The sequence below is a fragment of the Alligator mississippiensis genome, chromosome 1 (genome assembly GCF_030867095.1).
Source record: "Alligator mississippiensis isolate rAllMis1 chromosome 1, rAllMis1, whole genome shotgun sequence".
In the NCBI taxonomy this organism is placed as follows: Eukaryota; Metazoa; Chordata; order Crocodylia; family Alligatoridae; genus Alligator; species Alligator mississippiensis.
In genome coordinates this window covers 209029389-209173567 of record NC_081824.1, presented here as the reverse complement: position 1 = coordinate 209173567, position 144179 = coordinate 209029389, and the positions used below count along the sequence as shown (strand labels likewise).

The 144179-nt window shown below is 43.6% G+C and overlaps 1 long non-coding RNA gene across 1 annotated transcript; it reads left to right on the top strand.

The window, feature by feature from the left end:
* Positions 1 to 29940: 29940 nt before the first annotated feature.
* On the top strand, positions 29941 to 137031 carry LOC132246420 (uncharacterized). The gene is made up of 4 exons (XR_009457670.1): positions 29941 to 30002; positions 120817 to 120849; positions 129662 to 129758; positions 132884 to 137031. It is a non-coding gene; the product is annotated as an uncharacterized LOC132246420 (long non-coding RNA).
* Positions 137032 to 144179: the final 7148 nt, after the last annotated feature.

The following is a 144179-nucleotide window of genomic DNA, read 5'->3' as shown; positions in this document are numbered from 1 at the left end:
GAGGGGAAGGGTGCTTTGCCTAGTGTCCACCCAATTGGCCAGTGGAAGAGATGGAATAGAACACCACTCTCCTGTGTCCCAGCGCAGTGCTCTATCAAGCTACTGGTATGGGTGGGACATTAAAGTGAACATAATTTCTTGAACAAAGGTTTTAAAATCTGGAAAAACAATTATACCATTCAACATTTTCACCACTTATTTTTGGAGGAAACAAAAAGTAGGATTTTTTTCAATATTGATTCAATATTCACATTTTTGTAGTTGATGTTCCTATTGATGCTGACCACAAAAGGGACTTGAGAACAAAGTCTCAGATATAAAAATGGACCCAATGCAAAATCCATCCACTGCTCCATTTATGGCCAAGATAAAGAGTTTTTATTTCTGGCCAATATAAAGAGGGTAGTATGATACAGGCATGGCTGCTGAACAGAGCACAGCCATGTTTCTTGGCTTTGCCTGCACACACATTCCACAACGAAGTCCCATTCTGACTCTGTGAATCTCATTGCATTGTACTTTATAGACATGCAACTGACATAATTGAATAATTCTGTTTATACAGAAATTATTCCTGCAGCTAGTATGCTCAGCTGGAATTTCATGCTATCTTTGGTAACCATGGCACCGTGCTCTGGGAGTTTATCAACCTGTTTGCACTTTGTTCCATGCCTGCCCTATGAAAGCAAATAAGTAATGTCAAGCACTTAGCTCTCTGTCTACTTCAATGTGGAGTCTGTAGCTGTGTGACCTTTCATGGTTTTATTTTCTCTCTGTGGCAGCCACACCTTTCAAGGAGTCTTTCTGTCAAAGGCTGAGACCATGCCATGTTCAGTAAAGATGCCAGTCATCAGAAGACCTGCACGCCATCTTAAAGTCAATGCTGGGCCAGGTTCATGCTGCACTATCCCACACACCTCCATGGTAGGAAGCCTGGGCACCAATCCCTGTTTCAGAGGCTATTTATTTTACAGCATGGCTATTTAACATAAAATACAAGAGGCAACAGTGTACTCATTGCAAAAAAGGCCAGTGGTATACTAGAAGCTGCATTAATACTGGAAGTCAAGGGAAGTGAGTTTTCTACTCTGTTCAGCACTGATCAGTGTACCCTTGTTACGAAGAAGCCTAATGGCATACTGAGGTGCATTAACAGAAGCATTGTCAGCAAATCAAGGGAAGTGATTATGCCCCTTTGTAAGGTGATTGGGCATGATGCATGGAAACTGGTGTGTCTGAGCCAGGCTTGCCCAATGGGAAAGAAGAAAGAGTTTAACTCACATAAAAGAAGCAGTTTAAGGAGCAGTTATGAGACAAACACATTTTATGAATATTAACTGTCATTATGTCTCTTTGTTTATCAAGTCTAATTTCTGTTCCCTTCCAGAAGTACACAGCATGAGCAATCTGGTATTTTATGAAAGCTGTTACTATGTTAAATTAAAATAGCAAAAATACTGAAAATACCATCTCCCCTATGATGCTGTAGTCTCAAAGACGTCATCATGTTACTGAGGTAGTTCTTGACTGTGAAGAAACTGCTTCTGGATTCTATGTTGTAGATTCTTAGGTACCTTGTCAGTGTGTTTAGCTTGTTTAGAGACAAATGACAAAGAGGCCCAGGTGATTCAAACATGAGTGCAAGAATCTCAGTTCAGTGATTAATACACTTGTCACTCCATAGGTTCACTGAAGAGAGATCAACTCGTGTCCCCTTACATTGGAAAAAGTGTACATTTGGAACAGGTTACCCAGAGAGGTTGTGGACTCTCCGTCCTTGGAGGTTTTTAAGACCTGGCTAGACAAAACATTGGCTGAGATAATCTAGTTGGGGACGGTCCTGCTTTGAGCAGGGGGTTGGACTAGATGACCTCCTGATATTCCTTCCAGCCCTTATTTTCTATGATTCTATGATACAATGGCTCAAATCCTTTGTGGTAAGGAGTGGTGGCAACATCAGTTCCACAATATGTAATCTGCTCCTGCTCCTTCAGCTTTTTGGTTGTGATTATGGTTATTTTAGTTTTGCAGTGGATATAAAAGTATAGAATGTGAAAGCAAAACAGATGTTATAAAGCAGCACCCTAAGGTGTATATGAATCCACAGGAAAGTAAATAAAAATTATTTGCTTGCCATCATCTTTGGAGTGGCTGACAGGTAACAGTGATTTCCCAAGAATCTCCTTATTTGGCTTGAACGTAGCATTTAACAGCAATTAAAAACATAAGCATGTGACCTGTTGTATTTACAAAGCATCATGTTTATGAAAATAACAAAATCTTTCTTAAATATCTCTTAAAATCCAATAAAAAGTGCAGACAACTTTGTAATCACTTCAAAGTACGAGGCTAAGCTATATTAAGTGTACTAATTATTTTTGTTTCAGTATGGAGGTTTCTCTCCCCCCACAGCTAGATTCATAGTTGAAGTCCATGTAGCTGTACCATTTACACAAGCTCAGGATATGGTACTTCACAGTTTAGCAAATTAACTTTGCTCAAAAACTGAAGTAGAAGGTAATGCCATAAACTGCATGCTCATATGTATGTCCAATAAACAACTAGTTCTCTTTCAGAATCCCAATGTCTTTTTAGTTTATATCCTGGGAAGAATCAATGAATCACTGAACTATAAATTATTTTGTTTTTGCAAATTCTTAATAATTAAAAATACTGTTAGCAAATTGCTAAACCCAATGTAATTCATATCAGGTTTTGAGGAATGATGTAGAAACGTGTAGATATATTGTTTGCCTCATATAAATGAAAATAGTTTTCTGAAACACATATTTGGATGGTCAAGGTTAAGCACCCTACAGAATTTTAAAAGTATGAATTTGGGATCATTTTAAAATTTCTTTAGGCTTTCCATAATGCCCAGGGCAAATTTGTATGGGGAAGTTAGAAACCTAAAGTAAGTGTGTATGTATATATCATGAATACTAAAACTGCATTTCTGATGGACTTTCTCACTTTGCATCCATTTAAATATCTAATCTCTTTATTATGACTAATGCTTTTTCAGTGAATTAATACTGATTAAACTGAATTACAGAAATAGAAAGTCTTTGCAGAATTACTTGCTGCTTTGCCAGCATAACTGTTCTGGGGGAGCTGGGAACTGTTTCAAGCTATTTAGTAGTAATGAATGAGGAAGAGTAAGTATAAGCAACATTTTTCTTTAGAGGATGGTTTTACCAGCTTTACTGATACTGAGCTATAATGAAAGACATTAAAAGTGTTGACACTACTTAAATAACATGACATTTTTCACTCTTTTTACTGTGTCCATTTTTATAGTCTTTGAACTTTAAGAGGTAACGAGTATGAGAAATTCTGCTGTCCCATGATAATTGAGATGTAGATATACATCTGTTTAGACTCATAATTCAGAGTGTCTAAGTAATGAGACAAAGAATAATAGTCCTTGTTTATAGGTGGTAGAAAGAATACATAGTGGCTTATGTAACACATTTTCCAGTGACAGAAAAAAAAACCTCATATCTCCATTACATATGATCTTCTTGGCCTGAGCTGTAAAACCTTGTTATCAAGCACATTTGTTCAGTGACATTATAATAACAATCTCTATGATAAAGATTCCTAAATGTGTTGCTTTTTTATAATTAAGATCTACAGTAGAGATTGCATTAAAAATATTTCTTGCTATTATACTATACTAGTATTTTTTTTATCCACTACATTTTATCACCAGAAAATAGCAGTTCAGACTATATCCAACAGAAAAGCAAGCAAACACAGCAAGCAACATTTTTAAGCACAGAAACAAAAGTGCAGCCAAGTGCTTCTAAAACTGATGGTAAGTAATGGCATCTGCCATAACAGCAGTGTGACAAAGTAACAAGGACTGATGTTCCACTAACCCCTGGGACTTCCAAGACTGGTTCAGTTCCTGACATAAATTAGAGCTGCCCCAGCACTGCTGTAAGATTATGATGATGGTGGATAATGGTTCCCAAACTGACTGTAACACCAGTAGTGAATTGCTGGAAGCTGCAATGCTCCTGCCATGGCGGATTCACTAGAGAAGTCTCTGATAAGCATTTTAACCCAATGATGAGTTTCAGTGCAGTGCAGAGCTAGGTATGGCAGCTCTACACCATTTGGGGGGTTTGTAATGGGACCACGGTACAACAAAAAATGATATTGTACTCACAGGACATCAAGTGCAGTGTCACATGGCAAGATTACTTATTTCCTTAGCTCAAAATGAACACTCTCTTCTATTTCCTCAATACCTGAGTGTCTTCTTCCTCAGGATGTGGTGCTAGGTTTTGAAAAAGCTCATACATTAGGTGATTATAATTTAACTCTCCTGTTTTGCATGAAGTCCCACTGAAATGCTTTCTCTAGTGCTCTGTCTGTAACAAGAATGTCAACTATCCTCACTGCAATGCACAGGGATACCTTTTAACTTTTCCATGGCTCTTTGAATAGTTCCAGGTTCTGACAGTATTCTACATAGCAATCCATTATAGGCCCTGTGATTGTTTATAGTGGTAAATTGATTGCAGTCTCCTAGGCCCATCTCATCTACACGTTACATGCATTATGCAATTACCTGGTTAATTGAGCAATTAATATTATAGACAAGCTACACATGCAAATTAAGTATCAGGCCATAAAAAGGTTCATCCAGCTATAAAGTTAGAGCTGGAAAATAGGTACTAATGTTATAGCTGGTTTCTATCCACCTTTAATTCACATTTGTAGCATAGCTATGACCCCACGGCTGGAAGCCCTGTCAACTGATGGGGCTCCCAGCTGCAGGGGTGCACCATGCACTACAGCAGTGGTCACCACAGAGCCTCTTGGAGTCTATCTGAAACTGGGGGTGGGCTGAGCATGGGCGTGCATGCACATGCACTCTCCCTCCCAGCCCACCAGGTCAGTCTGTGGGGGAGGGAAGAGGTAGGGGCCAGATCGAGGCCCCTGCAGACAGAGTGCACAGAGGCAAGAGCAGGGGTAAGGTGAGTGGAGCCCTGGGCAGGTCATGGGAGGATCGAGCCTGGGCAGCTTGTCCAGGGATGGGGGGGAAGGGCGCCCACGACTGTGCACACCCTGGCGGAGGCCCAGGGGGCATTTGCCCCCTCATCAGTGTGGGGCATAGGTAGCTGCCATTGCAGGCTTTGCACCCTGAGCCTTGCTGCATCTGGCCTGGGAGCGGCCCGATGCCATGTGCATCTAGCCGCCAGGCAAGCAGGGGACAAGACTCAGCCCAGCGGCTGGTCACACATGGCACCGAGCTGCTCCTAGGCCAGCTGCAGTGGGGCTAAGGGTGGAAAGCCCAGCTCACAATGGCAGCTGCCTCTGAAAGGCAGACCCCCCAAAATTTGCTGTAGCCCCCCTCCAACTCTCCCTTCCAGCACCACTGCCACCCAGCCCCCCACCAGGAAGAGCCTGACACAGCCTCCCATCCCTAGCCTGCCCTTCCCTCCGTGCAGATTCCAGGCACACAGCCCCCATGACCTTGCAGGGAAGGGGAAGGCAGCTCCAGGCTCTTCCTGGTGGGGGCCTGGGCCACACTATGCTTGGGCTGGCCAGCAGCGCCATGAGGGGATACAGATCTGGCCAGCATGCAGATCTGGGGGCACACACCCCCTGTGCCCTCCTGGGCTGCATGCCCTCCCCAGCATTCTGTGCCCCCCCCATACCCCCAGGATGAGCTGCTCGTGGGTCTATCCATGCCTGCCCCAGCTATGCAGGGCCTGCTCCTGCTCCTGTCCCAGCCCCACTTCCTCTCTCACTGCCATGGTGCAAAAGCAGGTATTAAATTTAGGCACAAAGAGCTAAAGCACATTAACACACATGTGGACATATTAAGGCGCATTAATGCTGTGTATGGGCTGACTTGGGACTAACTTTAGTCCCACATCAGTCTGTGCATAGGACGTTAATGTGCTTTAATGCATACACATGTAGATGCAAGCCTAAATTGCACATTAAGTTAACATGAGTTAAATTTAGGCGCACTGAAATGCATATGTAGACACACCCATAGTTAGTGAAATCATGGCTCCCATGGAATCCATTCAAGACTTTCACTGGCCTTCCATTTTTTGTGCCTGTGCAATGGAAAATTGCATGATAGATAATATTACATCAAATGGAACATGTCATCTGTTTCAATGGGATAAAGGTGGAGTGGAAGACCTGTCTGTGATTGGGCATGGGATTCTAGTTTTCACACTGTGATTGTGACAAAGGGGAGAAGCAACAATGTAAGAATTCAAGAAATAAAAAGCATGCTTTGACACTGTTTCAAACAAACAAACAAACTACTTTTGAAAGATTTGTCCTTTGTCTGATGGGGAAGTGAACAAATGATTTTGCAGTCTAGGTTTTCTTAATTCATCAGTTTCATAGTTGGTAGGGTCAGAAGGGACATAAGCAGATCATAAAGTCCGACCCCCTGCCCTGGGCAGGAAAGAATGCTGGGGTCAAATGACCCCGGCTAGGTGATTGTCTAGCTTCCTTTTGAAGACCCCCAGGGTAGGGGGGTCCCCTGGAAGTTGGTTTCAGCTCCTGGCTGCCCTGATGGTGAAGTAGTGCCTCCTGATATCTAACCTGAATCTATTCTCAGTCAACTTATTCCTTGTTACTCCTGGTAGTGCTTGGGGGAACAGGGACTCTCCCATTCCCCGCTGGTCCCCCTTGACAAGTTTATAGGCAGCCACCAGATCCCCTCTCAGCCTTCTCTAGTGGAGGCTGAACAGGTTCAGGTCCCTTAGCTTCTCCTTGTAGGGCCTACCCTGATGCCTCCTGATCATGCAAGTGGCACTCCTCTGTACCCTCTCAATGCTGTCCACATCCCTCCTGAAGTATGGCACCCAGAACTGGACACAGTACTCCAACTGTGGGCTGACCAATGTCACCTTCTTAGATCTGCTCATGATGCATCTGTGGATGCATGACAAGGTGCAGTTAGCCTTCCTGACCACGAACCCACGTTGGCGGCCCATGTTCATCTTGGAGTCAATAGTGACTCCAAGATCCTTTTCTGCCTCTGTGCTGACAAGAAGGGAGTTCCCCAGCCTGTAGGTATGCTGTCACATGCAGTCTCTCAATTCTTTTGCTGACTATGTGGGTAGGATTTTAGTCATGGAAGACATATTTATCTTATCACATCTTATCTTGTACCATATCGTATATCATGTATTATACATCATATCTAGTATTGTTATACAATGGTCCTGTGAAGGAATGTATGGAAAAGAATTTGCTTTATGACTTTAGCCTCTATAGATAGAGGCATTCTAGGGACAGAAATGTTGTATTTATTTATTTATTTATTTATGTATGCCCCCAGGAAATATGTATTGTGTGAGCTGAGTTTTGTTTTTGTTTGTTTTTTCCTTTTTTGTTTCCTTTTCTAGGAAACAAGTTGCAGTCAGGGTGGCTAGGATCTAGAACCAACTTCCAAAGGAAGTGGTGCTGGTTCCTACCTTGGAGGTTTTTAAGAGGAGGCTTGATAATTACCTAGATGGGGTATTATGAGCCCAGTGTTCTCTCCTGCCCAGGGCAGGGGGTCGGACTTGAAGATCTACTTAGGTCCCTTCTGACCCTACATCTATGAATCTATGAAAGTGTTGTCTCACCTGAGCTTTCTGGCAGACAGGAATGATTGCATGGTGTTTGTGATCACCTCTGTTCCATGTCACTAAGGGCTTTGTTACATATTAACATTACATTTAGGACATACTGATTTTAATTGGTGTTAAAATTAGCACATGCTTTGAACAGTCGCACATTAGGGATTAATGCCCACTGTAACACGCACTATTCTGACCTGCCCTTAGAGGGCTGGTGAGCAGGGACATGTTAGAAGCCAAGCTGGCTCTGTGCCTACTCAGCTTGCCTTCTCTCAGGGACAGGGGAAGTAGCTCAGATTGTGGGCAGGCGGGAGTTTGCAGGGTCCAGTTGGACCACCCAGACTCTCCCTGCCTTGCCTGGGTCCCCACTTCCCCTTGCCACCCAGATCCAGCCCATCACTTCCCCCTCCCTCCCCACTGACTCAAATGGTGCCTGCCACTGACACCTGACCCCCTTCCCCTAAGGCTCCCTCTCTGCTCCTTGTGGCTCCCCTGTCCCCTTGCCCACCACATTGCCCAGGTAATTTGCACTGTCATCACTGTCCTCATGTAACCCCCCTGCCTGGCCACCATCACTGCCACCACTGTTGCTGCTGAGTAATTATTGCTCTCCAGACTGGGCTCAGCCCAAAGACTGGTGACAGGTGGGTTCCCCTTCCCTGATCACTCTGCTAGAGTAGTGCTGAGAGCTGCAGGCAAGCTGGGAGATGCTGGAATAGGGTGTTGAGTGTGGATCTGGGCTGTGGGGGGAGGAGGTGGGGAAAGGCAGCCTGATTCACCCTGTTCCATGTACTGGGCCCACCATGCCACCTGCTTCCCTCCTCTTCCCCACAAGATTGGACTGGACCTACAGTGCCGTGCCGCTGACACCCCTTCGCACCAGCCCAGATTGGGCCAGCCCTCCACCTCCTCCAGTCTGGATTGGTTCTGCACCCCCCCCTGCACCCCAAATTCCCACTCACTACCCCCCCATCAGCTCCAAGCTTACCTGAAGCTCCCACTGGAGCAAGCAAAGAAGGGGGAACCTACCCAACACTGCCATCTGGGCTGGTGGGCCTGCTCCTCCAGGACAGCACTGGCAGTGCAGGCTAGTTGGGGGACATGGAGGGCAGGGATGAGCCATGAGGGCTGGAGGGTGGAGGAACTCTAGGTGGGGAAGGGGCAAAGAGAGAGTCCCAAGGGGTTGAGGGAGAGAAGGAGATCCCTAGGGGCAGAAAGAGCCCACAATGGGAGGGAAGGGGGGGAATTCTTACCTTTAGATTGTGTCAATGTAAGGAAAGATTGAGTGGCTGGACACGGTGCTTCCTGGGATTCTGGAAGACCACTCCCAACTGCTTTTGTACCTGTGGAGCAGTCAGATGTGACTGCAACACAAACTTCCCAAGCCAGTTAGAGAAGGGAATTAACCATTCAGAGGGCCCTTAGAACATGTTTCCATGACCTAATGTGTGGAAACTTTTGTTTTAAGGGCCCTTAACATGTATTCAAGTTAATGTGTAATAGGATCCTAGAGCAAGTTACATTCACAGAATGACCAGCACGCTTAGCTTCTAGGACTGAGCACTTTGGTTTCTAAAAACATAATGGAAGTTTTCAGAGAAAGTGTAAATTCTCTCAGACACATCTTTTGTTATATAAACAGCTTTTGGTTAAAATGTATTTTTCTATTCTTCCTGTTCTATGCTTGCTTGGCAGCAAAAATATCAAAGTGGGATGAGAAACATTCTTCAATCAGAAAACATAGCAGTGGTGGAAATCCTATAGGAGATATCCCTTTCCAATCTAAAGATCAAGAAGTTTGTGGTATTTTTTTAATAGATTTGAACTAGTCTGAAGGGTCAAAGTGGCCTAAGGATATACGAGCAACTCTAAATCTAGGAACCTTTTAGGGTCACATCCTCACTAGTATTCTTCCACCCCCCTCCATATACTTTAACACTATTTTTCTTTCCTCTACAAATATATACTTACCAATTCACTAGTACTTAATGGTACCTTCCTTTTAGATCTGTGGATAGTGCTCCATTTTCTCACATGCAGTATAATAAGAAATAAAATTTGCACTGTGTTTTTGAAAGGTCTTCCTTGAAAAAAGAACTTTTCTTGAAAATACTGGTCATCCAAAAAACAAGATTATAAAATTCTCCCTCCGCTGATACACTCTTTCCTTGAAAGAACAAGAAGAGATGAAAAAAGAATCAGTTATATTTTACCTTTGCCAAAATCATTACATCTTCAGTCATCCTGCTGGTCTTGTCTCTGATTTACCTCATATCACCCTTAACTACCATCTCGCACAATGTGGAGCAAATTCAGCTCCTTTGATTAAATGCCAACAAATCAGTAGGATGGCAAACCGTGAAAGTGGTAGTTAACGAACTTTTAATCTCTTAAATAGCCACATGACTCTTCAGAAAAGGCAGCAGATTTTAGTAGATCATAGTGTGTTTGAGAGAAAAATAAAATTTATAGAACAAGCCCTAAAAGGTTTCTAATTATGACATTATCTAATTAATAAATAACTGAACCTGGGCCAAAAATAAACCCCCGAAGTTTAAAAAAATGTTTTTTCAAAGGACTTCCATGGTTTTCTACCTTCATTAGATCCTATTAGCTAATGGCAAATGTGGTCCTTGTGATTAGCAGGGATCAGGGTTTTCCATTTGCTGTGGAAAAACACAGATTTTCTCCTTTAAAGGGGAAACATCCAACAGGATTCCCCTTGCAGGCTGGCAGAGTTTCAGCTTGCAGGGGGCTGCTTAGGGCTGGGAGGAGTAGTGCGCAGGGGGCGCCATGTGCATGTGCGTGCGCACGCATTCATGTGGCAGCCAGGCAGCGTGGTGGAGTGCTGTTCTTTCAGCTCCCTCCAGGTAAGTCTGTGGGGTCACAAGTGGGGCATGGGCCACATGTTGGGGGGGGCAGGGAGGGAACAGGTGGTAAATTGCAGTGGCTGGGGGGAGATGTGCCCCCCAGATTTCAGTGTCCACAGTGGGAAGGAGAAGTGAAGCTGGGCTGGACCAGCTCCAAGCAGGTGCTGCCTCCACAGCCCAGCAGGCAGGACCCAGCATGGAAGGAAGCACTGCACTGCCATGGCCAATGCACTGCCTCTGCTCACACCCCCCCTTCCCACCCACCCATCCTCTTCCTTATACACTAGGGGCCTGGGGTTGTGCGGGCACCAGCAGACCTGGGGGGCTATGGATGAGGAGTGAGGGTCACTGGTAGGTCCAGAGGGTGTTGGGTCAGGAGTGAGGAGCACCAGCAGGGCTTGGGGAGCTGTGGCTTGGGAGTGAGGGGCAACAGCATAAGCAGGGATAGGGCACCAGCATATCAGGACTGCTCAGTGCCACAAAGCAGTGAGTTTGGGGGGACAACCGTAGCTGGACCTGCATCTTGGTGAGCATAGGGGGCAGGAGGAGCTCTTATTTTTCATTATATAAGAAACCAAAATAAAATGCCAAAATATATATGTAGTTAGAATGTATTTTATCATTTTATAATGATTGAGGCACTGGTAGGCTTCCAATTATATATCAATAAAACATGTTCAACTGATATATATATATATATATATATAGCTAGCTATATAGATATAGATTAGATATAGATATAGTGGCATTTCATTTTAATTGAGGAAAAAAATTGAGATTTTTTTTTATCAGATAATTTGTGTTTTTTACACAAAGAAAACCAGGATCCCTGGTGATTAGTATCCAGTCACCTGGGAGGGGGAGAGTGTGGGGGGCAGTGGGGAAAGCTGTACATACGGCATTCTGACACAAAACATCACTGAGTGCCAAGCAGCTCTTAGCTTGAGATCCTGAATGATGGATTCCTGACGTTATTGCTTTTCTTCCAAATGGCTGGACTTTGAACAAGCTATTGGATATTCAGGTCCAGTTTCTAAATACTGTAGCTTTTGGGCTTCTTCCGTTTTTAAGCTAGCCAGAGCAATGCCTGTATAATGTTGGGTTTGTATTGCTTTCTCCAGGGGATCCTGCCTGTAGATAGAGAAGTAATTTGCTTGACATACCTAGTTTATTCAGGTGGCTGACGTTAGTTTTAATTAATTAAATCTTCACTACATTTTGCAGCATTAAAGGGAGCAATCAAGGTAGAACTATATTAGCACTGTTCAGCTGTGAGCCCAAAGATTTTTGGAAAGTGAATATTTTCCAAATAGTACTCTTAATTACCAGTAAGAGTTAAACCCACTCTTCCAAAAAGGAAAAAGTTACAGCTTGTACCTCCATACTTCCAAGTGTTTGTGGGAATGTGGAAAAGAAGAAGACAACCTAGGAGTAAGAAAGGCAAACAGGAAAGAGGACAACAAAGAAATGCAGGTCATCAAGTACAGGGGAAGGAGATAGTACTTAAGATGAGAAGGAGTTGAGGAATAGGCATGTAGAATTCAGGAGGCAGCCATGCTATGCTTCATTTATGTTCCACACAACATGATATTGCATTGTCACCACAGGCAGATGGCCATGTATTAAACATATAGAGCATTTTTAATGTCATATTACCATCGTAGTAAGCAAAAAAGAAACAAGATACTGTTTTTAAAATCATCTAAGTCCCCTTTTCAAAAGTAATGCACACTCAGAATTTTAAAGTTAATGAAACACCTTAAAATGAAGTTGGGTGACAGATAGGATTTTCAATAGACCCTAAATTCCAAGTACCATTGAAATCATAGATTCATAGATGTTAGGGTCGGAAGGGACCTCAATAGATCATCGAGTCCGACCCCCTGCATAGGCAGGAAAGAGTGTTGGGTTCAGATGACCTCAGCCAGATGCCTATCTAACCTCCTCTTGAAGACCCCCAGGGTAGGGGAGAGCACCACCTCCCTTGGGAGTCCATTCCAGATTTTGGCCACTCTAGCTGTGAAGAAGTTCCTCCTAATGTCCAGTCTAAATCTGCTCTCTGCTAGCTTATGGCCATTATTTCTTGTGACCCCCGTGGGCGCCTTGGTGAGTAAAGCCTCACCAATTCCCTTCTGTGCCCCCATGATGAATTTAGAGGCAGCCACAAGGTTGCCTCTCAACCTTCCCTTGTGGAGGCTGAAGAGGTCCAGGTGCCCTAGTCTCTCCTCATAAGGCTTGGCCTGCAAGCCCTTAACCATACGAGTGGCCCTTCTCTGGACCCTCTCCAGGTTATCCACATCCCTCTTGAAGTGTGGCGCCCAAAACTGCACGCAATATTCCAAATGTGGTCTGACTAGCGCCCGATAGAGGGGCAGTATCACCTCCTTGGTTCTGTTTGTCATGCGTCTGTTGATGCACGATAAAGTGCAGTTAGCTTTGCTGATGATTTCGTCAGACTGACAACTCATGTTCATCTTGGAGACCACTAGGACTCCGAGATCCCTTTCCACTTCCATGCTGCTGAGCAGGTCATTTCTTAGGCAGTAGGTGTGCTGGAGATTTTTTTCCTCCCTAGGTGCAGCACTTTGCATTTCTCCTTGTTAAATCGCATTCTATTATTTTCTGCCCATTTGTCCAACCTGTCCAGGTCTGCCTGTATTTGTTCCCTGCCCTCTGGTGTGTCCACTTCTCCCCCCAGTTTTGTATCATCCACAAACTTGGACAGAGTACACTTCACTCCTTCATCCAAGCCACTGATGAAGACATTGAAGAGTATCGGTCCAAGGACCGAGCCCTACAGGACCTCACTGCCCACGTCCTTCCAGGTTGCTACCGACCCATCCACTACGACTCTCTGGGTGCGACCCTCTAACCAATTTGCCACCCACTGGACTGTGTAATCATCCAAGTCACAGCCTCTTAATTTGTTCACCAGTATGGTGTGGGATACTGTATTGAAGGCCTTCCTGAAGTCTAAGTAAATGATGTCTATCCCTACTCCTGCATCCAGGTGTTTTGTAACCTGGTCATAAAAAGAGACTAGATTAGTCAGGCATGATCTACCTGCTATGAACCCGTGCTGGTTTCCCCTCAGCATAATTTTTCCTGCTGGGCTCTCACCTATATGAGCCTTAATAATCTTTTCAAAGACTTTGTCAAGGATGGAGGTGAGACTGACTGGCCTATAGTTGCCTGGATCCTCCTTCCTCCCCTTCTTGAAAATAGGGCCACATTGGCCCTTTTCCAGTCCTTCAGAACCTGGCCAGTATGCCACGAGCACTCAAATATTCTTGCCAGTGGCTGTGCAATGACATCAGCCAGTGCCGTCAGTACCCTAAGATGGAGCTCATCTGGGCCTGCTGACTTAAACGCATCCAGTCCTTCCACATGACTCTACACCATCTCAGGGTCAACGCTTGGTAGTCTGGCATCCTGCTGTTGCCGCTCTACAATCCCATTGTAAGACTTGTCTTGCCCCTCATTTAGGAACACTGAGGCAAAGTACTCGTTGAGGAGGTCAGCCTTGTCCCCCCTGTCCGTCACCAATTGCTTATGCCCATTTAGTAGAGGTCCTATTCCTCCCTGGGCCTTCCTTTTACTCCCTATATATCTAAAAAACCATTTTTTTGTTATCCTTAACTTGGGATGCCATGCTCCAAGGTAGCTTTGGCCTGTCTAACTGCCTCCCTGCAAGCACGAGCTGAGTAGGTATACTCCTCTTTAGTAATCTCTCCCTGTTTCCACTGCTTATATGAAATGAGGGCTAGGTACCCAAGCACTTTTGAAAAACAAATTAGGCCTTTGGCTCTTAATTCACATAGATACTTTTTAAAACTTTTGAAAATAAGCAATTAGGTGAATGGTGATTGTTCTGAAAAGGTTTCTTGGGGGGTTTTTTAAGTTTTATTTTCAGGATTCACAAAATAAGGATATTTGGGGATCCTTTTGTCCCTGACTTGCATTTTATGAATAAACTTGATAAGAGCTTGTATATGAGGGATAAATATGTATGTATTTATTCATTTAGTTTTATATATTTTTATATTTATTTTAGTGTGCTTGGCATTGGCTACTGCTGAAGTCACTGAAAGCTTTTGGAAATCCCACGCTTGAGGCTGAGGCAGGGGGTTAGATTCCAGATCAGCACCAGCATTATGTAAAACAAAGCAAGCTGAATGTTAATGTACAATTACAGGGTTTATATTATTATAGCCTATAATTTGTAGGAAGGAAATAAAAAGGTTAATAGAGTGCAACAAGCAGCAGCCAGTGCAACTCAATCAGATCTTTTGTGTGAAAAAAAGATTAGTCAAACAGCTGAATTAAAACAAAAAACCCACTGCATTATAGAAAATGGGAATAGAAGAAGGGGAAAAAAGTAGAGAGGCTGAAATGACATCAGAAAGCTTCCTAGTGGAGGAAATAGCTAATCTCAGAGTGAAAAGACTATGACCTATAATCAGTGGGGTTAGCCTCTGAGTAATTCAAGAAGAAATTAGTGAGTTGAAATACAAAAGAAATTGCCAAAGAAAGAAATGGAAAGAATAATTTGAATCCATTAAAGATATAACTAGATACTGTCTTACAGATGGAGGGAAGCACAAACTGTAACTAGGGGTATGTTTTTCTGGATTAAGATTCTTTTTTGTGCAACATACAAACATTTTTTTAAAAGAAATTAAAAAAAAAAGGCTAGGGCAAATTAGGTGTATATATCATGGATGATATGGCTTTCTGTATCTACTTGTATCCTCTTGTTTTTGAACATTATAGGTGAAGTCCCAGTGCCAGTGCAGTCCATGATAAAACTCCCATTAACTTTACAGGGGCCAAGCTTTTGGCTTCCCATTCTGAAAAAATGGAAACATGCATCGATTCTAGATGAACTAAGTGCATGGGTATCACCTGCAAATTGCTACAGCCATGTTTAATGTCAAGGTTTTTGATTTTAAGCTTGCTCCTTGCTTCCATGTGATATGGGAGAGCAGGGTCTGACAGTAAAGAGGGGTAAGGGGCTTCCAAGGGAAAAAGTTGTTGGGGAAGCAGAGACCCAAAGGGCTACCTGACTTTCCCCCCACCCCCCTCAAAAAAAAATCCTTGCTGTAGTAGTGGGAGGGGGACAAATTCAAGGCAAACCTCCAATAATTAGAATCTATACCTGGAAAATAGTAAAAATATATACATGTTCCATATATATGGAATCCAATTATTGTGGGGTCATTTTATAATCAGGGTTGTCATCTATTCAAGTACATACAATAATAAACTTCATAGAGATAAAGCTATATTAGTTCACCTAGTTTGACTTCATGTATATCACAGGTCATTAAATTTTACCCATTTTTTCCCAAATTGTATTCAGTACTTTGCGCTTGTGTATAGACCTATGGCATGAACCGCAGCCCTCAGAGCTGGGTCATCTGGATTACAGCCTCAATTTAGGGTGGGGTGGGATGTGGATCTTGTTCCATGGTAGCAGCCATGTGCCTTGGTGAGTGCCATGATGCTGGATCACAGTAGCACTGGAGGAAGTAGACTGGCACTGTGGCTTGTTTTCATGCTGGCAGCCAAGTGACGGTGATGCCAAGATTCTTCCAGGTCCCAGATCAGCTGCCATGGGCCAAAGCATATCTTCTATGGTTGCATCAAATCTTGAACTGAAGACCTCAAGAGGTAGTTTCTCTTGGTAGGTTGTTCCAATGATTAATTGCTTTCACTACTAAAATGACTAATTTCTAATTTGAATTTGTCTGGCTTCTACTGCCAGTCATTACTTTGTGTTACACCTTTACCTGCTCCACTCAAGTCCTCTGCCTGGGCCTTTGTCAGTGCGTGACATTGATTCATATACATTCAAGATCATGCAGCTTGTGAGTTGTATCAGTAACTCTAAAATAAGCAATGATCCTTCTGGTGTAGAGCAACACCCATTCCTCTTTAACTGCTTTATCCTTCCAGAACAGGTTGCGATCCATGATTATCAACATTCTTTTTCTGGGAGTTGTCCCACCAGGTTTCAGCAATGCCGGTTTATATAAAATTTCTTCTCCTCAGTGAGAATTTCCCATTCCTTTTGCTTTTTACCAAGACTCCTACCTTTGATACATAAAAAAGTGAAAATATGTCTTCTTCGTCACTATTTAATTTTCTTCTTAACCCAGTGAGTCTGAGTTTGTACCACATCTGTTTTCTTAATATCCACTTGCCTTGTTAGTATAACACAGTCCTGACTACTGCAGCTAGCTTCCAGCTGTGAAGATTAACTCCCTTACCTATCACATGCAGGCCACCTGCTTATACAGTCCCCATTCCCTGTGAATCATAGAAAGTTAGGGTTGGAAGGGGCCTCAGGAGGTCATCTAGTCCAACCCCCTGCTCAAAGCAGGACCATCCCCAACTAGACCATCCCAGCCAAGACTTTGTCTAGCCTGGTCTTAAAAACCTCCCAGGAAGGTGTGGCCCAGTGCTGCCCAGTAGCTGCTCAGCCAAATTCCACTGGCTTCTTCATTCGGCCTTCTCTCTCATGGGTTTTGGACTTTCTTTAAAAACATTACTCAGATTCTTTTCTTCACTTATGCCCTAAAGTTCCTGATATTTTCTTATACTTTGTATAGTTCTGCATAATACCAAGTAATTCATTTAATGATGTGCTATCACCAATGGCAATTTGCGAGAAGACTTCATAGTCATCAGATCTTGGGGCTACTTCCTACATATTAACTTTAAATAGACAGCACACCACCCTGTTGCCTTTGTGTCCCTTACTGAATTATCTGTCTCTTCTTGGTAGGACCTCCCTAGAGATGATTATTTGCCTTCTGAAGACAATTAAAGAGCTCTGACTTGGTACCTGCTTGCATCATATCATGGGGATAGCTATCAGGTGTGTCTCTCATAGCTTTCTGCTCAATTCCTTTTGAGACAGGTTTCTCAGTGGTTGCCTTGCCAAGTATCTTAGAACGATGAAACACTTCTTGCCACATTGAGTGTCTCCTGGCTTTCTCTCCCCTCTTGTCTCTTCTTCCAAGTTATCATATTCTCAGGTGTTTGAGGACTGGATCTTGATTTTTCTTAAGGTAAAAATTTGTGAAACATATACGCAGACTCAGTGTCTGTCACTACAGAAACACATGAATAATTCTAAGTGAAAAGCAGACCTGAGGATTTTTCAGTCTGCTCACAAGCTGAAAAAGAAGTTTGTTTTAAATAAATAATTGGTTCAGAGTCAATCAGCCCAGCACTACTTTTTAACCAAATGTATGTCTCCAAAGTAAAGTTGGGCTCTGTGGGAAACAAAGGAACAATAAATCAATCCTCCATATGAGTTTTCAAATCAAAGGAGAAGAAAGTTTAAAAATAAGTCAGTAAAACAAAATATTATTGTGTGTATAGCAGTGAGTGAAAGAATGAGTACAAAACATAAGAGAAGTTCAGTGGCATGACATTAAAATTTACTGTGCATGTTATCAAAGTAGTGTGATCAGTAGAAGCCTGGAATACAATCATTTAAACTGGCACTATTATTTCATTAATACAGGGCATGTCTACACATGCGCTTTAATGCACAATAAACTATTTTGCTGTACATTAAAGTGCCACGTAAAAACCATGACATTATGCTATTGCACAGTCGAATAGTTTATTGTGCATTAAACATCACTAAAAAGCATGCAAATGTGCTACTGCGCATTAGCACAGCCTAATGCACATTAATTTAGTATGTCACATTGGAGGTACTAAATTTAATGCACATTAGAAAAGGCTCATTTATGAACATATAAATGCACCTTTCAGGAGTAGCTGAAATAGACAGTGGAAGAGTCTCCTAACATAGAGGAATCGTTTGTGGGAGAAGAGGCATACAGTCTCTGTGCTGGCTGATACTGTCCCACTTTATGGCCCACAGCATACAGAAGGCATGTCTAGGGGGAAAAGAGATATACTTGAAATATCCCTGTACCATGGCAATCCCTGATAGCTGAGATAGTTCTAAGGCTGTTTTAACGTACACAGAGGCCCTACAGCCAGGCTCCCATAGTGATGGCCAGGATCTCTGCTAGTGCTTGTTATTTTCAGAATAGGAGTGGGGGAAGGCAGAGGAGGGATCTTGTTCTTTGGGCTCTTCAGCTGCTGCTGAAGGGTGAGCTGAGTAAATTAGAGCACCTGCCTCCACCTCAGAGGGGTTCCAATACACCCACTCTACCCTCCAGGGTGGGCTGAAACCGCCCCAGACTGAACTTCCTCTGCTGCCTTTCCCCTTTCCATTCTGAAAACAGTGACAAGCTGGGAGCTCTGCAGACACAAGTTACAGAAGATGTTACATTTTGAAACATCTTCATCTGATACCACATACAATGACGGTCAGATTTTCACTGGATCAGACATTTTTTAATCTGTTTGCAGCCGTGTAGTTGTTTGGTCACAGATATAAACTGCATTCTGTGGCCAGATCAGGTGAAAATTGTCACTTCTACCTGTACCGTAAATGTCATAGAACCATAGAACAGTAGTGCTGCAAGGGAGCCGAGAAGGACATCTAATCCAAACCCCTGCTTGTGACATCCTGGACAAGTGTTTGTCTGGTTTATTCTTAAAAATTCAGGAACAACCTTCACATACACTTCTTCTTCCTCCTTCCTCTTTAGCACTATAGGCCTTATGGACCCTTGACTGCCTCCACTATCTTCAACCACTCCCATCTGTTGTGTACCTTTGTCTTCCAGTCATCTGTAATTTAATTTCTCTAAGTCTGACATCACCTAGTTATCTTTGTCTTGGTTGTCCAGGGAGCCTTCTCTTTTCTGGTACCCCAAGGAGCATTTTCTTTGGTGTTCTGATCACTTCCATTCTTTTGATTTGGTTCATCATTATAGTCATTGTGCTCAGATTTCCTGTGTTAGGTTTAGGTCTCTACAGTTGATAAAACTCATTATTGGTTCTTATAAGCCATTCTTGTGTTATGGGATCGTACTGTGCACCAAAGATTTTCTGTAAAATTTTCCTTTCAAAACAATCTAGTAGTTTGTGAGAAAAGGCAGGATTGTGAGAGAATGCAGGAATTGCTTGAGAGAATGCAGGATTAACTGCCACAGGTTATGCATGGCCTGATTATGGTTTTCAAGACTTGAAGTGTAGTCTTCCTTTGGATGAGCTGAGATGACAAAAGCTCATACAATGCAAAGTAGCCTTTATTTTCTGCTTTCACTCCTCTTCCTTTAATTTCTTCCTTTATATTACTGATATTCTTTATCGCATACTATTATCAGGTGCAAAGCCCAAAATATCAAAAACACCCTTTAACTTGCCACAGATGAAGAAGGGAAATGAGGGCACTGTCAATGTCCTGCCTTTGTAAGGACACCACACAGTTTGTTAAAACAGGCAAGACTCCTTCCCCTCCCCACCAAAAACAAACAAACAAACAAAAACAAACCCCACACTCCCAGCCTATGTGATTGGGAAGTAAAAATCCTTCCTGATCCTAAATGTGGCAAAGCACACCAACTTAAAATCCACAGCCTTGTAAGCATTTTAGCCAACAATCAGTGCTTACAAGGAAGGTGGGGAAAAATGAGGAAGTTGAAAAACTTCCATAGCAACAGGAGGGGAAAAATTCATTCCTGGTTCCATGTGGTGAACAACAAAGCACAGAAGCATGCATGGGTGACTGGTGCCTCCCGAGTCTGGGACGGCACCAGTGGGACATGACCGGGCAGGCATCCCCCAGCAGCCAGCCAGCAACCAGGGGGGTGGTCCTACAGTAGCAGACTTCTGCCACCAGCACTTCCGCAGCCAACATCCTTTCAGTGTAGCCAATTTCAGGAGGGGCATGAGCGCTCTCTGTACCCCCCTATCAGCCAGAGTACTTGTTTTTAGAGGGGGCACCAGTGCTGTCAGGGGGTGACATGCCCCCCACATGTTGCCCATGGAAGCATGGGATAACCAGATGCCCTCCACTTTGAAGTGTAATCTGGGAACCATAAACACAATTCCACACATCATTCATCCCAAACGGAGATGCAAAACTCCTTTTCCTATCATCCTACCCCCTCCATAAATGTATCCTGGGTACTTCATTCTTTTTTCATAACTAAGGTGATTGTGAAATTCTGCTTTGTTTTCCTGTTGATGAGCATGGCCTACCTGCTCTGGGCTTCAGAGCTCTTCTCATGGTCTCTGGGTGATGTGTATGTGTGAATCTCCTGGGCTCCCAACTGTTGCTTTTCATAGCATATTCCAGGTGTTGCTACCTCTAAATCATCCCTTATCAGGACTTATCCAACTGCTTCTTGAAAACTCTCAACCAAGGAGATTCCACAACTTCCCTAGACAGTTTATTCCACTGCCTCTTTGTTCTCAGTGAAGATTTTTTCTTGATAGCCAATCTAAACCTATTTTTCTGCAACTTCAGGCCATCACCATGTGTCCTACCCTCCACAGTGAGGCCCTGGTACATTTGCACCCTGCTTTGATTCCTGGTCAACCCAAAGTTTAAAATCAACTACCTGGAAGTGGCAGCAGCATTTTTAGTCAGGCAGTACTGAGGGAATCCATAGACTTTGTGGCTCATTATAATCTGCCTGATCCCTTCTAAACTATTCATTCCACAGGTGCTTCATAATTTCATACTTGTTAGGGGCTGGAAGGGACCTTACAGATCATTGGGTTTAGCCCCCCACAGTTGGGCAGGAAAAATTGCTGGGATCAGATGACCCCAACAAGATGGTTGTCAAGACACTTTTTGAATATCACCAGGGTGGGTGACAGTACCACCTCTGGGGGGAGCCTGTTCCAAAACCTCGGTAATCAACTTGTAAAGTTTTTCCTTATGTCTAGCCTGAAGAGATCCTCAGTCAGCTTGTGCCCATTATTTCTTGTCTTCCTGTGTGGGGTCTTGGTGAACAGATGCTCCCTGAGGCCCTGATGTATGGCCTTGATATACGTATAGGCTGCCACCAAGTCCCCTCTGAGTCTTCTATTCTCCAGGCTGAACAGTCTCAAGTCTTTCAGCGTCTCCTCATATGACCTGGTCTCTAGGCCTCTAATCATGTGCACGGCCCTCCTGTGGACTCTCTTGAGCTTTTCCACATCCTTCCTGAAGTGCAGTGCCCAAAAATGGATGCAATACTCCAGCTGTGGTCTCACCAAGGTTGAATAGAGCAGGAGGCTGACATCCTTAGCTTTGCTCAAGATGCCTTGGTAGATGCATGCCAGTGTTTAATTAGCTCTGCCAGCTACAGCATCAGTTGGGTAGCTCATGTTCATTTTGTTGTCTATCATGACACCCAGGTCTTGTTCAGATGTGGTGCTAGTAAGCATAGCACTGCTGAGCCTGTAAGTGTGTTGTGGATTATTTCTCCCCAGATGGAGCACTTTACATTTCTCCATGTTAAATGAGATCAGGATGAGGTCTGCCCACCTCATAAGCATGTCCAGGTTGGCCTGTATTGCCAGCCTGTCTTCAAGCATGACCACCCCCCCCCCCCCCCATAGTTTGATGTTGTTAGCAAACTTTGCTAGTTTGCTTTTAATACTTGAATCCAAATCATTGATAAATGTGTTGAAAAGCACCTATCTGAGTACTGAACCCTGAGGCACACCTTCCACCATGTTGACTCAGTTCTGTCAATCAATACCCTTGGGATCCTACCACAGAGACAGTTACCTAACCACTAGACTGTAAATTTATCATGGCTGCATTTTCCCAATTTTTTCATGAAGACTTCATGGGAGACCATGTCAAGGGCCTTTTTGAAGTCCAGGTATATGACATCAACCTCATTTCCCCCATCCAGGTAGTGAGTAACTTGATCATAGAAGGAAATGTGGTTGGTCTGGCATGACCTGCCTGTAACAAAATCATGTCGGCTATCCTTCAGAATACTGCCTTCTGCGAGCCTGTCTGTAATAGCTCCTTTGATAATTTTCTCCAGGATTTTACCAGGGATTGAGGTCAAACTGATTGGCCTGTAATTTCCTGGGTTCTCCTTTCTCCTTTTCTTAAAGTTAATGACACTGTCTTCTTTTTAATGATGTTCCATCAATCAATCTATCTTTTGTTTTGAAAATCTGCAGTGTGTTACCTGCTCCTGGTAATGAAGGTTCTATTTCACAGCTTTGCAGATTGTTTAAACACATTCCAATGACGTTATTAGTTTTTTACTTCAATCTTCAACTGAATAATATATCCCTAGGCCCCTAGAATATTAGTAAAGCTTCTAGTTTATTTTTAACCAGAGAAAAATATGTTTTGTTTTATATGTGATGATGCACCTCACCATCTGCACCCCTTTTGTCAAAATTCTAGATCCACCCATACCAGGACACATTATGAAACTTACAGGAGACATATGGCTGCTACAAAGAGGGAGAAAAGTACTTTTTCCTTCTTTTTGACATCCATATGTTTCATGTAAATGTATCCATAAAGTGGACTACTGTACCTGCAGTGAGAAGCCATCATAGGACTGCACATTGTAAAATGACATTAACTGGGTTAAATGTGAAAATTGTGAAGTACAGTATCTTGCATGAAAAGGATGACTCATCAAAGAAGGAGCATTTCTACAACAACTGAAACTGAATAAGGATTCTCTACAATATGGTGTTACCCAGAGGAGCAAGTATGTAAAATAGAAAGTTCTTAGTGTGTTTTGAATATTGTCACTGGCAGATCATGGCCCAAACTTACCATTCTAAGACCCAGCTTTCAGTGGTACTAGCTTTACCTAGTATTAACTATTTTGAATGAATTTTGAATGCCTACTATCTACCAAAGGCTGCTTTTCAGAAAAATTTAATTCAAAACCATTCTGTCAGCTTCCAGAATGAAGTTAGGCAATATATGCTGTTTGCCTTGGTAAAACAAATCAGGTAATTATTTTTCTGAGAAGCTTAACGCACACACTTCTCCCTCCATGCTTTGGAAAAAGAAACACGAAATCTGGAAGAGAGTGGCTTCTATGTCTTTCTTGCTTCAGTGAAAATGTACCCAAACTCCGCAGAACTATGAGGCTTTGGGGAAATCTATCTAACTCAACTAGATCGAGTTTCCAGATGGAAATACATCTGTAGAAATAGACTGGCTAAAGCTAGAAGAACCAGCTTGCTCCAACATCAGTGCACTCTAATGGGGAATCCTTCACTATAAATCTGTCAGTTGTTTTGCATGTTGATACTAGCCTTTAAATACCTCAAAGACTGGATAGATTTAACAGACTTTGTCTCTGTCATGCACACATGCATGCATGTATGCACGTGTGTGCATGCACATGCACACACACACGCACACGTACAAAGCTTTGAGCAAAAGCTAGGAAGAAATGGGTACATCTTTATAGCAAAAGGGTCCTGTAGAACAAAGCAAGAAAGAAGGAAACTAGGTTCCGGGGGAGAGGAGTCTAAGGAGGAAATTATGTATTTCATTGTAAAGAGGAGAAACGATATATAGGAGAGCAAGATTCTGGATACGTCAGAGGACTCTAACTGAAACAGAGAATGCTCCAGAGTAATAAGAAGCTCAGAAATGGAAATGTATACAGGTGTGCTTATTATTTGGTCTAGATCTGCCTGCTCCTCATGCTATATAATGACTAATTTTGTTTTCAAATCCTAGGTGCAATCTCTGTGTATTATATACTGCAAGCCCCTGAAGTGTTCAACTGGTAAACACAAAGCACCCAAAACATTAGAGCTGTGGGAGAGGTTGGCCTTAGGTTACTGTGCAGCCTGGGTCAATAGAAATACAGCTTTTACAGGCCAGCAGGAGGAGCAGAGAGGATCCTCACATAACCTATTCTATATCTTGGTGATTAGGAAACTTTCTTGGAAAGTGAGAGATGTAAGGTTGAAACTTTTCAGGGTGAGCAGTCATGACAACTCCACTCTGCTACTTCCTGAATAAGTGCTCTAAGCCCAAGGCCTGGGGTGCTAAACATCCAGCCCTGGATCTGACTCATGGAGCCATGTCATCCAGCCTTTGGGGCTGGGAATTGAGGGGACAGGGCAAGCAGCAGTGACATTAACCTATCAGGGCTCCCTGAGCTGAAATAGCACCTACTGGGGTTAATACTGCCTTTGCTTTCCCTGCCATTGGTCCTGGGTTTGGACCAACATAGCCCCTTGTTCTGGATCTGACTTGAAGAAAGCCCTACCACCTAGTTCCAGCCCAGAGGGGCCACTAGAATTTAACATTCCTGCAATAACCTAGTGTTGTGAAATGTGATCAGCAGCAGATGTTGTGAATGACTTATTTTTTGAAATCCATTGTATGGCTATCTTTGAAGTGGAACTAATGAGTAGCTTGAATCAGATGTCTAAGCTTCTCAGAGTAATGGGGTTCCTGCACATACCTGGATCTGGTATTGCCTATTGGGTGGTCTCATGGTTAAAACATTTGAATGGATTCTGTTCTGGTCTCCCACTTCCTAGTTTGTGACATTAGTCAACTCGCATTAAACTAAACTTTCCACAGATGGCCACTCAGTGTGTTTTTTGGGTGTTTGACTTGAGATCCTGGGCTCTGATTTTTAGCAAAGGTGAAAACATATCTGCTGCTGAAGTCAGTAGGTGCTGTGCTTTGAACTTATAAAATGCTAGATAATGCTATGTACTTTGGAAGTCAGGCCCTAAATATCTTGTCTTAGGCACATTAAATCAATTAATAATTTTGATCTGCAAATCTCTGTGCCTCAATTTCCCTCTCTAAATAGGAATAATAATACACATTCACCTTACAGGAGTATTGTAAGAATACAATTGCCAGTTTTTATGAACTGCGCTGATGGAAGATGCCCCTTAGTTCACGAGGAAATGAATACTGCTCTCTTTAAAACAGTGTTTGAACAGAGTACAATGAGGAAGCGCTGGGACACAGTCAATAATGAGGGTAAAACAAATATTAAACAGCTAAATCAGGCAGGGGCCTAGTAGTGAAAAAATAGTCTAATTAACGACTGGATTATAAGGGGTCCGCCCAAAAAGGGGCCAAAGTCAGGTTTTTCATAGATTCATAGATGCTAGGTTCAGGAGGGGCCTCAACAGATCAAATCTGACCTCCTGCCTAGGCAGGAAAGAGTGCTGGGGTCAGATGACCCCAGTCAGATGCCTATCCAGCCTTCTCTTAAAGACCCCCAAGGTAGGGGACAGCGCCACCTCCCTTGGAAGCCCATTCCAAATTTGGCTACCCTTACTATGAAGAAGTTTTTCCTGATATCTAACCTAAATCTGCTCTTTCAGTTTTTGACCGTTGTTCCTTGTTACCACGAGAAGCACCCTGGTGAACAGAGCATCTCTAATCTCTTGCTGTTCCCCGCTAATGAATTTATAGGCAGCCACAAGATCACCTCTCAGCCTTCCCTTGCAGAGGCTGAAGAAGTCCAGGTCCCTCAGTCTCCCCCATAGGGCTTGTCCTATAAGCCCCTACCCATACAAGTGGCTCTCCTCTGGACCCTCTCAAGTCTATCAACAACCTTCTTGAAGTATGGTGCCCAAAACTAGACACAGTACTCTAACTGCAGCCTGAGCAATGTCATGTAGAAGGGAAGTATCACCTCCTTGGATCTATTTGTCATGCATCTGCTGATGCATGATAAGGTACGGTTAGCTTGTTTGATGATTTCATCACACTGACGACTCATGTTCTTCTTGCAGTTCACCTCGACTCCCAGATCCCTTTCTGCTTCTGTGCTATTGAGAGGGTTACTTCCTAGCCAGTAGGTGTGCTGGACATTTTTGTGCCCTAGATGCAGCACTCTGCACTTGTCCTTGTTGTACTGCATCCTATTGTGTTCTGCCCACTTTTCCAACCTGTCCAGGTCTGCCTGCAATCGTTCCCTACCCTCCGGAGTGTGCACTTCACCCCACAATTTAGTATCATCCACAAACTTGGACAGAGTACACTTCACACCCACATCCAAGTTACTGATGAAGACATTGAAGAGTACACGTCCAAGGAGCAAACCTTGCAGGACCCCATTACCCACATCCTTCCAGGTCAATACCGACCCATCTACTACCACTCTCTGGGTGCGACCACTAAGCCAATTTGCCACCCACCGGACTGTGTAGTCATCCAAGTCACAGCCTCTTAATTTATTTATGAGAATAGGATGAGATACCGTATCAAGGGACTTGCTAAAGTTCAAGAAAATTACATCCACCTCTACTCCTGCATCTAAGCATTTTGTGACCCTGTCATAAAACGAAGCTAGATTGATCAAGTATGATCTACCTGCTACAAATCCATGCTGGTTTCCCTGATGCATTATTTTTCCTGCTGGATTCCCACAAATATGATCCTTCATAATCTTTTCAAAGACCTTTCCAAGATGACTGGCCTATAATTACTCGGATCCTCCTTCCTCCCCTTCTTGAAAATAGGGACCACATTGGCCCTTTTCCTGTCCTCTGGGACCTGACCCGAGTGCCACAAGTGCTCAAACAGCCATGTCAGTGGTTCTGCTATGTCACCGGCCAATTTCTTTAGTACCCTCAGCTGCAGCTCATACTGACCTACAGACTTGAACACATCCAGTCCATCCAAGTGACTCTGCACCAAGTCAGTGTTGACATTTGGTAGGTTGGTGTCCCTCTGATGCCCAGCTACGAACCCATTAGGAGACTTATCTTAAGCCCTGTTCAGGAACACTGGGGCAGAAAACTCATTGAATAGCTCAGCCTTGTCCCCCGCCCTCTCTGTCACTAATTGCTCCTCCTTGTTCATTAGGGGTCCTATGCTGCTCTACACCCTCCTTTTACTCCCTACATACCTAAAAAAAGACTTTTTGTTGTTTTTAATTTGAATTGCCAGCCTCAGCTCTGTAGTTGCTATGGCCTTTCTAACTGCCTCCCTGCAAGTGTGGCCCAAGTAGGTATACTCCTCCTTGCTTGCTTCCCCCTGTTTCCACTGCCTATATGCCTTCTTTTTTGCCCTTAGGTTCCCCTGGGTTTCCCTGTTTAGCCAAGGAAGTTTTTTGCCTCCTTTCCGCCTTTTCTCTAGTACTGGAATTGTTTCCCTCTATGCCCAAAGGATCACTTCCTTAGGAACAACCACCCTTCCTGGACTCCCATCTCACCAATACTGTTCTCCTGCAGTGCATTGTTGACTAGACTCCTGAGCACACTGACATTAGCCTTCCTAAAGTCAAGCACTTCAACCCTACTAGTTATCTTACCCACCCTAGGTTATACAAGCATATTTAGTTTGGGAAATTTTTACCTTTTAAATGTTAAGTTCAGTGCTGTGCAGGGTTATCCCAGCTAGCTTCATACAAGCTAGCTCAGGTGCCAGAAGCAGTACAGCCACAGCAGTTCAGAGCAATGCTTAGGTTAATATACCCTAATCTCAGCATGGCTAATTAAGCTAACAGCTATACTGTAGGGCTGTGTGAAGCTTCAGTCACTGATTTGGTTCAACAGAGATTTGGCCCAATTTGGTGGCTGAATCTCCAAATCTGAATTGAATCAGGAGACCCTTTGATCTCTATGAATCAAATCTGAACTCTCCAAATCAATTCAGAGAGATTCAGAGAGATTCAGTGATTCAGTGATAGGCACAGCTTTAAATGTTTTTCCTAAATACCTCAAGGTACCAGGTAGCTCATGAGTGCTAAGATGCTAGGGCAGATGGAGGGTTGGGAGCACACAGAGATCCCCAGTGCACTCAACAGTAGACCAGAAGCACTGGTCCACTTCCGGGTCCACTGCTGAGTATGCAGGATACCCCCTCCCATGCTCCTGTGAGACCCTCCATCCACCCCACCATCTCAGCATTCACGAGCCACATGTGGTACCTCGAAGTTTGTAGAAAAAACATTTAAAGTTGTGTCTATGGCCAAATCAGTATTGAATCTTTCATTTTGGATTTGGCCAAATCGAATTGGGACAGTGATCCAAATCAACTAATCGAATCACTGTCCCCCGATTTGGGCCGAATCTGAATCCAAATTAAATATGGCCCATTTCGCACATCCCTACTGTACTGCTTCTGATTCCTGAGTTGGCTTGGGTATCTATATGGCATTGCATTGTGCCATCTTGACATAACCCAAGTGCCACCTGGAAACAGTAATGTAACAAAAGTTACCAGCCCTGCAGGATGGGGGGAGTACAACAATAAGCAGCAGCTGCTGTGCTGTATTGGCTGCCCTGCTGCTGCCAGTGTAGACACTGATACTGTCTTGTGCCCTGATGCTGCCGGGGCACTCAAGTGTCCACGTACACCATTGCATGGAGAGTCATTATTGTCAACGGTAGATAAGTACAAATACCACTGCTTTGCTTTCAGATATCATGTTGAGTTTTCAGAGCTGGCAGATAAAAGGTAATTATTGTTCTTTACCTACTGAACAACTTATCAACTAAATTAATGACAATATTTTGACATGGTTATCATATAATTTATTTGGGAGTATTAGCTTTCCCATTGATTTGCTAGGCACACCTGCTTTGAAACAAGGCAACAGTTTTAGTATCATGTACAACAGACTTGTACATGAAATTCATCTGACTCATTTTGCAAACCTTCACTTCCCAGGACTTTGGTTCAACTGAAGAAGTTGCACAGGGTACTGCAAAATAACTCCATATGTTTCAAATGGAGCAGCTGAAAGAGGGCAAAGTCTTTCATTCTTTTCATTTTAAATTTTCATTCTTGTGTAGGTCTGACTGGAGATTAGTGGCTCTCAATCTATCTACCGCATTTAATACCATCTTTTTTCTAAAGGTAAAAGTGTAATATCCATGCCCTGAAAGACAAGGCATCTTTCACAAATACTGTAAAATTTGTGTTCATTTGCAGGGACAAACTTTATTACAGTGTCTTCATGTGTAAGAAGATTAATTAAAAAATTACATTTGCAATTAGCTACTTGCAAGTGTTACCATTTATATAGGTTTTGCTATTTTATTTTTACAGGGAACTCATAGTTTAGGGTATTGAGAAGACAGCATCAAAATGGGGAAAAAAACCCCCAAAAACATGTCTTCGTATTTGTCTGTCCACTTTTCAGTAGTTGCTTCCAGATGCTAAGCACCTAGCCAGGTTTCACTTTTTGCTTTCTTTCAATCCTGTTTTTTGCCTTTGTTCTTCAAATTCAACCACACCTGGGGTTAAAACAGAAGGTGAATTTGACTGGTCCTCACTGATCTGAGTCAAGACCAGAGAGCAGCACAGCCCTTTACACACACAGTTTGAATGGCCATTAATGTGAATTAGCTGTGATTGTTCCAGGAAAAAAAACTGCTATATACTTCTGTCGCAGAGCACTGAGGTGCCCTGCTCCTAAAGAGGGGAAACTGCTAGGGAAAGAGCCCTAGCAGTGAAGAAGGAGCCCAGCTGTTGGTTGCCGGGGCAACTGGAGTCAGCAAGCGACCCACACCTGCCAGCAGTCAGCTGGCTGTAAGGGGCAGGGCCTGGCCCTTATAAACTCTAGGAGCTGAAGCCAGAAGCAGTTTCCTGCCAGCAGTCAGAGAGGAAGGAGCTCCCTGAGCAAAGATGTGAGGAGAAGCCTGATTGCAGGTATAGCCCAAGCTGGGTAAAGGATGGCAGCCGTGGGATGTTGGAGCAACGTGGTTTTAGCTGGGCAGCTTTAAGTTATGTTATAGCCTAGGGGCTTGTGTCTTGTTTTGCTGTTTATCACCAGTGGTTTGGGTGAGGCTATTAGGGGTTGGAGGAGGCCTCATAGGGGACCCACAGTAGTGTGGGGACCTGAGTGCCAGTGAGGGTGCAGCATTTGGGGTGTGCAGACCCCAGCCCCAGGGAGGGGACGTTGCTGAGACGCCCCAGTGTGGGTGTGGTGAGCCCCGGAGAAGGGGGTGGCAGTGTAGTGAGCCCCGGAGAAGGGGGCAACGTTACTGAGGGGCAGCGTTGTGGAGAAGGTGCGGAGAGAGACAGGGCCACAGAGGGCCCGAGTACCAGAGAGAGTGTAGACCTGGACAGAACAACCTCTATTCCAGCTGTGAGGCCTGGGGCATGGTATTGGGGTGGTAGGAGCCACGCATAGCCCCTAAGGCTACGGTGCCCCTGAAGCACCCATTGTAGAGTGGGACCCACGAAGAGTCCGGGAGTTTACAGGGCCAGAAGTAACCGTGTCCAAGGAGACGTGAGGCAGCTTCCCTAATATATATTGGAACATCAAAGATGTGGCGGGCAAGAATCTGAGGGTGCCCTTGGACCAACTTGGCACGGGAAGGGGGCCTTGAGGAGATCATGGCCCTTTTGTAGGACCCCGCCATGACAACTTCACAGCATATATTCACCCAAGGAACCTTGTCTGCCTATATACTTCACAGGTACTTCAAGTGAGACAAGGGGCTTGTATATATGTAAGATCCCAAGATAAAAGTCTCTGTCTCAGGAGAAATCCAATGTCTGTTTATCTATATAGATATCTATATCAGCATAGATCCTGTAAAGATGCAAGTACAATTCTCTAAGCCAAAAAAAAGTGATAACCAGGTAAAAGCAGACTCCATCCTATTGTCTAATTTTGTGTGACAAGAAATTGCCAGAAAATACAAGCTGAAATAATAAGCAGCAACTGTATATATTCTGTCAGAAAGATGAATACAGAATGGCAACAAATTCTAAAACATAAATAATTCAGCTTGATCTTTGCCTTTCCTTTCTAGTTCATGGAGGACTGAATTGCTGGAGTACTAGTTTTTGAAGTAAGACCTTTTTTAGGACCTTAGCACAGCTGCACTTAGTCTTTCACTGTAAAATTATAGCAGAAGTTGCATCTCAGATAGCTTTACATTTGCATTTTTATTAAATATTTACAGTTCCTCCTCTTGGAAGATAGCATTATTTAGTAGATATACTATATATTTTTATAGTCCCATAGTCTCCGAGGTGCTAATCCCTGAAATAAATGTATTAAATCACAACGAATCTTTAATAGCAAAGGTTGCTCAAGCATTTTATTTCAAGTGTTAAAAGTGCAATTTTTTTTTCCCCCTGAAATGAGAAAACAATAGAGGAGAGAATCGGGGGGAGCCTTAAGTATTTAAAAAAAAAAAAAAAAAAAAAAGCACTAGTAATAATTATGCTATACACTTGTGCTATCTTTGATCTAAATTGCTGAAAGTACTGCATGCATACATGCACAGAGTTTATCTACATCTATGGTATGGACTTTATAAACAGAGAAATGGAAATGATGATTTGATTTTTTTTTTTAGAGTTAACTCAGTTACATAGTATGAAAAGAATAATTAGCTAGGTTGCAGTATTATAGACACGGCCCCAAATATGAATCGGCAGTATAATATCATTGAAGATAAAACCTAATAGCTTATTGTGATGTATTAGAAGGAGTGCTGTATTCAAGTAACTGGAGGTTATTCTTCCACTCCATCTAATACTGGTCAGGCTTCTTCTGGAGTACTATGTTCAGTTTGGGGAACTATACTGCAAGAAAGATGTGGACTGATCTAAAAGAAAGCATAGGGAATTAGTAGACACCTAGGGTGCATCTACACAAAATACTGACTAAGCAATAGCTGAAAAGTACTGTACTGTACAGTAGTGTGTCACAGTATGAACTGTGCTAATATGCTACTGCACAGTATTAGGCTACTGCACAGTAGCATCACCTAAAAGATGTTCACACCAGCACTACTGCACTAACTCCATTTACTGGTCATTTATTTAGTACTTCCTAATACAAGTACTAAATAAATGCACAGTAACAACTGTGTAATAGTGTTTTGTGTAGATGCACCCCAAGAGAACGTAACATGAGGAATAGTGGGGAAACCTGATAATTTAACTTGGGGAAGAAAACTGAGCAGAAATGCAAAACTAGTCTTCAAATACAAGAGTCTTACAAAGAGGATGGAGATTCACTTGTCTTGTTCACAAGGGACACAGAAGCAGGGGAAATGTATGTTACATGCTAGGAAGAACTTTCTTACTCTAAGGGTGGTTAAGCACTAGAACACATTACCTCAAAAGATTGTGGACTCTGTCACTGGAAGTTTATAACTGCAGTTATGCAAATATTTCTCTAAGAAGGTTTAGATAAGGATGGTCAGCATCAAGCAGGTGGCTGGACTAGATGACTTCCTGAAGTCTTTTCCACCTTTATTTTTTGTGATTTGATGATTCTAAGAAAGCACAATGTAAAACAAGTATTTTAAAATGGAAGCAGATCTTAAGGAAGGCCCACTGGCACCTAACTTAATGGCTTTTGAAATAAGACAAGGCATTTGCAGGTGTTTCACAATAAAACCTAAAAATGGTGTTCAAGGCAAACTACAAAGCCTATCATCCATGAGCTCCAGTTCCTCCTTGTATGTTCCTGAAACAGAAACACACTGCTGATGACTGTAGGGTCTGGTCTCTTAGTCCAGGCTTTGGACTAAGTCTCTGTAGAACATACCAACTCAAACCAATGTTGTTAATATCAAATAAAAACCAAAGCTCTAAAATCCAGCTCGCACTATTGCAAACTCCCACCTAAATAATTCAAGTTTGCTTTTCAGGGGAAAAAATGTAATTGGAATCACAGTCCATAGTTTCCTGTATAGTTGGCAGACGGCTAAAATTGACACGGACTATCCCAAAGCCCTGCATAGTTCTATGTGCCAAGGCAGTGGAATAGAAGTGGAGTGCTTTTATCCTGCTACTCTTCAGAATAATCACAATTGCTTCTTGGGAATTCTACCAACAGTACCAGCAAAGGGACTGATCACGTAGTTAAAACCATGCTCTGCCTCCTTAACTCATGTTGAGTAATCATCAGTGGGACTGCTTGAAATTAGAGCAGTTCTTCATATGGGCAAAGTGACAAAATTTGGCTTTTATTTGAGGATATCAGGACAAACTGCCAGGTACTACTATGCTGCAAGTTAACTGCCGGTAGATTTAAACACTATTTTCACCACAACTTCTAATTTTTCCACCTGTTCTCTTTTTCATGAGCATTTATATATATAGCTTGGATAGAGAATTCTTTAGTTGTTTGGAACAGCTGAGGAAAAGCTTTAGCATATCCACAGCTTATCCAACCAAACTGCTAATAACAGAGCAGATTCTGCAGTCAGTTTATGTGCAGAGCAGTATTCTCAACCACGGTGCCATGGCACTCTGGAGTGCCTTGAGGTCCTTTCAAGAGTGCCTCAGGTTGCCACACGATGTTAGCACTGTTAGGTGTGCAAACAGGACTTACAGTGTAAACCCAGAGATTTTTTTTTTAAATAGGAAAACATAGTGTTACATGCATGTTAAAGTGTTAATAAATACTGTTACAAATGTTCTGACTTGTGATCTGAGTTCACTGCAACAGAATAATTACTCTAGTATGTTTCTGTAAGCAAAAATTGAGTGAAAAATTTAAGAGATGACACTTTCTGAGGGATGTCTTCAGTTTGTCGAGGGGGTGCTCTGTGTTTAAAAAGCTTGAGGCCCATTGGTGTAGAGCAGTGGAATTGGCCCCAGAAGTAATGACGACAACCAAAGAGCGGAGGTTGAAGAGAGCTAAAGAACATGGGAGAAAGCCAGGAATAGATGGACAATGTGGAGTATTACAGCAGAAAGAACAAGGGAGAGGAATTTTAGAGAACTGGGGAAAGTGAGAGGCTGGCAAGTCATACAGGGCTGGATTGGAAATTTAAAGTGCATTCTCTGTGGGCTAACTACCGTAAATGAACCTGGCACGCAAGATGCAATATCCTGGTGATTACAAGTGCATGAGTTCCTAGGGGCTAATTTGCCTTAGTCACTACAATGAGTACAAGTCACTGAAGCACTGGTGTTTTTCTACGTTGTGGTTAGTGGTTGCTAATCCATATTAAAAACAGGTTTTTGAGGTTCAGCTGGAACATGAGCTATATTGCAAATTTTAATCACAAATGTAAACTAAGCAAGTACATTTCTTTATATAATGAACTGTGGAAAGGGGGCTGGGTTGCGTTGCTGGCATATTTCCACCCTAGATTTATCCCACTTACTCATTAAACTGCAGTAAGTGTTCTTTTAGAGCCAACTGATATTTTAACTGCCGTATTAAATCTAAATTGAACGCCTTTTCTGAGACACTTTAATGCTGCTACCATTTGCTCCATCAGGGATTGTATAAAAGAATAGATTTAAAGGAAACCTGGAGTTACTCCATGGTATGTCTTATAAAGATGCTGAAAAGCCAACCCCCTTGTTGGACATAACCACAGGTGTTCCTGGGCACTGCTGTTCAAATAGGTTTTCACTGATTAAAAGACTCAGTAAACTTGAATGGAAACTACAAATGACCATGTCCTTCGAGTGACTGTGACTCGGTACTCCTGGATGTGAATGCTTGATCGAAGAGCGTGGGCATCTGGGTTCCAATCTTGGTGCAGCCACTGACATACTGGGCACATCTACCCGTACTCCCCACAGTGCAGTCATTATTGCACATCTATATCCTAAAGCAAGTACTAAATGACTGCACAGTAGCAGCTGTTACTGCTCCATCCTGGCAGAGCATGGTTATTTTTAGCAGCTATGTCACCATAGTGACGCACTATAGAGAGGTAGCTTGTTGCTATGGTGAATTAGCATTGGCATCATGGTTTGTGCCTGCCAATGCTATGTTGCTGTAGTGATGAGCTATGTCATCAGCAATGTAGTTTCTCCTGCAGATGCTCCTACAGTGTCATTGTAAGCCAGTTGCTTTGGGTGGAATTTTACTTCCCTTTGTGTACCTAAATCATGGCTTTCTAGACTCCTACTTGGGTGTGTTTTAATGATTTTTCCTGTACTGTGGGCATGTAAGCAAAAAAGTGTAGACTGAGCATGCATAGTAGCTTGCACACTGGCTAGGCAAGAATGTGCCTAGGCAAGAGTGTATGTCTGAGAAGAGCAGGGTCCTTCCACATTTAAACCCTACAAACTAAGCAGTTAGAGCACTTGTCTCCGGGAAGTCTGAAACCTGGGATCTAGAACTGCCACCCCCAAGGGTGATCACAACTTATATTTCTTTAACGTTTAAGCAGAGTGCTCTGATCAGCACCCCAGGTCTCTCCTGTGCTCCTTTTGAAGCTGAGCTGCTGCACCTTTCATTTCATAGTTAATAGATGAAATAAATGGAAAGCAGTGCAGTAGGGGAGTTTGATCATTTGGGAGCAAGGCTCCAGGCTAGCAACCAGGACCCACTCCTATCCGGAGCACCTATCTCACTGAGCCACATACCCTCTAGCTCAGGAATGGCCAACCTGCAGCTCCAGAGCCACATGAAGCTCTTCAGAAGTGAATAGTGACCAGCTTCCAAATAGTCATCAGCGTCATGGAAGCTGGTCACCATGTGTTTGTGCAAAGATTCAAGGAGACACATATTAACTTCTGAAGAGCTGCATGTGGTTCCACAATCACAGGTTGGCCACCCCTGCTCTAGCTTATGCTTTCCCTTCTGCTCCCACACAAATATCTCCCTTGTCTAACTGCCTAAGGAGGACAGTTTCAAAAGCAACTCTGGAGAAACTGCTAGATAATGCATAACCTGCAGCATAATAGAGCATGCTGTTGAGAAATCAGAGAGATGCAGCTTCTAACCCTCTCTCTGTATATATGGGCAGAGGTAGTCTATAGTCTTCACTTAAGTACTCAAATCACTGTCTGCTCTCTCTTTCTTCTCACCAAGTAAATAAGTAAGCATATTGATATATAAATTATCATTATTAGGAATCTGAATTAATGACTCACCAGAGTCAATAGGACATTTGTCACTGATTTGATATTTTGAGGTTTTCCTCAGAAGCACAACAAGTAGATACTTCCTTTTCTTTAATGAAAGCTGAGAGAGTTAAAGGCATATGGTGGCAACTTAGAAGGTACAACAGTGCTGGCGGGAGCGGGGCCCGGCCCGCACACTGCGTGTGGGTTGGCCGGCAGCCCGGGCACGCGGGGTTGGAGAGAGCCGGCGGCGATCTAGAGTTAGTCACAAACACGTAGTGGTTGATTGAAAAGATTGTTTACTTACACCAAAAGATGGTATTGGTGTAGGCTGGACAGGTTTCCAGGCACAGCTCCTGCTTAGATCCTCGCTAGAGGACCACAACAAATTTGATTGCTCCCACGGAGTTGTTTAGGCTTCACGGGTCCGGTTCGGTTGAGCTCCAAAAGGTCCCCGGAGCTGAGACTCCGCGGGTTCGAAGTTACAGGAAAGGGATACGTCTGGGATTGCAATCGGCGACGGGGAGAGGCTAGAAGCGAAAGCTCCAAGCAGCGCTTGGAGATCTTCACACAGAGTCTCTCTCTTCCTCCCTCCTCCTCCGACTTGGGCGGAAGCTACCCAAGCCTTTTGTACGACTAGCAAGCCAATAGCTAGCCGCCACGTGTGCCTACATTTGGAATTGGCCAATAATGTGGCGCAAATCCGAATACAAATGGCGGGAACTCCTTTGCAGCATGTATCACTAGTATGCAAAAGAAATGCACCCTGCAAAGAAGCTGTAATTTGGCAGGAAATCCCCCGCTGCACCAGAGTTCTCTCTCGCAGCAGAGAACTCTACCGTGCAAAGAAAGCTACAATCGGCAGGAAAATAATTTAGCGGTGCCGAAGCGCGCACACAAACAAAAACCACAACTTTGGGTTGTGACAAGTACTACCATATTTACTCAACTAGAAGATGTCCTTGGTTATAAGATAACCTCCACCTCCCCCTCCCCCCACATTAGATTCTATATATATGGAAAATTTATAAACTTGTTATAAACAGGGATCCTGTTTTTCTGTTAAAAATAAAACAATCTCTCATAACAACCCCCCAAATCCATCTTTTTCCATGATTTAAAATATACACACGTACGCACGCATCAATTGAATACAATGTTTAATATATTTAAAATTTTAAAACAATTTGGAAGCATACCAGTGGCTCAATCATTATGATGAAATAAATTCTGGCCTGGGTCATGGAGTACATAGTGCTTTGGCCCCCACATAGCCACAAAGTGGCAGAGGCAGTATGGGGACAGGCATTGGGGGCAAGTGGTGAGGAGTAGAAGCATGGGGGGTACAGGCAAGGGGGGAAAGTGCTGCAGACCACATGTCAAGGGATGCAGGCATAAAAGGGCAGGCATTGAGGGAAACAAGTGGCAGGACAGCAGGTGCTGGGGGGTACCAAGAAGGTGTGGATCCAGGGCATGCAGACACTAGGGCAGAGAGAGGCAAACTTTTTTGGCCAGAGTGCTGAAAAAATAACAATGTCTACCTTGGAAGGTGCCAGAGTGCTGACATGCCAGAGCCTGGACAAGCTGTTTGCAGCCTCCCAGCTGCAGCTAGCCCACAGAGCCTGGTCTGCTTGTAGCAAGACTTGCAGCCTCCCAGCTGCCTGCTGGGAGCAGCCTGGGCTCTGTGGCTGACAGCTGTTTATAGCCTGGGCTGGTAGTGGTGTGCCGAGCAAAAAGGCCTTGCGTGCCATGCTCAGTATGTGTGGTGGGGGTTGCTGACCCTTGCACTAGGGGAAGAAGGCAGCAGGGGATGCAAGGGCTGGGAGGACAGGCAGCAGGCACTTGACTCTCCTGCTGCCTGCCTGTAACAGGGAACACTCACTCTGTTATTGAGAGAGGTTTATGAAGTGAGTAGAACTGGAAAAAGGGCCCCTTAAGGGAAGGGTTTTTGTGGGCTGGGCAAAGGTAACTGGCAGCGCTGGGACTAAGGAGCAGCCCCTGTTCTCAGGCCAGCTAATAGGCCAGGCTGGAAAGGGCAGGGCTTGCTCAGGGTATAAATAGCCTTCCCCTCAGTCTGGAAGGGCAGTGGAGCCCCAATCATGGAGAGAGCAGGATGGTCCCTGCTGGAGGGAGAGAAGGCTTGAGTGGGCACTGCAAGTAGGAACCCTTGCCCCATCTTTAAGGTTCTTTAAGATTCCTGCTTAATTGATTGCGCCAAGGCATAGCAGGCAAGACAGGGTGGCTGATCAGTGGAGCTAGGAAGGGTGAAGGGTCAAGCTTGCTAGCCACTGGGAGCACATAACCATCCCCCCCTGCTTGGGCTAGGCCTGTCATACTGCTTCTCTGCCACTTGACCCCCTGCCACTACTTGCCCCACTGCAGTGATGGAGAGTTAAATTCATCCCCTCCAACAGTTATATTCTATACATGGACAGTTTTCCACATGTAGAATGTAATTACTGGTGGGGGGTTGTCTTAAATTTGAAGTGATCTTGGATTCACATAAATATGGTAGTCCTTCAAACAGAGTCAGACTTAAATGGTATGTAGGCCTTGACCTGCTCTCTGTGCAGGGATGAATTGTACTCTTAAAACTGAACTTCAGGTGGCTTTTCCAAAGGGATAGTCATTATTGTGCCTAATACATTTAAATTCTCAAGAAGAAAATGATTCCTTCATTGTTCTGAGGAAATGGTTCTGAAATATTTGATATTTATTTTTTATTCATTTTAAGTTGAGGGTGTCATGACCCAATGATTGTGTGTGCGCTTCAGCACTGCAGAATTATTTCCCGCCACGTGGAGCTTTCTTTGCACGGTGCAGTTCTCAGCTGCAGAGAGAAAACCCCGGTGCAAAGGAGTTCCCGCCACCCGTATGTAAATTCGTACCCCATTATTGGCTGTTTCTAAATTATTCCCACGTGGCAGCTAGCAATTGGTTCGCTAGCCATATAAAAGGCTAGAGCAGTTTCCGCCCAAGTTGTAGAGGACTCCACAACCATCTCATGGGGACTCTGAGCACACGGCAGAGTAATAGAAACTTTGTGTGCATCTCAGAGGAGTTAGGCAGCCTGATCATCCACCAACCTCTTCCAGTCTTGTTCGTTAAATTCTTAAGACGTATCTACGGTTTTGCGCGCTCATCAAGAGTATCCAGAGCTCTGTCGTGTTTGTTTTTGCAGAGCCTAGCAAACTTCGTGTGCGTGCGTGCGTGCATCTTCGGTGGAGCCTAGCAAACTCCACTTGTGTTTGTCTGTAACTGCAACTCAAGAATGTTTTACTTACAGTGTAGGTGGTCGTGGTGCAGGCAGGAAAAACTATCTTTAATTAACCGCTAGGAGTCCATGCCTAATTCTAGTCCGTCATGCAAAAGTACCTGCCCTACCATTGCGGGCTCCCGGCCACAGCCCGCCGCGCGCTCCTGAAAGCCTCGGACCACTCCCGGCCCGCACAGAGGGTAAGAAAGAACAAAACTTTTACAAAAATGCCTGCTTTTTTTTTTTTTTTTTTTTAAGAACTTGTATGATAGTCTTGACAATAGAAAACCAAGAGTCTGAATTCCCCAAAGAACTTTCATTGTGAAGTTGGCAAAAAATGCTGCTTCAGAAGACAATATGTGACCATGGCTATAACTTGGGAGTGGAAGTGTTATTTATTATGACCACAAAAAAGCAATTCCATGGATGACCTTTCATACTTTCATTAAGAATATCACCTTTTGAAGAATTATCACGAGACAATTTTGTATTTAGCATAAGCTGAAGTAAATCAGGGCATTACAATACAAATTGTGCAAAAGCTCATGTATCCCCTTTAAAGCTTACAGCTCTCAAAAGGCTATATACCCTATTTCACATAAATATTGCTTGTCAAAATACAAAGCTTTTCTGGACACACCACTGCACTGCAGAATCTCCCTAGAAGGGCAGAGCAATGGTGGCACAAAACAGGTTGGGAACATTGCCAGCAAAAGCACAGGCATGCTGACAGGACACTGAAGGGACACCGAAAATGACATCACACACCCTGAAGACTTTCTTTCATGTACTGTATAAAGATCAGTCTCTGGAGAGAAAAAGACTATGCACCACTAGCTCCCTTGTAGGTCTGCTTTTTTTCTCCAGTATCTGAGATTACTAACAAGACACATTGGCCATATTTGGTAAGTGAATGTTGTTTAAAGATGAATAAATTTACATGGCTTTTTAAAAGCATGTCTTATAATGTGAAGAAATTGTTCGAGAGTAGTTGTTCCAACTTTGCCACCATGCCCTGTCAGCTTTCTGTGTTCACGAAGAATTGGCAAGAACCGCTATATATATTATACAATGTAGTTTTAGATGAAGAAAGAATTCTGACTCAGCATTTATTTTCAAGAATGAGTGCAGAGCCCACGGATTTCCAATTTGTCTTATACCAGAATAGAGAAACTAAGAGTTTATTACTTTGTATTTTCTGCTTTGATTGGATCCATCAAACTGTTTGTCCAAAGGCAATTGCAAGAACTTCAGAGATTTCTTCCAGGAATTACTATGTGAGAGTGATCTTCCCAGAGAAGTGAAAAAATAAATAATCTGAAGGTCCAGAATGTAATCTGGAATTAGAGATTTTAATCTATACATTAATAATTTGTTGATCTTTTGGAAGCAGGCAACATACGTAGGTTTTTTATTATGATTACTTACTCAGGTCCATAAATTGTCACTTTTCTGGTTCTTCCTCCATTAGACATCTTAAGATCCAGCCTGAGGTAGATTGGGAGAACACCAGCTATTTAGTTTCATGTACTTGCTTATTTACAATTTAAAACACATGCCAAATGTTTTAAAGCTGCCCAGTTGCTCATATTGATCAGCTGTATAGCAGTATGTTCCTAACACTGCTACTCTCCGGATTTTACAAGCACTTATTGCATTTTGTCTGTTAGATTATAACAAGCTCTTGCAGGTGGCAACCATTTTTACCTTTCTGCTTGGACCACACTCAGCAGAATGTGATCCTGAAACTGTAACACTGGTGACGATGGCAGTAGACATTGCTCATCACTTTTCAGAAATGAAGAGCTGTCACTTCCTAAATACCATAGCACTGTGGCACAGGGCAGTATAGGGGGTAAGGACCAATTGTCACAATGTTGGAAAATCAGCTGACATAAACTGCAATCGATGACAAAAGTTATCAGGAATTTATATGGCACTACTACCTAGTAAAGCATCTGTGTCAAAGAAGCACATTCTCATCCAGCAGATCTGCTTTCTTTTGTAGCCAGGAAAAATTCTGTCCGCTTACATCTTTTTTTTTTTTTTTTTATACTCCTTCACAGTGCAAATCCCACACAGTGGGTCTATGCTACTTATCTCCAGCTGATGATCTGAGGCATTATAACAAAATTGATTATTCTCATCCAATTGTCTTCACCTATGCAATCCCACATAAAAAGAAAGGGCTGCAGAATGTATAATCTGGAGGGCTAAGGAGAGGCCTAATCTGGCCACATTAAATTACTGGTGGTTTTGCATGAAGAAGTGTGGTGGGGAAATGCAAGTTTAAGTCACTACCCCTAGATCAGGTTTGTAGTGGTATTTTGGGACATGCAGTATAAGATTTACTACAAGATGGCTACAGATAAATGCCCACACACTTTTTTCATAAGCACTCAATTACATAAAATTCAATTTCTACTCTGTTAAGGACATCCTGGTTGATGGTAGAACCTAATAGCAGAATACATATCATTTAGACCTGAGAAAAGGGAGTATTTCTCTAACTCCAAGTCTGAGAACCCCCAAAAAGTTTTTCAATATTTTGAACTCTGCTGAACTAAGGGAGAAAGGTATTGACTAGTTGTCCATGTTATCATAAACTGCATACTGGATTAGGTGACTGACCAGTTTACCAAATTAATAGCAATGTGTTGGAGAAATTATTGAGCTTACTTTGCTGAAAATCTGTAAGAACCTCCTTATTTTTTTTTTTTTATGCCTCAAAGGAAGATAGCTGGCCTATAGTATTTAGGAAAAAAGAACTGTATTCAAGGAACATTTTTATGTGTACACATATACATTATGTGTACAGATATTGAATAACTTCCTGGGGGGAACAGTAGGCCTGTGCAAAGTGGCTAGTATTCACTTCAGATTCGGCCAATGCGGAAATGATTTGATTCGGTTATTTGAATTACTGTCCTGAATTGATTTGGACAAATCTGATTCAGAGATTCAGCTACTGCTGAATCAGCCAAATCTCCATATCGCCCAGGCCCCATCCCCTGACTACTCTTAATGGTTGCCTTTCCCAGCCCTAGCTCCCAGCTATTTGAAAAAAAAAAAAAAATCCCGTTAGCTGGCTCCTGCCCAGCAAGGGGAGATCCCCACTGCCCTCCACTGCCTCATGCCATGTGGGGGGCTCTGCCATGAGCCCCCAACCCCTGCCCACTATCCCAGCCCCTGCATGGCTGCCCTGCCTACCCCAGCTGTAGCAGAAAGCCCCCTTTTCCTCTTGCCTGCATTTGCTCTCCCCTCTTTGGATATGTTTCTCTTTTTCTACCTTTTCTTCCTTCCTCTCTCTTTCACTTTAAGATAAGGAATTGTATTTTAAAATTTGTGCGTGTGCATTTTGTATCTCCCCTTGTAGTTTGGTATTTTTATCTATTTGTGTGCCATGGCATTTGTAGCTCATATTTTATACTCCTCACCTTTCAACTTTCAACTAAATGTGTTTTAGTAAGTTATACATTGTAACGTTGTTAACAAAGGCAGGAATCAAACTGCTCTTCCCTGTATCAGGCTGGCCTCTGAAAGAGTGAGTGAATCAGTGATTGAATGTGTAACATGGAAGCAGGCAGCAATTATCACCTGGAAGCTGAACTCAATAGAAGACAGTGTAACAACTGGGAAATCTCTATACCTCACTGATCAAGGGCTAGAAGCCCTGGCCTGACTTAATCAACACCAGAGACCAACTTTTGGGCTGAATATCTCCAGATCGACCACTCCCAGAGCCCTATTCTAAATTCATCAACAGACTCCCAAACCTGCACATACATGCGGACAACCCCTGGGGCTGACGGATGCTGTCCAGTAGCCACCAAGGGGGGGGGGGGGGAGTCCCACGAGGGTCAATGACCCCTGGATTGGGCAAACCAGAAAACTGGGGAGTCACCAAAGTCTGCCAGGGACAGATAAAAGGCAGTGAAAAGTGACCCTCAGTGGCGCCCTCTTGATCTCCAACTCGACCAGACCTGTCCAGCCAGAAGGACCAGCCAGCGACCCCCTTCTGGAAGATAACACCACACTGAAAGAAGCCTCAACGACAGACTCCAGTGCTTGTAGGATAGGTATACCTGACTCTGTAGCCTGCTAGTGTGTGTGTGTGTGTGTGTGTGTGTGTGTGTGGACCAGCCCCAAGGTTTATGATTACAGTGTTTCAATCCGCCTAATAAACTAGAATTTTAAGGATCCCGAGTTGGACATTTGTAGCCAACACAGCTCCTGGCCCTTAAAAAAAAAAAACAAAAACTCCCCCACCCGTGCCTGGCAGAAGGAAGATCTCTGCTGCCCCTCACCTCCCTGTGCTGTGTGGCGGGCTCTGCCATGAGTCCCCAGAAGCCCTGAGGCTGCTACAGCAGCAAGTGAGTCTGGGGTTTTTATTGCTTTTCTTTTTTTTTAAGGGCCAGGAGCTGGGGTGGGTGGGGCAGCCATGGGGAGGGCGCTGGGGGAGTGGGCAGGGGTCAAGGGCTTGTAGCAGAGCCCCTCACACAGCACTGGGCAATGGGGGTAACAGGAATTGCCCACCCTGCCTGGCAGCACCTGATGAATAGGGTGTGTTGGGTTTTTTTGGTGTTTTTTTTTTTTTTTTTTTTTTTTAAAGAACTGGGAGCTGGGGCTGGTCAGGGAAGCCATGGGGGGGGGGGCTGGGGGAGCAGGCAGGGGGTCAGGGTGCTTAGAGGGGCTGGGGGAGCAGGCAGGGGATGGGGCCTTGCAGGGGTCCCCCCATGGTCCTTTTCCCCCTTCTCCATCCTCCCCTCCCCTGCCTCTACTTACCAGCATGGAGTCCAGGTCCAGCTCCTTGTTACAGCCAGTGGGGACTGTCTGAATTGCTGAAGATCTCTGATTCTTTTCTGAATTGATTCAGACATTTTAATTGGACCCTTGATTTGATTCAGAGATTCATCCACTGAATTGGGCTGAATCTCCTCCGAATTGAATCGCCACCCGAAGCTTCACACAGTCCTAGGAAACAGCATCAACAAATGTCTAATGAATTGTTAAATTACGGAAAAAATGCAAAACATCAAAGATAGAATGCTACACAATCAGAGGCTGGATGAACTAGTTTTGATTTTACTTTTTGCTTCCAGCTGAAAAGATTATTTCTTAATGCAATGGAGCGTCTATATGCTGTATTCCCAAAGTTCCAAGAAAGGGATTTGAGTGGCCGCGGAAAAGATTCCACTGGAGCCGATTAGACTTTTATACTAGCTTTCTTCTCAGAAGCTAGGAATATAGTTAGGGAATGAATGGCTTCAAGAAAGAACTTTGCCAGGGAATCTTAACTAGAATTGTAAGCCTGTATGAGAATTATGTGTGGCCTAGACCAATAGGAGGACTTGTTAATGCAAACTGATAAGTAAGTGAACAGACATTCACTTCTGATACCATAAATGCTGCCACATGCCTGCAGTGGCCCAGGCCAGAAGCTGGGGGGTTCTAGAACATGCCTCTGCTGGGCTGGAGCGGGTAGCTTAGACCAAGGCTAGCCCGCCCGCCCACCCACCCTGCCAGGGGATGTGCAAAGCATCCTGGGATGCTGGGGGACTGTGAGTTAACTTGAATCTGGAGGGGATCTGGGACAGAAGTTCAATAAACCAATTTAACCTAAATCGGTTCAATCTGATAATACATCCATTCAGGTTAAAGTTATTTTGGCCATTTTGAAAACCGTGTATATGCACTGAACTTCTGGGCTAGAGAAAAACATTCAAAAAGCCTGAGCCTGAACTAACTGAATCTTTGCAGGTTAGTCTAACCTGGGTAGGTTAAATCAGTTTTGTAACCAGACAGACATCCCAGAAATGCAGGCACCTGCCCGCAGTGGCTCAGGCTAGAAGCCGGGGGATGCTAGAGCAGCCCTCCCTTTCTTCCACAGAACTCAGCTGAGGGGTGGGGTGTGTCCAGGTGAGATCTCAGCAGGATACTTTTAATTAGCCCAGCAGTGAATTGATAATAGTGTTTATCACCCCTAACTCAGTGTTTATGACTCCATAAAGAAAACCACAGAGGAACATTACCAGCTACCTTTTGGTCTGGCCTGTTGATTCTACCTGTTGATTCAGCACAGACTGTAGCCAGCATGTGGTCTGCTAGCTAATACACAGACACCTTCTCAGCAAGGCAGAGGGGAGAAGGGAATTCCTGCTTAGCAGGAAGTGGTGAGGAGGAGATGGGGAGCAGCCTGCAAGTCTCTGGAGCTGCAGCCAGGGAGCAGAGGGGAGGGGCCAGCCCTGCTGTGGAGCAGAGAGCCCCGCCCAGCTCAGAAAGCATGCCAGGATGCTGGAGGAATCTGATTTATCTTAAATCAGAAAGGGGTCTGGGGCAGACATTGCATAAACTGGTTTGAGCCAAATCAGTTAAGTTTGATACTACATTTAACCAGGTTTATCTCAAACCAGTTTCAGCTATTTTCATACTGGTGTATGTAAAATGAACATCTGTTCTGTTACTACTTTAAACCCATTTCTGATCACTTAAACCGGTTTATGCGTAATGTCTTCTCCTAGCCCTGTTGTGTTACAGATCTGAACCAGTTTCTGATCACTTATACTGGTTTATGTGTAATTTCTATCCCTAGCCCAGGAGAGCCTGCCTGGATTCCTCTGCTTCAGGAGGCACACTCTCATTTTTATTTACTGACACACATTGTACTGCTACACCCTGACTCGGGACATAGTAATCATAAACAGAGCAAGGGATTTCCCCCCCCCCCCCCTCCGTGCTTGTTGATGTGCACTCCAGGACTATCCCTACATAGGACTACTAGGGTGCGTGTTTCTGGCTGTTGTGTCCCAAATTGGGGTGTGGCTTGCAAGCATAAAGAGGGAACTATGGGGATTCCTCCCTCCATGCTTGCAGATGCATGCCCCAGGTGGGGTGTGACAACATGACACACAAACCCTGTGAATCCCCTGCAGGGGATTTATGGTGCACATTTTCAAGCTGCTATATCCTAGTTTGGGGCAAGGCCCCCAGGGCAATTGTCCCATAGCAGTAGGGGCCTGATCCTGAGGGACAATGATGACATCTGGCCTAAGAAAGATTGGGTCTTGAAATTGGATAGGAACGACTCTGCTTTTGAGGAAGGACTCTTGACCTGGAGTGCCTTAGAACAGATATTTGCAATTAAAGGGATAGGTTAATGAAATAATGGCCATGTGAAACTTCTTAAATGATTATTTAATTTAACAATGGTACAGTTGGAATGTTTCATTTCTGTCAACATGAAAGGCCTTTTTTAAGCTTTTAAACCACTTCAGTTAGGGGAATGTTTGTATGTCCATATATATGTCTCTAGTTAGCATAGTATAACCCCCCTCACATAACCACTAATAAATATTACCTGGTCTATTTCCTTTTTTCCTTTTTATCCAATGATTCTAATACAAATCACATAAACAATATGAAGAGTAGACATCAAAACCCAGGACTCCCTACTCCAGCCTGATGGCCCAGTGCATAAGTTAAGTGACCTGTCCATTAGGTTCCATAGGAACCTACTTTCTAGGCCAGGGGTGCTCAACTCCCAGTCATTCTAGCCATGTCATCCTGGCCACTTGGTTCCCCATAGATCCAGAGATTTGGCAGCAAAGGGGAAATTTGCATACCCAGATCCAGAGCTGGGCCTATGAACTTCACTTCATCAGCCTCCTAGGTACAGAAACTTACGGACTTAATATACACAGTGGAATTCTGGCACACTGCAACCTGCCAGACATCTGACTCCCCAGGTACCTCTGCACATTTACCTGCGCTGTTACATCCCTCTCCAAGTTTACAGATGATACCAAGTTATGGGGCAAAGTTAATACACCAGAGGGCAGGGGGTGATACAGGCTGACCTGGACAGTTTCGTTCAATGGGTGGAATGAAATAGGATGCAATTCAACAAAGATAAATGTAAGGTACTTCACCTAGGAAGGAGGAATCCCTAGCACACCTATAGGTTGGGGGATGACCTCCTCAGCAGCTCAGCTGCTGAGAGGGATCTTGGAGTCGTAGTGGGCTCCAAGATGAACATGAGCCGGCAGTGTAATGAGGCCATCAACAAGGCCAATTGCAGCTTGTTGTGTATTAGCAGATACATGACCAACAGATTGAGGGAGGTGATGCTCCCCCTCTACGCGGCATTGGTCAGGCCACAGTTGGAGTACTGTGTTCAGTTTTGGATGCCGCACTTCAAGAGGGACACGGAGAATATGGAGAGGGTTCAGAGGAGAGCCACTCGCCTGATTAGTGGCCTTTGTGAAAGACCCTACGAGGGGAGGTTGAGAGATCCGGATCTCATCAGCCTTCACAAGAGACGGCTGAGGGGAGACCTTGTAGCCTCCTATAAGTTTATCAAGGGAGGACAACAGGGAATTGATGATGCGCTATTTACCAGAGTGCCCCAGGGAGTAACTAGGAATAATGGGTGCAAACTAGTGGAGAGTAGATTTAGATTAGACATTAGGAAGAAATTTTTTTACAGTAAGGGTGGCCAAAATCTGGAATGGGCTTCCAAGAGAGATGGTGCTATCACCTAACTTGGAGGTCTTCAAGAGGAGGCTTGATAGACACCTGGCTGCAGTCATCTGACTTCGGTCCTCTTTCCTGCCAGGGGCAGGGGACTGGACACAATCCTCCATTGTGGTCCCTTCTGACTCTACAATCTATGAATCCCCCTTCCCCCCCCCCCCAGCAGCCTGTCCCTCACCCCTGATGCCTCCATTTCCATTTTTGCTGACTAGCTTTCTTGCCTGCATTGCGGGCCAGGCCAGCCTCTGGCTTTTTTACTATTCCTTCCATCCAGGACCATGCTATACACCAACTGCAGGTACTTCCTCAGCCTGACAAAGGGTTTTTCAACCTGAAAGCTTCCTAAAATATATTTCTCTAACTATTCTTATTCTTTTCATAATAAACATATAAACATAAAAACACAAGATAAGCCATCACACACACCATGAGTAACAGATATCCAACACATCTTTACTTTTTCCTGTCAATTACTTTATAACAAGAAAGGCTCTGTGACAGTTTCGTTTGGCTACCTTAGATGCTGCTGGTGCTACTGGTGCTGTTGGTGTTGAGCCAGCCAAGTTATTTTCACCTGCCGTCATTTACAGTGGTGGACTGGATGGAGGCTGAAGAGGAATAGGCCTCACTGAGGCACACTGCTGTGTTGCGCAGAGGCCCCAGCACCAGGAAGGGTGCACCTGAAAACACACACAATGTCACCCACCAATGTAATAAATTTTGCCTGCATGTGGCCAGAGGTGCAGGGCCTCAGAACCCAGAGTCCTCCTGCACCTATCTCCTTAAGAGCTGGCAGGTTTCATGGCTGCAGCAGGGGCCACCATCCCTTCAGCTTTCACCCTGCTGTGCCTTAACACACAGTATCACCCATGTCACAAGTTTTGCTTGTCCGCAGCTTGACGTGCAGTTACCCTGAACCCCCTGCACATATCTTCTTGAAACTTGGCAGTCTTCATTGCTTCAGCAGGGGCTAGCAGGCCTGCAATTGTGACCCTGCTGTGGCTTAACACATACAAGTGACAGGAGTTTTGCTTTCAAGGCTTTGGGGTGCAGTTTCCTTGAACCCCCTGCACCTATCTCCTTGAAACTTGGCATCATGCACTCGGAAGGGGCTACCATTCCTGCAAGTTTAAATGAAATTAGGTCAGAAATGACAAAGTTATTGCCTGTTTTGACCTTCCCTATTATATTCTACGTGCAAAACATTGAAACAGGCTCGAAACGGCAAAACTGTTTCAATGGAACAGAACAGCCATTTTGAATCAAAACAAAATTTGAAACAGAACGCTGGTCTATCGAAACACTGGTCAAAATTCAATGCTTCCGTTTTGCACAGCCGTAATAGCTACCCTAAGTTTTGAGTTGGTCGTGAAACACTAAATCATGTGACTTTCTGATTTTAGGATTTTTAAATAAAATGTCTTTCTTCAATCTTTCATTTGTATCTTCTCCCAGCTTCTCACATCTCTACTTGGCCTATTCATGTAATTATAAATCATATTTTGTAACTTCTCAGTTCACTACACCTTTATTTTAATTTGGATTTATTCCTACTCTACATTTTAAAATATAAATGAGTGGAGTCTCATAGAAACGTCCTTTGTCTATGATTATTTTCTCTATATACACAAATTCCTTAGAAGAAGGTTCTATTAACATATATTTAAGCATGGCTGACATTAGCCTCTGTCACTAATCAAGTCATATGGAGAGGTTTTGAGACCGGTTTTCAACAAAGGTAAATTGACAACGCTCCATTGCTGCTAATGAACTGCTTGACACTGGTTGAAAATCTGTTTTTTACATTAAGAGTGTGTGTCTACATGAGACGTACTAGGGAGCTGACTAATTAGCTCTGCAGTAAAGCATCAGCATCTATACACGGAGTGCTATTAGGGCAGAGTAAATTTATTAATTGCACCATAAGATAGTACTGCCCAACACAATTATTATCCTATGGCAGAGTTATTTACTCCACTGCAATGCATGTGTAGATGCTGACCCAGGCTGGCTGGGGCAAAAGTTTCTACAGTGCAAGGCTGCCTGCTGGCTAGCCCTGCGCTGTAGCACCCTCATGCCCTAGCCAGCCTCTCCACAACACATTAAGTTGGATTACAGCAGCCCTGGGCTGGCAGACCGACCCTACATGTAAGCACTTTGCCTGGGAGCAATAAACTCCAGCGCGAACTGTGTCAGAGTTTGTCAAATTAATTTCATGTGTAGATACGCCCAGAAGTACCAAAGCAAACAAGACTAGAACATAGATTGCTATTCAGCTCAAGTATTTAACTCCTTTAAATTTATGTTCATCCAGTTTGGAACAAAGAGAAGGTGAGGAGAATGTACTGTAAGTTGAAGCGGGACATTCTTCAGTGTAGGAAAAATTATATGCATTAGAATGATCATTCACAAAAAAACAAACAAAAAAGACACAAGGCACAAGGTGTTTTTAATGATACTATTTCATTAGTACTACATTTAATTTGTAGTTTACAGTGCAGTATAATAGCATTAGATAGAGAGTTTTTCGTTTCCTGTTGCTCATTCAAGAAAGTTTATAACAGTAAGTAATGGTGCAGTATGAGGAATGAGTCGATTTTTCTGGTTCGATGTATTTCTCTCTAAATTGTTTGGGTGTATCTTAAGTATTCATTGTTGCTAATATATGAATAATTATATATCCCATTTAGGTGTAAAGACTTTTCTGTTAATAAATATATTTCAGAAAATAATTTTGAACACCAGCTTTGACTCTTCATATTTGCCCCTTGACTAGGAAGACCACACGGGGAGAGTGCATCCTTTGACATACTATGAAATCTTGTCTATATGAACCAACAGGTCCAACTTATCTCTTTCATCTGTTTAAATCTAGGGAGTTGCATGAAAAGTGAAGCTGGACCTAATATGTCTATGGCATTTAAACAAACGTGTTTTATAATATAAAACATTTTTGAATGCTTCACATGTGGCAGAGTTAACCCAAATTCAGTATATGTATGTGTTCATTTTCTTTCCTTCCCTCTTCCCTCCCCGCCCCCATGCCCACACATACATGCACCAACAGTTGAGTGGAATTTAAGGAGCTCCTTTTCCACTTTCTCTGCAAAATTGACTAAAATGAATTATATTTTCTCAGTGTACTTTGCCTGGAGAAGCTGACGCTATGATGAATTGTTTTGGTTGATAAAGGGACAAGCTATTCTTTACATTTACTTATCTATTCTACAGTTATTTGAATACCAGGTGAGGAATCCTTTCCTGCTTTCACCAACCTTTGCAATGGTAATGCTAGAATGATAAATGTTTTTTTTTTAATTTTTTTCTATGTCCTTTACATGATGGCACACCTTTCTACCTTAATAAGTTATCTGCATACTACTTAATAGAAAGGGTGATCTATTTTTGCTCAGGCTTCTTTGTTAGTTTCCATGGCATTCAATCACATGGTATAGAACAACATTTTAGTAGATACAATAATTACTTCATTCTGTGCTGCTTATCTTCAGGTAAGGGCATGGGGTACCAGACACCTCTTTTAGAGAGTGTGCCAGTTGAATTACTTATGTTTATCTGCACTGATGATAGAAATTGGAAAGGCAGTAGATTTCTTGACCATTTTTAACTACCAGTGCTAGTATTTTGTGGCCTGTAAGATTAATTTTCAGACACAGCAATATGCATTAAAAAAAGAGCCCTCTGGTAATGACTGACAAAATTCTCTCACAAACAACTTTTGACAGCAATTTGCAAAGGAAAACCTGAACATTTTCTTTATGACAGTTCAATAATAGTAGATTGTACTGTTCCAAAAAATGTGTTACAGTAGGCTATAAATGTAGCTAATGGGAATTACTTAGTAAAGTATATTATTACAAACTAATAAGATAGAGAATAGACAGAAAGAAACCATTGAATGATTGCATTGTATCTTATATTTTAGAAAATAACTCTTGGGACTTAAGAGTGTTGAAATAATTTCAGAAAACCAATGGAACAGAAAAAATGTAGACTATTCTTTGTGTGGATAAAATGACTAAAAGATTCCTCTAATTTTTGCCTTGGAAATATTAATACTAATGTGCTGAAATGTATGAAGTTGTTAGCAAGTGTCAAGTAACTACAAGTGCACCTTGAATATGTTTTTGTCATGTATGTTTAAAAGATGCTAAGGAATTTGGAAGCTAGAACCAAAATCCAACAGAGGGCAACGAAAGGATAATGACTGATAAAAGAAACAAGAATCATGAATATTGACAGGAGAGTCATCTAAATACAGCACCTGACAATGATACAAAAACCCAGCAAAGCTTTCCCAAGCAGTGTATAGTAGGCATGAGAAGCCTGAGCAATCAGCTTCCTGTGGCGCAACTTCTTTACCCACAAGAAAAGCCAATTCAAAATTTGTATTTCACCACTTTAGTTAAATGAAATTCTTTTCATTATATGAGATGGCAGTGCTTTTTGGTGCCTTGCTTCCAAGGGGAAGAAAAGGTCAAACATTTGAGGCAAAGCAAGTGTCTTCCAAATACATGCAAATATTTTAGTCCGCATGCTCTAATCTTTCACTTTCATCTCAGTACATTAGGGGAGATGATGATGTGCCATTTAGTCTTTGTATTTATTCCCCTTAATTTCTTTCCTGCCTACACATTCAGTAGAAATGAATCTACTCTCTCTCTCTCTCTCTCTCTCTCGATCTCTCGCTCTCTTTCTCCCCCCCCCCCCCGGCCCCCCTGACTATTTGCTTTATCAAAAAGAATGCTATCTTACCTTTCTTTTATATTCTTTTTGGCTTCAATAGTAATATGAGTAGGAGCAGGATCAATTGTAGGAAATGTGAAACATTAGTTTAACCCATATACCAATGAGAGAGAGAGAGAGAGGCCCTAAGTTAGTAGATCATAAAGTGACATTATCCCCTGGTCAATAGCAATTATTTTTTTATTCTTGTGATACCTTGGATCTTCACCTGTATGCTTAACACATGACCTAAAGTTAAGTAAATTCTTAAAATAAAAAGGACTGCTACATACAAGAAAGATGGCACAATTCACTTCCTAAAGGATAAGGATTATAAAAAAATATGCTTATCTTGGGTTCATATTGCTACCTCCTGAGGTACATGGCATGTGTTTCCATTTGGAAGGAGAAATTATAACCTTATCATGTTGAATTTTAGAATAAAGGGGGGAAAGAACTTTCCCATTGCTTTTTTTTATCCTCTCATTCCTTCTTTTTTACTTTTTTCTTAAAACCTATTTTACTTTTCAAATAATATTCTAATGTTTCATTCTTCCTTCCTCCTTCTGCTGTCTGGCTATGGATACTAGCTCTCACCACACCCACTCTTCTGCCTTTCACTGGCACAAACTACCTATACTGCCACCTTTACCAATCATCTGGTAAAATTAATTTTTGGGACTGACTATAAAAGTTCTCCACTTCTCCTCCAGTCACATGGTTTTATTGTAACTGGAGTAAAAAGTGATCAAACTGCTGCTCTCTATCACTGATCCTACACTTCCAGGATAACCATTTGGTGTCTGATGCTGTTAGGAGTAGCTTTAAGGCTGCTCTAAGTTCTACTAGAGCTCCAGAAATGTGGGAGTCCACAGATGACATGATTACCTTAGATAACCCTATCCACCCACAACTTACTTACTTTCCTGCAGTAGGTACAATTCAGTTGGACTCTAGATTTATAACTTCTTAATACTTCCACAGAAGCTTCCTCTCTGTACTACACTTCAGCACCATCTTCATCTATAGTTTTAAATCTATAGTCAGTTAGACGCGGGAGCGGGAGTTAGACACGGGAGCGGCGAGAGACGCGCGGGTGAAAGCTCACTGCGCCCCCGCTCCCCCGAAGCCCCCCAGAAACCTTCCAGCAGCCGCGGAGCCCCCCGCTGACCCCCAGCGCAGCCGGGGTAAGCGGGGCCCGTGGAGAGAAGGGGCTAACCCCCTTAGTGTGTGTGTGGGAGGCGGCAGCTGAGTGGAGCCGGGCCGGGTCAAGCCCCGCCCAGGCCCCTACTTCGCCCAGCCCCCCAGGGAGCCAAGCGACCGGAGCCGCATGAACAGGCTGCGCAAACAGGTGCGCTTCTCTGCCAGCGCATGAGTTAGCGCAGAGTTCGCGCGGGAGGGCGTGCGGGAGGGCGCCAGACCCTGCCTGCGCACCCCCCAGGGTAGACAGTCCCAGCCGTAGCCAGCCTACCAGAGGCATGACACGGATGGGCACACGCCGCACCCCGAGGGTCCCCTCGGGCTCCGCGGCCCCCCCCTCTGGCACCTCAGAGACGGCCACCCAGACGGAGCCCCTGGTTCCGGGCTTCACGCAGACGGAGCCCCTGGCTCTCGGCTGCGGGAGCTGCCTGTCCCTTTTTCAGGCTCTGGGGCCTGGGAGCATGGCGACCTCCCCTTGCGGGGTCTGCTCCCTTTTGGGGTCTCTGGCACGCCAGCTGGAGGAGCTCCAGGCCACAGTCCACAGACTGCGTGCCATCAGGGACTGCGAGTAGGAGATAGACTCCTACTACCAGGCCCTTCTCCCCCGGGAGGCAGAGGGTAGATCACAGTCTCCCTCCAGGCCAGAGGAGGACTCTGGGACCTCCTGCTGTGTCCAGCCAGGGGCATGGACCAAGGTGGTCAAGGGCCCTAAGGCCCGCCGCACCAAGGCCCCTCCCCCACCAGAACTGAGCAACAGGTACGCACCTCTTGCTGCCCCAGCAGAGCCTGCTGAGTTGCCGGCCCCCACAGGCAACATGGGCCTAACTGCAAGTCCCGCCCCTGCTCTCCCCAAGACAAAACGTAAGGTGTTTGTTGTGGGAGACTCCCTCCTGAGGGGGACGGAGGGGCCAATCTGCCACCCTGACCCCTTAGCCCGGCAAGTCTGCTGCTTCCCAGGGGCCCGCATCTGGGACATTGCAGAGAGGATCCCCAAGCTCCTCAAACCCACAGACCACTATCCCATGCTCCTTATTCATGTGGGCACCAATGACACGGCTCGGAGCACTCCCAGCCAGGTTATGAGGCACTACAGGGATTTGGGAGCGGGGCTTAAGGGTCTGGGGGCACAGGTGGTGTTCTCGTCGATCCTCCCAGTCTCAGGCTATGGGCTGAGAAGGGACAGGAGGATCTATGTGGTCAACCAAAGACTGCGGCGCTGGTGTCGTCAGGAAGGCTTTGGCTTTCATGACCACAGCCCGCTCTTTGGCAAGAGAGGCAGCGAGCTGCTGGGAAGAGATGGTCTCCACCTCTCTCCCTTAGGGAGGAGGCTCTTCTCAGCCAGACTGGCTGACCTGCTCCACTGGGCTTTAAACTAAGCCCGCTGGGGGATGGGGGGACTACCGCCACAGCTGGCCCGCTGAGCAATCCTTGCAAAGCTAGTGGACCACGGCACTCAAGGGAGCCCACCCCAGCCCCAGCCCTGGTAAAATCTGTGGGCAAGGAAGGAGCCCCCCAGGGGGCACTTGCTTGCCTGTACACAAATACCAGGAGTTTGGGGAATAAGCAGGAGGAGCTCATCCTCCTGCTCAGTACAAACAATTACGATGTCATAGGGATCACGGAGACCTGGTGGGACTCCACCCATGACTGGACCACAGGGATAGATGGCTATACCCTGTACAGGAGGGATCGTGTAGAGAAAAGGGGCGGGGGTGTAGCTCTCTATGTTAAGGAAAGCTACGCGTCCCTGCAAGCCGATATTGGTGACCAGGGTGGACGGCTGGAGACCCTCTGGGTTAAAATCCGTGGGGAACACGGCACAGGGGACACAATGGTGGGAGTCTATTACAGACCTCCCACCCAAAGTCCTGAGCTAGACCAGGAGTTTGCCCAGGAACTGGCTGAGGCAGCTTGCTCCAGGACCATGGTTGTCATGGGTGACTTCAATTACCCAGACATCTCGTGGGAGGATCGCTCAGCAAAATCTGAGCGGTCGCAGAGCTTCCTCTCGTGCGTGGATGACCTCTACCTGACTCAAGAAGTCTATGGGCCAACAAGAGGCAAAGCGCTGCTCGACCTGGTGCTGGCTACTGGGGAGGACCTAGTCGGCGACCTAGTGATCGATGGGAAGCTGGGTGACAGCGACCACGAGCTGATCACCTTCACCATCCGCCGAAAAGCTGGCAAGTCAGTCAGCAACACGCAAGTCCTTGACTTCAGGAAAGCCGACTTTGACAAGCTCAGGAGGCTTGTCAGTGAGGCCCTAAGGGACTGTGACCGCAGGGAGAGGGGAGTTCAAGAAGAGTGGTTGCTCCTCAAGGGAGCGATCCTCAATGCACAAACTAAGTCTATTCCATCTCGGAGGAAAGGCAGCAAGAGGGGACAGCAGCCCCCCTGGCTCTCCAGGGACCTAGCAGACCTCCTGAGGCTAAAAAGAAAGGCCTACAAAGGATGGAGGATGGGAGTCACCTCCAAGGAGGATTATTCTGCACTGGTCCGGTCCTGTAGGGAGCAGACCAGGAAAGCCAAGGCTGCAACTGAACTCCAGCTAGCTTTGAGCATCAAGGACAATAAAAAGTCCTTTTTCAGATATGTGGGGAGCCGGAGGAAAAGCAGGGGCAACGTTGGACCACTGCTGAACCAGATGGGGCAACTGACAACTGACACCCAGGAAAAAGCCAACCTATTAAATAGGTACTTTGCGTCGGTCTTTCATCAGCCCCATGGGACGCCCGTGCCCGCTACAGGGCCGGGAAGTCCGGGTGAGGGTGATCCCCTGCCCTCCATTAATGCTGACTTCGTGAAGGAACATCTTGAGAAGCTGGATACCTTCAAGTCAGCCGGCCCTGACAATCTTCACCCCAGGGTACTCAAGGAGCTGGCGAGCATCATAGCCCAGCCTCTAGCGCGGATCTTTGAAAACTCTTGGCGCTCTGGTATAGTGCCCGAAGACTGGAAGAAGGCCAACGTGGTGCCTATCTTCAAGAAAGGGAGGAAAGTGGATCCGGCTAACTATAGGCCCATCAGCCTGACTTCTATCCCGGGAAAGATCTTAGAAAAGTTTATTAAGGAGGCCATCCTTAATGGACTGGCCGACGCCAACATCTTAAGGGATAGCCAGCACGGGTTTGTTGCGGGTAGGTCGCTTGACCAATCTCATTTCCTTTTACGACCAGGTGACCTATCACCTGGACAAGGGAGATGAGATTGATGTCATATATCTTGACTTCAAAAAAGCCTTCGATCTGGTGTCCCATGATCGTCTCTTGGAGAAACTGGCCAATTGTTGCCTTGGGTCCCCCACGATCCACTGGCTGGAAAATTGGCTCCGGGGTCGGACCCAGAGGGTAGTAATTGATGGAAGTCACTCATCGTGGTGTCCTGTGACCAGTGGGGTCCCCCAGGGCTCTGTCCTTGGACCCATACTGTTCAACATCTTCATTAATGATGTGGACACTGGAGTCAGAAGCGGACTGGCCAAGTTCGCCGATGACACCAAACTTTGGGGCAAAGCATCCACACCAGAAGACAGGCGGGTGATCCAGGCTGACCTGGACAGGCTCAGCAAGTGGGCGGATGAGAATCTGATGGTGTTCAACGCCGATAAATGCAAGGTTCTCCACCTTGGGAAAAAAAACCCGCAGCATCCTTATAGGCTCGGCAGTGCTATGTTGGTTAGCACTATGGAAGAAAGAGACTTGGGGGTCATCATTGACCACAAGATGAACATGAGCCTGCAATGCGATGCTGCGGCTAGTAAAGTGACCAAAACGCTGGCTTGCATCCATAGATGCTTCTCAAGCAAATCCCGGGACGTCATTCTCCCCCTGTACTCGGCCTTAGTGAGGCCGCAGCTGGAGTACTGCGTCCAGTTTTGGGCTCCACAATTCAAAAAGGATGTGGAGAAGCTTGAGAGAGTCCAGAGAAGAGCCACGCGCATGATCAGAGGTCAGGGAAGCAGACCCTACGATGACAGGCTGAGAGCCCTGGGGCTCTTTAGCCTGGAAAAGCGCAGGCTCAGGGGTGATCTGATGGCCACCTACAAGTTTATCAGGGGTGACCACCAGTATTTAGGGGAACGTTTGTTCACCAGAGCGCCCCAAGGGATGACGAGGTCGAATGGTCACAAACTGCTACAAGATCGTTTCAGGCTGGACATAAGGAAGAATTTCTTTACTGTCCGAGCCCCCAAGGTCTGGAACAGCCTGCCACCAGAGGTTGTTCAAGCGCCTTCATTGAACACCTTCAAGATGAAACTGGATGCTTATCTTGCTGGGATCCTATGACCCCAGCTGACGTCCTGCCCTTTGGGCGGGGGGCTGGACTCAATGATCTTCCGAGGTCCCTTCCAGCCCTAATGTCTATGAAATCTATGAAATCTATATTACTGAATGTTAAAAATGCTAATTATTTATATAGCTTTGTACAGTTGGAAGAGAATATAGGACCCTGCACATTATATCTACATGGTACATAGCTGGTATATGTTCACTCAGTCTAGGACATGCAGTTGGTCATGCAGCCAATGTTAGCCTGGGGAACAGGGGGTTACAAAGTTCCAGTGCTATGCTGTAATAGAAAGAGAGGTGAGACCTCATGCATGTTAACAGCATTGAAGCATGGCTTAAAATCACAAATCTGCCAGCGTTAAGCCATATGGGTCCCAATTCCAAGAAGCAAGTAGACACATGTTTAAATTTAAGCAGGTGCTTAAATGCCATTAACATAATTGGGACTTAATTATAGTTATAGCATGTGATTATAGTTAAGCATTTGTTTAACTATTCTTTATGAGTAGTGACATTTTCCTGAATTGAGGCTATGAAAACAGGTGTGCAACCTTTAGGGTATCTTGCTTGTACTAGCAAAACTTTTTCACTTTCTAAATTTTACGTCTCACAAAAGACTTCATCTCAGTGGAAACAAGGCATTCACCATTGTCCTAATCTGATGGGTGACCCTCCCACCCCTTCTCGTAGTAGACTTGTCCAAGTGTATAGATGCTTTCTCTGTGTTTGAGGGAAAAAATAAGGGCTGGGGGAAGAGGGAACAGAATGGATTGGCTTTCAATATCCTCCCATCTCTGATATTAATATAATCCATGTGGTTACCATAAAATAAACCATACTGGTAAAAGCTAAGACAAATGACTTTTCTTATTTTTGGGGACTTCAGTAATTTTTACACTTTCATTTTTTTTCATTTTCTCAATGATTAAAATATAAGAGTTGTTCTACATCAGACAGTTACTAGAGGCTTCTGAGACAAAAAAGTATCAATTAATCTCTATTTAAAAACAACATCATGCCCTTTAAAATGCTGCTCAATATTTTTTTTGGTTATTGGAATTTGACAGTGAGAATCATGATGTTCACACCAATTCTGGTTCTATGGCATCAGCTGCTGCTTTCCTCTAATTCAGGGGTTGTCAACTGGGGGTACGTGTACCCCCAGGGTACTTAGAAAGGTTGTAGGGGGTATGTACTGGCAGGTGGGTGGGGATGAAGAGCACCTCGGCACATTTGCCTCCCCTGGGGGTGGGGAGGGATCCGGCAGGCACTGCCAACTCTACACAGAACACTGCAGTGCCTCCCCGTCCCCCACCCCAGCTCACTATCCTGATTGGTTACTACCCTCACAGCAGAGCTGTGAGGCGCTGAATGACTTGGGGGGGTGGAGTGTGTTTTGTACCTGCCTTTGGCAGTGCGCGACTGGCCGGGCACAAGACCCATCAGCAGCCCACGGAGTCACAACCAGCCAGGGGAAAGTGGCGTGGCATGCAACCAAGTGGGGTGACAGCAGTGGTGGTGGTGGTGGCCACTGCATGTGAGCCCCACTCCTATTCACCTCTCCCTCAGCACTGTCACTATGTGCATGCCCAGGAAGGCATGGGGGGCACATGCTCCTGGATCAGCACACAGGGCAGGGCAGGCAGTTGGCCACTGTGGGCTGGGACCGGGGCAGTTCCAAGCTATTCCCAGTGGGGGTGTTGGGCTGTGCTGTGCTGGGAGGGTGTTTGGGAGGGCTACAGAGAACTTTGGGGTGGCTGCAGCCCCTCCTGTAGCCCCACTCCCAGCACCGTTGATGTTGGCTCATCCAGGGGCACAGGTGGGAAGCTCCTACCACTGCATGCACCATGGGGGAGCCAAGGGGGGGCATATCCCCAGACCACACCTCTAGATGAGCCTCCAGGCTGCAATTGTCCCATGACCAGGCCCATCCAGGGCCCCATTTGTGGTGAATGGGACCCCAGCTGGGCCAGGTTTGGGGACAATCCCCACAGTGTAGGATGGAGTGGGGCAGGGACAGGGGTGAATGATTTGCCCCTGCCTCACTCCCTCCTGCAATGTGGGGGTCTTGAGCCCCAGCCCCACTCCCTCCCTCACTGTCATAGGGGGGATCAAGGCCCTGCGGTGAGGGAGGGAGCAGGGCAGGAGCAGGGGCTGGTGTGAGTGGGCCCGACTGGGCTGGGTGGTGGGACAAATGGAGGCCTGGGGGTGCCCCCCAGGCCTATGGTTATCCCACCACCTGGCCCAGCTGGGGCCTCACTCACCCTAGCCCCTGCTGCTGCCTGTGCTTCGCTCCCTCCCTCACCAAAGAGGGGCCTTGATCTGTGCCCCCATGGCCCTTCCCCTGCCCCTTCCCTCACAGGCTTACCTGCTGGGGGGGTTGCACACTGGGAAATGTTTTCCCCCTCTGCCTATGCAGCACCTGGCCCTGCCACAGGCCCAGCCCCACTCCCTCCCTCACTCCAGGGCCTCAATCTGCCCTGCCCTTTAAAAACAAGCAAAAAATAAAAAGGGGTACATGAGCTGAAACTTTGAGACCAAAGGGGTATACTTGTTAAAAAAGTTTGAAAATCCCTGCTCTAATTAATTATTTAAGAATTCATTAAAGTTATTTACAGGAAATTACCTCTGGATGGCTCAGTCCTTTTGTACCCATGCTGGTTCAGGTTTGCTTCCCGTGGCTACATTTTTAATTGGAGCACAGGATGCCTCTACTTGCCCACCTGCAAACCATCCAAGACATGATGCAGATAAAGACAACTGTTGTATCACCAAATGCACAATGCTAGTATTAATTCCTGAGTAGGAATTACAAAGAGTTCCAACATGTTTGGCCCTAACCTGAAAGATGCAGTTCAAACATTACGGTTGATATTCCAAATTTCTTACTCTTCTTCTCAATGACATCCTCTTCCTGTCCCTTTCTCCCACTCACTTATTTGAAGTCATCAGGAAAAAGGCACCATGTGTTGTCAGTAATTCAGCCCATTCTGGTGCAAGTTATTCATGAGTTTATCTTGGTTCCTTCAAGCATATTTGCTGTTTGAATGTACCTTATATATAAAAGGTAGAGAACTTTTTGTAGTGCTTAAGCTGTATAACGCGTGAGCAAAAATATTTTCTGAAGGACTTTCTACAGGGGCAGAAACTTTTGTTCTAAGACTATATTCATTGTTATGCTTTCCTTGTTCTACCTTGGTGAGAGGTTACTTTATTTTTCTCAGTAATAGAACTCAGAAGAACAAGCTGGCATGCACATCAGTAGAAGAGTGTCAGAAGCAGAGAAGCACCTTGGCATTATCAAGGGCCAAATGATGTCAGACAGAATCCATTTTAGAAGTTCTTCTCTTGGTACAAAGCTTAATCTCTTGTCTTTCTGGCTTAGACAGGTAGAAGGTTTGCCTACAGTCTAGTTGACAGACAGATACACAGAACTATATGAGTTTGCTCCATGTTCTAATTGGAATGCTTCAGCATGGCCTCATCATCACGTGTATAAGTCCATGAGGGTTTAAAAATGGCCACTGGGGCACTTTATCTAAACCTCATCAAATGAGTTTTAGATAAAATGTCCTGTGGCTATTTTTCAACCTGAGGGTTTAATATACATGGCGTGTAATATAGTTGATGCTCTCTGGGAACTGCTCTAATTAAACCCCCCCCCCAACATAAGCATGTGTATAGGCACCCAAAAAGGCCAAAACCAGTTTTAGATAAGCCTGGATGGATGTAGTATCAGACTTAACTGATTTAAGTTAAATCAGTTTATTGAACTTCTGTTCCAGATCTCCACCAGATTCAAGTTAACTCAAAGTCCCCCAAAATCCCAAGATGTCTTGCACCTCTCCTACAAATGCTCCCTTGCTAGGTGGGTGGGCTAGCCTTGGCCCAAGCTGTCTGCTGCAGCTGAGCAGGGAGGTGTGTTCTAGCACCCTCCCTCCACCACCCTGGCTTCTGGTCTGAGCCACTGCAGGCATGTGACTGCATTTCTGGAATCAAAAGTGAATATCTGTTCACTTGCTTATCAGTTCAATCTACACAGCTTAGACTAACCTGCAAAGATTGAATTGATTCACCCTCAGGATTTTTGACCATCTGTACTTTTTCACTGTCTGCCCCCATGTGCACTTCCCTGCCTTTTTTTTGCGCAGGTTTTTTTGACCCCAGGAGAGGAAGCAACATACTGGTTTCACTGAAGCAAGAGATCCTGGGGTCAAAAAAAACCCTCCACGGGGAAACACCTGAATATACCAGTCTGTGGTGCCACATACTGCACAGCCGCACTCATCTGGACACAGCTCTAGGTTTCAGTTTCCACTAGGATACTGATTCCTTCTATGTATTCAGTCAACAGAAATCCTGGATGACATCCCAGTCCCACTGAGCTCTCTTGCTTCAGTGAAACCAGTGTGTTGCTTCCTATTTGTTTTGCCCCATCTGTAAAATAGGACTGGTGTGCTACTTCTCTGTCTACCTCAAGACAGTGGCCTGTTCATCTGTAAAATGTTTATAAGCTGAAAACTAATGTAAAGTGCCACCTGAGGCTGTGGGAAGTTGTACAGAGGTGGGATGTAAGAAGCTTCTTTTTTTCTTTTTTTTTTTTTTTTTTTGAGTAAAATTAATGCCCAGCTTCAGGAATACAAGGTTCTTTGGGTGAATCTGATATCTTTTATTAGACCAACTAAGTAGTTGGAGAACAATTTTTAAGCAAGCTTTCAGGTTCAAAAACCCTTTGTCAGGCTAAGGAAGTTTCAGCAGTTGGTGTGTGCTCTTCCTGGATGGAATGAAAAGTAAAAACGCCAGAGGCTGGGGTGGTCTGCATACAAGACAGGCAGTCAGTGAAAATGTAGATTGAGGAGTCAACGGGTGAGAGACCGGCTCAGTGCAGGGGAGAGAAGGGGGATGAACAGTGGAGAAGTACCTGGGAAGTCAGATGTCAGGCAGGTTATAATGTGTCATAAATCCAATGTCTATATTTAGTCCATAATTTTTAGTAATCAGGAGGTTGATGAAGTGGAGTTCATAGGCTTGTCTCTGGGAAGTGTTGTGTAAGTTTCCTTTGAGGATCAGGACTGAGAGATTGGAGAGAGAATGGTTTTCTTCTGAGAAATGTGCCCCCACCGGTAATTGGGTATTTCTGTCTTTGTTAGATTTCCGGTGTGCGTTCATTCTGGTGTGTAGTTGTTGTTTGGTCTCTCCTACGTATTTTCCATCTGGTATTTGGTGCATTGGATGAGATATATTACATTTCTGGAGGTAAGATCCAGGAATGCTGATGGCTCTTTTGTGGGGTGTAGTAATTGTGGGGGTGGTGGAGATGTGTTGGCAGGTTTTGCATTTCTTGTCATGGCACGGTCTGGATCCTTTTGGTGTGTTCTGGGTCTAAGGAAGTTTGCTTCTGGTGATGAGGTTAGTGAGGTTTGGTGCTTGTTTGATAGCTTGGATGGGTGGCTCTGGGAAGATCTCTTTAAGAATAGGGTCTCTTTCTAGTATGGGTTGCAGTTATTTGAGGATTTTCCGTACAGGTTCAAGGGAGGGGTGATATGTCATAACCAGCGGTGTGTGATTTGTGGGGGGTTTCCTTCTGTTCTGCAGCAGTTCTTCACGTGGTATCCGGGTGGCTCTTTCAAACATGCAATCTCTCTCTCTGGAGGAGTGTCCTTGCTGGGTGAAAGCCTTTTTAAGATTGGGGAGGTGGCAATCCCGAGTGTTCTCTTCACTGCAAATGCAGTGGTATCTGAGAGCTTGGCTGTATATCACAGCTTTTTTGGTGCGTTTAGGGTGATTGCTGCTTCTGTGCTTCTGTATAGTGGTCTGTGGGTTTCTTGTATATAACATGGCCTGTAATTTATCATTCTGGCTACTGATCATCATGTCTAAAAAGGAGATGTTGGTGCTGGAGTATTCTAGAGAAAGTTGTATGGAGTGATGATGATTGTTGAATTTCTGATGTAACTCAATCAGAGATTGCAGGTTTTCAGTCCAAATGATGAAGATGTCATCGATATATCTTAAGTATAGCAAGGGTTTGATGGTGCAGTTCTTGAAGTCTTCTTCCAGGTGGCTCATAAAAAGGCTGGCATACTGTGGGGCCATTTTGGTGCCCATAGCTGTTCCCATCACCTGGAGGAAGTGTTGGTTATTAAAAGTGAAATTGTTGTGTGTGAGGATGAAGTGTATAAGGTCAGTAATATCTTTGGGTCTGTATTCTGAGTTGTAATCTTGTTCCTGTAGATATGTAAGGCAGGCTTGGATGCCATCCTGGTGTGGGATGTTGGTATATAGGCTGGTAACATCCATGGTGGCTAGAAGGGTGTTGCTGGGCAGGTGGTCTATGTTTTTAAGTTTCCATAGAAAGTCTGTAGTGTCTTGGACAAAACTTGCTCTGTGGGTGATGAGTGGTTTTAGGATTGATTCAACAAAACCTGATATTTCCTCAGTTAGGGTCCCATGGTTGGATATGATAGGTCTGCCAGGGTTCCCTTTTTTGATGACAACCTGCACCCAAGCTTCAGGAATGGCAGTGGAGCTGGCCAATGGCATGGCATTATGGAGCACACTGTATTCCTGAAGGAAGATAGCAGAGGGAGTGTTTTGACTGCACAGTACCTCCTATTACTCCCACTTTGGTAATACAGAATCACAGCAAGGCACAAAAGTGCGAAAAAGAAAAAAAAAGAAAAAGAAAAAAGCTCTAACTGTTACTATGTGAAGAATCTCCCAAGAGAATCCATGTAGATATTGTTATATATTCCACTCTGTGTATGATTCAAAAACAAACAAGCCATTTCACATTCCGTGTCTGTTACTTTGCCCTAACTTTTGGAAGGCCAATTCTGGCAGTGCCCTGCATGCAGCTAGACTTTTGAAAGTGTAGGATCAAGGGAAAGTACAAGCAAAGCAGCAGCATTAACATGGAATAATTTTTCTGGTGGGAAGAATTTTCCCTGTGCGCAGCTATTAAAAAGTAATGAGGCAAGGAAAGAGAAGCAGGAATCAAAAATTAGAACCAAAGAGCAAAATCAAAAGATCGAAGAGTAGCTGAACAGTGCCTAGCCAACATCCTGCTTTTATTTCTCTCTAACCAAGGGGGGGAAAAACAGAATTTCAGAATCTTTATTCCACCAGTGACTGTCAAAGTTTAAGAGCGTGAGAGCGCTGTGCTTCTAACTACAATAACAACCAGGGGCAAACACAGCCGATTTCAAAGTGTTGCCAGGATTCAAATGAAATATCATTACGTTATTCTGCAGTAGTTTCTGTTATTTTTAAGCAGGAACCCATGGGGTAAACATTCTGGCAACACAGTGCTCAGAATTTATTCCACTCTGATTATAGGTATTTTTAAAACAAATTATTCTAATTAGAAAAACACATTTAATCAATCAGTGAATTATACTGTCTGATACAATTTTTGTACATTATAACATCACAAGAGCAGGCATTGAATTTCATTTAGACTTGAGCTTTAGGGTGTTAGTATTTGAACTTCCCAGTACATAGTACTTAATAAAACACAGGGCTATACGTTAGATACAATTTCGAAAATCACCCAGCAACTTCCAGGCCCAGAACTTAGTGTTTGAAGGAGACATTGAGACCAGAAATCTGGTTTATGGTAATGGAGTGATTATGAACTCAGATTTGGAAACCAACCCACAAACATTCAGAAGGAATTGTGTAAGATTCTCTTGCTGAGTAAGCAAAATAATTCTACTGTGAAGAGCACTTTCCCACATACTTGATGTAGTATCTGCCCCTAACACAAAAGCTATTAGGGGCTCCTTTGTAAAGGCTGAGACCTAAAGCGTGTGTACTTGTGTGCTAACTTGGTATATAGTGTTATCATATGTGAGCAAGCAAACTATCCAGTTATGCATACAAATGTGTTAAAAGAGCATAAAAATGTACATACTAGATTATTACATGCTATTATTACGCAGCCAAAATAAGCAGAGATATACATACAAGAATGTGCCCTTTCGTACCTCCATTTTTCAATAGTAAGATCTTTGGTAGGTCTCCTCATAAAGTCACATACTTACATATTATACCTGTAATCATTTGCATTGTACAAATATCTGTATAGCACAAGTTTTTGTTAACATTTGCATGCACAATTGTCATTTTCATGTCCAAACGCCTGCTTATACCTGAGGGAAGCCATGTTTCAAGTTTACCAGGTGCACCTGCACACTTCTGTGTCACTCAAATTTGGAAATTTGCCCCAACTCTCCAAATAACAACATAGGCATAAGTGCATGTATTCAAAAGACTGAAGAGTATATGAAGTATTTACCAAAGACTGTATTGTATCATCTGCAGATATATATATAATTTATAGTGTCAAGTACCAGTGGAGATTTCTTTTTTATATATTTGCTGTTACCACTGCCAAAGGTTATACAGCAGTAAGAAGTAAACAGGGCATGAAGGGATGTTTTGCTGGGAGTGTATTTATAGTTTAAATAGCCTGGCACATTTCTTCTGAAAACTATCTGAAATAATTCTGACAGTTGGCTATTGATGGTCTTAGCCACCCTATGAATACAGAAGATGATCATTTAGTATTCAGGCCACCACGCATTGTTAGCTCCATAAAGATTGTATATCGAATGCAGCATATTAGAACCTATTTGCATGTAAAGTGAAACCACTGAATTTTTATTAGTGTCTCATTAATTCAAATGTTTTATAAAAAACCCTTTTATTGATCTAACTCAAGGTTTTTGGCTGGGTTTCTTCACTGCGAGGCTGAGGCAAGTTCTACTTTTATTTACAAATACGGATGTTTATCTCCAAAGAATGGCAAAATTAGGAATATGAAGAAATCAGTTTACATATTTAAGGGGGGAAAATGCCAAAATGTCTTTATGGCCTTTTTGGTTACATAAAGTACAAACAGAAGTTTCCTCTCTCTGCTCTGATTTAGCCAACTTTTAGTGGTCAGCACTAATTTGATTCTCCCCTGCAAAGTGATTCATTTTTAAGTGATGTCCTGGGGGATTTTGTGTTCTCTATGCCACATTTTCGTGCATCATTGGTTTATATACGCACGCACGCACGCACGCACTATGTATTCTTTTCTGGTATTTCTGCAAACATAATGTAGGATCTGAAAGCCAAGGTGGGTTCTTTCATAGCCCTTCACAATAAATTTCAAAATCCTGAAGGATGATTTATCCAGTGACTGCTTTAATGTGAAATAGAAAAATGGTCCCTGCAGCAGAAAGTAGAAATCAGAACCCCAGACTTCCCTTCTCCCAGCCAAGTACCCAAACTCCTCATAGCCTCATGAATCTTGATTTTCTTTCTGCACATTGGCACCATTTTCACAGCAAGGGTGGAGGCTGCTCCTACTCAACCTAGGCTATAATCTGGTGGTAAGGGCATTCTCCTACAAGGTGGGAGATACAACTTCAAATCTCCTTAAGCTGAAAACGGTATCTAGATTTATCATTCCCTGGAACAGTGCTCTAAACCAGTGGTGCTCAACTTTTTGTCTGGTGGGCTGGATAGGCAGTGCCCAGCCCATCCATGGGCTGTATCAAGCTGTTGATCCCAATCCAACATGAGGCAATCACAGCAGGACCCCATATTGCCATGTGGAGAAGAGCTGGGGCATTCTGGCTCCAACCTGGCCCCATGAGGAGGAGAAGGCATGATCTACCCCCAACTGGCCCCATGGAGGGAGGGGGCATGGTACAGCCCCAATGCCCTTGTGGGAAGGCGTTTCATAGTTTCACAGTTTGTAGGGTCGGAAAGGACCTTGACAGATCATCAAGTCTGACCCCCTGCCATGGCAGGAAAGAGCACTGGGGTCAAATCACCACAGCAAGGTGTTCATCCAGTCTCCTTTTAAAGACCCCCAGGGTAGGAGCCAGCACCGCTTCTCTTGGAAGTTGGTTCCAGATCCTAGCCGCCCTGACAGTGAAGTAGCGCCTCCTGATGTCTAATCTAAATCTACCCTTGGCCAGCTTGTGACCGTTATTTCTACTCACTCCTGGTAGTGCTCGGGGGAACAGGGACTCCCCCAGTGCCTGCTGCTCCCCCCTGACTGGTTTGTAACAGGCCCCTATCTCCCCCCTCAACCTTCTCTTGTGGAGGCTGAACAGGTTCAGGTCCCTTAGCCTCTCCTCGTAGGGTCTGCCCTGCTGCCCCCTGATCATGCGGGTGGCCCTCCTCTGGACCCTTTCAATGCTGTCTACATTCCTCCTGAAGTGCGGTGCCCAGACCTGGATGCAGTACTCCAATTGTGTCCTGAGCAGTGCCGCATAGAGGGGGAGGATCACCTCCTTGGACCTGCTTGAGATGCATCTGTGGATGCATGATGAGGTGTGCTTGGCCTTCCAGACCATGTCCCCACACTGTTGGCCCATGTTCATTTTGGCATCAATAATGACTCCAAGATCCTTTTCTGCCTCTGCACTGACAAGAAGGGAGTTCCCCAGCCTGTAGGTGTGCTGCTGGTTCTTCCTCCCCAGGTGCAGTACCCTGCACTTGTCAGTGTTGAAACCCATCCTGTTCTCATCTGCCCACCCCTGTAACCTGTCTAGGTCCAATTGCAGCCTATTCCTCCCTTCTAGTGTACCCACTTCCCCCCCACATCTTAGTGTCATCAGCAAATTTGAACAGAGTGCTTTTTACCCTCTCATCCAAGTCACTGATGAAGATGTTGAACAGCGCGGGCCCGAGGACTGAGCCCTGGGGGACCCCACTGCCCACATCCCTCCAGGTTGAAGATGACCCGTCCACAACCACTCTCTGGGTGCGGCCCTCCAGCCAGTTAGCGACCCATTTGACTGTGTAGGTATCGACACCACAGTCCCCTAGTTTTTTAATGAGAATGGGGTGAGAGACGGTGTTGAAGGCCTTCCTGAAGTCCAGAAAGACTATGTCCACTGCTACCCCTGCATCTAAGGATTTTGTGACCTGGTCATAGAAGGCCACCAGGTTCGTCTGACAGGACCTGCCTCTAATGAACCCATGTTGGTTGCCCCTAAGCATAATCTCCCCTGCTGGCCCCTCATGGACATGCGCCAGGATAATTCTCTCAAAAAGCTTACCCACGATCAAGGTAAGAATAACTGGCTTATAGTTCCCTGGGTCTTCCTTCCTCCCTTTTTTTGAAAATGGGAACCACATTGGCCCTTTTCCAGTCTTCTGGCACCACACCAGAGCACCACAAGTGCTCATAAAGCCGTGCCAGGGGTCCCACAATGACCTCTGCTATCTCCCTCAGCACTTTGGGGTGGAGATCATCAGGACCAGCTGATTTAAATACATCCAGTCCCTCCAGAAGTTCCCTGACTAGGTCCTGACTGACCCTGGGCCTGGGTGCGTGTGGCCCAGCCCCATGGAGGAAAGGGAGTGTCGTCAAGTCCCAACCCAGCCTCACCAAGGGAAGAGGGTTGACCTAGCCCTGCAGGGGAGGCTTGATCCAGACTCAAACTGTCCCTGTGGGGTATAGGGGGTGCGGCCCATCTCTGTCCAACCCAGGGGTGGGGGGGCATGACCTGGCTTCATCCAGCCCCATGGTAAGATAAGCATTCTAGTAGATTCATAGATTTGGACATAGGCTGGATATCTTGGGGTGTCAGTGCTCAGATTGGACCCCATCCATGTTCAAGCCTGACATCACCCCAGCCTGCCAGAAGCATCCTCTATCTAGCCTGCCTTCAATCCTGATCAGTCTTTAGGATAAGTGAGGTATACTCACCTACTGAGAGTAGTGGAATTCTAAGCATGCAATACTTAAGGTAGGTTTATATGGTGCAAGGCGCTGTGTTTTAGAGCAGTGGTGCTCAAACTTTCAGCCCCACAGGCTAGATATCTTGGGGTGTCAGTGCTCAGATTTGACCCTATGCATGTTGGGGCCTGACATCACCCCAGCCTGCCAGAAGCAGCCTCTGCCTAGCCTGCCAGGCTCCCCATAAACCAGGAAATTTGGCAGCAGGGGAGCGGCCATTAATGCTGTCACCACTCCCCCACTGCCAAATATTTTGACCTGTGGGGAGCCAGGTGGGCTGGATGACAAGCCTCTACAGCTGGGACTTGAATACAGTGTGGTTTAGAGCTGCATTAGTTCTACACACTTCTTCCAGAACTGGAAGCAGTCTAGCTCCTGCTGTGTCCTGCTAATGAGTTCTGCTGAGAAGCAGAGACACTGACATCTAATTTGGGGTTTCTATGCATGACATTAGATTGCACTGTGTGAGCCAAAGATTGCCATCCAGGGTGCCTTGGCACCCTGTGGTGCCACTAGATGCTTTGAAAGGTACCTCAAAGTGTGAGGAGGTAAGCAGATAAACAAAGGCTCAGGCTTGTCCCTGCCTAGCTGATCCATTATCCCCACTTCCTTGCCCCTGTGTGAGGAGCTAAGCATAGTAATATATTATTTAATTTTTGAATTGGGTGTTGCTCAATGTCCAAATTTATGGAGGACTGTCTCAAGTCCAGTGAGGCTGAAAACTGCTGGTCTAAACCTACCTCCTGTCATTTCAAATCAAGAGGGAAGATGTCTATGTAGTCTAGGTGTTTTTAGGGTTAGGCAGCCACTGACTAGGGGGTTTGGAGATGAAGGGTGTGTGTTGACAGAATGGGGGCCCTAGATTGAAGCGGTGGGTTTAAAGAACACCGCTTCAATTTAGGGCTGATTAAACTCCTATGTCATGCACACATCCTGCTGACTTACCTGCCTCTCTGGTGGCGGGGAGGGAAGGTGAGCTGCCGATGGATGGAGCAGTCCCTGGGCTGTGGGGCAGGGGCTGGTGCTTCCCTCCATGGCAGCTGTGCCCCTCCCCAGGCAGCACCTGCTCACAGGCACCCAGCTTGGGCAGTCCTGGGGGAGGCACCGGGCCCCCATGCAGCACAGGAAGGCAGGCTCTGGGAAGAGGGGGAGAAGATCAGGCTCACCGCTTTTCTTAGGCAGGGCCTGCTTCCCTGGGCTGCTGTCAGGCTGCCCCCAAGGCTTCCTGCAGAGCCATGGAACTGCATGGAGCCCAGTGCTTTGCTCTGAAGCTGTAGGGGCAGCAAACCTCCTCCTCAGAGTTGTAGTTTGCTGCACCCCAAGGCATTTAAGGTGCATTATGGCACTGAATTTCCTACAGCGGCTGGAAGTAATGTGCAATATACCGCTGAGACATGCAAACGCTGACACCATTAAAGTGGTGAAAAAGCATTTAGCCCACTTTAAAGTGTTGTGTGTACACACCTCTCGTTTTGTCTACACGTGGCCTTGAGTACTTCAATTACACCTAAATCCTGATGTAGACACCCCCATCCTTTACTAAGACTAGCTCTACAGTTGACTTGGAGGGTCTTCAGATGGGACCCACGTGTAGCTCTAGCTGTAAAAGCGGCTTTGTAAAAGTGGCATTTTTGGATTATTATTTTGGATCATTAGGACTCCTTGGGCACATCTAAATGGGATGCTACTGTGGAATAGCATTGGCAGGCACTAATTGGTATGCACTGCTACTATGCAGTAGTAATGAGCTACTGCACAGTAGTATCTGAAAAAAACTGTGCGGGGATGATACTGTGTGGTAACACTGGTTACTGCACAGTCATTTAGTACTTGCTTATATAAGTATGCCACTCATGTGGATGCAGCCCTTGATATATCAAATAATTTAGTTTGCAGGTAAAAATAAGAAAAATAAAAACATGCTTTTTTTTCCTAAATTCCAGTCCAGTGAAATTATCTTGGATACTTGCTTGTCAAACTGGATCCTTTCGAGCTTGTCCTCTTGTTACTTCTTGGTAACAGCTCTCCTGTGCATCCTGCTCAGGAGGCGTTTCCTCTCTGAGTGAGACCAAAAGAAAATTGATCAAAGTTTATTTGAAGTTATACCATGTGCATATGTAGATGTTCTTATTAAAACTATGCTATAGGAACAGATATATCAAAGGATTAATTTTGATTGCTTAGCTATAGTTCTGATTTCACTGGACAATTGGAACTGCAAGACATTACCTCATATGCATTGTCATTAAAAATCACATTGTTGTGAATTCTAGTGTATTAAAAATGCATTTTTAAGTGTCAATAACTCACTTTGTCCAGAAAAAGAACAACTTGTCCTAGGTAACAATCTGTTCTGATTCTCTGTCAAATATCATCTTAATTGAAAGACCAACCAGAAACCACATCCTCTAGGAATATTTTTCTTAAAAAATTAATAAGGCAAGCACTCTAGTGCTCCATAAAACCTTTAATAAAAAAGTGTGTTTGGTCTTTTTAATTAAATAACAGTTTTTATTGATCATGGTTCCTGAGAAACTACAGAGCTAATTATTAACCAACAAATCAAAAGAATAAACACAAACAATGTTTTATTTTTGCAAAATATAAACTTTCCTTACAATAAATAGAACCTAATATAAATTTAGCCTGGCTTGTTCACTTCTTTTGCAGTGTCTTGAGATTACTTGTGAATTCAGAAGAGCACAAGTCTGGAAAACATCAGTTAAGTTAGGTCTGTTTATCAGACTAAAATAAAAGTCATCTGCTTTCACACCCTGGTTCATTGCCAAGTCATGTCAACTGTCTTATTCAGTGTGTATCTTCTTTTCTAAAGGGAAAAACACAAAATTTACTTGCAACCATAAGCGAGAGTTAGGAAGATAAAGAATTGTTTAATTTTCTCAGAAGGCAGCAATAAAATGTCAACCTTTTTTTTCTTTTTGCCCTTAAGAAATGCAAATGCTGAAAGATTTCTTATGTGAAAGTGGGAATGTCAATTAACAACCTTCCTGTTTATTGTTTGTCCTATCATGTTCTCTGTTTTTAAATAAATAGCAAAGTAAGGGACATAGATTTATTTAGAAAGTATTAAATAAACAACCCAAAGCCTATTAAGAAAATAAAAAGATTGAGACAAGTTTAATAAAAGTAGGACAATTAAAATGTGAGGATTCAAACTGATCTAAAATAAGTAAGCATAATACAAATAAATGCAAAACAGAACTGGGCCAATTTGTTCTACTAATAGTAAACTTGTCATGACAGGGCCATAACTACCATGCTGTTCAACTGTGATAGGAACTAGAGCCCAAATGTTGCACCTCCCAGGTAAATGTTCTGTACATTGGGCTAAGGAGGAAGGGTGGGTTCTGTACGCTCTCCCTCCCTCCTTCCTTTTCTCTCGCAATTATTTTCAAGTCTTTTTTAATACAAGGTGGAATGGCTGCAAGGCTTGAGGAAGCCCCATCTGAGAATAACCTGTAGGGGAGGATGCTGTCCTGGATGATGAGAAATATGGAGTTGCAACCCAACAGACAAGGGATGGAACCGGACCAGGGCTTCCAAAGCCTGGTTGAGTGCTCTAATCACTGAGCAATTGAGTGAATAGTAAAAAAAAAAAACAAAAACCCCAAAACATTACCATTGCTTTCCATCTCATTATTTTTTCTTATAAATGTCTCCAAATGAAATGTTTTATTTCAGGGTGTCTTTCTGCACTAGGACCCCCACCCCACAAAAACCCATACATTTGGTTCAGCCCAAACCAAGCATCTGAGCAAAAAAACAGCTGTTTACAAAGACCTTGTACAGAATAATATCTTTTACAGATTGTTGAACTAGGTGTCATCATAGGATTTAATTTTTGGTTCTCAAAATTTTTCTCATTTTAGGGTCTGGACACATGATAAATTTGTACAGGCCTAACTTTGTTTAAACCAGTGTAAAGACAGATATAGTCTTCCAGCTGTGTAACTTACTAGAATCTGATATGTCCTGGGGCAAAATCATGGATAAACCTATAACAGTGTAAGTTACACTAGGGTAACCACACATCTGTTTCTACTGGCTCCTACACCACCTAGGGGTGAGGTGATATAATACCTGCTGTGGCCACTACAATGAGAAAACTTGTCATCTGTCTACTACAGACACAAATAAGTTAGACCGGAGTACAAAAACAGTGGAAGTTACACTGCAGTTAACATGCCATGTGTCTTGGACCTTACAAGATTTTTAGATCTAGTAGATCTGCTTTATATTTATTTTGAAATAATTTCAAAATTTATCATGCCAACTGATCTTTATATGATCACTTTTTTTTTTTTTTGGCTTTCTGTGTGTAAAAAAAGAAATCATATTCTTTCAGTAAAAAATTGACTGTCAGTTTAGTTCCTGAAACAACTAGACCTGGAAAGAAAACTTCCCAATGTCTTCCATCAAATACTACTGCAAACCTGATAACAAAATAGCTGCAGCCTCTGTAAATAGAACTCTTAGAAATATAAAGTTGAAATACATGGAAAACCAAAAATGTAAAGTTTCATAAGTACATGAACCCCTTCTTCTGTTCCCATCACCCTATTTTTGAATAGCTTGGTTGTTTTTGTAACTATTCATAACCTGCAGACTCCCTTCATATACAATCCTAGAGAATCTTATTTACAGTTGCTCTTTGAATATTATGAGATAAGGATTTTCATTCACAAATTCCTGTAGAAAAATGTATACATGTTTGGACTAACAGTCCTGCATGGAGAAATTCAAAACAAGGTATTGTTTTGTCAGGGCCCAGGCCCAGTGTTGGGGCCAGCAGAGTATATCCAGGAAATATCTGTGGAATTTGCTCTCTATGCTGCAACCAACCCACGAAAATTATTTATTTTCACCACAATTTAAGTAGGTCTCTAACTATGAATCTTGTCATCCTCAACTACCACTGATGTGTGTGCTCTACCCTAAAGATAAGAGAACTCATTTATACAGGTATATAAGCAGGGAAATGGGAAATATGCTCTTTCCCCCTTTTCCCAGTACTGTCTGTGATTTCCAGTTATGCCTGCTTAATGGATTCTTTGAATTGCCTATTTTTCTCAGTTTCAAGGTAGTACTCATGCTGTAATTATACTAAGCTTTTGAAATTGTAAACGCAGTGCAACAGAAATTTAAATAAAATATAGTTAATTGTCATGCATACATTTAATTATTGTAATGATATTTAATCAAACAACCAGGGCAAATGCACAATCACATTCTCCAGTGTACCACAGGGTGTTTCTCACTTAATGGTGTATTTATGATGCCTAATGAGGTTATTAAAATAATCCTTGTATACTTTATATTAAAAATAAACAGTGTACACATTGTAGAAATGTTTGTAAAATTTAATATTTTGGATATTTTTTCAAGACACCTACATGTAAACAATTGCAGAGTAACACTTAGCTAAATGACAACAAGTGACAACTAGATTTTTATTGAATTCACTGCTGATCTCCAGTGTCTTGTACCAGATATGATCACTTCCTCCTGTTCAAAGTGGATATATAAATGCTGCCATTGTGATATTGGATCATATTACACCTACTTCATATTTGAACTAATGAAAATTACTATGCAAGAGACAGAGCAATAGAAAAAAAATCACACTCCTTTTGCCTAACTCTATTAAAGTTTTGTGTGTAATGGTTTTGTGTGTAATGTAGGTTCAAATCATGCCCTGAGTGCAATAATTCCATGGCTAGGCCAGGAAACTACAGGCACCTATACATGTGACTGACCTGTGCTCCAACACATGCTAATTAGTAGATTAATCGAGTCTGCTGCAAGTCTGCTGTAGTGTGCTAATTAATGCACTCCAGCAGCTTTCATGTCATGTATATTCAGAGTCCCCATGTTTAAAAATGGCAGCAGGGGCACTTTAACTACAACAAGCTTTAATGAAAGTACCCACACCACCATTTTGAAGCGCAGGATGCTGAATGCACATGATGCTACAGGTACTTTAATTAGAGGGTCTCTGAGACTTAATAAGAGTGGCTGGCTCTCAGAGCTGCTCTAATTTAAACACGTATAGATGCCCTATAGTTATAATATGTAGGTATTCTCATTAGTAGAGTGAGATCTTCCTGCCTTATGGAATGGTCATTGCCAGATATGCCAGGCATGAAAAACAGTCATAGGGATGCTGGGGTTCAAGAATTACACATCAGGCACCCTGCCTAAGATAATTTGATTCCAAACAGCAGCTGGGTTTACTGATAACATTTACTGCACCCAATTCAAACCTGTCAAAGTCATAAATATTTCTGACTGAAATTAGTGATAATAAAAAGGAATCTTCTCACACCTTTAAGGGGGCAGAGGGATGGTGATGTTTACAGTGACCCTTAGCTAAACCTTTTGCTACCATGTTATATGACCACCAAAACCTTAAAACCACAATTCTTCAGATAATGTCTTCCCCAAGAAACTTAAAATCCATTAGACAATACACAAATCCAGGCAGGAAGTTGAGATGTGACTGTAATGGGAAGGGGATCTTTGAAGCCCCTGGGGTGGCTCAAGTCCTCAACCCCCAGAACAAGGCTGGGAGCTCGGTGCAGGAGGCACTGCATGGAGGGTGAGAGACTCTGGGAGCTGCTTGAGGTGGCTCAGGTGTACAGCTGCTGACACAGGGCAGCAGCTCAGTGCAGACAACGCTGCCCAGAGAGTCCAGGAATAGACTGAGCCCCGGTGCTGCACAAGTCTGTCCGGGCCTCCAACCCCTAGCACAAGGTGAAGCGCGCGCTACACACAGCGGTGTATGTAGCCCTAAGCCAGGACAATGGCAGCAGAGTCAGGTGACAGGAAAACCTGGTGGGGAACAGAACTTGACCTGGAGAACAAGAGGCAACCCTCTGGGACTGTGGAGTAGTAAGTTACCCTGGAGAGAGGGTCCCCACAGGGGAGGGACCCCCCGAGGATTGCAAAGGGGTACCACGTGGGCCGTTCCTGGGTGATAGCAGGGGAGCTTAGGAGTCTTTGGGGTCTTCGTCTTCTTTTTCTTTCCCCCCACCTCCTTTCCTGTAGTGGTACCTTGGGAGTGGGGCCCCTGCCCTGGAGGGCACCCAGGTAATCTTAAGGACTTCTTGTTATATTTGCAGATCGTGCCTTACAGTTTATGTGAATAATTTGAAGTAATAGTCTGTATATGAATAGAGTTATAAGGTTGCCCAATCAATATCCTTTGGTCTGGTTTGTTCTATTGTTCATCTGTATTTTAAATGATAACTGGGTGTATGTATATCTGTATATATATGTGTATATATATATATAGTTTATAGGGTTTATTGTTTTGTAAATTTGTACGTATATCTATATAATTTATGTCCTTACCCTTTAATGGTTTTGTTGTAATAATAAATCTGTATATAGTTAAGTAATTGATTGACTGGACCTGATTCCATAGGGGACAGAGGCGGCCGCTGGGCTGTTGTGTCCCTCCACAGCACACTGCCCTGCCAATTCCCTCAGTTGGCGAGGGAAGTACAAACCCGTGTATACCCAGGCTACACTAGAAAGGCAGGGGGAGTGTAGGCAGGGCAGACTGCAGAAAGCCTGACAGTAAGAGGCACCAGGGGTGAGCCACCAATGTAAAATTGAGCTGCAGGCCAAAGAATACACGGCTGCTGATAAAAGAATCGGCAGCACCTGAACTCTGGAGGGGTTGGCGAGCAAGGGAAGTAGGAAGCTGGGCCTTATGACCAGAAGGGGGCAGGGCCTGGGGGTATATAAGTCTAGCCTCTGAACTAGGGAGGCAGTCTGGCCCTGGCTGCTACAGGGCAAGGAGCTCTGATAGAAACTGTCTGCAGGAAGGACTGTGATGGGCTAGGTGAGGTACCATCAGAGAAGTTCAAGGACACAGCTAGAAGGGAGGAGCACCACAGAAGCTATTCCTGGCTTCCAAGGTCCACTTCATTAATATAATAACAATAATACCAAAGGTGTATCCGGCGAGAGACTGGAAGTAGGGGAGGGACCAGAGAGTGTGGCATGTGGCTTGGATCCTAAGGGGCACATTCACAGGGGTGGACCCACAAGCTTGCTACAGTCACTAAAGTGTATAGGTTAAACAATGTCAGTTTAGTTTTGCTGGTTGGATTGAGTTTCCAACGGCCTTTGTTGTAGCAGAAAGCCCCTTTTCCTCTTGCCTGCAGTTGATCTCCCCTCCTTGGATATGTTTTTCCTCTTCTACCTTTTCTTCCTTCCTCTTTCTTTCACTTTAAGATAAAGAATTGTGTTTTGAAATTTGTATGTGTGCATTTTGTATCTCCCCTTGTATTTTGGTATTTTTATCTATTTGTGTGCCATGGCATTACTTTTGTAGCTTATATTTTATACTCCTCACCTTTCAACTTTCAACTAAATGTGTTTAGTTTCATAAGTAAGTTATACATTGTAACAATCAAACTGCCCTTCCCTGTATCAGGCTGGCCCCTGAAAGAGCAAGTGAATCAGTGATTGAATGTTTAACACGGTAGCAAGCAGCAATTAACACCTAAGAAAACTGCAGATCAGCCAACGGAAGAACTCAATAGAAGACAGTGTAACAACCGGGAAATCTCTAAACCTCACTGATCAAGGGCTAGAAGCCCTGGCCTGACTTAATCAACACCAGAGACCAACTTTTGGGCTGAATATCTCCAGATCGACCACTCCCAGAGCCCTATTCAAAATTTATCAACGGATTCCCAAACCTGCACGTACATGCGAACGACCCCTGGGGCTGACAGATGCCATCCAGTAGCCACCGAGGGGGGAAGTCCCATGAGGGTCAATGACCCCTGGATTGGGCAAACCTGAAAACTGGGGAGTCACCAAAGTCTGCTAAGGACAGATAAAAGACAGTGAAAAGTGACCCTCAGTGGCGCCCTCTTGATCTCCAACTTGACCAGCACCCGACCTGTCCAGCCAGAAGGACCAGCCAGCGACCCCCTTCTGGAAGATAACACCATGCTGAAAGAAGCCTCAACAACAGACTCCAGCACCTGTGGGATAGGTATACTTTGACTCTTGTAGCTTGCTACTGTGTGTGTGTGTGTGTGTGTGTGTGTGTGTGTGTGTGTGTGTGTGTGGAAGGACCAGCCCCAAGTTTTATGATTTAACTCATTACAGTGTTTCAATCCACTTAATAAACCAAAATTTTAAGGATCCCGAGTTGGACATTTGTAGCCAACATTGTAACCCTTCAAACTAATCACTGTGAGGTGCACACTGATGGTGGCTATAACCCCAGTGAGGCAAGCACACTATGTAGCATGTTAATCCATAAGCAAATCAGCATTTCTAACTCTCAGGATTACTATGATAGCACATACTGAAAGCAAGTTGCAAGCAGTTAAGAAGAACAAAAGAGATCTGTAGTTTGTTAATGAAGAAATCATGATAAATGCAAATGATCTGTTTGCTAAATTATTTAAAATAAGTAGGACATAATTACATTATGGCTGCTTGCATTAAATCTACCAGTTTCATAAGCACCGTGAGTTTAAGAGACTATGCATAATTAATATAGCTATCTTATAGGCCCTTAGGTTTTGTGAAAGGATTTCTTAGTTTTTCAATTATTTCAGGTCTTGCATTTGAAATATAAATAAAGATAATGTTTTAGAGCCAAATACTCAACACTGGATCTTGACTGGGGGGGAGGGCCTCAATTTTTTTATTTTTGCCCCTGTTGATTCTGGAATCTGCCATGACAGATCAGTTCATTAGGTCACAATTTCAGCAGGAATTTTGTTCATTCTACCAGCTGGGTGGTACATGTGATATTTAAAGCCTACGAGACCAGGTACCAGGGTGGGAAGAGTTCCTGGCTTCATGCCACACTTTCCCATGCCTCCAGCATGACATTGCTACTTGTGTGACCCAATTAGCTATCCCCAGTCTGGGGAAGAGATGGGGAGCAATGGGCAGTTGATCCACTCCCCTCCCAGAGAAAACAGGAGGAGAGGAGATCAGCATACAGGCATTCATTCTTGGAAGAGAAACTCTCGTGCAAGGGAGAGCTTCTGGGTGTCAACCTGGATCTTTCTCTTGGCGGGGATATATTTCTTCTGGGAGAAATTAAATGAAAGCTTATATGCTCCTAGTTCCTAACGGGAGAGCAACAATTCTCATGGTAGAAATGTAATGTCTATATGTGGCCTTATTAGCAGGGTCCTTCCTGCAATAGAACTTCTTATTGCCATGGTTCATATGGAATGGGGATAGACTATCATGCTATTGACTCATATAAAAGTGGTTCAGATGATAGCAAAGGAGGATGGCTCATGGAATTTTGCCAATTATATCTATTGCAGTTGGAAGATTCCCCTCCACCCTCCTGGCATAGCAAGATTCAAAACAACATGGGTATCTCCTGGAAGCATGACAAACACATCTGACCACTTCTGCATTTGCAGAAAGTTTAATTCATCTCTTTGGATGTTCAGGCATAGAGGAGGACAGAGGTGGGCAAAGTCCACCATCTGTTCATTACCACAATGGAAATAAAATAGAGAAAGCAACCAAGAGAAATCAATTTCTATAGACTTGCATATTCCCAAACAGCAGAGGAGTCTGAAATTCAGCTTTCAAACAAGTTTTACATCTGGAACAAAATTCAACTTTGGCCAAATAGACAAGATTGTAGAACCCGATTTTAATTGCAAAAGCATCTGTCAAAAAGATATCGAACTATGAAGTGACAGGTCACCCTAGAGCACATTCCTAGTTATTTACAGATCCGCTCCAAGCAAGCTGCACAGAGAACACGAAAATGTTTCTTTGCCTGTTCACCCAAGTATGTATCTTTTCCCAGAAGAAAGGAAAGACAGCATCATCATAAAATTATATCAAAAAGAGAATTTAAGTGTCTGTAACAGTAGCATGACCCCATAGCCATTGTCAGTCCAAGCAAAACTCCATATGCAATCAATTTGAACACAATCCTCAATGCCATTGACAACAAGTTATTTTAAAAATAAGTTGTTTCTTTTTTGCATGGGATTACATTTTCATGCTATGCAGTATCATTGACCAAAGCAATAAATGGCAGCTCCAACTTGATTAACTTTTATATAGCATGTAGTAGCACAGAGAGGGAGGCTTTGTCGCAGAAATTAGAAAACAAGATTCTCTTGTCAGATTCTCCAGATCATCCACAATTTTTATTCAGATGCCAGATGTGCTGTGATCTCCAACTGAGAATTAACTGACGGGTTTGATTTTACAACGATAGTGAGAGGCTAAATCCCATCTCTTTTGTTGGTTGGTGTTGTATTGGAATTCCACAGATAGATAGAAGAGTTGGGGCACCTGTACACATGATGGGGGTTTTGTCCCCTAAATTGGAAGGGTGGGTTTTTAATTGCGATAATTAAAAACCCACCATTTCAATTTAGAGTCTTCTGTTACGGCAAGGGGCCCGATCCCCTTTTTTCCCCCCCTGTGGATCCTGCCCACCTCTCCCATGACCAGGGGGCAAGCTGCTGGTGGGCTAAGTGGCCCCTGAGCTGCAGAGGGCCCTGGTCCTTCCCTCTGTGGTGGCAGTGCTCCCCGGGGAGGGCGGGTGCTGCTCCAGCTTGGAGGCAGCACCCAGCTGGATCTAAATGTTCCCCAAGCCCAGGCTGAGGTAGCACCCAGCCCACTATCAGCCCTCCCAGGGGGCAGCATTGTTGCGGAGGGAAGGACCAGGGCCCCTCACAGCTCAGGGGTTGCTTGGCCTGCTGGCAGCTCACCCCCCAGGTGCAGGAGACTTGGACAGACTCCACCCCCTTCCCCCCCAAAAAAAGGATCAGGCCCCTCACCGCTTCTGCCTTCAGCCCACCTCTCCCATAGCTGGGGGAACGGGGGAGTGGGAGGGAGAGCTGTCAAAAGGCTCAACATTACAAAAAGCTATGTTGTAAACTAAACTACATGAGGATGCGATGTAACAAACTCATTTAATTTGCAAAAAAAAACCCCCTTACATATGTATAATGTGATTTGCACATGTATAGTGTGATTCAATTAAACTGCAAAAATGGGCAATTTTCATCGTGTGTACAACCGCCCCAAGATTTTAATGATAATCTAAATACATTTATAAATGAAACACAGCAAAACACCAAGAGCTTTACTCAGATATGATAAATAATTAGCTTTTGAGACCACCAAATCAAAGCCAAAGGTTATGAAAGTCAATATGATCTCAGACTGTCCCACATCTCTCGAATAGTGGCACCCAGCCTTCCAGCTCTGGGGGTCAGCTGAGTGGCATGGATTAGTTCATGGGCTGGATCCTGTGCAGGGCTTGTACATGGAGTTGGTCTGTGGCTGCTATCCAGCATGCCAGCCTGACCCTATGTGTCTGGATCCAGCTGCACGCTGGCACTATCTAGTGCACAGGGCCATGTTAGTTGCCCTGCAGGGCTCCCCATGATTCCAGGGATTGGTAGCAGGGGAGCAGCAATTAATGCTTCTACTGTTCCCAAATTTTCAGACCCTTGGGGAACCCCAGATGACATATATCTGGCCTATGGCTTGGAGGTTGAGCACCCCAGCTTCAGGTGTAGGTAATACTGTTGTGACTGCAACTATCAGTGATATAACTGGGGCAACCTGAGTTCTGACTTGTGGGTGGGAGGATGGAAACTAAAATCTGCCATCCCTGCTATGCAATCTTGCCAGCAGTGGCAGAAGCAACTGGAAATTGCTGCCGCTCTTGTGTGCAGCAACTGACCTGGATGCCCAGCTGCATTGTTGTACTGTTAGCATCTACTGTGTCTAATATTGGATCTTTCAAGGGTCAGTCATTCACAGATGCCACTAGCCTAATAAGAGTCCATCCACGAAATTCAGCAGAATGACTTCACTGTAATGAAATGCACATTATTTGAGGTGTTTCTTTTTAACACTTCCAGCTTCCCTGGCTAACTATTATAATGCCCTATTCTTTGTTCCTGTTTTATGGAACTGTGAATAAAGCTCAGCTGGTCCCTCTGACTTCTCTTCTAACTAGGCTATATAACCTAACAAGGTCCTCTAAGAGTTTTTGCTTTTCTGATGACTATTTCAACAGCAGTTTTTCTAACTTCCCAAGTGCTGTCAATACGAAATGGCATCTCCTATGTGAAGAAGGCATCAGGCATGCAAAATAATCCGTGGAAGTGCAGTCCCATTAAAGGTCTGCCCACACACCCATAACAGCTTGCACAATTAAGACCTGCCTCACTGCACAGCACTGTTCAGTGTTGATTAGAGATCCGTTTACATTTGTGGCTAGGGAGAAGGACAACAAAGCAAATATGAACAGGGTTGAAGGATGCTATCTATTGAGAAATAAAAATAAAAGTAGTGACTAAGATGAGTGATATTTGAAACAATAGTTCTCCATCAAATTTTGATTTGTGAAGCAGCCAGAATGCTGCTCTTCTACAGTAAGCAAAAGTGTAGATGTTTGAACTTATTTTATGTGCTCATATAAACTATCATTTTCCATATTGATAGAGTCCTTCAAATTACGCAGTTATGTTTTTCCTACTGATCTTTGTCTGTTGTATAAGATTCAAATTTAATTTCCTTTGAGTCTTAGCTTAGTATTATATGACAGTTTAAACTGGTTTGCCATAAAGTTAGTGGCAGATATTTTTAAGCCAAAGAAGATGAGCAACCTATTTCCTTAAAAACCTTAAGAGCCATTAGCTAGAGTACACAAAATTTTACTAATAAATAAGCCTCAGATGAATCTTTAGTGAAAGCTGAATTGGCAGATATAATAGAGGCTCCGTTGAAAAGTAAGCAGGCTTGCAGTGCTTTGTAAAAACAAATGACACCTTATAGGATAACATAGGCTTGATTGATTTAACAAAGGTTTGAAATGAACTACCAATAAAAAATATATATAGTTAAAAAACCAGTATTTTGCATTGAATTATGCTTTTTAAAAGAATACGGTAAGGCCAGCAAATACATCGGATAGAATGTGGAACCCTCCTCCCCACCCGCTTTGTCTTAAAAAACAAAGCCAGGATTTCATACCAAATATATTTTCATAGAAATTTTAATTTCATGAACACCTTACTTCTCGAGTTAAGCTTGCACCTGTTTAGGGTAATTGAATACAATAAACTAGTTATGCACATATATAAAGAAGTGGTTGTAGAACATATTCTGATTTCATAATCACTCATCCTATTGGCTTGCTGGCTTTTGTAGGTTGGTTCAGTTTCATAGTACTTCTCCCAACAAGCAGTATTTCTAGAAATATTATTTTATTAGTAGTAGCAATCATCATTTCTAGTTACAGTGTGGGAAATATGATATTTTTAGGCTGATCCAATGTGAAGCACTTTGGAAAAGATGGAGGAAATTATCGTGTCAATAGATAAAGCTGGGTGTATAGGAAATAATTGATTTTCCATGTTCTGTCTTTTTCAGATTTTAACCCCACAAAAACTTTGCTTTTCAGAAATGAGAAAACTTGTAAAAATATCAATAAATCCATTATAATAAAATATTTCTACCTTGGACTGTACAGCACACACAGTCCAAGCCCAGTAATACCTCAGAGGGGCTACTACAGGCTTCTCCCTCTGTTCCCACTCTTAACCCCATGGTCTCCACGATGCTTGAAAGCAGCTTCTTGGCATGACCCTGGAAATGGCAAATTTTGAGTGAAAGTTATAGAAGAGCATTATAGGGGATTATCGAGGGATTTTAGAGGAAAGTAGAAACATCTGACTCACCTAGAAGGTGGAATGTGGAAAAGTGTAGGGTTCAGGACAGCATATCAGAAATAGTAGGGCAGATGTTCTGTTTCTTTTAGATAAATTTAGTTATTCTTGACTGTGTTAAAGCTATTCAAATTCAAATAAACTGAGGCTCTGAGCCTTGGCTTTGTACAAATGTAACATTCAAGTTTAAAACCTTATCTGAGCTAAAAATCATAGGTGAAAACCTGTTTGTGTGACATTTCCAATATTTTCCACTTCTGATAAGGGATGTAAATATAATTTAAAATTGTCCATTTAACCTCCTCTAATTATATCAGTTAAATGGTTAGCTGATAGCACAGCAGCCGGGACATGGCTGCTACTGGGAGAGGCTCCCTGAGCCCTTTGATGGGACAGGAGAGGCGATGGTAGCAAGCCCCACCAGACAACGCATCCCCCTCCCCACCCCTGCCCTGCTGAGAGGGACCACCTGTGAATGAGCAGTTAATTGCTTAACTGTTAAGTCATTAGGCTGCCCCATGGTTTTCTTCTTTAACCTGGGAGGTGGTGCCTGGCATTGGGGATGACACCAGCATGTTTCCCTTGATGGCCTGCTGAGCATCTGTCAACACTCAGGTTGCTGCTGGGACTGGCCAGGTGCCCGTAGTGCCCAGCACAGAGGCATGGTATGAGACAGGCAGGCAGGCAGTGGGACTGTGCCGAGGACCAGCGCTGGGATCCAGGCAGGCTTCTGTGGCTGCCCAGAGGCCGCTGATGTGGGACCCAGTGGCCAGAGGCTAGCTGCAGGTGGCCAGGGTGCTACTGGGCCTCAGCAGGTGCCTGCAGCAGCCAGTGCAGCAAGACAGCACAGACCAAGCAAGCAGGTGGTGGGGCTGTGTTGAAGACTAGTGCTGCGGTCTGGGCAGGATGCTGTGGCTGCCTGGGGGCCTCTGGTGCATGACCTGATGGCCAGAGGCTGCCTGCGGGTGGCCCAGGGCCCCAGAGTCCCCACAGCCTTTTAAGGGCTAGGTGTTGGGGCAGGCAAATAGCTTCCTCAGCTCTGGGGCTGGAGAAGCTCCAAGTTCCATGGCCCTGGGGCTAGCCCAAGGCCCCCTGGTGGTCGGGCTGACTGGGAGCAAATTTGCTCCCACTCTGTCTAAATGTGTGTTACTGCACACTAATTACTTTGTAGTTAATTGGCTACCTATAGTTAGCAAATACTACCTGCAGGTAGTATATTAACCACTGCGTAGACCTAATTACTGCACAGCGGGCATGTCTACATCCAACTCTAACTCCAGAGTAACCTAATAACACTGTGCAGTAGTGTGCCAGGCAAAAACTGTGTTAATACATTACTGCACATTAGTATTAGGCTACTGTGCAGTAAGCATTACTAAAAACCCATGTGGTGACACTATTGTGCAGTAGCCTGAGTTACTGCACATTGATTTAGTACTTGGCAATGAAAGTACTAAACTTAATGTGCAGTAACTACAGTGCATTAATAAACATGTAGATGCACCCAATAAGCATCTGCACATGTAAACAGTGATGCTTACTGTGCAGTAATTTGGTCTACTGTGCAGTAAAGCATCTCATGTAGATGTGCTCAGTGTGAGACAAATAATAATCTAGTTGATACCACTATGCAGGGAGTATGTACAAGCATCCATTTTATATCTCGTGCAGATTATGTGGACTGTAGTTTGCTGCTGGGGAGACTTAGCAGCTTGACAGGATCTATACATCACCCCCTGATATACAGGAGTATAGGAAGGAGTGAGGAGCATGGGTTAAGCTCTTTCAATGTCTCAGGTCTTTCTCTCAGTTTTATTTATGCCTCATGCGCTATCATTACTCATTGCTCCCTCTTCTCTTATTAAATCGCATACATAAAAAGTGCTCTCCAGGAGCTAAAGGAATTTATTTAACCAGTAATAAGCAGTCACTTACTTCTGTGAAAATAATGCGTGTACAATGCACCTTTAGTTATTTCTTGCAACTTTAGTTATTAAAGATAGAATGCACCTTTAGTTATTCCTAGGATAAGGAAACCAGCTAAGCCCTTGATTTATGATGGCACGGATCAATGGGGTGTGGCTTATCCATCATCCCATGGAGATTAGGCTGGTAGGTAGCCTGGCTATCAGGGCAAATTCAAATTAAGGATAAGCATTGACCATGTGTTAAAAAAAGGAACAGTTTGCAAGCAGTTGTTTTAAACACCTTAAACACCTAGTTGACAGTGATCTGTGATTTATAGCTAATGGAATAGCTATAGGCAGAAGTTAAGGCTATGAATCCCAAAGACCAAATTTTCTGTGAAAATTTTCAACCTGATGAAACAGTACTGATGAGCAAAAGGATTAATCCATTTTACCAGCTAAGAATCTGGTCCTGTCTGTCCACCACTCAGGTTTTATGAGCAGTTTATGTGTTCTCCTACTTAATAACTATGTTTAAATTACCATACAAATAATTATCTCTGCCCTTGCTCTCCCATCACCTTATTGACACAGAATGCAATACCACAGCCAGTACTTAAAAAATGATTTATAGGGGATTTTTGGAGGTAATTAATGGTTGAGGATGTTTCAGGTTTGAGTTTGCCTATTTGCTGGCTGGGGATAACATGGAATGGAACTGCTGTAATTTAGTTATAATCAAGTACTTCTTTTAAGTTAAATCAAGGGCTTAAAGAGGAAATAGAGAAGACAGAAGGGTTCTTATTCTTTTTTACTATGAATACAAATAAAATATAAGGGGATCCAGCTGCCCTAATTTTTATTAAGTTGCATTAAAGCAGCAGCAGGCAATTATTTTGGGCAGAGGGCCACTTACCAAGTTTTGGCAAGCTGTCAAGGGCTGCATGGTTAGCCCTGCCCCTTGACAAGTGCCTTGTCCCTGATCACTATCTTGGGACTGGAAGTCCCGCCCCTAACCTCTGACCTTTGCCACCAGAAATCCCTCCCCTTGCCCCTGGAAGCACTCTTTTGGGAAAGAGTATTTGCCATCTTAGGGGTAAACAAACAAATTACATACTAAAAATCAAAGACCCATAAAAATGTTTTTTAATTTAATTAAAATTAAAATAGGAGGAGTGGGGGGGAGGCAGGGGGCAGAACCCCTCCCTAATCAGAGCATCTTGCTGGGGCCTGGCCATGCCCTTCCTCAGCTCACCACTGTGGAAGGGAAAGGAGGACTGTTCTGCCCCCCCAGCTTCTAGCATGAGCCACTGCAGGCATGTGCCTGCATTTATGGAATGAAAAGTTAATGTCCACCCACCTCCAAATCAGTTCAAGCTTTGCAAGTTAGACTAACCTGCAAAGAATGAATCAATTCAGGCTCAAGGTTTTGAATATCTGTCTCTAGCCATATAGTTCTGATGGTCCTTTGCTGAACAAAGGAATTCAGATCCATTACAGTTTTCTGCAATATTAATATCTCAAGTCCCAATTGAAACTGGTGTCTGGGACAGTCATTGCATAAACTGGTTTAAGCCAAAGCAGTTAAGTCTGATACTACATTCAGCCAGGTTTATCTCAAACTGGTTTCAGCCATTTTGAAACTGGTTTATGTGCACTGAATGTCTGTTCTGTTACAGGATTAAACCAGTTTCTGATCACTTAAACAGGTTTATGTGTGATGTTTCTCCCTAGCCAAATTACTTAGCACCACAAGCCTTTTTGTTGTTTCAAAATCATGAAGAAGTCAATGTTTGAAAATTAGTACACAAAAAAATCTTCTACTTTAGGGTGATTTAAAATGTTTGCCAGTATTCTAGTGGTTTTGTTGTTGTTGTTTTCATAGAATAATAGAGGGTTTGGAAGGGACCTCAGCAGATAATTTGGTTCAACCTTCTGCTCAAAGCAGGACCACCTCCAATTTTTGGGTTTTTTGTACTGAGATGACAGAACTGCTTTTTAGCTTTTGACCCTCTAGACATCCCAACACAGGTACCTTTCAAAATTGTTCTGTTTAGCAAAAAAACTGTAATCAGATCTTTTAAATACTAATATTTTAGGTATTTTTCATGCATGTAAATATTTTAAGCCTGAAAGCACTTCAGTCTAGATTGGGGTGGGGACTGGGGGGGAAGGGGGAGAAGTTGTAGGAGGGGGGGAAGGTGACTTATTACATACACTTACCAGAAATTTTCAACTCTGAGAATGTATTAGATTAAAACGATAAATGCCTGGGCTAAGTAAATGGTTCAAAGGCCATTATAAAACATGCTTATATTCTGAAATCCTGGGAATCATTTAAAATACTAGAATAAAAAAATACTTTATATTTGCATTTATTTCATTTTTATTTCCTTATGTTTATAAACAATAAGAACAATTTCATTTCCTCAGAACAGCTTTTGTGTTTTTATTTTTATTACAGAAAAAGTATATTATTCATTAAGCTTGCAATTTTTACCTATTTACACTCAAAGAGTAGGACATAATTATTTGTGTGGCATTTCCTTATTTATTCTTTAAAATATGCAAAAGTAAAAAAAAATTCTATCACCTGGAATCATAGTTAAATAAACAGGACTGCATGATAAAAGTAGTGGGTTGTCATCTTCTATATGGACCTTTGTTGGAGAGAAATCAGGCTGATGCTTAGGCACTGGGCTTCACAATATCTGTGGACAGCAGAGCATTCTGGGTTCTATTCCAAACTCTGTAGGTGAGTGTTTGGACTTTTCTGGGTTTGGACTCTTGTGCTTGTATCCTTACAAACTAAATACTTAGTGCAATAGCGGACCAACAGGAGGGGACTATGGCCCCCAGGGGCTATGGCCCACGGGCACCGGCCTCGAGGGGGCACCAGCTGGGCCCTTCATAGTTCTTATCACATGATGTGACCAGGGCCAGCCTGTCCTTTCTGCAAAACCTGTGGTTGCAGGGAGTCCCACAGAGCCGGTGGTGGTGGGCATGTTTGTTGTGTAACCCCCCCGCCCACCCCATGGGTTGGATGCTTAATTACCTGTTCCAGCTGGGAATTCCAGCCACCACTCTTCCCCCCATGTCCAGTGTGCCAGAACTTTAATTTTCTTCCCAGCTGAAGCAGGTAATCAAACAGTGCTGGGCAGGAGACTTTAAGTATTGGTATGAGAAGGATGGGGAAGGGGGCACAAATGCAAGCATTGCCCCAGGCACCAGAGACCCATGGTATGTCACTGACTTAGTGCCCCGTCCTGTTTCTTTTCTACTCTCAGCTCCTGGCCATGTGTTTGGTGTGGAGAGGGACAGAGGTTGAAAATAGATGGAGAGAGATCATAGGATTGTTGTTACTTAAAATTGTCAATTGCTCAAATTAAAAGTGAGACCTTATAAAGCAGGATAAGGCAAAGTGAAGGGGGGGGGCAGGGCCAGGTGGACCCTACTGTTGCAGGAGCTTTCTGGGGTTTCCCTTGGGTCCTACTGCCCCTAGCTCCTGTCATCTTTGACAGGAGCCGGGGGTAGATAAATATTAATTTTCTAATTTTTTTAGGGGCCCCACAGGTGAGATAGAATGGCCTGGCAGGCTGGATCTGGCCTGTGGGCCATATTTTGCCCACCCCTGTATTAAGGGCAACCTGCATATGGCCAATGAAGAAACTGAGGTTGGACAAGGAACTTGAGAGTGAGACTGGTACTATGGTAAGTATAAAGGATAGAAATAGGGGCACAGGAGCTGGGACTGACTGGCCACAAAGCCTGGGGAAGAAGTAGGAGAAATGAAACTGACTGAGCAAGGACACTTTTCTACTCTCATCTCCTGGCTAATTGTCTGTTCGTCCAGCTTCTTATTTCAATCAGTCTCCTTTTATACCCAGTCCTACTCCCCCCCCTTCAGGCTCACAATGTATTACGAATAACTTTTTCCAAGGAAGGACTGGGGTTACATTACCAGCTACCTGTTAATTAGCTCCAAAAAGCCCTAAGTGGACACTGTCCTGTCTGCCTTTGCTCTGTCTGCCTTACACAGACACCTCTCAGCATTAGCTAGCATACCACATGCTGGCTACGGTACGTGCTATAGGAGACAGGAGTGAGGGATTCCTTCTTGAACAGTGAGTGGAGGTGTAGAGGTAGAATGGGGCAGGGGGAAGACAGGCAGATCCTGCTGTGCCTGCAAGTCTCTACTGGAGCTCCAGCCAGGGAGCAGATGGGTGAGGCAGCCCTGCTGTGGAGCTGAGAGCCCTGCCCAAGAGACTTCAAAAATCATTTGGGATGCTGGGGGACTCTGGTTTAAGTTACAGCAGGAAGGGGTCTCGGACAGACATTGCATAAACTGGTTTGATCCAAATCAGTTAAATCTGATACTACATTCAACCAGGTTTATCTCAAACCAGTTTCAGCCATTTTCAAACTGGTTTATGTGCACTGAATGTCTGTTCTGTTACAGGTTTAAATCAGTTTCTGATCACTTAAACCAGTGTATGGTAATGTCTGTCCCTAGCCTATGGGATGAAGTTATACTATTTCTAATTCAAACTCCTGTGCCAAAGCATTGTACATTTAGGGTCTGGTGGTGCCTGTCAGGACACTGGAAAACAAGAATACACTGAACAGGATAATATGTTATTTTTGCAAACAGAACTTGAAATTAGATTTTCAGACTGTGGTTCCTTTCAGGCACATCCACATGAACTAAACTTGCACTTAACAGAAGTCAAGTTTTATTCTCAATCTGTTCAAAAAAAGAACCAGTTTGCAGCAAAAGGCAAATGTAAAACTTGTATTTTGGAGAAACTGGAGATTTGGTTTGACTTACAGAAATACCCAAACCTCTGCTTACTTTTCAATAATGTATTTGAATTATCTGAATCTCAGGCATAACTGGAAGGGAAGCGCTGACTATCCTCAGCCATGTTGTCTAACTTCCAATTAACAAACTACTAACCAAGAGAGAAATGGGATGGGGGAGAGGCCTTAGTAAGAAGAGAGAACTTGCCCTGCTGGATCAGACCTGAGATCCAACTAGTTCTGTATTATAATTCTAGCAGCAGCCAAAACTAGGTGCTTCAGAGGAAGCAGAGGAAGAGATCCTATGTATAGACTAGTGGTTTTCAACCTGTGGTCTGCAGACCCTGATACTACAGGAGTCTTCAGACCATGTCTAAGGGATCCGTGAAAGATGACTATGATCAATCAAAAGTATATGAATACCTACACTTACAATTCAAAGGGGTCTGCACCTCCTTTTGAAATTTCCAAAGGGGCCCACAAATGAAAAAAGGTTGAAAACCACTGATATAAACCACAGGGTAGGCAGATGTCAGTAATGTCTTCCTATTTCTACTATGTCTCATCCTGATCTGATAGTTGGAGGCCTGAAGCCTGAGCTTTCATTTCCTTGCACAAGATTTCTAATGGTAATTACATAACTATGCCTTCTTGATAATCATGTAAAAAGGGACTGGATAATTGGTATCTGCCTCTCAAAGTTTTTGGCCCTAATGTTTTCTTCTGACAATTAATGATTTTGTTAAAGTGCAGGTAAATTACAAGTTTCCAATCTGCCTTTTCCAGATAACTAGTTATTTTATACACTTGTATCTTGTTTTCTCTAGTTTGTCCTCCCTGTATGGTAAGTAATGCCAATCTTTTTGCTACCTGTCTACATAGGAGAGTCCAGGTCTTTGATGATTCTCATGTCCCATCTATGTCCCATAGTTTTGCAATATCCTTTGTGAGATGGAATAATCAGTGCTACATCCTGATTTGAGGTGAGGCTGCACCACTAAGTTATAAAAAGACATTGTAACATTCTCTGTGTTATCATCTGATTCCTTATGCACCCTACCATCTTGTTTTATTTTTTTTACCACTAGCTACAAGATGCTTGATCAGACTTTCTTAATCCTACAACATTTCTCATCTTTAGTTCAGTTCAAGTGATGGATAAAGATCTGAAACAGTTTGCCCAAATCCTAGGAAAACCAAGTAGGATGCACTTTTATTTTCTCATTCTTCTTCCTAAATAAATGTATCTTTTCCTTATTTCCTTTAAACTTTTCCTTTCTCCCATTTTCAAGCCTCAAGTAAGCTTAATCAAAGCCAACCAAATATTTTTTAAGTGGGGAAATAAGGTAACAATAACCATTAGCAAAGTTATTGGACCAGATCAGCTAAATCAATACAGTTAGATGCAGATAAGCTGTATATCAGTGCAGTCATGGTTCATAGCTGTAACATTGTGGCTATTCTGTAGGTAAATGAGACAAAGTAATCAACTTGGCATTTTTAAATTGTTATCTTATAGATATATATTCAGGAGGAGCTGTAGCAGGGCACTAAGATGTGCCTGCTCCTTTAATGCTGAAGCAGCCTAACCAGAAGAGCTCCCCAGCTGTGGGTTGCTGCAGTAACAGTATAAGGAGGTAATTGGGTAGCACCTGCAGGAATCACAAGATTGGAAGGAGGCAGGGTTTTGGGACATATAAGCTCAGGGCTGGAGATAATAAGGCTTTCTGTCTCTGGCAACTGGCAGAGAAGGAGTTCCTGCATGGGAAAGTTGTCTGAGAACTGGTACTGCCTGCTTTACTACTCAAAAACTGCAAGAATCCAGATGCCTATTAGGTACCTAGGGATAGGGGCATGCTGCCTAAAGTTTGGAAGCTTGTTCCCTTGACCATAACACTGTTGTTATTGATAATGTTCAAGCTATAGTCTAGGGGCTTTTGCTTGTGTCTTTTGTTTACGTAGGAGGGCTGGGATGAGGCTGTAAGGGGAGGTTTGGTGGCCTCATTAATGCCTGGAGAAAAGGTCAAAGAACTTGAGTAGAGTTAGTGATAGGCACACAGAGTGAGATACCAGAGGGGTGTGGATACAGGGGTGCAGAGAGCCCTACCTCTACAGGGGTGTGGATACAGGGGCATTGAGGCTGGTGTCCAGAGGGGCTCAAAAGTGATTGATAGTTGTAACAGCTGTGAGGCTTGGGACATGATAAAGGGGAGGTAGAAGTTGGCTGTAAACCCTAGACAGCAGAACATTAAATAGGCAGCCTCTCACCTAGAAACAGCTTATTCATTACATCAAAGGTGAGGTAGGTGGGCAGACTGCTCAGACAGGTGAGTGGGCCATTGTGATGACTGGCTTTGAGAAACCCACTTGTTACAGGAGCCATAGCCTGAGGTCTGAGGCCATTCATTATAGTTTTTAGGAACTGGGTTTGTCAAGAGAGTGAATGTCATATATTGAAGTCCTAAGTAATAGGCCTGTGTGAAGCAGCTAGTATTTGCTTCAGATTTGGCTAATTTGGCGACAGTGACTTGAATTGCTGTCCTGAATTGGTTCAGCTAATGCTGAATCTCTGAATCGCATAGGCCCATCCCTTTCCTGTTCTCCCACCCCTGGCAATGGCTGCCCTGCCTGCTCCAGCTCCCCGCACTTTGAAGAGGGTGGGGGGAAGAAAAAAAACAAAACAAAAGCCCTGACTCGCCAGGTCCTTCCTGGCAGGGGGGTGATCCCCATGCTGCATGGAGTGGCTCTGCACAAGCCCCCTGACCCTCTCAGCACTCCCCCCCCCCCCCATGGCTGTCCTGCCCACCCCAGCTCTCACCCTTTAAGAAAAACAAAACAAAACCCTGCACTCATGGGTTCCTGCCTGGCTAGGGGTGATCCCTGCTTCCCCCCACTGCCCCATGCCACATGGTGGGGCTCTTCCATGAGCTACCCAAAGCTGCTGCAGGAGCTGGTGAGTTCAGGGTTGTTGTGGGGTTTGTATGGTTTTTAAGGTCTGGGGTGGGGCTGAGGAAGTGGTCAGGGGTTGAGGGAGGTTGGGGGAGCAGGCAGCGGATGGGGGGGGGGCATGGTCCCCTGCCCCCTACTTAACAGCTCCCAGCTGCAGTGGATGGGGACTGCCTGAATCATCAAAGCTCTCAAACCTTTCCAAATCAATTTGGAGAGCTTCAAATCAATTTGGACCTTTTTTAATTGGTGCCCTGATTTGACTTAGATTTGGAGATTTGGCTGCCGAATCTCCTCCGAATCAAATTGGCACCTGAAGCTTTGCACAGCCCTAATAAGTAAGCAATGCACAGACACCATATTCAAACAACAGAGTCAATCAGGAACAAACTTGCTCTGAAATATTACCAGCAACTATTAAAGTTATGCAGACTGGCTGGCCAAAAACCCCAAAATTATATGCCAATAAATTAATATTAGGCAAGCATCAATCTTCTGGGTTATGATGTATGCATAAGAGGTCTATGATTATCACACCAAGACCTTTGACTTGTATGCCTAGGCAAGAGTAGGAGTAGAGGCTGCACAAGACCTACCATCCCCACTTTGGACCATTGAGACAGAATCTAAATGCCATATTGAGTCCAGACATTCAGTGTCTCAATGGTTGTAGCTTCTGCCAGAGAGCAACAGATGAGAACTGCTGTTAACTACCTAATGTTCTAGCAAAGGTGAGTGTCAGGGTGATGTCCCTTAGCCTTTCTTCAACCAAGGAGTGCCCACCAAGGCAGTGGGGGCTAGCGGTTTGAGGTGACCTATATTCACCTTACTGTAGAGGTTGCAACATTGTGGTATCTTATAGGAGCAACCTGTCCACGAGTAGCCCCAACATGTTGCCACCAGGCCGTCTAGTCAAATGCAGTTTATGGTTATACCCAGGGCCAATGCCAATAAAAAGGATTTACTATATAATAGTGTTTACATTTCATTATGATGGTTGTAAATTGTCCCCCCCCCTTTTTTTTTTTTTTTTTTTTTTTTTTTTTTTTTTTTTGCACCTATAAATTTCGAACAGGTGGGAAATATTCAGTTTCAGTGCCCAAGTCTGTAGCCTGGATTTTAAATCTAGAACCAGACTCGAATTAAAATTTTATTTCTAGATTTAGCTATGCTTAATTTATCTACTGCTTGATTTCACTTGCCTCAACAGTTCCTTTAGTTTTATCCATGAATGACACATGCCACCGGTGACTGGGGGAGAGCATGGTGGTAAGTGGGGGAGCTCCCGTAGATACTGCTGGTGCTGTCAGCAGTGCGGGGAGCAGGGGTGGTAAGTGCTGAGCAGGGGTCGGCAACCCACAGACTTTTTGTGGGGGGTGCACCACTATGCTCAGGGAGTGCATATGCACCCCTATGCATTGCCCCCTAGTTTTATCAGCAGACCTAACAGCAGGCTTCTAAACTCTTGGACAGGAATAATCAGTATTTTTTTTTTTTTTTTTATTTTACAACTCCTATGAATTGTAAGCTTGATGAAGAAGATTCTGAAATGCATTTAGCTTGCAAATCTCTCATGGGTAATGGCAAAGCTACTCTTCCCAGAGTGAAAGCATTTTAATGATGGAGTGTGAAGTATGAGATCATGCTAAGATGCCCAAAGCAGGATTTTGGATGCTTTATTTAGCACTTGTCCATGCAGTTGTCTGCTTTATACATGTGTGTACATACGTGTATTTATACATTTTTTGTGACCAAAAGTGGTATTTGGACATCTCGGTAAGGTGCCAAGTTGAGTTCTATTTCAAATAACTGTTTCTGCTGAAGTAAATATGAAAATGTCTAGTGACTCAAGACATGTACATGGTCAAAACCCCCAGCTGGCATCTGCTATTCTGTCATCTTGCAACTAATCTTTCCTACTTAGTAAACAGTACAACCAAAGAATAGTAAACAACTAATTCAAATCCTTAAGTGAATACTGACTGGATACTTCACTTCATCCTTCCTGCTCCCTTTAAAAACTACTTTTCTCTTAAATCCATTTTGATATCACAACACACTTTATCAATAAAGTATGCATAACTAATGACAAAACTGTAGGCTTAGAAATGGTCTTGTCATGGGAAACTCTATACTCTCAAGGCTTTATGTTACATCATGTATTTTATGACTTTATCCTTTCTAGACACAAAGAACCAGGAAAGATGAGCTGCTGTAGTACTCTGGGCATATGCAGCTCACTAAACCAGCTCAAATAATATTTATGCTTCAGCTAATCATTAAAGAAAACACAAGGCCAATGGGATGATAGAGTCTAATTCTCTTTTAATTTTACTGCCCTGCTTTATTTATATTGTACGGATATTTTTTGCATTGGAGCAGTTTTTTATTACATTTAATGAACAGGTTTCTATACAATAAAATTGAGCTGCTAAATGTACAGTTGACAAGACTAACATGTAATTGCTGTAAGGTCATGGAATGACTAAACAGCGATGAACACAGCAAAAAACAGTGACTTCTGTTCAGCAAACAGCTTTCATAAACATATCAAGTGGGTAACAATAAAGAAAAAGTTATCCAAGCATTGTCAGAGATCCCCATCTTCTTCTAGCCCCTCTCAGACTGCTACATAATTCTCTTCTTCTCCTTCCCACTTAATTCCTCTATGTCCCTGGGCCTCAAATCCTAGGCTCATGAACAGAGGCTTGGGCTGAAGCACCACCAAGTAGTTGGCTGGGTATTGGACCCATACAGCCCAGCCTGAGTCCTTCTATGAGGTTCCTAATGGGGGAGAGCTCTGACACCCTCTACCTATGATATTCCAACACCTTGCTACAGAAATGGAAGGGAGAGCTGGAGTTAGCATGTTGTGCGCTGGACACATGGCATTATCCTTGCACCCCATCAGTCAATCCCCTGTCTTTCTGATTATAAATTAGCTTTATAGCTCTTCTGCAGATTACTGTTGTTGTAATATACTTTAAAAGTCTGATTTCACACTATTTAAAACTAACAACAAATTGATAGGTACAGGATAAAGTCCTAAGGCTGGTGATATAATAAAGTACGTGTGGAAAGATATAAAAACAAGGAAAATATTTGTGTTAGAGCTTGACAAATCATACTTAGGACTATCTAAGTGTATTCATTGGTGTTTGTATATTTAATTCATTTTCCTGCACTGACATCCTTTCTCTGTTTGTACATATGAAGAAAAATTTCTGCCACGACAATATAGAAAATTTTCAAAAGTCTGGATCATGGAGAGCAAGTTTCTCTCTTTTCCCAAGCACACCTTCAAAAAGATAGTTGGATTCTGCCCTAAGCAACACATGAAAGTTTAAACCTGATCCTGTTCCACCAAGTAGTGCTTCATAGGGCTGTGCAAAGCTTTGGTCCCTGATGCAATTTGGTGGCCGAATCTCTAAATCTGAATCAAATCAGAAGACTCTTTAATCTCTCCAAATTACACTGGAACCCTCCGAATCAATTCAGATGTAGACACAGCTTTAAATGTTTATTTGTTTGTTTGTTTGTTTGTTTCTATGTACCTCAACATATCAGGTGGTTCGTGGATGCTGGGAAAGATGGAACGTCCCATAGGAAGGCGGGGGGGGGGGCTCCCCAGTGCTCTCGGCAGTGGACCCGGAAGTGGACCAGAAGCACTTCCAGTCCAGTTCTGGGTCCACTGGGGAGCATGCACAGCAGAGGGGCCCACCGCACCCCCTGGCTCAGTGACTAATGCCTTCTGGGTCTGGGGAGGCACCTGGGGTCCCCCTATGGCTGATAGATGAGCAGGGAGGGGCATGGCGGAGGGGGGAGCAGTGTGTTCCCCGGCAGACCCAGAAATGGACCGGAAGTGCTTCTGGTCCATTTTTGGGTCTGTTGTCAAGTGCACTGGGGAGCTCCCCCTCCCCATGTTCCTGTAGGATGCTCCATCCACCCCAGCATCACAGTGTTCACAAGCCATGCCTGGTACCTCAAGGTTTATTTAAAAACAAAACAAAACAAAAAAACATTTAAAACTGTGTCTATGCCTGAATCATTGATCCTCTGAATTGGCATTGAATCTTCAGATTCAGATTTGGCTGAATCAAATTGGGGATAGTGATCCAAATAAACAAATTGCATTACTGCCCCCGATTTGGATTCAGGAGAATCCAAATTGAATATGGTCCATTTCACATGCCCCTAATGCTTAACTGGACTTATGTACCTGATATAATCAGGGATGATGCTGCTCAACCAGGGGAAATGAACTACTTGCATCCTAAGGTCCCTTCCTGTCCACCTTTTCTTTAATTTTGTCACTCAAACACTAATTGGACAAACTTGAACTCAGTGTCTCTTACATATAAGGTTAAAGGCAAACGTGCCCCAACTCTCTCCTGTCTTGTGTGTGACTATAAATCAGCTGTATTAATATGCTTATGTGGCTTGTAAAGCTAAGTACCAGTAATATAGATAAATTCAGAAAACTGCCTATGGGTAAAATTATAGCAAGTGCCACTGAAGTACATGAACATTGAGAAGTCTACTACATCATCTATCAAAAAATATTATTTCCTTGGCTTTTCCTCAGTTTAATTTTTTCCTCCAGTGTGCGTCCTCTCACACACATACAGGGGAAAAAGACAAAGGTAATTTCCATAAAGATTATGATCTGTTTGATCTATTTAGCATTTTCCCCATTGCTAATATTTTGATCTTGCTTACAATTCATCCACTTAATAGCAATGATATACAGTTCTCATAAATGATACAAAATAAGAACATTCATGTCCCTCCACCATCAGATATTGTGCCATAGTTCCAGAATTTCATGAAATGAGGGTTTCTACTAAGTATCTAATCACTTATCAATCCCAGTGGCTCAAATTCCTAACAAAACAAGAGAAAATTAGTTTTGAGTATGCAAAAAACATGTTTAACAGATCTTAAAAGCTTTTAAAATATTCTTGTTAATAGGCCAACACAGAAAAATAAAAACCTTTTAGCTTATTTTTCATAACTGCATGAATGTTGTGTGTGGGAAAAGGTCTTCATATAGACCTAAACACTCAGATTGCCACTTCTCTATTTTTATTTTTACATCTCCATGGGCAAAATGTTCCCATCAAATCCACAGGGAGAATCTAAAATACGTGGCTAGAATAATGACTAGTCTCAACTGCAGTGCAGAAATGTGCCTTCTTTAGGAGCTTCTACTTTTTAGGCATGAATTTTTATGTGCATTCTGGCCTAGATTAGACCACTAGAAGTATCATAAAATGTTATGGCTCACCGTATAACAAATATGACTTAATGTTTCAGAATGGGTTAAATATCTTTCTTGAGGTAGTGGAAAAGATATTTCATCTCTCATTTGGAGTTGTAGACAAATAGTAATAAACAAATTGATTTATGCTTGTCAAAAAGCCAGCCAAAGTAAGGTCACAAACCAATTCTGACTCTAAATGTTCTAGTCACTTTGCACGGAATATCTCCTACTTACCTGTGTCTTCATAATCTTATTGGCAGTGTAGAAAAGATGCACATGTCATACTAACTGTATTTTCAACACAGAGATCAGGCATGACCACTAGTATGCAAACCCCCAAAAACATAGGGCCAGATTTACAAAGGTTTCTAAGCACCTAAAGATGCAGGTTGGCTAGTGCTTACAAAAGCACCAGTTATTTCTCATATTGATTTCAGTGGGAGCTAGACAGCTAAGTCATTTTTTCTTCCTTTTTAAAAATCCTATTAAGTGCTTACCTGTACTTTTAGATATTTAATACCTCAAAAGGGCCAGTGTTTAGCACTTTAGAAAATGTTATTTACCATCAACAAATCTGACTGGACTATTTTAAATTATCATTTACAGTATTAGTCTGTTACAATTTGAAGCAGTAGAAGAACACAGGTAAAAAAGTTAAAAATTAAAAGGGAAAAAAAACCCCTACTCAGTTAAGCTTCATGCAGGGTTAATCCCTTAGCCCATAGAAGTTGTTATTCATGTGGTCTCCCATGTGGGATAAAATGAATGACTACTCTGCCTTTCTTCTGTCATTAAAGTGCTCCTCACTCAAAGGCCTGCAATGACATTCCCACAGCTAGGCAAATACACATTATGCCAGCTAGTTTTACCGTGGTGCTATCATGCTGCTTAGCTAAAAACAAAAGTATTCTTTTGCTAGTAAATGCCATCTCCCTTCTTCAGATACTTCAGATAATTAGGATATAGCTTCCCCTTAGAAACAGGGCAGTGCTTACGGGGCTTTGAGAGAGAAAAGGTAATTTGAAATCTTGTTAGGGTAGAAGAGGGCTGCTTATTTAATGCCTGCACATTTTCATTCTTAATGTTTAAGAAAAAATCATGTTATAGTTGCTAGTGCCATCATGACCAATTTAAATATATCAAACTTTACAGTCCACTTACTTCCCAGCACCCTTTCTACTTTATTAAGTTTGATATCTCTCAATGTAAGAGATTTTACAGACAATATTTTGAAGCACTGTACTCATTTAGTATCCAGAGTCTGGAATGAATTTTCATAGGACCTGGTCCAGCTGCCCCTAACACTAATGAGAGCTGGATCTTGCCAAGAGCTTCAATGGAAGCTAGAAGAGATGCCTAGAAGATGTGTGAGTGCAAATTCCTGGATTGCTAGTGTGAGGTTCGACCTAGAAACTACTATGCAAAGCCTAAGCAAAAGTGAATGTTATGTGACGAATGCCCATCTGCAATGATAAGGAGCAGACAGTCTTAGATAGAGGAAGCTTGAAAACAAAAACAGAATCAGAGGTACTGGGACAAAGAGCTCATTAAAATACTAAAAATCACACCCCTAGGTGGGGAAGATATATGCTAATGAAACATATATGTATGTTAATGAGATACATAGCTAAAACACAGGTATAGAGACATGCTCAGTAAAGAACTCCTTGCGTCACTCCTTTATAACCAATTAGCAAACAAGGATGCATATGAAGATTCAAACCCTTGTATATAAGGGGCTTAGTATTGCATATCTAGTGTGCTTGTTCAGCTATTCTGCTTGCACCTTTTATTGCTAGCAATAAATCTTTTTTGTACTTTCACCCCTGGTATCTTTATTGGCCTTTGCATACCGGGCACGAACCCAGACTTGAGCTAGGGCTTAACAGTTTTTGGCGACCCAGATGGGACTGCCGTAGATAAGCTTTGCCCGGACTAACTGACGACCAGCTGATTTGCTTTTCCTTATCAAATGTCGGGCGCGCCCCGGGATTTCTTTTCCTGGTGAGACTTTTGTTTCAGGAGGAGCTGGATCGCTGAGGCGGCAGTAGCCTAACGGTGCAATGCCACAGAGTGAAAGTATCAGTAACAGGCACCTGGGTGAGAGGGTAGAAAGGGCATAAGGCCTACCGTCAGTACGTCTGCCTGGGATTATCTCTGTAAGTATTCTGTCTGGCCCGAGTCCAAGACCAGTGATTTTTTCCCCTGTGAGGACAAGGACTAAGAACAGATCCCTGGATCCCAGGTAAGTCAGACGGTCAGAACCAGGAAGGCAGCCCTGAGATGTGTACTATTAACAGTAAGGTTAGGAAATGTACCCCCCTCTCTTGTGTATTGGGACATTGGGCAGAGTTTGGTGGGGATCCTATGACTAAGAAGAAAGCTAAATTCTTCTGTGAAACTGCGTGGCCACGCTATCAGCTAGATGAACAAGAATATTGGCCTCGGGAGGGAAGTGTTAATTATAATACTATCTTACAATTGATTTTGTTCTGCCGGCAGAATGGTAAATGGGAGGAATTGTTGTATGCGCAAGCGTTTATGTCTCTTTGTAGAGATAAAAAAGTTTTGGAGGAATGTGGATTGGGGGAGGGAGTTGGGATCTGTGAGATGGCTGTGGCTCGACCAACTGCAAATCCTGTCCTGGACTGTCTGGAGCCGGAGGCTCCCCACCCCCCCCCCGCTGCCTTTACCTTATTCTCTTCCTCTTCCCCCTCCTCCTCCTGATTCATCTGATTCCTCGTTGGCATCTGCTCTTCCTGCTTCTTCCCCCCCCTGAGGCAGAAGTTGGGAATACTCCCCGACCCAAGGATCTGGAACAGCACCAACCATGGTCGTCAGGTGCTTGGCAATCTCCAGACTCCCCGACTTCTCCTGATATAAGCCCGGGAGGTGGGTGGAGAGTACAGTTAGGAGCAGACTCCGGGGTTAAGGGAAAACATCACAGGGAATCTGATCCTGGCCATGGGAAGGGAAATGGGGTATTTCCCCTAAGAGAACAAGTGGTACCTGGGCCTCTTGAAGATGACGGTGAGCCAACCTACCGTTGAACCTTTGTGCATGTTCCTTTCAATACCTCAGATTTGTATAATTGGAAGAACAATAACCCCAGCTTGAGAGAGAATCCTGAAAAGGTACAAAACCAGTTTAAAACGATTTTCAAAACCCATAGCCCAACTTGGGCAGATGTTCAGTCTCTTTTAGATATCCTGTTGACACCAGATGAAAGGAGAATGGTAGTGAACAAAGCTTGTGAGTACGTGGAAAAGGAAATTACTCCAGGGAACCTGCAAGGAAATAGAGACAATCATGTCCCCATCCAGGAGCCAGATTGGAAACCAGACCAAGAATATGACCTCCATCCGTGCCTATCGAGAATATATCCTCCGAGGATTGAGAGATGCTGTGAAAAAACCTCAAAATCTCAGTAAGGTGTATGAGATTCGACAGGAGACTAATGAGACCCCGAGTGCTTTTTTGGAAAGAATTTACAATACTTTCAGGCAATACACTCGTGAGGATCCGGAGGATGCATCGAACGCTCGCATGGTAAATATGATCTTTATAGGTCAGAGTGCACCAGACATTAGAAAGAAACTGCAGAAGGCAGTCGGAGCAACAGGTATGCCTATTTCCCAACTAGTAGACATTGCTTACCAAGTATTTACTAACCGAGAAAGTGTTCAGGAAAAGAAACAGGACAAGAAAGAGGAGAGAAAGATGAAAATGCAGGCAGCCCTAGTGGCAACTGCAATCACGAGAAAACCTAGAGATGAGGGATCCTGGAGACAGCCGCAGAGACGGGGTCCATTAGAGAAAGATCAATGTGCCTTTTGCAAACAAAAAGGACATTGGAAGCGGGAATGCCCTTATCGAAAAGTTGGGGAAGGTGAAAAGAAAAAAGAGGAGAGCAGTGGATTGTTCGCTTTTGGAAGGGATTCAGATTGAAGGGGACCGGAGGCCCGGGAGGGAAAGATAACCCAGATCCCAGTGTCCCCTGATGAGCCTCTGGTTAAAATGCAACTAGGGGACAGAGATGAATTGGTAGATTTTCTCGTCGATACAGGTGCTGCCCATTGTCTTAACTCAAAAACTGAAACCTTTAAGTAAAAAGACTGTGCCGGTGGTAGGGGTTACAGGGAAGGCAGTAACACGACCCTTCCTACAGCCAATGACCTGTAATCTTGGGCAGGCCGAAGTTACCCATCAATTCTTGTACATGCCAGACTGCCCCGTTCCCCTTTTAGGGAGAGACCTCCTCTATAAACTGCAAGCTACGTTGTCGTTCCAGGATGGGCAAATGTTTTTAACAGTGCCTCCTGAAAAGGGGTGCCATTTGCAGGCTTGCCTTCTCGGCCTTCTCCGAGAGGAGAGTACACCGGATATTCCTCAACCCCTGCTCGATGCTGTTGTTCCATGGGTATGGGCAGGTCACCGACCCGGGAAGGCTAAAAATGCTGACCCTGTGAAGATTCAACTTTTGCCAGGGGCCCAGCCTCCATGTGTGAAACAATATCCAATGCGGTTGGAAGCCAGGAAAGGACTGAAGCCGTTAGTTGAACGGTTCCTGGAGTATGGCCTTCTCCGTGAATGTACATCAGCTTTTAACACACCCATCTTGCCTGTGAAGAAGCCTAAGAGTAATGAATATCGTTTCGTCCAAGACTTGAGAGCTGTAAATAAAGTGGTTGTGAGTATATACCCGGCCGTGCCTAATCCGTACACCTTGCTATCTGCTTTGAACCCAGATCATAACTGGTTTACGGTTATTGATTTAAAAGATGCTTTCTTCTGTATACCGGTAGAGAGGGGATCTCAGGAAATATTTGCATTTGAATGGGAAGACCCAGATACTAGCATTAAGACTCAGTTGTGCTGGACTGTTTTACCCCAAGGATTTAAAAACAGCCCAACCCTATTCGGCAATGCATTAAGCAAGGATTTACGCAGGCTAAAATTGCCACTGTCCTGTGCTCTTTTGCAATATGTGGATGACTTGCTTTTAACAGCCACCACTGAAGCAAGCTGCCTGGAAGGAACAATTTGCCTCCTTAATTTTCTGGGTCAACAAGGATATCGGGTATCCAGAAATAAAATGCAGCCCATATCCCAGAAAGTAACATACTTAGGATTTGAATTACAGCCTGGTCAGAGAGCCCTGTTGCCTGAAAGAAAAGAAGCTATATGCCGGCTGGCACCCCCAATAACAAAGAAACAACTACGAGGATTTTTAGGTACAGTAGGTTTTTGCAGGATTTGGATTCCAAATTTTGGGGTTATTGCAAAACCTCTGTATGAAGCAACACAAGGAGATGAAAAGGTACTCGAATGGACTGAAGAGTGTGAGCAAGCATTCTGCCAGTTAAAGCAGGCTCTCATTGAAGCACCCGCCTTAGGACTACCGGACATGAGTAAGCCTTTTTCCCTTTTTGTGCATGACCAAGGTGGGGTAGCCGTGGGAGTCTTAACACAGAAATTGGGTAGCTGGCAACGACCAGTGGCATATTTTTCAAAAAAATTAGACTTTGTGTCATGTGGATGGCCTGCTTGTCTCCGGGCTGTTGCTGCCACCTGCTGCTAATACAAGAAGCTGAAAAATTAACCCTAATGATTGTATATGTTCCTCACGCAGTACTTACAGTCTTGGAACAGAAAGGAGGGAACTGGTTAACTCCGGGACGAATGGCTCAATATCAGGCCATCCTCCTAGATCAGCCTGAAATAAAATTGGCCATTTCTCGCAATGTAAATCCAGCAACACTGTTGCCATCTATGGGTGACACACCAGATCTTGTGCATGATTGTTTGCAAACATTGGAAACTGTTTATTCTTCAAGACCAAATTTGAGAGACAGACCTCTTGAAAAAGCTGACCTGGAGTTCTACACTGATGGCAGCTCGAGTATAGAGAATGGAATTTGAAAATCCGGATACGCTATCGTGACTACACAGAATGTGATAGAAGCAGGACCTTTAAACCCATCTGTTTCAGCTCAAAAGGCTGAACTCATTGCTATGACTCGGGCTTTGCAATTGGCGGCCAACAAAACTGTCAATATTTATACTGACTCTAAATATGTTTTCCTTGTTTTACATGCTCACGGAGCGCTATGGAGAGAGCGAGGTCTACTTGATTCAAAAGGAACAGGCATTAAGCATAGCAAGCAGATAAAAGCCCTCCTCAAGGCAGTCTGGGAACCAAAAGAGGTAGCGGTAATGCATTGCAAAGCACATCAAAAAAAAAATGATCCCTCCACAAAAGGTAATTGATTTGCTGACGCTACAGCAAAGAAAGCAGCTAAAAAACCTCAGACAGACTTGCTGCCCGAAGTAAGTAATCTGTCACCTCTCCTCCCAGACTTATACCAGCCTGTGACACCACAGTATGGGGAAAGAGACAAACAATTGATAAGAGAGTTTCAAGCAAAGAAGGGGGAGCACGGGTGGCTAGTAGCAAAGGATGGCCGCATTATCATCCCAGCTGCCTGGGTTCATGTGGTAGTAAAAAGAGCTCATTATGGCACCCACTATGGACCCAGGGCCCTGGTAAGTTGGATCAGTCACTATGTAACTGGAGTGGGATTAAGAGAGGCTGCCAAGAAGGTATCAGAGACATGTGAGGTCTGCCAGAGAAATAACCCAAAAGGAGGGAGAAAAGAAACTTCAGGACATCAGAGAATAGGCAATGGGCCAGGAGAAGAATAGCAGGTGGATTTTACTGAGTTACCCCAGCAACAGGGAATGAGATATCTCCTTGTCTTTGTGGACACTTTCTCTAATTGGGTTGAGCGCTTCCCATGTCGGACTGCCCAAGCCCGAGAGGTGGTCAAGGCACTCCTACGAGAAATCATACCTCGCTTCGGACTTCCAAAAGGAATAGGGTCAGACAATGGCCCACATTTCATTGCACAAATTACTCAGAAGGTTTCTGAGTTCCTGGGAATCAGCTGGCATTTACACACCCCTTGGAGACCCCAGTCCAGTGGAAAGGTGGAACGTATGAATCAGACCTTAAAAAGACACCTTGCAAAGATTTGCCAAGAAGCTCGACTCAAATGGCCAGAGGCCCTACCCTTGGCCCTGTTGCGAGTAAGGGTCGCACCACATTCTAAATTGGGATTAAGCCCATTTGAGATAATGTATGGTAAGCCTTACCCTCTGAGTCTGCCCATGGGTACTGAACAACAGTTACATGTTTTAGGAGAGGGAATGATTAGAGAATATGTATGGTCTTTGGTTTCTGTTTTGTCTTCCATTCATCAGCAGGTACGGGACGTGCTGCAGACACAGAACCAGTCTCCTACCCCGGAAAATCGATTATTACCTGGAAGTTACGCTCTTGTGAAAGATTGGAACGAGGAACCACTTCGAGCCAGATGGAAGGGCCCGTATAGAGTACTTTTAACGACCCCAACGGCAGCAAAGCTCAAAGGAATCAAGACTTGGATACATTCCAGTCGCCTAAAGCCGGTGGCTGAACCAGAACAAGAAGAAACTCCTGCAAACTCCGGGACCGGAGGCAGAGAACAGTGGAAGGTGGAGCCAATAAGGGACTTAAAATTCCTATTCAAAAGAAAGGAACTTTGAATAATTTGTCAATCTTTGATCAAGTTTTACAAGCCTTATTATGAAATTGTTCAAGGTTTTAGTGTGGGGATATATATAAGTGGGGGACTATTGTAAAAGAGAAAAGCAGAGACATGTTTTCTGTACGGGTTCAGGCAACAGCTAATGCTTCTGAATGTTTCTTAATAGTGAATTGTACCAGTAATTGCTTTAAATTGAACCAAGGTAGAAAAATCTTCTGTAATAAGACCAGTCAAATTGAATGGAGCAATCATAATTAATAATAATTATAAATGCTCCAGATGAGGGAAATGTAAGGTTTGACCTAGAAACTACTATGCAAAGCCTAAGCAAAAGTGAATGTTGTGTGTCGAATGCCCATCTGCAATGATAAGGGGCAGACAGTCTTAGATAGAGGAAGCTTGAAAACAAAAAACAGAATCAGAGGTACTGGAGCAAAGAGCTCATTAAAATACTAAAAATCACACCCCGAGGCGGGGAAGATATATGCTAATGGAACATATATGTACGTTAATGAGATACATAGCTAAAACACAGGTATAGAGACATGCTCAGTAAAGAACTCCTTGCGTCACTCCTTTATAACCAATTAGCAAACAAGGATGCTTATGAAGATTCAACCTCTGGTATATAAGGGGCTCAGTATTGAATGTGCTTGTGCTTGTCTTGGGAGATTATTCCGCTTGCACCTTTTATTGCTAGCAATAAATCATTTTTATACTTTCACCCCTGGTATCTTTATTGGCCTTTGCATACCGGGCACGAACCCAGACTTGGGCTGGGGCCTAACAGATGAACTAGTTTTGATTTTACTTTTTGCTTCCAGCTGAAAAGATTATTTCTTAATGCAATGGAGCGTCTATATGCTGTATTCCCAAAGTGCCAAGAAAGGGATTTGAGTGGCCACGGAAAAGATTCCACTGGAGCCGATTAGACTTTTATACTAGCTTTCCTCTCAGAAGCTAGGAATATAGTTAGGGAATGAATGGCTTCAAGAAAGAACTTTGCCAGGGAATCTTAACTAGAATTGTAAGCCTGTATGAGAATTATGTGTGGCCTAGACCAATAGGAGGACTTGTTAATGCAAACTGATAGAACTGATAAGTAAGTGAACAGACATTCACTTCTGATACCGTAAATGCTGCCACATGCCTGCAGTGGCCCAGGCCAGAAGCTGGGGGGTTCTAGAACATGCCTCTGCTGGGCTGGAGCGAGTAGCTTAGACCAAGGCTAGCCCGCCCGCCCACCCACCCTGCCAGGGGATGTGCAAAGCATCCTGGGATGCTGGGGGACTGTGAGTTAACTTGAATCTGGAGGGGATCTGGGACAGAAGTTCAATAAACCAATTTAACCTAAATCGGTTCAATCTGATAATACATCCATCCAGGTTAAAGTTATTTTGGCCATTTTGAAAACCGTGTATATGCACTGAACTTCTGGGCTAGAGAAAAACATTCAAAAAGCCTGAGCCTGAACTAACTGAATCTTTGCAGGTTAGTCTAACCTGGGTAGGTTAAATCAGTTTTGTAACCAGACAGACATCCCAGAAATGCAGGCACCTGCCCGCAGTGGCTCAGGCTAGAAGCCGGGGGATGCTAGAGCAGCCCTCCCTTTCTTCCACAGAACTCAGCTGAGGGGTGGGGTGTGTCCAGGTGAGATCTCAGCAGGATACTTTTAATTAGCCCAGCAGTGAATTGATAATAGTGTTTATCACCCCTAACTCAGTGTTTATGACTCCATAAAGAAAACCACAGAGGAACATTACCAGCTACCTTTTGGTCTGGCCTGTTGATTCTACCTGTTGATTCAGCACAGACTGTAGCCAGCATGTGGTCTGCTAGCTAATACACAGACACCTTCTCAGCAAGGCAGAGGGGAGAAGGGAATTCCTGCTTAGCAGGAAGTGGTGAGGAGGAGATGGGGAGCAGCCTGCAAGTCTCTGGAGCTGCAGCCAGGGAGCAGAGGGGAGGGGCCAGCCCTGCTGTGGAGCAGAGAGCCCCGCCCAGCTCAGAAAGCATGCCAGGATGCTGGAGGAATCTGATTTATCTTAAATCAGAAAGGGGTCTGGGGCAGACATTGCATAAACTGGTTTGAGCCAAATCAGTTAAGTTTGATACTACATTTAACCAGGTTTATCTCAAACCAGTTTCAGCTATTTTCATACTGGTGTATGTAAAATGAACATCTGTTCTGTTACTACTTTAAACCCATTTCTGATCACTTAAACCGGTTTATGCGTAATGTCTTCTCCTAGCCCTGTTGTGTTACAGATCTGAACCAGTTTCTGATCACTTATACTGGTTTATGTGTAATTTCTATCCCTAGCCCAGGAGAGCCTGCCTGGATTCCTCTGCTTCAGGAGGCACACTCTCATTTTTATTTACTGACACACATTGTACTGCTACACCCTGACTCGGGACATAGTAATCATAAACAGAGCAAGGGATTTCCCCCCCCCCCCCCTCCGTGCTTGTTGATGTGCACTCCAGGACTATCCCTACATAGGACTACTAGGGTGCGTGTTTCTGGCTGTTGTGTCCCAAATTGGGGTGTGGCTTGCAAGCATAAAGAGGGAACTATGGGGATTCCTCCCTCCATGCTTGCAGATGCATGCCCCAGGTGGGGTGTGACAACATGACACACAAACCCTGTGAATCCCCTGCAGGGGATTTATGGTGCACATTTTCAAGCTGCTATATCCTAGTTTGGGGCAAGGCCCCCAGGGCAATTGTCCCATAGCAGTAGGGGCCTGATCCTGAGGGACAATGATGACATCTGGCCTAAGAAAGATTGGGTCTTGAAATTGGATAGGAACGACTCTGCTTTTGAGGAAGGACTCTTGACCTGGAGTGCCTTAGAACAGATATTTGCAATTAAAGGGATAGGTTTTACAAGCCTTATTATGAAATTGTTCAAGGTTTTAGTGTGGGGCACCCTGATCTGTCCACTCCTACTTATAGGAGGGGAAAATCTTTTACAACAAGAATTTGACCCTCAGGAAAATGTCTGGATTTATCTGGCCTGGGAAATATTAAATAGAACGGACTTCTGCTTAGCGGGAGGGATCAATGCTCATCTGGTTTTTACCTCATGCTTAATTGCAGTACCTACCCCTTTGAAAATTTTACAGAATTATACTATGCTGAAAGATGTAGAGAAGGAAAATACGTATCAGGATATATATAAGTGGGGGACTATTGTAAAAGAGAAAAGCAGAGACATGTTTTCTGTATGGGTTCAGGCAACAGCTAATGCTTCTGAATGTTTCTTAATAGTTAATTGTACCAATAATTGCTTTGAATTGAACCAAGGTAGAAAAATCTTCTGTAATAAGACCAGTCAAATATCCTATGTATACACACATACCATCCTTCCTCGAGGATGGTTTCTGGCCTGCGGGAGAATGATATATTCATACCTTCCAGCGAATGCTACTGGGGGACCATGCACCATTGCCCGGGTAACTGCAGCTCTTCCAAGGAAATCTGACATAATGCACACTGAACAAACCCCTCTTGGTGGGAGGTTTAAACGAGCATACACTACTCTCACTGCTGATTGTGACGAGAATGATTCCCCTGGACTATTATCTAAGGCAGAATACATAGCATTAGCTGCATCTATGGTGAGGGTTCCGGGTCTTGCTGTAAGTAATAGCAGAAATCGTAATGCAGTGGCCTGTGTTTTAGCAAAAGGACTAAATGCTACATCTCGAGCGCTCTCAGCCTTGAATGCTGAACAAAAACAACTAAGGGACGCTGTATTAGAGAATAGAGCCGCTATTGATTATCTCTTGTTACGACACAATCTGGGGTGTGAAACCTTAAAAGGAATGTGCTGCTTCAGCCTCACTGATAATTCTGTGTTAATTGAAGACAAAATTGGTGCCTTACAACGATTGACACAGACGTTGAAAGAATCATCTGGCTTAGACTTTTCCTGGTTAACTTCCTGGCTTCCCAATTTTGGATGGTTGAAACAGTTATTTTGTATGGTTGTTCTGTTTTGTTTTATAGGGATTATGGTTTGTTTCTGTATCCAATGTATACCGGTTTGTATTGCATCTATCTTCAGGCCTAAGGTAAATCAAATGATTTTGCAAACAAAGAAAGCTGAGAATACTAGATTTGTGTTAAGTCAAATTGAATGGAGCAATCATAATTAATAATAATTATGAATGCTTAAGAGGAGGGAAATGTGAGGTTCGACCTAGAAACTACTATGCAAAGCCTAAGCAAAAGTGAATGTTATGTGACGAATGCCCATCTGCAATGATAAGGAGCAGACAGTCTTAGATAGAGGAAGCTTGAAAACAAAAACAGAATCAGAGGTACTGGGACAAAGAGCTCATTAAAATACTAAAAATCACACCCCTAGGTGGGGAAGATATATGCTAATGAAACATATAAGTATGTTAATGAGATACATAGCTAAAACACAGGTATAGAGACATGCTCAGTAAAGAACTCCTTGCGTCACTCCTTTATAACCAATTAGCAAACAAGGATGCATATGAAGATTCAAACCCTTATATATAAGGGGCTTAGTATTGCATATCTAGTGTGCTTGTTCAGTGAGATTATTCCGCTTGCACCTTTTATTGCTAGCAATAAATCTTTTTTATACTTTCACCCCTGGTATCTTTATTGGCCTTTGCATACCGGGCACGAACCCAGACTTGAGCTGGGGCTTAACACTAGATGTAAATAGCTCATAGGAGATGGATGTACCATTTCTTTGCCTGTTAAGACTGTAGTTCTGCAGACATATATAAATGTTTCATTTTATACACATGAGCAGTCTCATTTATTTCATCATAACTATTCATGAATTTAGTGTTAATCACAGGATTTTTTTTCCAGGCATAAGGCCCAGTTTTGTAATCCTAATTTTTAAAAAAGCCTTGAATAATCTGGTATATTTTTAAACTATAATATAATGACAATAGACATATTGCCCTTGATGTCCTCATAATTCAGATGTAAAAAAAAACTCATCTTGCTTAACAGTAAGCTCTGAAAGTATGATTATCTTAAACTGAAATGTAATTGACTCAATTTAACTGTAACTTGATTTTCATGTTCAGATTAATCAGAATCATAGAATATTAGGGTAGGAAGGGGCCTCAAGGCTAGGGACAGATATTCAAAAAGCCTGAGCCTGAATTGATTCAACCTTTGCAGGTTAGTTTATCCTGGCTAGGCTGAGCCAGTTTCCAACCATGCAGACAATCTCTCTGGAGTGAGGAAATTCAGGCACATGCCTGCAGTGGCTCAGGCTGGAAGCTGGGGGCAGGGGGTGCTAAAGCAGCCCTCCCTGCCCTTCCACAGAGCTAAACTGAGGGGGCCAGGTCACAGCAGAGATCTCATTAGGGAGCAGTGTAAACCTCCACCCTGCCTGCAGTCCCAGGCATTTCCCTGCTTGCTGCTCAAGGGGTGTGTGTGTTGCCAGCCTGCAGCCCTGGGCTAGCACTGAGTCAAGGGGATATATGTAATGCATGCATCTGTTGATGATACAAAGCTTTTCACCCACCCTCCCTCCCTGCTTCTGTATGTCTGCAGCAGCCTGACAAGCAAGCAAACTGGGAGAGGGGAAGCTGATAACAGTGTTTATCACCCTTATCTCAGTGTTTATTGCCCCAATTGAGAAAACAACAGAGAGACATTACCCGCTATCTGTTGATTCATCACAGACCCAGCATGTGATCTGTTGGCTAATACAGAGATACCTCAGCAAAGGCAGAGGGGAGGGGGGAATTTGTGCTTAGCAGAGAGTGGTGAGGGGGAGAGAGGGGAGCAAACAGCTCTTCTCAAACGTTTCCAAAAAAGGACATTAAGCTACCTGTTGATTAGCTCCAAAAAACCTGTCTGCCTTTGTCTCCGACAGCAGGCACTGAAGTCAGCAGGTGGTCTGCTAGCTAACCCAGAGGTGTTTGCTAAAGCAGGGGGTGTGGAATAATCCCTGTTTAACACAGAGAAGCCACGCAGATGCAGAGGGGAGGGGCCAGCCCTGATTTGGAGCAGAGAACCCCGTCCAGCCCAGAGAGCATGTTGAGATGCTGGGATTGTCTGGATTAACTTAAACCAGAAAGGGGTCTAGGATAGACAGACTTAATTGATTTGTATCTAACCAGTTTATGCAATGATACTACATTCAACCAAGTTTATCTCAAACTGATTTCAGTCATTTTCAAACTGGTTTATGTACACTGAACATCTGTTCTGTTACAGGTTTAAACCAGTTTCTGATCACTTAAACCGGTTTATGTGCAATGTCAGTCCCTAGCCTAGGAGGTCATCTAGTCCAACCCCTTGCTCAAAGCAGGACCATTCCCAACTAGATCGTCCCAGCCAAGGCTTGTCTAGTCAGATCTTAAAAACCTCCAAGGATGGAGATTCCACCACCTCTCTGGGTAACTTGTTCCAGTGCTTTACTATCCTCCTAGTGAGACAGTTTCTCCTGATAGCTAACCTCAACTTCCCTTGCTGTAACTTGAGACCATTGCTTCTTGTTCTGTCATGCTACCATTGAGAACATTTAAGCTTAACATGCAAAAAGGTTAGAATTTTCAAGCAGGTATATTTCTTTGAAATTGTACCATTCTTTGTTTAGAATTGCTTGTTATTGCTTACAATCTCTAGTTCTGCTAATTAAGGTTAATATTATTGTCAAGATAATTTGTTTTCCTATATAGATTTTTTTTTTTAATACTTATAGTTTATAGCTTTGTGGTTGGTAGTTAATGTAGAATTGAAACAAACTAATGTTTGTGTAAGATTATACTGCTGGTAATGTTCCAGACAATACCCTCCCCAAATAGTTCCTGAAGGAAATTTCTGTGAGAAGAACCCTGTATAGTTTCTCTCTGATGGCAATTTCTGATTTTCCCTTCATCGTTTCCTCTGAAGCTAGGAGACTAGGACCCAAGACATCTCTTCTAGTCCTACACCCCAGATTCCTGTTAACTGGCTGTAGTACCTATTCTCAAACTCAAAGCTGTATCAAATATAGCAGGTTTTTGCAATGAGTTGGGTTGGGATGGGATGCCAGAATGGAGCTGGCAGGCTACCTCATCCTCCCATCTCTCTCCCCACCTACACCCTGCATCTTCCTGGTTCTAGCTCCAGCATTCAGGAGGGTAGAGAAGCAGCATCAGTTCACTGTGAAGGAGCAGTGGTTGATGCTGCTTCCTTTTTCTTTCTGCTGAGAACTGGTGGATTTTAGTTGTTTGACTTGCATGTCAGTACCAACCCCCTCCCCAAAAAACTCCAGAGATGCCACCTTCCCAACCAACAGTGAGCCATGAGCCTCTGGCTGCTGCTCTTGCATGACTCCCATTGATCTATCCTCCCTGCTACTAGAGCTAGAGTCAAAGCAACCACAGGTTCAGGATATATGTGTGGGGCAGGGGAAGGGATGCAGCATTGTCCAGGGCACAGTATTGACCAGGTATGTCTCTGGGTGAATATGAGCCAACAGTGTGCACTTGTTGCAAAAAAAAACCAAACCAAAACAAAGATCATACTAAGCTGTATTAACAGGAACATCACTTGCAAGTGAAGGGAAGTGATCCTTCCAGTCTACTAGCACTAATGAAGTCTTGCCTGGAGTACTGTGTCCAGTTTTGGACCTTGCATTTCAAGTAAGATGTGGAAAAATTAGAAACAACCTACCAGAAAGCAACAAAATAATTAGAGGTCTGAGAAATGTGATTTATGAGGAAAGGCTGACCAAACTGGGATTATTTAGTGTGGAGAAGAGAAGGCTGTGGGGAGCACTTCATAACAGTCTTCAAAAACCTGAAGCATGGCTATAAAGAAGATCAAAATTATTCTTTGTCACCATAGGGAAAGAACTAGGAGCAATGGTCTCAAATTACAAGGAAATTTAGGTTGGATATTAGGAAGTATTTTGTCACTATGGACATGATTTAAGTATTGGAACAGGCTTCCCAGAGATGTTGTTTATTCTCCGTCTTTGGAAGCCTTTAAGAATAAGTCAGATGCTTGACTAGGATGGCTTAGCAGAAGGCAGGGATGAAAATGCCAGCTCTTAATTTTCACTCACTTTTTGACTACAGAAAAATAGTAAAGCAATTCTTCTGTTGCAAAGAACTTAGAACACAACAGGTCCAATTGGTTTTGATATTATGGATTCATGGCTGCAACTGAACTCCAACTAATTTTGAGTATCAAAGACAATAAAAAGTCCTTTTTCAGATATGTGGGGAACTGGAGGAAAAGCAAAGGCAACATTGGACCCCTGCTAAACCAGACGCGACAACTGATGCCCAGGAAAAAGCCAACCTATTAAATGGGTACTTTGCATCAGTCTTTCATCAGTCCCATGGGACGCCCCTGCCCACTACGGGACAGGGAAGTTGGGTGAGGGAGATTCCCTGCCCTCCATCAATGCTGACCTCATGAAGGAACACCTTGAGAGGCTGCATACCTTCAAGTCAGCTGGCCCTGACAATCTACACCACAGGGTACTCAAGGAGCTGGCGAGCATCATTGCCCAGCCCCTGGCATGGATCTTTGAGAACTCCTGGCACTTTGGTGTAGTACCCGAAGACTGGAAGAAGGATAGTATGGTGTCTATCTTCAAGAAAGGGAGGAAAGTGGATCCGGCAAACTACAGGCCCATCAGCCTGACCTCTATCCCAGGGAAGGTCTTAGAAAAGTTTATTAAAGGGGCCATCCTTAATGGACTGACTGATGCCAACATCCTGAGGGATAGCCAGCACAGGTTTGTTGTGGGTAGGTCTTGCTTGACCAATCTTATTTCCTTTTACAAACAGGTGACCTATCACTTGGACAAGGGAGAAGAGATTGATGTCATATATCTTGACTTCAAAAAAGCCTTTGATCTGGTATCCCATGATCACCTCTTGGCAAAACTGGCCAATTTTGGCCTTGGGTCCACAATTGGCGGGCTGGGAAATTGGCTTCAAGGTCGGACCCAGAGGGTGGTAATTGATGGAAGTCAATCGTCATGGTGTCCTGTGACCAGTGGGGTCCCCCAAGGCTCTGTCCTTGGACCCATATTGTTCAACATCTTCATTAATGATGTGGACATTGGAGTCAGAAGCGGACTGGCCAAGTTCACCGATGACATGAAACTTTGAGGCAAATCATCCACACCTGAAGACAGGAGGGTGATCCAGGCTGACCTGGACAGGCTCAGGAAATGGGTGGACGAGAACCTGATGGTGTTTAACACTGAAAAGTGCAAGGTTCTCCACCTCGGGAGGAAAAACCTGCAGCATCCTCATAGGCTTGGCAGTGCTACGCTGGCTAGCACTATGGAAGAAAGAGACTTGGGGGTCATCATTGACCACAAGATGAACATGAGCCTGCAATGCGATGCTGCAGTTAGTAAAGCGACCAAAACGCTGGCTTGCATCCATAGATGCTTCTCAAGCAAATCCCGGGACGTCATTCTCCCCTTGTGCTCAGCCTTGGTGAGGCCGCAGCTGGAGTACTGCGTCCAGTTTTGGGCCCCACAATTCAAAAAGTATGTGGAGAAGCTTGAGAGTCCAGAGGAGAGCCATGAGCAGAGGTCAGGAAAACAGACCTTATGATGACAGGCTGAGAGCTATGGGGCTCTTTAGCCTGGAAAAGCGCAGGCTCAGGGACGAGGTCGAACAGTTCTAAACTACTGCAAGACCATTTCAGGCTGGACATAAGGAAGAATTTATTTACTGTCCGAGCCCCCAAGGTCTGGAATAGCCTGCCATCGGAGGTGGTTCATGCACCTACATTGAAAACCTTCAAGAGAAGATTGTATGCTTATCTTGCTGGGATCCTATGACGCCAGCTAACTTCCTGCCCCTTGGGTGGGGGGCTGGACTCGATGATCTTCCAAGGTCCCTTCAAGCCCTAATGTCTATGAGATGTATGATTCCTATTTGAAATCTCTATTTTTATCCTAACAGTGCTAACCTAGCAGTGCTAATATTGTGCAGTACCTCGCTTCACCCTTAAGAGGATCTCAAGAGTGCTGAGACATCTTGTTTGAAGATCGGTGTGTTAACATGTGTCAAGGCCTGTTTCAAACACACTTGTCAACCCTTTGCTTTTGCAGAATCCAGCCTCCATGCTAGGTTCTTTTCCTGAGAGTAGTACTAAGCACAATACTGTTGTGGTCTGTAACAGGGTCCCTTTAATCCTCATTATAGGGAGAAGGGGCAGAGCCCTTTAAGAAGAAACTGACAGGTTTGAGGTTACGCTTCTCAGAAAAATTATAAAGGAAGAACCCCCACCAGTGCATGGGCAGAAGGACTTCGATCAGGGAGAAAAAAAGAGCTCCTACAAGAAGAATAGTGAGATCCAGAAGGACGAACTGTCAGTAAGCCAGTGAAAAGATCACATTGAGGACTGACAGGCTGTAAGGAAGGTCAACTAGGTGTTGGGCCTGTTCAAAAGACTTAAGAAGTATGAAGAGGAGGGAATTGGACTGAGAGAAAAAACATATAGAACTTGCAAGATGGAAATAAGGCCAAAAGAAGTGGGGGGTGAGACCCGCTGCCCCCCACTGCGCCATGCGATATGGGGGCTCTGCCATAAGCCCTGTGACCCCCACACACTCTCCCAGCCCCCTACCCCAGGCTGTCCTACCTGACCCCAGTTCAAACCTCTTTTGGAAAAAAAAAAAAAAGCCAAAACCACCACCATTTAGGGAGTGCAGCTTAGCTAGCTGTATGCTCCCTCTTTAGCCTTACTCTTTCTTATAGAAAGAGGCAATATTGCAACTAATCAACAACCCTCATTAATGCTGTTCTGGTCTTCACGTCCTGTCTTGCTCAGGATTTATCACTTTGTGCTTTTATACATACCCCTTAACAGCTGCGCTGTGAAGCATTACACCAGTGGTTCTCAACCTTTTTAGACTCAAGGCACCCCTCAATAGATTTGAGGCACTCTTTGATAAATGTGATGCAGTCCTTGGAAAATGCCAACTCTTCATTTTCACTCTTTTTTTACTATACAAATAGAGCAATTTTTCTGGTGCAAGGAACTTAGAAAGACCAGAACAGGACAGAATGTTTTTATCACTATAGATTCCTGATTGAAATTTCTGGGTTTATCTTGTGAATCATGTTTGCACACCTAACAGTGCTAACATTGTGTTGCACCCCACAGTACCCTTGCAAGGATCGATCTCAGGGCAGCCCAGGATACCATGGAACCCTAGTTGAGAATCACTAGATTAAGCTGTAGCAGTGAGAACACTACAAACATTTGCAACAATAAAAAACATAACCTTGATGCTAAACCAACTGCAAATCCAGAAGGAAAATTGTTTTATCTGATTACATTAATATTTTATTAGAAGCGGAATGACAAATTGCAGATTGATTGCAAACAGCAGACAATCACTGACTAAAGAGAATTCTGGCATTCAATTGGCACTTTAGAACCTTTTAAGAAGCTGTTCTAAATCTGTGGGAAAATAATTCAAACACTTTAATTTTGTCATTCAAATTGCATCACTCATTCTACACATTATTTAGCTGATTGTAATTATGAAAACACTGGCTATTCTATATACTATGTAAAGGCTTACAAGTGCTGTACTAGCCCATATTATTAATAGACTTATGTATGTTTCTTTGTTTTCCTGCTACTAAAAATATTCTCAAGACACTGAGAATATTAAGTTGGCTCTCCTAAAACACAGGAAGAGTATTAACTTACTTCATTCAGGTTCCTTCCACAGTATCGCACGTAGTGAAAAGATTATGCATGGCTATTACTTTATTATGCATTCAGCTGAATTTGCTGTCTTAATTAGGGCATCTTGATTTAATGTATGCAAATGCATTTTGTAAGAGAAACCTGCACTATTTATAGAATGGCTTGCAATATGCTACAGTCATTGCTTTTTGAAACAGTAACAACCTGAACCCTAGAATTAAATAAAGCAAGGGCTTTCCAACTTAGCAGTAGAATCTACAAGTTAGAATCACAGCAGTAATTTCCCAGAGATCAGTTTTGACTGATTTTGTACTCTTTGAATGTTTTTTTTTAGTTAATTTGTCAATTTCAGTGAAATCTAAGTGACATTAGCAAAGCATTCCACTGAACAACTATGGCAGTTTTGCAATGGGATTTTGCTCAGAAGTAGAAGTGACATAACACCAAGTTTGACACTGCTGTCATAACATGGGCAGGGAAGCTTCAAAGCAGAAAACTGAATGCACTGCAGATTATGGGGATTTTCTCTCTCTATGCCTGGGCTCTGTTTCTTCCAGGTCAAACAATAACTAGGAAAATATATGAGGAAGTTAGGGAATGTATAGACAGAACACAGAGAAGACAGGGTGAGGTGCAACTTATAGACTAATTGAATCAGCTCCTCTATCATGTTGTCGGCCCATACTTCAGGCTAACACAGCTAACTACCTCTCTCTGCTCATAGGGGCCACGTAGGTTATGTCTACATGAGACAAGCCAGTGCCATGTTTAGACAGGCCACATCTGCTTTGTGTACAGTGAAAGTTTTGTAGCCACACTGGCCTCTCTAATGGGCATGATGTGATAACTTTTTCTACCAATTTCCACTGGTTGTAGCATTGCCCATCTCAATTATCTCCAGTTATGTGGGTTGTCATATAGCCTGGATAAAACTTCCCCAGATGAACACTACTTGATTTCTACATTTGGATTTTACCTCAAAGGGTGTCTGTGATTTTTTGAGTTATAGTAATGGCTTTTTCATTGGCCTCCCTGGCACACTTCCTGGGCAAAGTCCTATTTGTTACTCCTTTACTGGAAACTGAACTTTACAGACTGACTGCAGACCCTCTGGCATTCCAAGTAACTGAAGCAGAGTCTCTTCCAGGGCTCCAATTTTTTCAGGGCCACATGGGAGTTGAAGCAGACAGGTTCTGCTTGTAAAGGTTTTGAAACCAGCATTTTCTTCAGACAATAATTTAGACAAAACAACAGATAGTTACATGCACTTCCCTACCTTGTTTTTTTACCGCTTGCAAGTGTTTCTTAGGCTAAAGTTAGAGTCTTTTGAGAATAACATTTGTTGTTCACCAGAATTTTCTGATTTCTGTTAAAAGTGGCACTGTTTTGAAACTTGCCAATAGAAAACAACATATGTTATCAATGTTTTCTATGTGAAAGAATATTTTTTTTACTGAGTTGTTTAGGAGTTCCTAAATCAGTTTCTTTGTCACTAGCGTAACAAAAGGGATGGATATGGGCAGCAGCTTGGGTTGCAATCTTTGTGGAGGGACACAAAAATAGCCACTGCCATGGTAGTAGCTAGACATACCGCCACCTTTGGCACCGCTGCAGCTGGCACTAACCAGTACATCATAGCAGCCCCAAGTATGTAGCTACCCTGCTATGCCTCTGGTGCTTGTGTACATATTTAGTTAGCTAATGGTCTTCAGTGTGTGAATCAATATGGCTGAAAATGAAAATGGCAATAACAATCTTTCATGAAAATGGAAATGTCTCTCTGGAGCTGAATGTCACTAAAGAAAAGCTGAAAGAAATGTTAACAATGTGAAGTAAAGTCAAGCACTTTTAAGGTTTGTTTCATGTCCAACAGATGCATAAGAATCTTGTAGTTATTAATATTCAAAATGTCAGCACTCCCACATTTGAAAGTAATTCTTATAACTAAAAGAAATATTTTTCTCTTCTTTCAGACCTATCAGAAGAAAAATGCTGATACCAATGAGGTAACTTTCCATCTGTGGAGGTTGACATGCCTCCAGACAATATTAATATAATACAATTGCACTTATTCAAGGAACATGGAGGACTTTACAAAGGAAAGGGAGCACTGATACTCTAAATGACCAAACAAACAGTAAGCATTTTCCTTTGGAGAGTAATGGGAGAAACATTTTAGCTTTCCATTTTTCATTCTGGTCTTCAAAAGGAGAATGAGTAAAGCTTCTTCATTTCATTTCAGCTGAGGCTGTTGATTGCTTTTTCTGCGGGTTATTTAACTCCAGAGATTTTGCTTGAGCCAGGGAATGCTATTTGAGTCTAGAAAAACAATAAGTATTCCAGCAAAACATATAAAATGAGGGAGGATGGAAATCCATGTGAACAGCTTTCATATGAGGAAAGAAATTAGAAAAAAAGAAGATTGTATTATTGATAAAGAAAAGACCAGCATCAAAAATATTCCATGATAAAACATTAATTCTCTGATAAACCATCAACTGTTTTAGAAAGGCTTTTTTTTTTTAACCTGATCAGGTTGCACAATTAAAAAACATTGTACAGGTGAGCTCTATGCATCCCACAATGGGGAAGTTGTTAAATTTGTATAGTTGCATGAAGAACATGATCTTGTGATGAAAGAACATCTCCCACAAATTACTCTGAAGGAAATTTATGATCATTACCTGGCCTAAAGTATCAAAACAAAATAATTCAAATTCTTGGGAACATGATCAAGAAGGAAATTATTTCTGCCCTGAAAGCTGGCTAGTATTAATATAATATACTTGATTATACCGAAGACCCTAGTAAATCAAGAGTAGATGACAGGGATTATTAGATGTCTTTCTGCAGAAGAAAGACTTGAGGAAAAGGTGGAAGTGCTATGAACAAAGAACGTTTTTGTTAGATTTTTGCAACAATTCACATTTTTAGAATCTTGTACTCGATGGTAGGGGTTATGGCATCAAAGCTGTGGTATTTTTTTCACATGGCTCAAATAGTTTAAACTCTCTTGAAGACTCAGCATAGCATTGGGATGATTATGTGACCAAAATCTTACCAAAAAGTTTAAGTCAGGCTTGTCCAACATATGGCCCGCAGGCCACCATGTGGCTCACCAAGCCATTTTATCTGGCCCGCAGCAGTGCTGCCACAGTGGAGCGTGGGGCCATGGCGGTGGCAGAGCGTGGGGTTGCGGCGGTGGTGGAGCATGGGACCACCGCTGCGGGGCGGCAGTGCAGAGCTGCCGTTGTGGAGCGCGGGGTGGTGGTTTGGAGCTGCGGCAGCGGCGGGGCCACAGAGGCAGCGGCAGGGCCGCAGCGGCACAGAGTGTGGAGCCATTGCCATGAAGCACGGAGCTGCAGCGGCGGTGGCAGCACGCAGGGCTGTGGTGGCGGCAGTGGGGCCGTGGCAAGGCGGGCAGGGCCAGCCCGTGGGCCCCAGCCAGCGGGGAGGGGAGCTGCTTACCCCCGCGAGGCCTGGTGGAGCAGCCCCGCATGGGAGGGCAAGCAGCAGCCACTGGCATTGCCAGCCAACGCCTGCCTCTTCACCCGCCTGCTTCAAGCCATCCCCACTGCCCTTCCCTGCCCGGCCCCACAGCAAGGCGGCGCCTGCTCCCCTGGCCAGTCTCCCCCGGGCACTGTGCTTCTCCAGACCCAGTCGCAAGGCCCCAAGGGAGTCGCTTCTCATGTGCTGCTGGGGGTGGGAGGAGGAGCCCGGCTGGGTCTGCACCGGCCAGCAGAAGTGACAACGGAGCCATGTGCCGCTCGGGACGGGACGAGCCTGCACCGGTCAGTCCCGAGCAGCACATGGCTCCGCCACCACTTCTGCTGGCCGGTGCAGACCTGGCCAGCCTTGTCCCGACCCCAGCAGCACATAGGAAGCCGGTTTCAGCTGCTTTCTGCTTTTCCTGGCTGGTGCCAACCCGGTTTTGCCCAGGCGGGTCCTGCAGCACCATGTCAACCCGGGCATGGCACCGGCATGCCAGGCGGGCCCCAGGTTAACCCCGGCCTGGCCCCGCGGCTTCTCAGCACCAGATCAACCTGTTTGTAGCCAAGCAGCTCCTGCAGCACCATGTCAGCCCGGGCATGCATACCATGTCAACCAGGACCATGTCAACCCCTGCAACTTCATTGGTGTCAAAGGTCACGTGACATCACTTCCTGATATGATACCACTTCCTGTGACATCTTTGAATATGGCACGCCGGCCCACTGGGTGATAAAAAGTTCGTGATCCGGCCCCACATTCAAAAAGGCTGGACACCCCTGGTTTGAGTAATATGAGATGGGGAAAACTAATCAAAGTCATCCACATATCTTGGTACAAGGTTTCAGAAGCCTATGTTGTTTTAGGTTTGAAACAGACACTTGAAGTAAAAAGGAATTTCAGGAACTGAAGCACAATGTATTGCTGAGTTGCTCACTCACCAAATCTGCAACTATAAATTCTGTTTTTTCTGCAACTATAAATTTATGATTTATGAAGTCAACATTGCAAATAAAATGCCTCAAGAAGTTGAAATGGCAAATCAAACTATGAATTATTTAGGGCCTTCAAAAATTTCCTTTCAGACTGCTTTTCTGAGAAGGGAGACAAATTATCTATGATAGGAGACAAGTGTCCTGACCAGTGTTAAGGAACTGGAGGGGGATCTGGCAATCAAAGATAGCTTCCCAGTTATAGGGTACCATTGGCAAGTGACCCCAGGGTTGTGTGCCCAATTTGCGGGGGGGAGGGGAAGCAAAGTGGTGAGAATCCAGCGCCAGTTGGCACTGCTTTGTCTTCATCAGCATCACTGTTGGTAGTAGGGTCCAGGCTGCTTCCAGGGGCTTCTGCCCTGCTCCCTGTCCTGGCCAATAAGATTATTTGTAATCCTGCTGGATTTCAAACCCACAATCCTCGGCTCCACCTGCCAATGAATCTACCTCCAGGCCAGACCTCAGCCTCCACTGCCCCAGCAGGTCCCAGGCCTTGGAACAAGCACTCTTGACCCACTGGGAGTCAATTACAGGAGAATCATTTGTTTTGGCTCTCTGCAGTGCAGTCTCCCCATCACCTCTTTTAGCCATACCCATTCCATTGGTTGTTAACAACAGATAATTCTTCCCTTTTTAAGAACCATCATACCCTCTGAGCAACCAAACAAAGCCCTCCAAACAACCTCCACCCCACTGGGCCCAAAAGAAAACAGAATACACCCCTATGCTGCAGCATTCCATATGTTCTTGGGTCTGCTGCCTAAGTTCAAGGGTGTCTCTATTTTTCCCCTGGAGGGTGGTCCATTCTGGCTTGCCTACTAGGTCTTTTCTTTCCTGCCCTGTCCTCAACTGCTGATCTGCTTCCATGGCCCTGGGCCATCCCTGCTTTCTATTCACCTGACCCTGTCCACTCAGGCCTGCACAGGAGATCCTTGTTAGCAGCATCCAGTCCTCAGGAGGAGTATGTCTGTAGCTTGTCCTCAGCTGTAGCTCTTCACCCCTTCTAGCTACAGAAGTTCTTGCCTTAAAGATACCTAGCCCTGCAGTCTTGCCCCATGTCCTCTTCCAGGTAACAAGTGAACCCCCGTGTTGCACCCACAAGAAAAACAATGTAAAGTGCAAATAATTAAAAAAAAAAAGAATATTTGATTTTCAGGCCAATGACATACAATTATTCAGGAAATAACTATATATGTATATATTGTTTCCACGACTTTAGAAAGCTACTTCCAGAAAGATCTTTACATAAGCTATTTGGTTTTTATATATGTCTGAAACATCAAAGAACTGCAACTGCCAGTCACTTTTTAAGCAAGGCTCTAGTAGATGGATAGCTTAGAGAATACATCCTCTGACATATGCTTGGTTTTTAGAATGAACTTCAAGTTCTTCTAGCTGAAACCTCAAACATGCCCAAAACTCTATTTGATTTTGTACAAAAAAAAGGTTTCATCCTTGTTTTGAAATATATCCGTAGCACCCAGGATTCTAGTAACCATGCATATTTCTATCGTAAGTGGAAAATGCTGTTTTTTCTTATACCGATACATTTGTTTTCTGTGATGACTCTGTCTCAGTTTATTGGTCTTATTTTAATTTCAATTGAAAGGAAAATTACCGAAAATATGCATCTGGAAGATACTATCCATGTGTTCACATGTATTAAAAGCAAAAAAAGGGAAATTAACTCAAGGTTCTGGCTGTTCTCTAATATCATTGTGGAAAAAGAGCTTGGAAATACAGGTTGTGCATTTAATTTTTCTAATTCTTTACTCTGTTTCATCCTTGCATTACAGTAACAAAACTTATGTGATGAATCAGATTATTTTAGTCTTTTATTGGGGAGTTAAGAAATTAATGTTGGTGGGTGACAGAAAATATTCCTGCCCACTTTGGAAAATAGAAAATAGGCAAAAGTTGGCAAAGGTTTGTATCATGAGTTGCTGGTGTCATGGTGGACATAAGTAGCTAATGTTGTAGAATAACTTGCAAATCCTTGCAAAATGAATACTTGCAGTTTTGTGCAGCCCTGACTGCAACCACCAGTAATTGTTAGAATGCCCTTTCCAAAAAATTTTACCACACAGAAGCTACCATATCTTAATTGAAATCAAAAGTCTTCTTTTGGGCCTGCTACTTAGTAAGGTAGTCTCTCTTTAAATAGTTTGAGAATCTTTTAGTGACATTCACTATGTTCAATGTTTCAGAAGCTTACAAAAACCAAACAGAGTATTAGTATGTATGTTAATATATTAATGGGCACATCTACTGTGCAGTAGTGCCTCACAACATGGACAGTGCTAATATACTATTGCACAGTATTACTAGGCTACTGCACAGTAATGTTACTTAAAATACGTTTGCTGGCACTATGCAGTAACTCCTGTTGCCATGAATTTATTTAGTACTTGTATAAGCAAGTACTAAAAAAATGTGCAGTAACCACTGTGCAGTAGCATCTTGTGTAGATGCACCCCATATATATGTATGTAGTACCATTTTAGATGCCCAACTATGCCCATATTCATAGATTCATAGATGTTAAGGTCGGAAGTGACCTCAACAGATCATCGAGTCCGACCCCCTGCATAGGCAGGAAAGAGTGCTGGGTTTAGATGACCCCAGCTAGATGCCTATCTAAACTCCTCTTGAAGACCCCCAGGGTAGGGGAGAGCACCACCTCCCTTGGGAGCCCATTCCAGATTTTGGCCACTCTAACTGTGAAGAAGTTCTTCCTAATGTCCAGTCTAAATCTGCTTTCTGCTAGCTTGTGGCCATTATTTCTTGTAACCCCTGGGGGCGCCTTGGTGAGTAAAGCCTCACCAATTCCATTCTGTGCCCCCATGATGAACTTATAGGCAGCCACAAGGTCACCTCTCCGCCTTCTCTTGCGGAGGCTGAAGAGGTTCAGGTGCCCTAGTCTCTCCTCATAGGGCTTGGCCTGCAAGCCCTTAACCATACGAGTGGCCCTTCTCTGGACCCTCTCCAGGTTATCCACATCCCTCTTGAAGTGCAGTTAGCTATGCTGATGACTTCGTCACACTGCCGACTCATGTTCATCTTGGAGTCCACTAGGACTCCAAGAATCCTTTCCGCTTCTGTGCTGCCGAGCAGGTCATTTCCTAGGCAGTAGGTAAGCTGGACATTTTTCCTCCCTAGGTGCAGCACTTTGTATTTCTCCTTGTTGAATTGCATTCTGTTGTTTTCAGCCCATATGTCCAACCTGTCCAGGTCTGCTTGTAGTTGTTCCCTGCCCTCCAGTGTGTCCACTTCTCCCCACAGTTTTGTGTCATCTTCAAACTTGGACAGAGTACTCTTCACTCCCTCGTCCAAGTCACTGATGAAGACATTGAAGAGTATCGGTTCAAGGACTGAGCCCTGCGGGACCCCACTGCCCACGCCCTTCCAGGTTGATACCGACCCATCCACTACAACTCTCTGGGTACGACCCTCTAGCCAATTCGCCACCCACCGGACCGTGCAGTCATCCAAGTCACAGCCTCTTAACTTGTTCACCAGTATGGTGTGGGATGCCGTATCGAAAGCCTTCCTGAAGTCTAAGTAAACGACATCTACCCCTACTCCTGCGTCCAGGTGTTTTGTAACCTGGTCATAAAAAGAGACTAGATTAGTCAGGCATGATCTACCTGCTACGAACCCATGCTGGTTTCCCCTCAGCATAATTTGTCCTGCCGGGCTCTCACAAATGTGAGCCTTGATAATTTTTTCAAAGACTTTGCCAAGGACGGAGGTGAGACTGACTGGTCTATAGTTGCCTGGGTCCCCCTTCCTCCCCTTCTTGAAAATGGGGACCACATTGGCCCTTTTCCAGTCCTCCGAGACCTGGCCCGTGCGCCACGAGCGTTCAAATATTACCGCCAGTGGCTGTGCAATGATGTCAGCCAGTGCCTTCAGTACCCTCGGATGGAGCTCATCTGACTTAAACACATCCAGTTCCTTCAAGTGCCTCTGCACCATCTCAGGGTTGACTCTTGGTAGTCTGGCGCCCTGCTGCTGCCTCTCTACAATCCCAGTGAGAGACTTGTCTTGCCCCTCACTTAGGAACACAGAGGCAAAGAACTCATTGAGGAGTTTAGCCTTGTCCCCCCCGTCCGTCACCAATTGCTTATGCCCATCTAGTAGGGGTCCAATTCAACCCTGGGCCTTCCTTTTACTCCCTATATATCTAAAAAACAACTTTTTGTTATCCTTAACTTGGGATGCCATCCTCAGCTCCATGGTAGCTTTGGCCTGTCTAACTGCCTCCCTACAATTGAGAGCAGAGGAGGTATACTCCTCTTTAGTAGTCTCTCCCCGTTTCCACTTTTTATATGCCCCCCTTTTTGCCCATAAGCTGCTCTGGATTTCTCTGGTCAGCCAAGGAAGCCTCTTGGCCCCTTTCCCCCTTTTCCCCCGCATCGGGATGGTCTCCCTCTGTGCTCAAAGGATCATTTCCTTAAGGCACAGCCACCCTTCCTGGGCTCCCATCTCTTCAAAACTCCTATTCTGCAGTGCGTCCTTGATTAAACGCCTGAGTTCATTGAAATCAGCTTTCCTAAAGTCTAGCACTTTCATCCTAGTAGTTACCTTACCCACTCGACGTCTTATGGTGAATTCTATTATTTGGTGATCACTGTCCCCCAGGTGACCACCAATCTGTAGGTCTCCTACCATGTCATCCCCCATTGCCAATACCAGGTCCAGTAAGGCATTCCCCCTAGTGGGACCATGTACCTCCTGCATCAGATGGAGGTCTTGTACACAGGATAGGAACGTGCGTGAATGGTGGGACTTTGCTATCTTCGTCTCCCAGCAGATGTCTGGGTAGTTTAGGTCCCCCATGACTACCACCTCTCTAGTTTTTATGGTCTCTGAGAGCTGCCTCAGGAGCCCCAAATCTAGTTCTTCCCCTTGGTGTGGGGGTCTGTAGCAGACCCCTATCACCAAATCCCTCTCTCCTTGACCTCCATGTAACCTAACCCACAATCCTTCTACTTTCTCCTCCTCCGATTCCATTTTGATAAGGGCCGATGTATATCACTCATTGACATAGATCGCAACCCCTCCCCCTCTATTCCCCACTCTATCCTTTCTGTACAATTTATAACCCTCAATGTGTACCGCCCAGTCGTGGGAAGAATCCCACCAGGTTTCTATTAACCCTACTAAGTCGTAGGTGTTTTCTGCAAGCAGGAGTGCTAGTTCATCCTGCTTGCTCCCCATGCTCCTAGCATTAGTGTACAGGCACTTGAGCCCTGTGACTGGCGCCTTTGTTGTCCCCCAGCTCCGATTCCCAAAGGGCCCCTTATTGCTTACCTGCTTATTGCTTACCTGTGGTGTACTGCTGGCCGCCCCATGGATTGCAGGTTCCCAATGTTCTCCTTCTTCAGGCTGGGGTGTCCTTGTGGGTGTCACATGGTTTGGTGGTCCACGGTTTCCCCCGCCCTCATCTTCCCCTCCCCCCGACGAGCCTAGTTTAAAGCCCGCCGGAGGAGATCCGGCAACCTAGAAGAGAACACATACTTACCTTTGGGGGACAGGTGAAGCCCATCCCAACTGAGCATGTCTCTCGTCCTGATGTGCGGGTCATTGTCAAGGAAGACGAAGCCTGCCTCGAGACACCACGTATGTTTTCTTCATGTTGTTTTTCTTGTATAAATAGCAACAGAGAAAACAAGTCACCGGTCCTACAAAAAGACATTGAGTACCCTTTGTTTCCATTGGCTTTGATGAGGCACTCAGGACCTTACAGGAAACTTTTTAGACTTTAGTTATGGAAGTGACTTACTATGTTGCCTGAGTTTATGCAATAACATCAGTATCAAAGGTGTCAAAGTTCAGAATTATTCAGCAGTTTTTCCTAATGGGATCAAAAGTGACAAGAACCTTTCAAGGATACCACTTCATAAATTTAGATAATATAATATGTGACACATCTAGGAAAATTCATTGTTTACCATTAAAAGGTGAAAAAGTAAGTATGAGCAAGCTCATCAGGAAGTGTCACATGACAGTAAGTGGTGGCATACCTTTTTAAAAAATGAAGAAGGTTGTATTATTTTTAAAACTAGATGGCTATATACTATGCATTTCAGCAAGATAGCCCTATCTTTAGGTTATAAATAAACCAAAATTTTACAAGCTGAGATCCTGATTCTGATCCACTTCCACATTTCCTCAAAATTTAGAGATACTTGACTCCAGAATTTTGGAATGTCTGTACATTTTGTAGGTAATAGGCATGCCCCTGCCAATACTTACCACATTATCACTTCATTTGCAGTTGATTATAACTTTGCCAAATGTTAACCATCTTGAGTGAAATTTTCCATTCTAGCTCTGTGCCTCATGGTGAAGGAACAAGCTATCCCAATGGGATGGGAGAATGAGAAGTGCAACAGGCAACCAGCTCTGACTAGACAGCAATCTCTTCAGTGAGTTGAAACCGAAAAAGGGAAAACTTGGTCATAGAACTTGGGAAGATATAAGAGTATCACGTAGGCATTCAGGGGAAAAAATTAGGAAGGCCAAGGCATGATTTCAGATGCAGCTGGCAAGGGACATAAAAAACAATAAAGAGGAAGTCTACAAGTATATCAAGAGGAACACCAAAGAAACCAATCTAGTTACAGTTGATGCAGAGAAGACTGAAGTATTTAATGCCTTTTTTACTTCAGCCATTACAAACAGGGGCAGCTACAAGATGATGTGTGCAGTTGGCAGCAAAGACAGAGAAAGTAACAAACAGCCTAGGGTGATGGCAAAACAGGTTAGGGATTACTTAGACTAGATGCCTTTAAGTCATCAGAACTGCATGGGATGTGTCCTAGGCCAGGTACTGAAGGAAGACTACATTATTGATTTAAAAAACAAAACAAACAAACAAAAACCCCTGAAGTAATTTCAAATCCATTAGCTATTCTCTTTGAGAACTAATGGAGATCAGGTGAGGTCCTGGATGACTGGAAAAGGAAAAATACAGTGTCCATCTTTAAGAGAAGGATCCAAGGAGTTACACATGAGCCAGCCTGATCTCTATACCTGAAAGATCATAGAGCAGGTCCTCAGGGAATCTTTTGTGAAGCACCTGTAAAAGAACAAGGTAATCGGCTACAGCAAGAATGGATTCACCAAGAGCAAGTCATGCCTAACCAACCTGATTTCTTCTACGATAAGGTGACTGGCTCTGTGGCTGGAGAGAGTATAATGGATGTGATATACTTTAGCAAGTCTTTGAACATGGTTTCCCACAACATTCTCATTAATAAGATAAGAAAATGCAGCTAAATTAAAATACAGACTAAATGAAAGAACTGAATAACTTGTTGGATCATTGTGCTTAATAAGTAGCTATCAATGTCAAGTTGGGAGGAGGTATCAAGTGGGGCTCCCAAGGGGGTTGTCCTGGGCCTAAGAAGCAAGACTTATGAAAAATAGCTGAAAGAACTAGGGTTATTTAGTCTGGAGAAGAGAAAACTGAGGCAGTATTTGATAACACTCTTCAAATAAATGAGGAATGATTACAGAGCGAATGGAACTGGGTTTTTTCTGTAGGTGTCATAGGTGACAGAAGTAGCAACTCAAGCTGCAGCAGAGGAAACAGGTTGGAGATTAGGAGGAACTTTCTGATTATGAGAGTAGTCAAGCAGTGGAACAGACTACCTGAAGAAATTGTAGGATCTCCATCCTTGGAAATTGTTGAGAACAGACTGAACAGTGACTTGGCTGACACTGTATAGTCAGGGACAATCTTGCCTTAAGCAAGAGTCTGGACTAAATGACATTGTGAGGTCTATTCCAGCCCTGATTTCCTATGATCCTATAATTTTTTGTAGGGAGGAAGTAGAATTTAGCAAAAGCAGTTGGTCTGTTTCTCAGAACATGAGATGAGGGAGAAATAAATTGGAATGCTCATGGTAAAACAGTTAAAACATTTTGATTCAGGCTACATCTACACAGGCAGGGGTGGCCTCAGACGCACAGAGCTAATGTGCCTGCTCTCCCTCATAAACCAGAAACACTGCTACATCTATCCATAGTTAGCTAATTAATGTGGACTAATTGCCTTGTCATTTAGCAGTTGTAATTATCCTACCCCCACCAGCACCATCCCCGCAGAGTTTCCTATGTAGAGGATTGAAGCTTCACTGAACACGCTGAAACTCTAGGGCTGCACAGATTGAGCAGGTTTTTTCTTGCAGTTGCTACTATGCTGTCAGAAACAAGAATTGAAAGCCAGGGGACTATCGTTCCAGTGCTTCCTCTCTTCCCAGTCCAGGAGGAGAAAGGGGATTTGGGAGGAATGTAGATGGCCAATGAGCTGGCTCTTAGTTTGTGAGATGGGAGGAAAGTCTAGGAAGAAGATATGGGCAGGGAAGAGGATGCTTACAAACAAGAAGCTCATGGAGGGGAAGTCAGATGATGAAGAATTCAAAATGGGGGGACTAGAACTGGAATAAGGAGCTGGTGAGTTGATGAGAAGAGTGCCAAGGAGCTGGGGCTGTGATATAGATGGAAATTTTGGTTAAGAAATAAATCAGGAAAGTGGAATGAGAATGAGAAACTGATCAGTGGGGAAAACGGGGATGGAATAAAGAGCTAACAAAAACAGAGAGGAAAAAAACATAAATGTAAATATATGTTCTTATATTGTTATTGTTGGCTTCCAAATTGGGATATTTTGAAGTAAAGGACTTTCCCACTAATTTACTACTTAGAATAAGATGATTATTATTCATTGTATAATATCACTATTAATCAGGTGGAGCAAAAAGAGTAGCTTCTCTTGGTCTCTTGGCTTTTTTCTTCCCTTCAAATATTGTTTATTGCACTGAATTCTTGCTCTGCTGAATTGCTTGGTAAAGCAGAGTATGTCCTATTTGGCATAGCAACATCTTGAACAAAAAGAGGCACCTGAGTACTCTAAATCAAGGGTTCCTAAACTGGTACACGTATCCCTGGGGGTACACAAGACATCTCTGAGGGATGTGCAAAATAAATTGTGTAATGGCAGATTTAATTTTAATTTAATAATATTGGCATTTAAGGGGTTAAAATATAAAACATGCTGGTAGGGGTACACAGGTAGCACGTAAATCTGGAAGGGGGTATGTGATAACAAAATGTTTGGGAACCTCTGCTCTAGATGGAATGAAACATGGGATATATCAAGGTTCAAAATATCTTATGAAAATCTGTACAAATAAATCTGGGATCTATTGTCATGTGCATGTATCTGACAACAATATTACTTTAGAAGGTACAATCAAAATCAAATCATTGATTTGCTTTGCGGTAAGGGGTGGGTGTTCAGAAATTCAAAGGAAAGTTACATGGGGATCTCACATGCCTGTTTGAATTTAAAAGAGTAAGAAAGAGTAAAATAGTTGTGGAACTAATTTCAAATTCGAGCAATTCATTGAAGGATGAGAAATGTAATCAGCTACTCAGTTATGTGTTTCACTATCACATTACTTATGAATACGTCTTTCATCCACAAATTTGAAATGTGATGCTTAATATGGGTTTCTGAGCTCACTTAATTATTTTTTTTTTCCAGAATCCCTGTAATAATAACAAAAAGTGAAAGCAGAGAGCCCAGACTGCAAAAGGAACAACTGACTGTCTAGGATTGATAGATCACTAAATGCAGTGTAACTTTCATACGTGGAAGAAGCTGCTGCTATGGGTTACAGATTTTAGTAATATTACGCTTAGATCTAAATATTGCCCTTAGGAAATCTGCAATCATCTTATTCATTTGCTTGAATTATGCATGGGAGACTATGATATCTGGCTAGCTCAACATAGATTATTGCTATGGGACTAGTATAAATGTAACGGTATTATTAGATTAGATAAATTGCACCCAGTAGTACAATTACATGCATCCCACCTCGCCAGACTCAATCTTATCTTTTAACTGGGTAGGGTCAAAGTTTACAAAGACTATACATTTCAGTCACTGTTATTCAAAGGCTCCTAATATCCTTGATACCCATTTAACAATAAATCTGAAGAACATGTTGTCAGTAGAGTGCATGATCTTTCAACACTCTTTTTCTTGAACCTCCCTGGATTCTTTTCATACTTCATTAGGATCTATGAGAGTGAAAGAGAAATGCCCAGAAAATACCATAGGAGTAATCTATTTCTTCTGATTTTCAGTGCTTTTTTGTAAGAGGACTGTAAGAAAGAAGGTGTCAAAGGGAGAATGTTATTCGTAGGATGTCCTGTATGTCATTTAGATCAAACCAAACACTTTGACTATATATCAACATATACAGCTCCCTCTGATTCCATGTATGTTCTTCCCTTCCTTCTAATTAAATGTCAGCTCTGCTTATAAAGAAATAGCAGTGTTAGGTTTATTTGCACAAGACTGTGAAAAGCAGAACACTTATCCCACATTTGAATACCAAGCTCATTAACACCTAGGTAGATATATTGCCTAAATCTGACATTAGAACTTTGAGTAGGCTCATTATTTATTATTTAGCTTGTAGTAGCATTTGGAGGACACCTCCTCCTCCCCCATCAGGGATCAAGGGGCCATTGGGCTAGGAGCTGTGGAAAGATACTTTCTTGCAAACGTTTCTCCACATGCTTACCCATAAGTATGTATACACTATTCAGTAAGTCTGAATCCTAATGCATTAAATGAAACAGTCTGAAACTGAGCAGGTGGACACATGGAGCAACAGGAAATAGGATTTGAGAAAAATGTAATGGCAGAGATGGGTATACTTGCATACAGAGGTATCCACATTAGGCAAAGCAGTTGCAAGTAACTGCCAGCCTAGTCAATACTAGTAGGCTCCATAGGTTAAGTAGGCATGGCACATTACCATATTTGCCTGAATGCAACACAACCCTGAATTTAAGAGGACCCCCAATTATCAGATCCTTGACACGGACAATGTTACACTTATTTTAATTTTCCATGTCTAGAACCTAGTTACTGGAGTGTCACCTTAAATTCATCCCCCACCACCACTGCCACTACCCTATTAAATTCTCAACTGTTAAGATTTCTGTGAAGTATGAAGTATTCCTGTAACAAACCTAGATTCTGCCATTAGTCACATGTGTCAAAGTTGGGCAGAACTGGCTTATGGGGTGTGTCTGAACCCAGAGCCAACTCAGGAATCTCTGCACTACATTGAATTTCCGCATTTTCTTCTGCATAGACATCAAGGGTAAGGCAGAGAAATACAATAGTAAATATAGATGGCCATACACTATCTAGATTTACTTTGCACTATCTCTATCTTTTTATAAGTCAAATTGCTTGTGATTATTATACATGAATACATAATAATATATGCTGCTTTGTTAATCTTATTGAGTCAGACTAAATGAGATCGTTGGAAAACATTTTGAGCCAGTGTAAGTTTGATCTCATTCCCTAAAGCTATGAAATATAGAGAGATCAGTTTGTTGCTCCAAGCACATAGGTTTTATACTTGGAGCTTAGGCTGAGCCTGACCCTGCCCGAGTGCACAAAGCACTTCCCTTCCATCCTTCACTGCTGTGCAGGGAAAAATAGAGGACTGGTTGTCTCAGGTGGTGATTGTGTTGCTCTTTCCCCCTGCAGTTAATCCCCTGAATGAGATCAGGGACAGGTGTGAGGTGTGGGCAGAAACATGCTGCTAAGAAGAAAACCATGTGCTATAGTGTTTTCTATGGGATGTGAAGCATTTACTGCTCTAGGGCCTGGGAGGAGTTCTGGCTAAATCACATAGAATTCTTCTTGGAGGGTCCCAATGCTCCTTAGTCCAGTGTTTGTAGGAGCTGCTACGAATCTGACCTGCAGGGTGAAAGTTATAGTGAAGTTCCATCTTCAGGGGCTACAAGCTTCAGACAATTCTTTAGAGTGCTGTTGATTTACCCTGTGCTTTACTATTTTTTATTCACTATGAAACTAAGATAGTCATCCACACAAATGCAATACAAGCGGTCTACTCTCCAAATATGGGTAAGTAGTGGTAAATGTTGTCCCAGTTGTGCTATTTTTGAAGACTATTAGCTCAGTCGGGTTAAACAGAATTTTCATTGGGCTGACCCCAATATACTTTCTCAGTGAAGTCTAGCTTCCATCCCAAATTCATCAGATGCCCATACTCCTCTCCTAGCCACCATGGACGTTACCAACCTATATACCAACATCCCACACCAGGATGGCATCCAAGCCTGCCTTACATATCTACAGGAACAAGATTACAACTCAGAATACAGACCCAAAGATATTACTGACCTTATACACTTCATCCTCACACACAACAATTTCACTTTTAATAATCAACACTTCCTCCAGATGATGGGAACAGCTATGGGCACTAAAATGGCCCCACAGTATGCCAACCTTTTTATGAACCGCCTGGAAGAAGACTTCCTCAAGAACTTCAACATCAAACCCTTGCTATACTTAAGATATATAGATGACATCTTCATCATTTGGACTGAAAACCTACAATCCCTGATTGAGTTCCATCAGAAATTCAACGATCACCATCCAACTTTCTCTAGAATACTCCAGCACCAGCATCTCCTTTTTAGACACAATGATCAGTGTCCAGAATGATAAAATACAGACCATGTTATACAAGAAACCCACAGACCAACATACATATCAGCACAGAACCAGCAATCACCCTAAACACACAAAAAAAGCTGTGATATACAGCCAAGCCCTCAGATACCACCGCATTTGCACTGAAGAGAACACCCGGGATTGCCACCTCACCAATCTTAAAAAGGCTTTCACCCAACAAGGACACTCCTCCAGACAGATAGATTGCACGTTTGAAAGAGCCACCTGGATACCACGTGAAGAACTGCTGCAGTACAGAAGAAAACCCCCCACAAATTGCACACTGCTGCTTATGACACATCACCCCCCCCCTTGAACCTTTACGGAAAATCCTCAAACAACTCCAACCCATACTAGACAGAGACCCTATTCTTAAAAAGATCTTCCCAGAGCCACCCATCCTAGCTTTCAAACAAGCACCGAACCTCGCCAACCTCATCACCAGAAGCAAACTTCCTCAGGCCCAGAACACACCAAAAGGATCCAGACTGTGCCATGACAAGAAATGCAATATATCTCATCCAATGCACCAAATGCCCAGATGGAAAATATGTAGGAGAGACCAAATAACAACTGCACACCAGAATGAACGCACACCGGAAATCTATCAAAGACAGAAATACCCAATTACCTGAGGGGGCACATTTCTCAGAAGAAAACCACTCTCTCTCCAATCTCTCAGTCCTGATTCTCAAAGGAAACTTACACGACACTTCCCAGAGATGAGCCTATGAACTCCACTTCATCAACCCCCTGGATACTAAAAATTATGGACTAAATATAGACATTGGATTTATGATGCATTATAGTCTGTCTGACATCTGACTCCCCAGGTATCTCTCCACTTTCATCCCCCTTCTCTCTCTTCCCCCCCATCCTGTCTCTCACCCATTGACTCCTCAATCTACATTTTCACTGACTACCTGTCTTGTATGCAGACCAGACCAGCCGCTGGCTTCTTTACTTTTCATTCCATCCAGGAAGAGCACACACCAACCGCTGAAACTTCCTTAGCCTGACGAAGGATTTTTGAACCCGAAAGCTTGCTTAATAATTATTTTCCAACTATTTGGGTTGGTCTAATAAAAGATATCAGATTCACCCAAGGAACCGTGTCTGCCATACTCCTCTCTACCTTTTTGATGTTAGAGCTGTTTAACTATGGAGCTTTTTTGTTCCCTTCCTATTAAAGAACAAATAAAAACAATGCAGAGAGCAGGGTCTCAGCTCAGTCATGAGTGTAGATACTGCAGACTTTATCCAAAATAAGTCTCTTATTTCTTAGTTATGCTATCACTTAATTTTTCACCGACAATGAGGACATAATGCAGCCCAAGGGCATTACCTGTCACAGGTATTTCCATGTATGCAGACCTAAAATGGGTCATACAAACCTCGCACAGGCTGAAAAGAGTTAATTAACTGCCCCAAACAAAAGTAGCCTTTTATGCTGTACTTGTAGTAGGTTCAAGCCTGAGGGAAGGACTAGAGAGAGGGTGTGTGTTCTGCCAGCTCTGGGTTTCATCAGGGAGTTTTGGTTTCAAGTAGCTCTGGAGCAAAAAGAAAGGGGAATAATGTGAAAGGCTTCCAATTTCTGGCATCCTGTGCTGGGTGTGAATTTGGTGATAATGGGAGTTTCAGGTTGTATTAATAAGACAGTACTATGGAAGGAGGGCTTGGAATTGGTGGTGGGTTATATCAGGCCAGTGCTTAACAGGATTTAAGACATTTTCACTAAGGCTCTGAAATGCCTAGAATTTTTGCAGCCTTACAAAAAACATTCTCTAATATTTTATTCAGAGGGCCTTAAACTTGTCTACATGATGGAATTCTCCTCCCCAACTTGTGGGAAAACTTCCATGTCTGATCATCCAGTCTGTGTGATCTCATATCATTTGGCAATATGATTATACAAGGATGAGTCGTTCCCCCTTTTCAAAATGCTCAGTTCTCATGTGGACGAGGTTCTTTGGGTAAATGTCATATCTCTCATTGGACCAACTAAATAGTTGGAAAATTTGTTCTTTGCAAGCTTTCAGGCACAGACACTCTTCTTTGGGTATAGGGAGAGTCTGGTCTACATATGCCTAAAGAAGGGTGTTTGTGCCTGAAAGCTTGCAGAGAACAATTTTTCCAACTATTTAGTTGGTCTAATAAAAGAGATCACATTTACCCAAAGAACCTTGTCTATGCCTATGTCCCTAGCATGAACTAGCTAGTATGGCTGAGTTAACCCTCGCCTGAAGTGCTGAAACTTTGAGACACTCAGAGGGCACTTGGCATGAGTTAACAAGCTTTAACGTGCAGACGCTCACATTGTAAGTATCTTTAATATGGTCTAAGTGTAATGTGTAACTTCATCTAGTTGGACACACTGCTCCTTGTCCTAAGCCTGACTGCTCTGAGTGTGTTCAATGACTTGCAATAAACTAGGAATAACTTTTTGCATGGAAAATGGATCCTACAAAGTGATAACAGAATGGCAAAAATCAGGTATACAAGCTTGCCTCTACTTATTGTCACTTACTGCATGCATGGCCTATGGTCATCTGCAGGTGAAAACAGGCTTGCAGTAGGTAGTGCAAATCCCACTTCTACAGGATGCTGACCCTACCCTTTCCCTCTGTCTCTAATCTCAGTTGGGAATCGCTGAATACACTCTTCCTTTGCTATGTAGGGTGTTTCATGTAGCTCATGATTACAGCTAGCCTGGCAGTTCATTTTAGCTTCAAATGGCCTCAAGTTTCCTGATTTAATGTTGTTCTTAAAGCGTAAGTTTTAGCAATGCTTTATGTAGTCCAGCATCATAACTAAAGTGTATTAGCCTCTCCCAGATCCTTGAGCAGCTGCAAAAGGCTTTCATGTAGAGTATGGATCAGGGAAAAGACTAATGGAAGGGGACAAAAGTCTTGCCTCTTGGCTTCATGGACATATTATCTTTGGGGAGAGATGCAGCTGTGTGCTATTCTAAAGTTGGGGTTAGCAGCAAACTGTTGCTTCGGCTTTATTCATTTATCACTCTTACCATCCAATGCACAAAAGGGGTTTCTTGCGGGCCCTTGTGGAAGGACAGGGCTTTTTAAAGGGACATGTGAGACAAGGATATCAGGAGTATGGGCTTGTGTGGAAGGAAAAGCATAAATACAATTGGGGCAGAGAGAAACAACAGGGATGTTTCATTGCCAGAGGGCAAGGAGCTTTCACATGAATTGGGGCACCCCCAATGTATTAATATCCACATGGACAGTCAGTAGAGGCAGGCTGCCTTATCTTTCCATTTCAAGCAGTCATTACCTTTTCATAGCCCAGCCAGGTCCCACAGGGGTTTAGGAAGCTGTTTCAGTGCATCAGCAACCTTTACTACTTACCTCTGTACAAGAGACTTGCTTGGCCATTAGCTGCCATTTTAACAGTGAATGTGTTTACAGTCAATTAATGGCCAAGTGCATCAGTAGCTGAAGAAAAAGTGATCTTATTAATTATGATATGAAATAATTAGAGCTCCATTGCATGGACTTACCAAATGTCACTCATTTACCATGATAAGTGAAGTACTGTTGAACCTTAAAATAGTACCTGAAAGCTATTCTAATTTGAAAATTATTGTTCTGGTAAATATATTTGCATAATGAGACACTGGGATATTCTACTCACGAGTAGGGATGGATATCAAACTCCCAATTATTTTTAGCTGAGGCATAAGTTTGGAAAGGGGCATCCAAATTGCCCTTTAATTGGCAAATGAAGTACTCTAAAGTCTAGTAGGTCATACGTGTGCCAGCAGTTAAATATCATGACTGACTTAATTCCCATACTTGTAAGAGGAGTATATTGGTTGGTTTGGGGGGGGTTTTCTGAATCACAGTATACAGCAGTGAGCAATGAACCATCACAATTAAGATCTGCAGCCAGTGACTGATGATGACGTATGCTTTTTTACATATAAAAAATGTTAGAGGGCACAAGAACCAATGAGACTGCTGAATATTTTTGTGCCATGACTGAAAAGTCATGAACTCCATCTTGTCCTACACAATCAAACCCATAATATAAGTAAAATAGTAGAAAGTCTGGCATGTAAGAAGCCAGTTGATATCCTAAGCAATAATGGGTAAGTAAACTGAGGTTTTGTGAAGATGGGAAATCTGTTTAGCCACCTCTCATCCTGGACTGAAACTTCTCAAACAGAGGGAGACCATCATCTCTTCAGCATGGTCTTAATATTTCCTCCTTGGTCCCACAGAGGCAAGGCACTATGCATCAGAAAAGATACACAAATGAACACTTTTTATAATAAATAGCATATATCTGCCTGCTGCCCTCTGCAGAAATTCTGGTATCATTGCAGACAGAGCAATCTCTTGCAGCTCTGTTCAGGCTACTTAGTTCAAGTAGCACAAATCCACCTGGAAAACAAGAATTCTTTAAAATATTAAAATGCTGCTCACTTAACCATGCCCAACCCCCTTAGAAAAGCATTGGAAGCAAATATCTGAATATAAATGCTAACCTCCAAAATTAATAAACCCCTCACAGCCACTGCAGTTTATTAAAATTCTTGACTGTTCCACACAAGTTTAAGCAAGTTTAGTGAATTGCACACTGCTTATTAACTGGAGAGAATATTCGTTAAGCATTTTTATTGTTCTTTTAAGGCCTGAACCTGAGAATATTGTGGCTGTAAAATGAATGATAATGATGTGATAAACAGGAATAATCTCTGTAGTCATTTTATTAAGTACATTATGAACAAACTAAGAGTTTGATGCTGCACTTTATGTAAATGTATATGGCTTTAACTATTTTAAGTCTTTTCTAAATATGCATGTAACCCCTAAATAAATTAACATGAATATAATGTGATATAAACCTGGAAAACCCAGACACTGATTCTTAACCTGTCAGTGTTTAGGTAGCAAGAGAATTTCTTAAAGGGCTGAACAAGTTTTATAGAGAATTTTTGCTATATGTCTTTCAGCAGGGCTCTCAGTAGCCCATATAATATTAGTACAAGCAATGAACTGTCCTGCTTCTCCATCTTTATTATTCTTTTGTCCCTTTAACTCTCATAAACATACTCCCTTCTGAAGGCCACATAATAATGAGCTGTGGGCTTGCCAGGAAAGGTTGACACATGGGCTAAGCCTCCACATAACCCATTTGCTGAGATGCTTCAAATGGATGACAGCCTTATAGTAAATATATAATAGGTTTAACAGAATGATTCATAGAGAGCATTTTAAAATACCAAGCTAATAAAACAACAAATTTAGAGATGGGAAGAATCCCTTCTTTTAGAAATTCTGCCCTGGCTTTCCATTGGCTTTTTATTTATTGGCAACTTCCAATAAAAAAAAAACAAATACCTTTTTTAAGATTATTTTATTCCCTTGGTCCCATGGGAAGAATTAATGAACTACTTTGCTTATCCTTTCAGTATAGCAAACAATTTGGAACAGATATAATCTTTGTTCTGTGTTTCTGCATCATATATCCTGGTCTGTCATCAGGATTCCTAGGCACTACTGCAATAATAATAATCCTTACAGAATTACACTAACAGCACACTAAGTATAAAGCATCCTTACAGCACACTAACTATAAAGTGATCAAGCAGGCAAAAACATTATCCAGTTAGATAGGTTGCAAGGAATGGTGGCCACTTGGGGGCTACTTTTCAGCAGGTCTGTGCAAAGCAGCTAGTATTCACTTTGGATTTGGCTGATTCAGGGGACAGTGCTTCGATTTGATGATTGGAATCACTGTCCTGAATCAATTCGACCAAATCTGATTCACAGATTCGGCAGCCATCAAATCTCTGAATCAAACACGCCCCATCCCCCACCTGCTCTCCCAGCCCCACCAATGGCTGCTTCAGCCTCCCGGCTCTTTAAAAAAAAAAAAAAAAAAGCCCCCACTCCCTGGCTACTGCCAGGTGGGGGCGGGGGATTCCCCGCTGCTCACCAATGCCCCATGCTGTGGGGGGGGGGGGCTCTGCTATGAGCCCCCATCCCTCACCCACTGTCCCAGCCCCCTCTTCTGCCCCCACCCCCATGGCTGCCCTGCCTGGCCCCAGCTCCTGGCTCTTTAAAAAAAAAAAAAATGAAGCCCCGTAATCACCAGCACTGCCAGGTGGAGGGGTGATCCCTATTGCCCCATGCTGTGTGGGGAGCTCTGCCATGAGCCCCCAGAAGCCTCAATGGCTGCTGCAGCAGCCAGTGAGTTGGGACTTTTTTTTAAAAACTGGGAACTGGGGTTAAGCAGTGTAGCCGTGGGGGGGCTGGGAGAGTGGGTGGGGGATGGGGGCTTATGGAAGAACCCCCCCCCATGCAGTACAGGGCATTGGGGGACAGCAGGGATTGCCCCCCACCTTGACCTGGCAGGAGCTGGTGAGTGCAGGGTTTGTTTGGTTTTTTTTTAAGAACTGAGAGCTGGGGTCAGACAAGGCAGCCATTGACTGGGCTGGGAGAGCAGGAAGGGGTCAGAGGGCACATGTGGGAGCATACAGGTAATGGTGTCTGGTGGGGGTCCCGCCATGGTCCCCCTCCTCCAGCCCCTACTTACCGGCATAGAATCCAGGTCCAGCTTCCTGAGGTAGCGAGCAGGGACTGCCCAAATCTCTGAAGCTCTGAATCTTTTCTGAATTGATCTGGAGAGCTTCGAATCAATTCGGACCTTTTTATTGGTCTTCTGAATTGATTCGGATTTGGAGATTCAGCCGCCAAATTCGGCCAAATCTCCTCCAAATCGAATCAGAACTTTGCACAACCCTACTTTTCAGATGTAATGTTTCATAGCAGTTCAGGAAGTAGGAGTGTTGTGAGAGCAGCAGTAGAGCTCATATTAGCTGGTGGAGGTATCCTCTGTTTCTCTACTGTACCTGGAAAGTAGGGTAGGAAAGATGGTGCCCCCCTACCCACTTAAGACAGCTGGACAAAAACATCATCAAGATATGAAGTCTAAGCACAAAGTTTACTTGATTACCTTGAGGAGGAGGAGGATCATGAAATGGTCACATTTTTATCAACCATGAATAATCATCCAGGGAACTAGGACTTAGCCTGTTTACTGTCAAATACAGTGGTCAGTACCATTTCCCTGGATGTTTTTTAGTAAATCTGGAGATTCTTCTTGCATCCCATTTAGATGCTTGAAAACAACTTTCCATTTTCCTTCGTTTTTCAAATCTTTTTGCTGCCCTTGGGATTTTAACTTAGACTGCTTTAATACAGCCTGACATTAAGATAATTAAGATAGCACAGGTTATAATGCCTCCATTTTGCAGTTAATTCAGAATCTGTGAGAACCCATTTTTCTTCCATTGCTTTTTATTTTTCTTACAGCAGTGTAAATACCATTCAATCTGCTATAATTGTACATAAAATCAATTTGTTAACCACAGAATCAATAGCCTAGTAACAAAATGTGCATCTAAAAACAATAGCTCTTGATTTATATGGATAAAAGGTAAGCACTTAGCATGCAGAAAGATTTTGGCAGTCACTAGTTCTTGTTTGGTATATGAAGGCTAGAGATGCTTTTCAGTACAGCATGTTGGGCTACACTTAGGCAAAGAGTGGAACATGGAATTATTAACATGATCTCCTGCACCATCCTGGCTACATGAGATGGCTACCATCTCCTACATGAGATGCTGACTATGCAATCATTACTGCTCAGTCATTTTGTACTTGTATAAACAAGTACTATATGATTGCATAGTAACCCTATGCTGTAGTGTCACCAAATGGCTTTTAGGTGGTGCTGACTGTGCAGTAGCTCGTTACTAGGGCTATGCGAAACTGCACCATTTCATTTCAATTTCCATTTTGCCATGTCAAAGGGACAGTGTTTCATTTTGCTGTTTCGAAGCACTGTTCCATTTCATTTCGTCAAAACTGATTCGCTGTTTCAACGCATTTCAATGTTTTGCCCATCGGCTATAATGGGGAATCATGGAAATGCCTATAACCTTGTCGTTTCTTACCTGCTTAATATGAAAATTGCAGGAGTGGTAGCCCCATTTGAGGGCATGAAGCCTGCCATGTTTCAAGGAGATAGGTGCAGAGGATTCTGCGTAACTGCACCTCAAACTGTTCAAAGCAAAACTCATATCACTTGCTGGCAGCAGCAGCTTGCTGTCATCCTGATGTAGATCTGGGGTCCCGCATCCCCTGGAAGGGCTGCAAGGCTGTACCAGACTCTTCCAATCCAGCACAGGCCTGCATCCCCCCAGGGGGTGCAGGCCCCCGGATCTGTGTGC